The sequence below is a fragment of the Podarcis bocagei genome (assembly GCF_964188305.1).
Source record: "Podarcis bocagei genome assembly, chromosome: 11".
NCBI lineage: Eukaryota > Metazoa > Chordata > Lepidosauria > Squamata > Lacertidae > Podarcis > Podarcis bocagei.
This window is the reverse complement of record NC_138136.1, coordinates 35,567,110-35,702,469: the sequence shown is the minus strand read 5'-3', so window position 1 is coordinate 35,702,469 and position 135,360 is coordinate 35,567,110. Positions and strand designations below refer to the sequence as shown.

At 43.6% G+C, this 135,360-nt stretch overlaps 1 protein-coding gene and 1 long non-coding RNA gene across 3 annotated transcripts; one reads left to right on the top strand and one right to left on the bottom strand.

Moving 5' to 3' along the window:
- Positions 1 to 22,633: 22,633 nt before the first annotated feature.
- Positions 22,634 to 36,746, top strand: ENC1 (ectodermal-neural cortex 1). The gene is made up of 3 exons (XM_081212502.1): positions 22,634 to 23,050; positions 29,581 to 31,382; positions 35,445 to 36,746. Exon 2 carries the CDS (start codon positions 29,593 to 29,595, stop codon positions 31,360 to 31,362), a length of 1,770 nt encoding a protein of 589 aa, XP_081068628.1. The 5' UTR covers positions 22,634 to 23,050; positions 29,581 to 29,592; the 3' UTR covers positions 31,363 to 31,382; positions 35,445 to 36,746.
- A 33-nt stretch (positions 36,747 to 36,779) lies between these two features.
- On the bottom strand, positions 36,780 to 63,264 carry LOC308597079. 2 transcript variants are annotated; one of them, XR_014012823.1, is made up of 4 exons: positions 63,124 to 63,264; positions 48,489 to 48,640; positions 41,142 to 41,187; positions 36,780 to 39,323 (listed from the first exon to the last, which is right to left on the bottom strand). It is a non-coding gene; the product is annotated as an uncharacterized lncRNA (long non-coding RNA). The 2 variants fall into 2 exon arrangements; XR_014012824.1 differs by lacking the exon at positions 63,124 to 63,264 and having other exon boundaries at positions 48,489 to 49,128.
- Between the last annotated feature and the right edge of the window lie 72,096 nt (positions 63,265 to 135,360).

Sequence of the window (135,360 nt, the reverse complement as noted above, 5' to 3'; positions counted from 1 at the left end):
CTTTTGTGAATCATTTTGAAGGTTCCAAATGAGAAGACAAAGAGTCATCAGTGTAAAATCTCAACCAGTAGGTGGCAATAGACACCTATGAGTTTTGTAGGTTGCTTTCAGTTCATTTCAGGTACAGTGGTACCTTGGTTCTCAAACACCTTGGCACTCAAATGCCTTTGTTCTCAAACACCGAAAACCCGGAAGTACCGGTAAGTGTTCCGGTTTTCAAATGTTATTTGGAAGCTGAACCTCCGATGTGGCTGTCGGCTATTGTTTCTAGGGCACCTGCACCAATCAGAAGCTGCACCTTGGTTTTCGAACATTTCGGAAGTCAAACGGACTTCCAGAATGGATTGAGTTTGGCGCTTTTGTTTTTGCTATTTGTTTTGCCTTTTTGTTTTTGAGGCTTTTTTGGTTAATTTGTTTTTGTGACTGTGTGGAACCCAGTTTAGCTACTGATTGATTGATTGTGTGACTGCAGAAATGGATAAAAGCCCCCCATCCAAACTGACTATCATCAGTGCAGGTAAGAAAAAATAATAATTTTAATTTTTATAATCTACAATACTGCCTTATTTATTTTATAGTACAGTACATTGATTATTGCTTTCATTTTATGGATCAATGGACTCGTTGGATAGTAAAATTCATATTAAATTGCTGTTTTAGAGGTTGTTTTTAAAAGTCTGGAACAGATTAATCCATTTTGCATTACTTTCTATGGGAAAGTGTGCCTTGGTTTCGGAATGCTTTGGTTTTGGAATGGACTTCTGGAACGGATTAAGTTTGAGAACCAAGGTACTAATGTAGGATAAACTGTGGAATGAGCTTTTTTGGGGGTTGCCAAACCCTGAAACAATCAGGGTTTGGTTAGGTGCACAAAAATTTGTTCATCAGTCCTCAGCCGCCTCTCATTCTCCACCCTCAGCCTTATGGCTATCTTGGAAACATGTTTCTGTTTCTGGAATCTTGCATTGCTGTACACATACACCAGCAGCCCTTTGTAAAGTAGGGTGTCTGGTTGCAAAAAAAGTCTGGTTTAAAAGTTGTGACAAATAAAGAATTTCAGTTGGTGAAATTCCCTCACTTGCTGAAATGCCCTCTTCAACGTAAGTATTAAAAACCCAGGACTCTGTCCTCTTTTGCAATTAGCCAGACGCTGTGGGTTAAACCACAGAGTCTAGGACTTGCTGATCAGAAGATCGGCAGCTTGAATCCCTGTGATGGGGTGAGCTCCCATTGCTCTGTCCCAGCTCCTGCAAACCTAGCAGTTCGAAAGCACGTCAAAGTGCAAGTAGATAAATAGGTACTGCTCTGGCAGGAAGGTAAACGACGTTTCCGTGCGCTGCTCTGGTTTGCCAGAAGCAGCTTAGACATGCTGGCCACATGCTGTACGCCGGCTCCCTCGGCCAATAAAGCGAGATGAGCACCGCAACCCCAGAGTCGGTCACGACTGGACCTAATGGTCAGGGGTCCCTTTACCTTTACTTTAAGGTACCATTGTGCCTCCAGGTGTTGTTGGCTTCAGAAGTGGCTTTCCGGGTACAGTGGAGCTGGTGCTACTGGGCAGAAGGGGAGAGCTGGGGAGAGCAGCATGGTGGAAACAGACCGGTGGAGCCAATCCACTGTTCATTGTGATATGTCCCCATGCTGACCTCCCTGTCACATCAGCCCTCACGCATTTGGTAAGCAAGAGACATTTACTTTCTAGAAAGCTAGCATAGCAGCTCAATGTCACCTGGTGAGTCCCTTCTGACTGTCATGGCAAAATAGGGATGACGAGAGCTGTAGCCTAACATCCGGAAGGTCACACCTGTTCCCCGTTCCTGCCCTAGGAAGAGCATTCAGTCAAGTAGACCCTCTCCTGCAATCTGACATGATCCTGCCCAGACACAAGGCGGTGTATGTGGCTCTCCCCATCTCATATGGCCTGCACAACAAACCTGTGAGGAAAGTTAGGCTGAGAGTTGAAGACTAGTTCAAAGTTACCCAATGACCATCATGGGCAAGTGGGGATTTGAACCCTGATCTCCAGGGTCCTAGCCTGAAACTCTAACCACTACACCACATTTGCCCTGAGAACTAGGTCCCTGTCACTTTGCAAACAGTGTCTCCCTCTCCTTTCCCAAATTCTTATCATGTTTATATTCACTGGATTGAAGGAAAGATCCCAAACCTTAAGGACCGCCCGGCTCCTTTGGCTACAAGTTAGCCTTGCTCAGCTGGCAAGAACCACTAGGAGAGGCCCCATTCAAACTGAGAAGACCAAACTCTTTAAGGCCACTATTACATGAAACTATTACACATCTAATTGAGCAATCTGACAACAGAAAGTCAAGGGCATGATGGCCAATTAGTTGTCTATTTGAATTTGCTGCATCCGTTTCAAGATAAAGAAGATGAGGTGGATAATTCTTGAGAAACCCCAGTGTTACAGCGTTAAAATGAGATACAGAGCATCATGCTTATATCCCAAAAGGTCTACCTTTGAAATACATTCTAGGTGTGTCTTCTCTGGCACAACTGGTAATGCTGCTGCATGAGTGATGGAAAAGTTTAGTCATGCCAGGTGTAGAGATCCTTCCACTGGAAGTTCACTGGGAACTGACTGGAAGGAGTCATTACAAATACGGTACCAGGAAGGGTTCCAAAATGTGCTGGGAATTTCCATGAGTGCTTCACAAAAGCTGGAGTGTGAGAAGAATGTCAATGGAGAAGGGTGGAGTTGACACACTCATCCTCACTCATATCTCCCACCATGTTTACTTCCTGATATTTGTATTACAGAGGTACCTTGGGTTACAGACACTTCAGGTTACAGACTCCGCTAACCCAGAAATATTACCTCGGGTTAAAAACTTTGCTTCAGGATGAGAACAGAAATTGCATGGCGGCGGCGCAGTGGCAGCGGGAAGCCCCATTAGCTAAAGTGGTACCTCAGGTTAAGAACAGTTTCAGGTTAAGAACGGGCCTCCAGAACAAATTAAGTTCTTAACCCGAGGTACAGTATATATAAAAAAAGAGTGCTCATGGCAGAGCAATTAATAACTACCAGGATAGACAGAAGCAGGGAATAGCTGCCCCATGTGGTGAACAACTGAACTACAGGTAGCAGTTTCATAGTGAAGGACTGATGTCTCCCACCCACATGGGTGTAGCCAAGCAGGGGCAGGGAGGGGCAGCTTCCCCCCCTAAAACAATAAAATTTGATACAAATACAAAGCTAACTGAGGTTTTGCCCCCCCCAACAAAAGGCCTCCCCGTGAAACAAAAGTCCTGCTCCCCCTAACAAAAAAGTCCTGGCTATGCCCATGCCCACCCAGGTTGGCCATTGGATCCTCCAGGACAAGGCCGGCCCACCTATGAGGCAGAGGAGACTGCCTCAGGCAGTCCCCCTTCTTCCTGATATAGATCTTCACTTACCCTTTCTTCTCTAGGCTAGCTCTGTGTGTGTGCACCATTTTGTGGTTTGCCTCAGGTGCCTAACTGCCTTGCACCAGGTCAGCAAACTTTTTCAGTAGGGGGCTGGTCCACTGTCCCTCAGACCTTGTGGGGGGGTGTCAGACTATATTTTGGGGGGGGGAATGAACGAATTCCTATGCCCCACAAATAAAACGACACGTTCTACTCAGGTAAAGACATGCTAATTCTCGGACCGTCCACGGGCCGGATTTAGAAGGCGATTGGGCCGGATCTGGCCCCCGGGCCTTAGTTTGCCTACCCATGATCTATGCTGTATCATTGCTTGGTCTTTGGTTCTGACTTCCGATATGTTCTTCGGTTCCTGGCTTGTTCCACAGCTCCAGATTCCCACAGCCCAGGAATCAGAGTCAGCCACCTTCTCCTCTGAGTAGATACTTTGGGCTCTGATACCAAGCATTTCAGCCTAGCACTTACCACATTGACTCCAAGAAGCTTCATTTTGCATAGGACAGTGCAAGACAATGAGCACACATGACACAATGGACATACGAAGAGCCCAGCTGGATCAGACCAAAGGCCCATCTAATCTAGCATCCTGTTTTTGCAATGGCCAATCAAATGCTTATATAGGAAGTCTGCAAGCAGGAGCTGAGTGCAACAGCAGTCTCCTCACCTGTGAATCCTAGCAAATGGTATTCAGCACTGCCTTCAACAGTGGAGGACGGATGTAACTTTTATGGATAGCCACAAAAATGAACAGTGGCATAGTCTAGCTGTCTTCTTCTAGTGTTGTTGCCTTGAAATGTGGTTTGGAAATCTTTTAATAAATCAATGAAAAGAAGAAGAGGAGAATTGTAGAGTGGGAAGGGACCATGAGGATCACCCAGTCCAAACCCCTACAAAACTGGAGACTTTTTGTTCAATGTGGGGGCAAAGATTAAGAGAGTCTCACGCTCTGCTAACTGAGCAATCCCAGAAAGAAGATAAGGAGCACGTGGTGAGAATGTAAGAAATTGATGTATTGTACAAGTCAGAACATTAATAGTACTTTATTAAAATATACTGGCCTGTTAATGTACTGAATTAAAATGGCTTTTTGCAGTTATGGCCCATCTCACAAGTAAATAAGGTTCATAAATAAGGAACCGTTCCTTGAAATAAGGAACAGGTGCACAAACACGACGGCAATGCTTTCTTTTCCTTGCAAGTGGGACTTCTTGCTGCCATATGCAGAGAGATCTCCTGGAGCAATGTAAAGCACATGCTCTCTGCGAACAGGCCATGCCCAACTATGTGGTCGCAGCCAGCCATCTGCTTTGCCATGCTGTGGTAATGCAAAACAGCCATAAAATCTACACTGGCGACACAGTCGGAACAGGTTTGCATCTGCATTGAATTTCAAGAACATAACAAAGTAGCCATAGTGTATGGCTCAATCCATGCAATATCCTAGAGGAGCTGAAAATGGTGACAGATTGCCTCCAAATATCTGGAAGAAAAACCCACCAGTTCTCCTGATATAATTTAATTTCCAGTCATCCCATTTGGGGATGCATAGGCCAGAGACATGCATTTCTAACAACAGGGATTGGGAAGTCACAGTGTTGGAAACAAGAATGGGCATAGCCAGGATTTTTGTTAGGGAGGCAGGCCTTTCGTTGGGGGGGCAGAACCTGAGTTTGCTATGTATTTTTATTGATTTTTCGGGGGGGGGGCAGCTGCTCCTCCCTGTCCCCCCATGGCTGCACCCATGGAAACAAGCTTGACTTTATGGAAACAAACGGGGAAATGTGTAGGGTTTTTGTTTATTTGTTTTAACTTGCTGCAAAATATCTAATAAAGAGGCATCTGCAAAGGAAGGAATTACACACACACACACACACACACACACACACACACACACCCAAATAGTAGGGATCTAGGATGGTGATAAGGAAAACAATAACAATTCTATTTCACAGCGCAAGTAGAAAATGAGCTTTTGCTTGTACATTTTGGATTGGGTCCAATCGGCTGTTGGTTGTGTTACTATGGATTCAATGTGTAAAAAGTTATATAAGGAGCAGCTTAACCAGCAACAATTGTGGTGGCTTTCCTTCTTCCTACCAAATGCCCTGACCCACCACAAGGAAACATGTAAAAATCTATAAGGGACTTAAGTGATGACTCAGCAATAGAATCCTGAGCTCAGATCAAATACTGTGAAGTCCCTGTCAAGGCTGGCAGTTTAGAGATAAGCCAGGAAACAGTTGAGTAAATACATAGAGATTAGTACTCTTAAGAGCTTGTTCTGTACCTGAATGATGAATTGTTTTAATAGTCACACCAAATTTAGCAGCTTTAAAAGGATCAGGTGCAATCCTACGGGCCTTTTTGTCCCATGCACTCCCAGAGTTCTTGGACTACAAGTCCCATCACCCCTGCCCATTGGCCGCGCTGGCTGGGGCTGATGGGTGTTGTAGTCAAAAAACTTGGTTGAGGAAGGCTGCTATATAAAGCTTTCGCTCTCTGTAATGATGTTCTTGAGGCACTGGAGATGACAGATGAGTAACTCCCTCTTCCAGCAGGCTGCCCTGATGGCATAGGATAGAAAGTTAGGAGCATGGGACCCACGCTGCATGCTGGCTGGATTGGGAGGCCTGCTGCAAAGCTGCTCAGTGCAACCTATCTAAATATAGACCCAGGCCCTTGCCCTGCAAACTCCCCCATTGAATATCATTTGCGGTCCTGTCCATTTTCCATCATGATTCCAGATGCGGTGCCACTGTAGGAATGTCTTGCTCTATTCCACCTCTAAGACAGAGTGGGCAGGATGTGACCGATGAATGGATTTCAGGTGTCTTGTGGTGTCTCTCATAACCCAACCCCTTCAATCCTGAACCATACCTGTGGAGAAGTGGAGGCCAGGCAGAACTTTCAAAAGGCATCGCAGGGAGAGCAGAATGCTTTGACAGCAGGGATGTGGCTGGACCCCCCACACCTTGCAACTCATTTTGCTGCCCAGGCAGGAAATGGAAGGGGCGGTGGTCATGGGCATAGCAAGGATTTTTGTTAGGGGAGACAGGACTTTGTTAAGGGACCATCGTGACTGGTCAGTTAGTTAAATATTTATATTGTTTTACTTGATTGGGGGGAGGCAGCTGCCCCCTGTCCCCCCAGTGGGTAGGCCCATGGTGGTGGTTGCTTTCTTGGTGATGGCAACAGCAGCTGTGCAGCAGTGGGGAAGGTGCTGGCCAGAGAGGGAAGAAGAGAAGAACATAGGAAAAGCCTGGGGGTTCTGGCCAGTGGCCCATCTTGTCCAGCTCTGACATGGGCCACCCAAATGCCTGTGGGAAACCTGCAAGCAGGACCTGAGCACAACAGCACTCGCTGCCATCCCCTGGTTTCCACCCGCTGGTACAGTGGTACCTCTGGTTAAGTACTCAATTTGTTCTGGAGGTCCGTTCTTAACCTGAAACTGTTCTTAACCTGAAGCACCACTTTAGCTAATGGGTCCTCCTGCTGCTGCCGCGCCGCCGGAGCACGATTTCTGTTCTCATCCTGAAGCAAAGTTCTTAACCTGAAGCACTATTTCTGGGTTAGCGGAGTCTGTAACCTGGAGCGTATGTAACCTGAAGCGTATGTAACTGTATTCAGAAGCATTACTGCTTCGGACCATGGAGGCAGAGCGTAGCCATCATAGTCTGGGCATGGACAGAGAAAGAAAGGTGTATGCTGGAAACGGAGAGAAAGGGGGGCAACAGAGAGAGAGGGGTGTGGGAGAGAGCAAATAGGGAGGGAGGGAGAGGAAGAGGGTGTGCCAGAGAGAGGGGGTTCTTAGAAAGAGAGAGAGAGAGAGAGAGAGAGAGAGAGAGAGAGAGAGGTGGGAGGAGAGATGTGGGTCAGAAAGACACAGAGAGAGGGGTGTGTAAATTTGTTCCTCAACCCAACATATATTTCACAGAGGTACGCTTATATGTAGGGATGAGGGAGAAATTCATTTCAGTTTGCATTTAATATTGAATTTCTCATTACCTATCCGTGGCTTAGTACGCATATGCATTTTATGACATTTATAGTTTGCTTCAACGGTTAAATAGATCATTGAGGCTCACCTCTAGATAGCAAGAATGGCAAAAATACACCTTGAGTGAGACCTACATTGGCTCCCAGTACATTTCCAAGCACAATTCAAAGTGTTGGTGCTGACCTTTAATGGCCTCGGCCCAGTATAACTGAAGGAGTGTCTCCACCCCCATCATTCTGCCCAGACACTGAGGTCCAGCTCCGAGGGCCTCCTCTGGCAGTTCCCTCAGTGCGAGAAGTGAGGTTATAGGGAACCAGGCAGAGGGCCTTCTCCGTAGTGGTGCCCGCCCTGTGGAATGCCCTCCCATCAGATGTCAAGGAAATAAACAACTACAGTGGTACCTCTGGTTACGAACTTAATTCGTTCTGGAGGTCCGTTCTTAAACTGAAACCGTTCTTAATGCAAGGTACCACTTTAGCTAATGGGGCCTCCCACTGCCGCCGTGCTATCAGCGTATGATTTCTGTTTTCATCCTGAGGTAAAGTTCTTAACCCGAGGTACTACTTCTGGGTTAGCGGAGTCTGTAACCTGAAGTGTTTGTAACCCGAGGTGTTTGTAACCTGCGATACCAATGTATCTGACTTTTAGAAGACATTTGAAGACAGCCTTGTTTAGGGAAGTTTTTAATGTTTGATGTTTTATCGTGTTTTTAATATTCTGCTGGGAGCTGCCCAGAGTGGTTGGGGAAACATTTGCTGTGATTAGAATGGGGTTGGCAAATGACTGGCCCAACTACATTTATTTTACTTCTGTTTATTTACAGATCTATATCCTGCTTAACAAACAGTACTAAAGCGGTGCACAGCAAAATAAAATCAGGTAAAAGAGAAAAGAGACAGAGCCAATAAGCTAAAAGCTCTACAATGGCTGGGTCAAAGTAACATCTTTAGTAATCACCTAACTATCAAGATGCTAGGTGACAGTCTTAATTTCAGTTGGCCCACAGGATTCTTGAGGGTGACTGCTACAGTGTGGTATATAGCACTGCACCACAACATATAATGCTGTGCAGGACCATACGAGGCAATGATGATATTGCAGGGAAGTGTGCCACTGTTTATGTTATACATTTTGCTTGCAAGGCCATCTGGAAATTTTGCCAGTAGAGCAGGCTAAAAGCAACTTTTCATGCAATAAAATTACAAGTGAATTAAATGAGGGTCCCCATCAGACAACAGTTAACTGTTTCCTTTAGCTTAACCCTACCCCTCACTTCTTCAAATAAATATACTTCAATCAACTGCTCAACAACACTCGTGTCTGCAAGTTACAACACATCTGGAAAATTAGACTAAATGGAGAAAACAGCACAAAGTTTGGAGTATCTGGCATCCATACAAACTCTCCATAATGCACAATTTTATGGTCCAGATGTGGCATTTATGTGTTATGAAGAAAGGAGGCATGTTCGCTCATACCTTTTATTGCATTTAAAATGTAAGGTATATTTTAATAACTCACAATGGGAATTGTATCACAGTGATTAGAGGCTGTCAATATGTCACGCATAAATCTTCGAAAAGTGAGTGTATCTGCTAGAAAACAATAGGTATAATTTGAATGGAAGTTTAACTGTACACTTATGGGGAGCTGGCAAACTAGGGGGAATGCTTCTTATAAATTTCCACTGACTATTCCAATGAAGGTGATCCATGAATCCTTTTGATCTTACAGTTGTGTTTATATCCTGCGTAGGCCTGTGTTCTGTTACATTTACTGCCCTATGAAATAATTACTTCTTTATGCTTATTCTTCAGCCTTTCCCATTTTCTCATTAAGATAATAACTTTGCACAAAAGCCACCTGCAAAATATCCATTTTTACAGACCTCCGCTGGGGGTTCTGCAGGGTGAATTTAACATATGGGTCTTAAAGAGCTGGTTTAAATCCACTCAGCCTACCTTAGCTTTTGACTGCTGTATTCAAGAACATTTTAAAGGTCAGTAGGGTATCTTCTTTCCTTACCCATTCAGTTTTCCTGCTATATTCTGCATTGCACATTGGGTTCAAAAGCCTAGCACCTCTGGTTAAAAGGATATCACCTAGGAAGTACTGGGAAAGACCTTTGTCCAAGACCGTTGAAAGCATCTGGCAGTCAAGAGTAGACAATATAGACGTAGAGCTGTATAAGGCCGGCTCCTATGAGAACGCAAGAAGAGCTCTGCTGGACCAGACAAAAGGCCCATCGAATGCTGTTCTCATAGTGGGCAAGCAGGTGCCTATGGGAAGCCAACAAGCAAATCATGAGTGCAACAGCACTCTCCCAACTTGTGCTCCACAGAAACTGGTAGTGAAGCTATACAGTGGTACCTCGGGTTAAGTACTTACCGTATTTTTTGCACCATAACACTCACTTTTTTCCTCCTAGAAAGTAAGGGGAAATATCTCTGCGTGTTATAGAGGGAATGCCTACGGGTGGCATGCCTATGGATTTTCCTCCTCTAAAAACTACGTGCGTGTTATGGTCGGGTACGTGTTATAGAGTGAAAAATACGGTAATTCGTTCCGGAGGTCTGTCCTTAACCTGAAGGCACCACTTTAGCTAATGGGGCCTCCTGCTGCAGCTGTGCTGCCGGAGCACAATTTCTGTTCTCATCCTGAAGCAAAGTTCTTAAACTGAAGCACTATTTCTGGGTTAGCGGAGTCTGTAACCTGAAGCGTATGTAACCTGAAGCATATGTAACCTGAGGTACCACTGTATTGCCTTTGACACTGGAGGTAGCATAAAACCATCATGACTAGTCAGGGCCGGCCCAAGATATTTTGCCACCTGAGGTGAATCAGAAAATGCCTCCTCAGGAATTGGAGGTGTTTTTTTTAAGAGTGCGTAGATATAAATGAGTTTGACCAAATTGAGGGGGGCGGTAGAAGACAGAAATGCCTGGCGTGCTCTGGTCCATGGGGTCACGAAAAGTCGGACACAACTAAACGACTAAACAACAACAACAACAGATATAAATATTTATAGATAATGAAAAGTCAATCCCCTCCTTTGCCTCTTGCCTTCTCCGCACTGAGCGGCAGCAGGAGCAGAATCGGCAGTGGCATCAGTCAAGACTCTGGGTGGGGCTCTGGGTAGAGATGGCCCTGGGGGCTGGCATGGCTGAGCCAGTGACCAAGGGCAGCAGGAAGGGTGTTGGCTGGGGCCTGGGCACCTCTTGTCCTCCTGCACCCAGAGGCAGCCTCTACAGAGAAGTTGAAGAGAGTGCCAGGAGACAGGTGGTGTGGAAGCAGCTGGGACTGACCAGCTGGGGAGGGCAGGCTAGGAGCCAGTTAGAGCCACTAAATATTGGCGCTGCTCTGGAGATCTCCCCCAAGGAAGCAAAACGAAAAAAGGATTGAGCTGCAATAAGGCTTGAAAAAGACTGCTGCTGCCAAAGTAAATCCTTAAACTGAGAAGCACCTGCAGATGTTGTGGGGAAAAGCTCAAGCAGGACCTAAGAAGAGCACTTTCTGTTCCACCAATTGGCATTCAGAAACATTACTGCCTTGGACCTTCAAGGCACACTAGAAGTTTAGCAGTGTTAGTAGAAATAACACTCAGTCTCAGATTATCTGCGGATTATGGCTCTCGTGGAGATTTGCACATTTTTCTCTCTCTTTGCAGTGTGACTTCCTGGACCTTTGGTTTTATTGCTAACTATTTCAGCTAGCAACAAGGAAAGTTCTGTGCTGTCTTCATTGTTAACTATGTATTCTGCCCCCCCCCCGCACCTGTTCTTTGTACATCCTCATATCCTGAAGACGTTAGGGGGCGCTCTTGTTTCACCCAAAAAGGCTAAAGTTGCATTTTCACAGTAACATTACTGTTCGGAGGAGAAAGTGTCAAGAAATATGGCAAGACCATATTTCTTGCCTGCCTAAACTTGGTACTTCTCGCAGTTTAAAAAGGGCACATAAAAAAGGAGTGCACTTCACAAATGCTTCAAATGAATACATTAATTAGGAATTATTTTGGAGCTATTTCCACATGCTGATAATTCTTAGTTTTTAACCCCCCGGAATGTTACAAGATACAACTGAAGGACTAAGGGAGAGAATACCACTTCACATTTGGGATGTATACGCACAGTACATTTAAAGCACAATGGAGGAAGCAAAGATTCCTGGAAATTGTAGTTTGTTAAAGGCGCTCGTAATTGTATTTTTCTGAGGGGTGAACTACAGTTTCCAGGAGTCTTTGGGGGAAGACATGTGCTTTAAATGTATGGTGGATTTGTGTCTGTGTGTATTTATTTATTTATATTTATTGTACAATTTCTGTTTATTTCAGACTTTAACTGCCACCCTCCAGAACGAAGGAAGGAGAGAAGGAATGTGAAAGAGGGGGAAAGTCTTTGACCTGAATCCTGGAGACATGGAGTATCGCTGTGACTGCTCATCTAGTTCAGTACTGTCAACACAGACAGCGGCTCTCCAAGGTTTTAGGCAGGGGACCCTACCAGCCCTAGCTGGAGATGCTGGGGTTGAAACTGGGAAGTTTTGTATGTAAAGCACACACTCTGCTACTGATCTGCAGTCCTTCCCTGCTAAAGAGAGTGGCATAGTAGATTTCAAAATGAAATGAAATAGATAAACACATCAGAGTTGGTGCTTGCCAACTTCCTGAACTTCAGGACATAGCTGTCAACCTTTCCTTTTTTTGCGGGAAATTCCCTTATTCCAGCGCCATTTCCCGCTGCTTCCCGCTGCTATCACGGATTGTTAGATATCCCGTAGACTGTCCCCGGGACAGGTGAGGCTGCTGATCCCTTATTTTCAAATCTGAAAGTTGACAGCTATTCTTCAGGAGGGAGATGGGTTCCACAACAGAAAAGGCCCTCTCCCAAGTTGCTGCAAGATGAATTTCAGCCGACTTTAAAGCAATCAGGAGGGCTGCATCCAAAGCAAGCCTCTGTGGGAAAATATCTCCCAGGTAGCCAGGTCCTAAATTGTTTACTGCACCTTAAGTCAGGAACAGAAGCTTAAACTTGGACCAGTAGCAAATTGCTGGAGATCCAGCAACAGCTTGTGGATATCTCAACACCTGAGCCTGGGGGGAGAACTGGCCCCAGCTCCAGGGCAGTTTTTTTTAGAGATAATGTTATGTGCTGCTTGTAATAGTTCCACTCAGCAGCCTAACCACTGCATTCTGCACAAACTGCAGCTTCTAGACCAGTAGTAAAGGCAGCTCCACATAGAGAAATCCAGTTTTGAGATAACCAATGGATCATTCTGGCCAGGCTATCCCTGACCAGGAATGGCTGTAACTGAAGCTGGTAAAAGGCACTCGTAGCTACTACGGCTACTTGGATCTCCTGTGACAATGATACACCCTGTTCTTTCAGGGAGTGCACAACCTCATCAAGAACAGGCAATCTGCCCAGTCCCTGGACCTGAGAACCACTCTTATCAGGATCCAGCTTACTGGCCCTCATTCAGCCGACTGCTGGGTCCAGGCATGAGTCCAGGACTTGCATGGCTGCACCTGACTCAGGTGTAACAGAGCTGGGTGTCATCGGCATACATATTTTTGTTTTCATGGGGAGAAGGGATACAGGTCCCTATGCTCTATCCCCCCATGAAAGAAGAAAGGGGCTGGGCACCTCAGTTCTGAAGGTGAAAAACAGCCGACAGGAAAATAATTAAGCACCCTTCCCATCAGCCTCCACTCCTTTATTGCAGCCGCCTCCTCAGGCTGCTTTTCCTTGTAGAACTGCCCCAAACCTGCTGAGCGAAAGTTACACATGTCTGTAATGTCTTGTTTGGCCCTCGGAGAAAAAGTTTGGCCACGGGATCTGCAGCACAAAAGGAAATTCTACATTTCAGTGCGTAGCTTATGGACGATTCCAGACGCCATAACCCATCATTTTAGATGACAGGAGGCAATAATAGGACTGCTATCTAAACACAGATTTTCACACGGTCTTATGTAACCACTGCTTTCTATGTTCTGCAGTGATCCAGTACCTGCCTTTTAAAGAGCTGTGCTGTTTTCATTTCCAAACAGCTTTGAATGGAGCCCTTTAATTAGACCAATATATACACATACATTTTGTTCCCTACAGATCTTTTCTTTCAGGTGCGGGCATGTCTGGACGTGCCTGAGAGGTCTGCATATTGCCAAATGGTATACAAACTCAAAATATCAACAATTTGCTGCTTTGAGCGGCGATCAGATGTGTAATATAATTAAAAGCCAATCATCTGGTTTCCAAACTAAACTAAACTCAAGTCTATGAAGGTCACACAGTTTTATGGATTCGGATCGATAGACTGTATGGATGGGTTTGATCGATCATGTTATACAAAGCCTTTCAAAGGCCTGCCAGCAAAACATTCATTAGGGGCTAAGAGTTGCTACATCTAATCAATAGTTAGAAGAACACAAAAATAATGGCCACGATCCTGAAACCATTTCGTCCTCCTGCTGCCACCACTAATGGCTCTTCTTATGAGTTGGTGATTTCACAACTGTTACTAATGTATGCAAATACACTATATATGACTTGCAAACTAAAGACTTTATATCTTATTCCCAGGATGGAAATAAAACATACGAGATCATTTTCATTTATAGTAATTCCTAACTTTTTTCTGGGTATATTATTTTTTATCAAGGCAGCTTAGTGATGTAAGTCAGAGATTGGGAGCCTATGGGCCTCTCTATGTTGTTGAACTCCAACTCCCATCATCCATTATCCATGCTTGCTGTGGCTCATGGGAGTTTGAGTCCATTAACATCAGGAAGGACGCAGGTTCCCCATCCCTGTTACACATAGGAGAGATCAAAATAGCATTTATAGTAACACTTTGAAAGAGCTACTGAAATGTGTATACTGGGGGTATGTGTGTATCCATTTCAGTGCTCATTGGGCTGTTTGGGGATTAAATAACCCCTCCCACACCATTTCACTCACCCTGCCCCCAGCTATGAGTTATACCCTCCCAAACTGACTTTCAAAAAATGTTAATACAACATTTAGAACCCAATCCCTTATACCCATATAAGGCCAATTGAAAACATTGGTAAATATATATCAGTAAAACAGGACTAGAATCTAACTATGGAGTTAACATATTATACTGATTTTTTCTTTCTTTCAGAAGAGTATACTTTTTATTGAAGTCACACCTTATAAACTATACTTTTGGAATCATAGTCTGGAAAATGTCAGTGTCTTTCTTTATATAAATAGGAAAAACACTGAGCCAAAACATTTCATGCTTTTGATGCCAAAATTCCCAAAGCTGTGATGATCACTAGATTGTATGGGCTGGGGTATTGCTTAGCGGGGTTTGTTGATGTTAATTTTTTGTATCTTTATTTCAGATCTTATTATTTATGTGGAAATTGTTACATTTGGTTGAGTACTTTTTGATGTATTGTTTATTGTTCATGGCTACTTTTGTTATGTTTGTAGTTATATACTTTTTATATGCTGTAAGCCACCTTGAGCATGGTTTTAACTTTGGAAAGGCAGCAGACAAATATAATGATTGACTGATTGATAATATTAATATTTTCTTGGTGGGGGTCACACATAAAACAGGAGTATTCTTACTCCTCCTTTAACTTCCAGATATAAATCATCTTCATCTTCAGCATTAGAAGTGGTCAAAGGTCTTCACTAAAACAACACTGTACGGTGGGTCAGTACAGTCACCCCCATTTTGAAAATGGAGAGATCCCACTGAGAGACAGTGTCTTGCTTCAGGACTACCCCTACCTCTCCTTTAAATCAGAACCAGTGAAGGCGGTGAATGTCCTGTGTGAGTGTCTCTAGATTCTAGTTCACAATTATGCAGTACACCTCACACTACAATTCTCTTTTGAACCAAGGAAAAGGACTTCCATCATTTAAACAAACCTTGGCCTAACAAATTATATACTTTTAACTGGACCAGCCTCAGTGCTTCCTAGTACAACAGAACAGAATGATGTCTGTGAATCATGTTTGCACTGCACTGATTTCGTTTCAGTGACATGTCATTAGGGATATTTCCCAGAGTCAAATGCGTCCTTTCAGTGCTATAAAAACATGCACAGAAGATGGAAATGTTCATTGTCTAGGTGTCTTTAGGAAACACAGCTCTATGTGCTTCCTTGAAAAAGGGACAGGAACGCAGTCTGGGAAATGAAAAAAGGCAGTTCTGTTATGATGAAGTAACGAAAGCAGGTTTGGCAGTGAGGGCATACTCAACTGAGAGCTGTATCTGATCCCTGTTTTCTGGCATAAAAAGAGCCCTGCTGGATCAAACCAAAGTCCCATCCTGTTCTCACAGTGGCCAACTATAGTCATATCTCGGGTTGAAGTAGCTTTGGGTTGAGCGTTTTCGGGTTTCGCCGCTCGTGCATGCGCAGACGCTCAAAATGACGTCACGCGCATGCGCAGAAGAGGTGAATCGCGACCCGCACACATGCAGACACAGGTTGCGTTCACTTCAGGATGCGAACGGGGCTCCGGAACGGATCCTGTTCACATCCAGAGGTACCACTGTAGATGCCTGTGGAAAGCCTGTCAGCATGATGGTAACACGACCCTTCCTATTTGTGATACTCAGTAAATGGTATTCAGAGACATATTGCCACCTTCTGACAACAGAGGTTAGTGGCAGAAAGCAGGGAGCCCAGAAGTAGGTGGACCCAAATCCAATGACAGGTAGAGGCTAAACTAGCTCCAGTTTTGTCCCCAAGCCAGTGAGTTCTACAAAAGCAACACTGAGACTCGACTGAATGTAAGAAAGGCGGCAGGCACTTGGGGGCAACTGAGGTTGGTAGAGGTAAACATGGCCACAAGAAAGTTGTGTACGAGAGAGAAAGAGGTGTGTGTGTGTGTGTGTGTAACCACAAGATACAGAGGCAACCTAAAGAAAACTCACAAAAATAAATTGATATGCAAAGCAAGTGTTAGCCACTGTGGGGGTCTGTGGGGTTGTATTCCCCAAGGAGGCCTCTGACCCTATTAGGTTTGTAGCCTAGCATTAATTAGATCAGTCTAATTAATTCAAAGTGTAAATTAGGAAACCATGAAACTAAATTATGTTTGAAGGCTCCTAATACATTTAACCTCGTGTTGTTTACTCAGCAGTTTAAAAAAAACCATTTTGTTAAAATGGTTGGACAAAGCAAAAGCTCAGGATCTATCTGCTTAATGGCATTGAAAACAGGACCTACGTCGCCCATGCAGCTCCGTGAGGTGTTATATACATTGATAGTGCAGTATCAGTAAATTACTACTACTAATAAAAATCCTATAGTGTGGTCTTGGAATGCAAACACGGGGGCCCCTAGTGCTATGGTTGCGGCCAATTAGTGTATATAACACTGAGCTAGGTGGACAAATGGGGGAGGTCAATGTGGTGCAAATCCACTGGCAGAGCCAATCCAACGTTCCTGCTGGTGTGTTTGCACAGTACCAGTCTCTCTTATGCCTTCTCTTCTCCCTCCTGGTAAGCAGTAGCAACTCAGCTGTTAATTGGTTAGAAGAATGCCAGCATGCTATCCACTTACTGATTTGTACCTGACTGTTCAGACATTACAGAATTCTTGATTTCTGGTTGCTTGCCTATACATAGATTGCTATTTAGTTTTGGTGAGTTTACTTGTTTTATTTTATTTTGCTAATCAGAGGGTACACTTTTTAAAAAAAACAACAATGAAGAGTATACTTCGCAGAGTACATTATGCCTTGGGTTCTTCTTGATATATCTCATTGTTGTTCTTGATATTTCAAAATAGAATTCTGATTAAAAACTTTTTAAAAAGTGAGTTCAAATGGCATTGCCATTATTTTATGATCCAGCATGCTTTTCTCCTTTTTTTTCTTTTTTTTGCGTAAGGGAAAAAATGAAACTGCAAATAGCCAAGTTAAATTGTGAACTTCCTCCTGGGGAAGCCTAAATGGTTTATTCTCCCTTCCTGTTGGGTTATTTTTAAACTCTAGAATGGTTTGCCACCTCTTAGCTGGCCTGAGGCTCCTATACCCGGGCTTGGAAATAAAAAACTCTGACTTAAGGGAGGCAGAAAAACATCACCACTCAAGCTGTCCAAGTGTTAAACGTTAAGTATTTTAACAGTGCTAGCCAATCATCAGTTAAGAAGCAGCAGCCTTCTTGAAAGTTACCGTATTTTTTGCTCTATAAGACTCACTTTTTCCCTCCTAAAAAGTAAGGGGAAATGTGTGTGCGTCTTATGGAGCGAATGCAGGCTGCGCAGCTATCCCAGAAGCCAGAACAGCAAGAGGGATTGCTGCTTTCACTGCGCAGCGATCCCTCTTGCTGTTCTGGCTTCTGAGATTCAGAATATTTTTTTTCTTGTTTTCCTCCTCCAAAAACTAGGTGCGTCTTGTGGTCTGGTGCGACTTATAGAGCGAAAAATACGGTATTTAGTTATGTTGATTGTGGAGACTCAGCTGGTGAGCTGTCTTCCACTGGGACTGAAGAGTCTCAGCCAGTTGTTGCTTTTTCTGTGAAAGGCTCAAGGATGTTGCGTCAAAACTTTGGCCTGAGAGATGTGCTCTCACGTGCAAATCCAGTAAGACTGTAGGTCAGCCAGGGTTGGGGGTATGTGTGTGGAATTTCATTCAACCACATGCTTAATTTATAAGGAACATTCAGCTGATTTCAGCAAAACTCCAATAAGTGTGTAAACAAGTGTCAGTTGGAGCACCTTTGTCCACTATCTTTTTTTTTTACAGTGATATTATGTTGGACTTTTTCACCAACACAGAGTGTGCACAGCGACTGGAGTGTAGAAATAAACGGCTGTTCGCAAAATCTTTGCTTAGTTTTATTTTTGAAAACATAACAACCAAACTCTGCAAGCCATCACTCCTCCTCACCAGCAGCATACAAAACATTCAATCAACTTAAATACAGTTTTCAAATAATAAATTATCCTATCACATCCCTTCCTGCATCCGGTGCAGAAAGTAAACTCCCCTTTGAATTAGTCAAATAGTCAAGAGACCACAGGTGTGCAGCTAAATAGGTCAAACTGCAAACATACACCTCTGAGTAGCACCACTGACCACCTTAAGATAAAGAAAAACCAACAGTTTATGCAGCATGCATGACGTCATAAAAACCTATGTATGCTTTATATACTGCTTAGCGTTTTACTTTCTAAGCGGTGTATAAGTTTAGAAACGCTTGCCTGCTGAAATAAAGGTCTTCACCAAATCTATCTATCTATGTGTGCACAAACAAACCACCTTCTCCTCATCTCATTTATTTCTTTTCCTATCTGTTCTTAGTGAAAGTAAATGAATAATCCCAATGAAGGTGGTTTGCTTTCTGTATTGAAGCCTTATTTACCCATCTCCCTTTAGTATCAGTTTTCTTTCTTTCTGCCTAGCCCTCTGAGGGGCAAGCGTGTTCGTGTAATATGCATTAAGGCCTAGGCATTGCCATTAAAATGTTACAACTCCAAAGAAAGGGCATTCAAAGAGCAACAAATTTATCTCTGCAGAATACTCCATCCAGCATGCAACATATGAGAGCCATTTGCTTTGATTCAAGCGCTGCCAGCTATTGGCCGGGAAACAAGTGGGGTGGGGGTGGGGAGAGTGGCTGGGGAAAGTGCGTTGGTTGCAGCAAAAAGAGTGGGGTTTTTTTTGTTTTTTTGCTTTTCTGGGATTGGTTGTTTCCTAAAGAGAGGAGACATCTATATCAAAACCAGAAGGATCATGGCAAGTTCCAAATAGATGGAATCACAATCAACTGCTTTGTTCTTTAATGGAATTTAAATGCTGATAGATATGCGTATTTGGGCAAACGTTCCCCGCCCCCCGAATATATTAAACAGGATTATATCTTCTGTTTCAAATTCCTCCCTCCACTTTACCTCTCTCAAACAAAATCGAACTTTTCCTTTGCTGCTTTTTGACAAATCAAGATTCCATTACTGCGTGCAGCCATTGTACATTGCACAGTGTAGACAGTTCCCCTAAAAGTATTGTTTCCTATTGCTTTCACAAATAGGTATTTATCCTAGATAGCCCCTGTGCACATTTCACCTTTTCAATAAAATATCACTCATAATAAAACAACCACAACAGTCTATCCAACTGAATCACACAGTCTAACAGGGTCTTGTGGCACATGGCTTTAAAATTAGTTGATAATAGACTATATCGTATATCCTCCTGGGGCCAGAACTATTCCTCTGGCCTCTGGATATTGATGGGAAGGGAATGACCATCATTTTTATGGTTTCTCATCCGAGAAGCTCCTGGGATAATCTTTATTCTGCATTCTTCTCTTTGCTGTTTTCTCTTCTTGGGGTGCATTGATACTCCCTGTTCTCCCCTGCCCCAAATTATTGTCATGAATAGCCAACAGCCTAACAACCATCCTCCTGCAACTCCTGCTGCCTTCGGACTCACTATGGGGGAACTATTACCACATTATCTTATAATTACCAATCAGTTACAAGCTGCAAAGGGATACATCACTGTCAGTCCCCTGAAGCAGAGGCAGTAGGAGGTGCAGTCAAAGCAACATACAGTAGATCTTTTGAGGGTAAACAACCATCTTGCCCATCATGGAGGAAGGGGAGGAGATCACAAATAAATAAGCAGAGCCTGCAACAAAACGTCAGTGTGCAGTGCTCCTATTTAGGGTTCTAGCCAACAAGCATCATCCTCTCCCAGGATACCCCATTACCTGATTCTGTGGGTTCTCATCCCCCTCCAACAGTCAAAAGGCATTTGTGTGGCTCCTGATCATACATTGCTCAGCATTCATTGAGAAGCTTGCTGTTCCCCGCCCCCCTGAAGAGTTTCTGCAAACCTTGGATTGCCTCAAGCTTGCACAGAGAACTGAGTTCACTACCACTAAACAATAAGCTGTATTTTAAGTTGTTGCTATGCAATGAACTTGTACCAGAGGCTACATCTCTACAGCAACCCCTGTGCTCTCTGTTTGGTGCTCTAGAACAGTGTTTCCCAACCTTTTTTGGGCAAAGGCACACTTGTTTGATGAAAAAAATCTCGAGGCACACCACCATTACAGCCCCGTGACGTCAGCGCGCAGCGTCACGCCGGGAGGGACGCACGAAAGTGTAAGTTTCAATTTTTTCCCCTCCCCCTTACCGGGGAACCTCCAAGCTTTGGGGGTGGGGGGGGGAGGAGGCAGCAAAGCGAGGCAGGAAGGAGAGCGCGGCTTGGCTGGGTGAGCTTTGGCAGGGGCAGGGAATGAGAGCCGCGAGGCGGGCGCTGCGGACGGAGGCGCTGCCCGCCGAGCTCGCAGGCAGCCAGGCAGGCAGACGGCGAGAGCCCCGCGCTGGGTGGCCTCTCCTCGCCGCCGCCGCCCCGCCTCTCGCCGCCCGACTCGCCCGCCTCCCTCCAGGCAACATCTCGCGGCACACCAGGCAACATCTCGCGGCACACTTGTGTGCCGCGGAACAGTGGTTGGGAAACACTGCTCTAGAATACAACTGGGGAAGACCAGCCATGCAAATTGCACAGATGGCCACAAGCTCTTCTGTTGACTGTGTAAATGAGGAGAGGTGCCACAATTGGCTGAAACCTACTGTTGATGTGGACTGCAGGAAGCTGAGGTGCTGTGTGAGTACAACTGCAAAAACAAGTAATAGTGCGGATATGCCCCCACTCTTAAAGAGCTTACCTAGAATAAAAGAGGAGCCCTGCTGAATCTCATTTGTACCAGAATCCTGTTCCTACAGTGGCCAGCTAGATGCCTATAGGAAACCCTCAAGCATATACCTTCCAATACATATTTACCCACCAGCAGGATTTTGCAGCTTTGCTAGTGCTTTGTACAAACTTTTGAAATGCACAATATTATTGCATCCTGCCCTATCCTTACCCCAGTTGTGAGGCAACTGAAATGTCTATGTGTGCTTCCAGCTGGGGGCTTAATACTGCAAACTTACCATTCTGAAATTGCAAATGGGACATTGGCAGCAGGTGTGGTGTTGCTGTTTTCTTTTTTAAAAACTGAATATAAAAGGTATGAAACACAGCCTAGCATTTTGATGCTGGTGTCATGGGCGTGTATGCGAGAGCAGTACCAGTCCCACAATAAACACCTGTCTGGAAGCAACCTATAATATACCAGGATGCAGAGAAATAGGGAAACGTACCTTTTAACTCTTCAAAACTGCAGCGGCAGCACATATCACCCTCCCATACGGATGAGATTGTAACATGATAACATAAGACGATCCCTGCTGGATCCGGCCACCTAGTCCAACATCTTGGGGCTTGTCCACACACAGGGGCATTATGGGGGGGGGCAGTCCACTCCGGGTGCCATTCCAAAGGGGAGGGGCAAAATGCCTACTCCCAATCGGCGACACCCCCCAGGGAACGCACCACTCATCCCCATGGGTGGTGTGCCACGCCCCACAGGTGGTTCGTCACGACCTCGCGATGCGCACCACGCCCCTGTCCATCACCTGAATATGTGGCTTTGCACCTGCCTGTCTCATTAATACAGGGATGTCCACATGATGTACTCCCCATCCCAGTGTTGTCCCAGATCTTCCCCCCTTTAAATGCAAAGATTTTCAAGCTTTGAAAAGTCAGAAATGGCCATCTTGTGTAGTGCATTTTTCTGGGGATACTCAACACCTTCCCCCCTCCCCAAGTTAAAAGTGTGGCACTTATTGTAACAACTTCATGGTGATTACTGGCACTTTAAAAAGAAAAAAAAGCACGGGACCCCCACATTTAAAGGGCAGGAAGGTCGTAGACAATACTGGGATGGGGAAGTTTCCCTGAGCTCTGCTCTCCTCGCTTGTGATTCCTGGCCTTGCAGCCTCCCACAGAATCTCCCAGGCACATGCGGCTTTTTTCATGAATTACCTTTGGTATAAATTACTTAACATAAATATACTCTAAAATTTGAAATGCAGCCTTTGCCTCAGTTTTCTGTATATAGTGGGGACTAACGCTGAATACCCCCCCCCCCACACACTGAGGCGCCCTTGAGATTTGTGCGCCTTCATTTTGCATGCAGCGACCACGAGCGCAGCTGGCAGGAAATCGCCTCGGGAGCCCGGCCAGCAACGCTCCTCCCGGCTTCCCCACACGCCGCCCGCCGGCCCCCAACGGGACACCCTGCCTACGCCTCCCGGAGCCTCTCGGCGGCCTGGCCTCCCCGCCCCCTGCGTGTCACAGGCGCTCTTTGCATAGGCGGCGCTCCCCGCCGGCAGCCCCCTTTATAGGCTCTCCCCTCGCGCCAGCCGAGGCCAGAGCAGGAGCGCGAGGCGAGGCAGGCAGGCAGGCAGGCAGCGCGCCGCAGCCCCACCTCCTTCCCCGCCACCGCCTCCTCTTCTTTCTCCTCCTCCTCCTGCTGCTCCTGCAGCAGCGCCGCCGCCGCCAGCGTCTCCCTCAGACGCTCTGAGGCAGCTGCCCAGGCAGGAGCGGCGCGGCGTCCCTTACCTTGGAAGAGCGAAGACAGCCTCTCCTGGCTCGGGAGCAGGCGGCTGAAGAACCCGCCCGCAGAGGGAGAAAGGCGCCGGCGGAACCTGGGGCGAGGAAGGACTGGCCTCGTATCCATGCCGTGAGCTGCCCCGGTCTCGGAAGGCTGGACGGGAGCGTCCACGAGGAAACGCCGGCTGTAAGTTTCTCTCCATCCTCTTCCTGCGACCTGTTGCGTCGCGCGAGGGTTGCTGGTGCCCGGAGCGGCGCGCGCCGGGTCAATCAATGGATGGGGGGGGGGAGATGGACGGACGGACGGACGACGTTCCACTTTCTGCCTTGCTCGAGCGGGCAGCCCTTGCATGCTGCCCGCCCGAGCCTGGGCAGGCTTAGTCGGAAGCAAGCCCCTCCGAATTCAGACGGACGCGCCTAGCATTTGCAGCTTTCAGCCCTGCGACCCACGTTCGCGAAGGGTTGCAACGTGCGCTTTCTGAGCATGCACAGAGCGCACCGCCGAGTGAGCACCCAGAAGCAGCAGCAGCATCCACGAGTGTGGGATGGAGGGATAGTGCAGGGAGGGCGGTGTCGGAAGGTAGAACTTGAAAGTAGGATCGAGGCCCCCGCCCCCTGCACTGTAGTTCGCTTTTTGAAATGCAGCTCTGTGTGTGATGCGCCTGGGGTTTTGTTCCGAGGGGACAATTGTTTATACAGCGCAGAGAAAGGGAGCCGGGTTGCAGACAGGGCACGTTTCTGCCTTTCCGTCCCACAGGAAGAGGGAAGGTCAGAGGGTGTGCTGCTTGCTTCCTTCCTCTCTCTTCCGAGAGATGGCTCTGGCTTTTCTCTCCCTCCCCACCCCCCCAAGCTTCACTTCAAAGCGGAGGGAAGTGTGAGGCAGCCGTTGACAGAGCTTTTGTATTTCGTAGAGACGCACATGGCGCGCTGCTCTTCCAGGCAGCTGCTGAATGGGCACGTTAGGCGAGGAAGTCGGCTCTACATGTTTAGCATTTCAGGCGTCATAATCAAGAAGTGTTTTGATCGGCGGAACCGCGAAGTAACAACGTGATCCATTGAAACATGAAACCTCCCCCCTTCTCTCTCTCTCTCTCTCTCTCTCTCTCTCTCTCTCTCTCTCTCTCCAAATCACTGGGAAATTTGAAGTATCTTATTTCAATAATAAGAGGCGGAGGCGTGTGTGTTCTATATCATTTTATGAAGCTGGGATTCTATCCACTATGCTCAAGTTTTCTGAAATAAAGAAAACTTAAAAATAAAGGATATTGGGAAATCCTAGTTATCACTTTTTCACTTGTGGTCACTATGGAGGGGTCTTTTAAAAAGTAAAAATAATATATAATAATAATATAACCTATTCTTCATTTGAATATTTAAAACCTGATGCAAAATATTATCCAAACAATAACTCCCTGTGCTGGTTCAAGAAAGCCGGCTCATCTGTTTCTGCATTACTACGTTTATTGCTACCCTGATAAGATGATAGAATAGTGCCAGGTATTTGTATGAACCGTTGAACTATGGCTATGCATTTCTGTTTACCAGAAAAAGATTCATATTTTGCACTGACCAGGAGGCCTTTTTGAACCAAAATCAGTTTATTTAACAATATAATGGAATATTTTCCTAACCATACATGAGTACATGTGATAAAGAATGATGAACTGTATCAGAATTTGCTTATTATTATTATTTATTAAATTTATATACAGCCCTACACCCGCAGTTCTCAAGGCAGTTGACTTGACTCCACCCCTCATGCAGCTCCTGTGCAGTTTGAGAGGGGGCTGCACACAGGAAGCAAAAGAAGATTTTAGCCTTAGGGTATTTTCTTTTTCATTGGGTAAGGTATTATTGCTGCATATGAAAAACAGAAAGTTATTGGATCAGCTGCTTAGAGCAAGGTGTGTGTGTTCAGATCTTTAGTTTTTCCAGATTTCATCCTAACACCAGAGAACTCAGACTTTCAGCTAGACTGTGCTTACCAGTGTGTGTTTCTTAAAAGTTACTCAGCTGAATTACTGAATAGTCACTGGAGATAGCATTTCAGTAACATGTTTGTTTTGTCTCTACCTGTCTCTACTCTTAATCTGTTCATTTGCTCATTGATTTGGCCAAGACTCCCAGTTGTCACAGTTTCTCTTTGGAGACTATGTGGAACCTCCCTGTTCAGTGGCAATATATCTGTGAATAACAGGTGTGTGTGGGTGGGTGGGTTTGTGGAACAATGAATAGGCAATAGCCATTGGCACCATGACATGCTTGTGAGATTTCAGAATCAACTGAATGCTATGTAGTTTGTAGGCTGGTGCTGGAAACAGATCAGACTAGATTTGTCTGGTCCAGCAAAGTATTTATTGCATTCTAGAAAGCTTTAAGAATGAGGACCATGAGCCATCAGTCAGGTGTGTAGTTGCTTTGATACGCATCCTACCGAATTCCTAATAATGCAGCAGTGTTTCAGTATGAGATGCACTATGTGCAGATTACATGTTGTTAATTTTATTGGGGGGGGGGGAATTAACTGAAGGGTGTTGCCTCATCTTTTTGTTCAGTGTCTTTGCCAAGCTATCTTAGCTAAAATATTTGTGGCTTGCGTAATCGGCAGCAACAAAGGAGCAAAATGTTTCAACTGATAGCTTCGAATGCAAAATGACTTATTCTAGTGGACTGTAGGACACTCCCATATGTCCAGATAAGCAGAAGTTCATAGAAATAGATGTGTTGAGATGGAGCCATATGAGAGATAACCAGTTAGCCATAAGGTCATACTTTTCGGAACAGAGTTCTGTTGCATTCTTAGAGCCCTCTGTAATGAAATTGTATTAAAAAAACATTAGAATATTTATTTAGGCATTATTTCAAAAATAACAGTGATACTCTTGTATCAGTGTATTTTGAGTTATTGTTAGAAGCGTATAAGGAAGTGAGCATAAGGAAGTTGTGTGCTTTTTTTAAAATCCAGGTTTACTTGTTCTGCTCAGAATTCTTCTGAAATTGCAGTTTTATTATTTTTCGGATTCACAAAAGCTTGACACAACACCCCTTTACAAGGGCATGGATTGCTGAAAAACCATACTGGCAGGTGACCTTCAGCAATCTGTATTGATGGGCTCTTTCCTGCTTTTGTTCCGTTTATGCAAATGCTGACAGATTACAAATTGTTAATCTCTGCTCAGAGGAATTTTTAAACTTGAGACATTATCTTGTTTAGCTTCAGGCTTTTAACTTACATGTTAAGGACCTCCTCCTACGTGATACTGTATAGCCACACCTTGGAGAGACTTGACTTACAAGTACTACATGGAACCAGACCTGCTGCAGCTTCAAGTATTCCTTTTTGTATATTTTAAGTTTGAGCTGGTTTGCATGGCACAGTAAGCAAAACCTTGGCTTAGCAGGAGCACGTGAATGTGCCGGCTCTCGCAGCTGCTTTGCTCTTTCCTTGTCCCCTTTGCTCCTGTGCTGGCACTGAATTAAGCCCAGGTTTCGCAAGGTGTGGTGAGCTCTCTCATCACTAGCCACAAGCCGTAGCCATGGTTTGCTTTTTTGCAAGAGCAAAAGGGACAGAGGAGGAGCCAAGTGGCTACTCTCTGGGAACATTTGTGTACGCTCACTAAACCAAGGTTTGGCTTAGTGTGTCATGCAAACCAGGCCACTGTGTGTTAAGCCACAGACTTTCTGTGTTCCTGCCCAGGACTACTTTTAGGAAGGTTTGATCCCTTCATAAACTTTTATGTGAGTAGAGGAGTAGGTCTGTCTAGAGTTTGTTTCACAAGCACAAAGGATTCTATCTGCAGAGGTCAAGTCAATATTATTTGTAGGATCAGATTTGATAACTTTCTTACTTACCTAATCTGAGCAGGTATCTCAGATTTCTTAGGCTTCTTTTTCTCATGGTTTCTGCTGGTGACATAAATCTGGATTCAGATCGTAATGATTTTCTGCAGTAGGCTGAAATGAGGAATGGATTCCTTCTAGACGTATGATGCCAACTGAGTTCAGTGGCTAGGCCTTAGAGGTTTTGGGGGATTCCTCCATCTGGCAGTAGTAAATTATAAATACTAAGGAAAAACTAGGCTAGTTGCACAGTACGTATTAGGTTCCAGCTGCAAGTTTTCACTTGATGATTCTAACTCAGGGGGTGATAACCATCTAACTTTCTGGTAGGTATACCGGGGACTCCTTGAGGCAATGAGGTAAATGGTAATCCAAGATTAGTTTTTGGGGCTTTTGAATGCCAGGTTAATGTATGATTGTAGTCAGATAATTTGCTTAGCTGTAAAAGCTAATAACAATTTTATTCCCTGTGTCTAATTTGATATATATGGTGAGACAACACAATCTTAAACGTTTTTACTCTGAAGTAGAATCAATGTGGTTTTCTCCACGGTAACTGTGTTTAGCATTGCAGCCCAAGTCTGCATTTTCTTCTTAACTGCTCACACTGTACCATGTTAATGGAGAAATGTGAAACATTAGACTCAGCATGCAGATTATGCGACTGCTTTGCAAGATGTATCTCAGAAATTCACTTGCAGTGCTGTTCACAAAGGCCACAAATCCAGGTAATAAAAGGACTACTGCATATTTCACCATCAAGGTACGCCACATCTGTAATGCTGAGGTGTGCCAACTGTACATTGTGGTGACCCATTGATGGATTTCCCCTCAAACTGAGGCTTTATATCCCAAATCAAAGATAACTTCGTAAATATTGAGATTGGGCTGTAAAGCTTGAAAAGGTTCTAGTCTCACAGCAATTTCCACAAGTGCTTAGCAGGGAGAAGCACTTGTACTACAGAGGCTTCAAAAGTTAGAATGACAGCCAACACCTTCTCCATCAGGTGATATCAAATAAGGAAAACCTGCAGAGCAATCCAAACCCCTGATCTGCCATGTTGAAGGAGGTTTGGATGCAGTGGAGGTGTACCCCCCACCAGCAAAGGAGCCCCCACTAGCAAAGAATACCCCCAATACACCTACTCAAGTGGCAGGCCAGTTGAGCTGGTGCTGGTGTCATCATGATGGGATGACTGTGGGCCCAGTCTGGACCTCTTGTCCTAGCCTGGCCTCCCATTTTGTGCCCTAGTTGGTGTGTCCAGTAGGGCCATGATGGTGCCGTTTCTCCACTGTTGCTGGCCAGAGGTTAGAGATGTCAACTAAATACTCAAATATGAGTTGGTTGGTGGGCTATTTCCTCCCCTGTAGCGGCTCTTTGCCTTTTCTCAAGGGCATTGTGCTTCTAATCAAGCATTGTGGACATACTGTATAATGAAACATACCTACTTTCCCTGAGCTTTATGTATGTCTAGGGTATGGTCACGTCCAGTGCTTTTTTCCAATAAAAATAGGTGCCGGTATTCACCAAATTTGTTAAAGTAAGTGCCACACTCTTTAACAACAAGGAGAGGTGCCGGTACTGCATACTCTTGAGTGCCCCCTGGAAAAAAAGTCACTGGCCGCGTCCTTTCAGGTGTCCTTTCATATCTGACTCATCACCCAGCTGCAGATTAATGAATAGTTCAGTTTCTCTTTCTTCTGTTGACACTTTCTGCTTGGGTGACAGGCTTAGTCTTGTGGGAAAGTTTCATGGAGGCCATGCAAATTATAACTTTCTGCTCTCCAGACTTCCTTCACTCCTACCTCTGGACTGTGAAGACTTACTTAGGCTCTTATTCTGTGGGCTGTGGTTGTTTCTATGAAACTTGAATCAGAGCTGGTCTGACCTGCACAGCAAGTAGACCCAACCCCACTGGACTTTAAACTCAGTTATGAGTGAGAGAACTTTTTGCTGTGGTGTGTTAAATCTTCCTCTCCTACCTGTGTTCTCTTGGTGCCCCAAAGCCTCCTCTATCTCTTGTGTCTTCCTAATGGGACAAAATGTCTCGACTTGAACCTGGAACCATTAATAAAGACCTATCAGGCTGCAAGGCTCTATTTTGTTAGGGTGCTGGCTTATAGATCTCTCTTGCCAAGGCCTTGTATCCCTTGTCACCAAATCTGAACTTACATGCGCAAGGGCATAACCCAATTGAGATTAATGCAATAGTTTTTGCTCTCAAAATTGAAGGATACTCCAGAACTCGGGCTCTATTTTGTTTTAGCATATTATTAAATCGCAGTGCTTGCTATCTTAGAATATCTGCTACTCATAACAGAAAGTAAAATATGCTAGGCATGGTTTCGGTCTTTCCTTTTACATACCTTTTTGGTGTGTTTGGGACGGTTGTATGAGGATAGTATCTTAATGAGTTTCATTTGTGGATGTTGGTGCTCCAAGCAGTATTTTTACATTCCTGAATGTAGTGTGTCTTGTTGCTCATCCTGCTATGATTCAAAGCACAACAATGTGTTAAATATGTGTATCTGCATATTTGGTGAATCAGCTGCTCTGTACTGGGGAGGTGTGACAAAAATCAGAGCTGTCTCTTTCCCCTCTTTTCTGAGTTACAGTTCCAACATATATTGCCATGAAAGTAGGATATCTAGTTTGCCAAGATAAACCTGCTATCTTGAGCAACAATTTTCAGAATATGCCAGTTAAGAAATTTGTATCAGAAAAACACAAACAGGCTCAATAGTCTGTGTCTTCAGCTTCTGTTTAGAATTGCTCAGAATTTGGTTACGTTTTGTAAGATGTGGGCGGTGGAGGAAAAGAGAATATCATCATCATTGTTATCTCCTGTGACTTAACTGTATTTTTTTTATGTTTAGGTGTGGAAGAAAATGTCAGTCAGCATGCATGAAAATCGCAAATCTAGAGCCAGCACTGGCTCCATAAACATATATCTGTTCCACAAATCTTCATATGCTGATAGCGTTCTCACTCATCTAAACCTTCTGCGCCAACAACGTCTTTTTACGGATGTGCTTCTCCATGCTGGGAGCAAGTCATTCCCTTGCCACAGAGCTGTCTTAGCTGCTTGCAGTCGATACTTTGAAGCCATGTTCAGTGGAGGACTCAAGGAGAGCCAAGCCAGTGAAGTCAACTTCCATAATTCCATCCACCCAGAGGTTCTAGAACTTCTCCTGGACTATGCATACTCCTCAAGGGTCATCATCAATGAAGAAAATGCTGAGTCTCTTCTGGAGGCTGGAGACATGTTGGAGTTTCAAGACATCAGAGATGCTTGTGCAGAATTCCTGGAGAAAAATCTCCATCCTACTAACTGCCTCGGCATGCTGCTTCTGTCTGATGCTCACCAGTGTACCAAACTCTATGAGCTCTCTTGGAGGATGTGCCTTAGCAACTTCCAGGCTATCAGCAAAAGCGAAGATTTTCTCCAGCTCCCAAAAGACATGGTTGTGCAGCTCCTGTCTAGTGAAGAATTGGAGACTGAAGACGAGCGCCTGGTGTATGAGTCTGCCATGAATTGGATTAACTATGATCTGAACAAACGCTACTGTTATCTACCAGAACTGTTGCAGACGGTGAGACTGGCCCTTTTGCCAGCCATCTATCTGATGGAGAATGTGGCTACCGAGGAGCTTATCACCAAGCAGAGGAAGAGCAAAGAGATTGTTGAAGAAGCAATAAGGTGCAAGTTGAAGATTTTGCAGAATGACGGTGTAGTCACCAGTTTGTGTGCGAGGCCTCGAAAAACTGGCCATGCCCTATTTCTTTTAGGAGGACAAACCTTTATGTGTGACAAGTTGTACCTGGTTGACCAAAAAGCAAAGGAGATCATCCCCAAAGCTGACATCCCAAGCCCAAGGAAAGAGTTCAGTGCATGCGCTATCGGCTGTAAAGTCTATATTACAGGTGGCCGGGGATCCGAAAATGGCGTCTCTAAAGATGTTTGGGTGTATGATACACTTCATGAAGAGTGGTCCAAGGCTGCTCCCATGCTAGTAGCTCGGTTTGGTCATGGTTCTGCTGAACTCAAACATTGTCTATATGTTGTTGGAGGGCACACAGCAGCCACTGGTTGCCTCCCAGCTTCTCCTTCAGTATCCTTAAAGCAAGTAGAACAGTATGATCCTGTGACCAACAAATGGACAATGGTTGCTCCACTTCGAGAAGGAGTAAGCAATGCAGCTGTAGTCAGTGCAAAGCTGAAGCTGTTTGCCTTTGGCGGTACCAGTGTCAGCCATGATAAGCTCCCCAAAGTTCAGTGTTACGACCTTTGCGAAAACAGATGGACAGTACCAGCCACCTGCCCCCAGCCATGGCGATACACAGCTGCAGCTGTTCTGGGCAACCAGATCTTTATTATGGGTGGAGATACTGAATTCTCCGCATGCTCGGCTTATAAATTCAACAGTGAAACTTACCAGTGGACTAAAGTGGGAGATGTTACAGCTAAGAGAATGAGCTGCCATGCAGTAGCGTCGGGAAACAAGCTGTATGTTGTTGGGGGATATTTTGGCATCCAGAGATGCAAGACGCTAGATTGCTATGACCCCACTCTCGATGTATGGAACAGCATAACCACAGTGCCCTACTCCCTAATTCCCACTGCATTTGTGAGCACGTGGAAGCATCTCCCTTCTTAACTGCATGTGTGCCTATACAGGTAAGAAACCACACCTGCAAGTTACAAGTTGCTATATATCTTACCCATAAGCTCAAGAGATTCAAATGTTGATTATAATGCTTTTTGTTAGTGGAATAGGAAACAGAAAAAGGCTGGTGCGATTCAGCCAATGCCATATCATGTTGACAGAATCAGGAATAGAACCCCACTGTCTTAATTAAACCTCACTGGCTTGCAATATAAGATCAGTTTGCGCAAGGTGTTTTGTTCAGCACTGTGAGCAGTCCTAATTGCCCCCAGCTATGCATTTGTGTGGGCAATATAATGATGGACTAGTCAATCATAGATAACAACCATTAGTAATTCATGGCACAAAAATTGCTTTTGGATGTATTTATGATTATTTGCTTCACATGTTATCTCCGTTTGTGCAAGTATGTACTTGAGGGTAGTTGGAGACCGCTTGCACATAGATATAAAAATGAAAATATCAAAACTTTTTTTCCTTGATACTGGATAGCATTGTCTGAACTACATAAGATTTAGCTTATTCATGAAATTATCTACTAGACTCCTGTTACAACTCCTATTACTGCTTTACTAACTACACTATCTGGAAATAAGTTAAATTGACTAATTGCAGGGAAATATATTTGCAATCATGGAGCAAGCAGGATAGTTGTTGACCGTAAAGTATAAATAGGCAACTATCATCTGTTTGCATGGACTACATTTTTCGAAAATACATTTGGTATATAACATCAAAGGGAAAAGCTGTGGGCTTAGGTAGTTGAACTTGGTGGAAACACGACTATTTATAACATTTAAGTAGAAAGCTTCTGCTTGTGAAGGAAAAAAAGAGTTTAGTTCCTGTGCCCGATGGTGAATCATGCTGACCTTATGCTTAAAAGAAGACATGCCATTTGGTTCAAGTAATAATTTGGTCTGCAAACTCAGAGCGTTCCAAAGCCCATAAATTCTACTTTATAGTATAGTGCAGCGGCCCAAGTTCTCACCTGATGATGTGGGCAGGTGCATTGCTGGTGACTTCAACGGAATGGCATCTGCCTACAAGCAACTCTGAATTTCAGCTTGGTCATGCAGGTGCTTGTACTGTTCTCTTGCTGGTGCAAACATTCCCCCCCCCATTTTTTTCTCCAATTTTGAAATGCCAGTGAAGCTTCCTCAAAACATAGCCTTTTCTTAACAGTTAGCCTCCTATCACTGTCTTTTGCTGTTCCAAACTGGTAAAATATATTTTAAGGTAAATTTGCAATCCTAAACACATTTGCTTGGAAATCGGTGCATTGGTGCCCTTAGAACTCAGGGGCTTATTTCTAAGTTAACTTGTACTTCCAACACCCAAGTGTGGGTGTTTTTCCTTTTTCCCTGGGATGTGTGCAGCCCAATCCAATTCATAGCTGACTGTTGCCTTTAAAAAAATCATTTAAAAACAACAACAACAAAACCCAGACTTGGTTATTAACTAGTAGTGAGGCTACTCCAGTGTAAGTAGTTTGAGAAATACAGTTCATGCTACAAGATGCTTGCACTGTATTTTCTTCCAACATTTGGAAGCTGCATAATAGGCCTGTAAAGCCAGCCAGGTTGTAAAGACTCTTTGATATTGTTTCCTTGTGAAGGTTACAATTGGTGGGTAGATTAAAAGGAACTAGCTAAGTGGTTTTTGCAATAAAAGTTGGACAAACTATTGCCTCTGTAACATAGTAAATAGCAAACAAGGAGAGCCATTACACATAGCAATAAAAACTATTGCAAATTGGGCCACCGAAGTGTAGAAACACCAGCCAATATGGTTGCAGGATCACAGCCTTAATTCCAAAGAACTCATAGTGGGGAACCTGCAAGCTTGAGGTTCTCAACCATTGGCCTATAGATGCTCTCAGACCATTCACTGATATCACTTGTATTTGAGAATAACCTGCATGCCAAAGATGATAATTGTGACTGTCCCTTGACTAAAACAATTAAGCAAAATAACAATAGCAACAGCAACGACAACAAAAATCGCATCAACCTTCCTAGAGTGCAGTAGTGATTCTTCAGATCACGCCATTTGTAGTCTATTGTTTTAGCGGCCATGGATGTGATTATCTTGCGAGTAACAAATCCTTCACTCCAAATTGTCCCCAGAGAGACAGTGATGTGGTCTTTCAAGATTTCCCCGAATTGTTCTAAAAATAACAACCGTAATAAAACAAATGGGTATCGTGTACATAATCAGAGGACTGCCCTTTCATGTTAGCAAGGGCACAGAGCAAATTTGCTTGCTGTGCTGCCCATCTCGGATATCTGCTCTCCCATACACTCTGTAGACACAAAGCCATTCCTTAGCTTCTGTAATGCATTAAGATAACTGTAGAATTCAGTCTCTAGGGCTGCATATATATCCAGCAAATAGATCTCTTCTCTTCTTCTTTTTTTTACTGTCTCCTGCTGCTTTCTCAGTGGGAGGGAGGGACAGAAAGGAAATTGCTTCTGATTGCGCTCTGTTTTCATGGTGTTGTGTGGCCCCAGCCCGACAGCAGTTAGGAAGATCTTAAGTGTGCTTTGTCTCTTCTCTCAGACTTGTAGGCTCTGGAGCAGGGGACCCTATCCCACCCCCCACAAAAATGTGAATACTGGTTTCAGTGGCTGGAGTGGAAGTTGAGGGGTGGGAGGGTGGGGAATGACACACCAGGCACAAGAATGTGTAGAAGACTCTGATCAGCAGGAAATATTTCAAAAATAATGAAGGGGCTGTATCTTTAATCTGCAAGAGGCGATGAGCTAGGGCTGCCGATTTATCCTGAATGCGCTCTTCTGTACTGCGGTTCTAGTACAGTGCTTTTAGTTTAAGGTTGACTTGAGCATTCAGTAACACACATGTACATTCAAATCAGTCGCACCAAGTTAACTGGAGCAGTTCTGCAATTACCCCAGCGGAAATCCCATCAAACTTTGCCTCATACATTCTGGCAGAGCTATTAATTGCTACTTTAAAAACCAGCATGGTGCCTGGTTTGAAAACTGGCTCCGAGCATAATAATGAAGTGAGAAGGTGGAGTCTGGACGCCAAAAAGAACGGCCGGGTCCAAAGCCAATATTTTGCGCTGCATAATCAACGCATGGGGTTGGGGGGGTTGGGGGTGGGGAGAAGGCTTCAGTGCAGAGGCATTGAAGCATACTACATTGTCACATGACAAAGCACAGCAAAGCAGAGTTCTGACATAATGAATAGCAGAAACGTTTTAAATAAGGGGATTAATATGTCTGCCATTCATATGCTGAATCAATTCTATTCAGGATTCTCCATGGTTAACAGAGGGCATTGGTTAGAGATTTTCTTTCCAACAGGCTGGCTCCCACCCCCCTTCTCTCCTTGGCTAGTTTGATTTGGCTCATGACCAAAATGACTGTCTTGCTACTTCTGCCAGCAACTTTGCATTACATGAATTTTTATTCTGTCTCTGTCACATTATCTGTTCATGGAGCTCACAGGAGAGTTCCATACTGGATCAATCAATCAATCAATCAAATTGAACCGCCCCCCCCCCCCGTGTTACTTATACAGTGGTACCTCGGGTTACATACGCTTCAGGTTACAGACTCCGCTAACCCAGAAATAGTACCTTGGGTTAAGAACTTTGCTTCAGGATGAGAACAGAAACTGTGTGGTGGCGGCAGCAGGAGGCCCCATTAGCTAAAGTGGTGCTTCAGGTTAAGAACAGTTTCAGGTTAAGAACGGACCTCTGGAATGAATTAAGTACTTAACCCGAGGTACCACTGTATTAGGCAGAAACCTTTGCTGTGAATGCTCTCAGAAGGAATGCTTAACAGTGCAATCCTATACATGTTTACTTGGATATAAGACTCATTAAGCTGAACGGGACTTAATCCCAGGTAAATTTGCATAGGTTTGCGGCCTAACTGGAGTCTATATAACTTTGATACTCGTAGTCTGTGAGCTATCGGCTGCTGGTTATTGGACAAGTTCTAAAAAAAGGCACCAGCATAAACTAGGCCTGACACTGAAAGTCTTATGCTATGTTGTTACATTGAACCCCCTAAACTTCCTTCTTTTTTCTTTTTTTCTTTTAGCTTGTTCCATTATTTGGTGAAGAAATGTTGGAACTGTGGAGAAGCAGCTTTAATGAAGAAGAAAAAAACTGTTCCTTTTTATTTTGAGTTTGAAGAAAATATTCTGCACCTTCTAAATTCTTAAAAAGCTGGAAATGAAGGAATGGGAGGGAGAATATTGTCTTCAGTATATCAGCACATAGTTTAACTATGAATGAATGAACTTATGATCCGATCCCTGTGTTAGTAATTGTGGATTAATGTCAAGTTTAATCAGCCCTTCAAAGCGGGGGGAAGCTGAACTTTTCAGAGCTTCACAACACAGCACAAACCCTCGATTTTCATGGACTTTGCTGTTTGTGTGCAAAATTTGAAATGGTTGTCACCTCTCCTTTGTGACAGCTTGAAGTGTCAGCAGCAGCTGCTGAGGAAATGGGCCAGGTCTGGAGCAGCAAGATGTCTTTGTGAATGAAGATGCAGCTGTATCCCCCCTGCCACAGGGAAGGGCTTGTTCTCTTAGGCAGTGCCTGGAGCATCGGTTCAAATTGCTGAGCTGCATTGTTGTAGCTGCAGCGAGTGACCTTCTACGTGCTAAGGAGCAGCACACCTATTAAAAAAGAGAGAGAAAAAGGAGGTTTTTTTGCAGCATTTTGTGGGCGAAGGGAAATAACTCCATTTTCCCCACTCCCCACGCATTTGATTTCCTCTTGTATTTATTAATTACGACTCTCCTACTCTTAAATTGTTACTTGTTGTAGATATAGCTATTTATTGTTCAGTGCTTGCATGCGGAGGGAACGATGCCTACAGTTGTCTTTTAAGGGCTTATGTGAATCGTATGTTTTGCACATTCTGTGGTCTTGTGACTTGCTGTGCTGCACAAGAAGAAAAAGTGCTGAGTAATATTTGGGGAGAAGAGAAATGAGGTAAGGAAATTGAAGGATTACAAGGTAGCATCTTAAATTACACATATACTGAAGGAGGAAGCCATGGAGGTCACTTTCTCAGGCCACTGTTTTGCGTGGCTTGCCAGTGGTATCCCTGTTACACTTGATTTGCCTAGCGTTACCTTTTCTTTTTTTGGAAGGAACTCCTCTGGAAGTAGCCACTGTCGCTTAACAGTTTTCTTCTTGTGCAGCCTCATCGCTACTGGAAAAGGGGTGTGTGTGGAAAGCCCCTGCAGAATTAATTTACACAGAGCCCTGTTCATGGCATTATCCAACATTTTATTTTTGTTTATTTATTTATTTAAAGTTAGCCGATGGGATGTCTACTATGGACCCACTTCATCCAACCGCGGGAAGTATTTTCGATTCAGAGATACACAGCAAAATAAGTGGGGAAGCGTTTTCCCCCCTCTATTTTTTAAAATTAACATCAACTCTTTGTCCATCCATTTTTGAATTTGAATTGTGTACACACACACACACACACACACACACACACACACACACACCATCAGTGTCTTACAAGGTTTGGCATGATTGTTAGGATGACAAAGGAGAAAAGTTGCTCAAGCATTGGTTTAATAATAATAATAATAATAATAATAATAATAATAATAATAATTCCTTCATTAATTAGCAAGTTAAGCTTTCAAATGCATACTATCTGGAAGCATCACATAGGATCCCGATCAAAGTCCCATCCCCTGGAATTTATTTTTTTAGTTCTTACTTTCAAGCCTGATCATTCCATTCTTGGTTTGTTTGTTTTTTCACACTTTGTATCTTTGCCAGACTTTTAGTTGTGCTATCCATGAGAATCGGTGCAGCTCAACCAGCGTAAAGCTGCCAGTCCTCATCGTGATTGGTTGTCTTGTCTTAATGTTGTATAAGCAAAATTACTTTAAAATGCATGCATGCATGCCTAAAAGGAATTATGATGATGATGCCTGCCTACATAATGATGATGATGTAGCTCAACTCTTCACACTCTTCACCATATGGGAAACACAGTAATCTTACATTGCATTCCTTTGAGTGCTTACACAGAAGTAAACCCACACCGCATTGCGTGGGGCTTACTTCTTAGTAAGTATGTTTAGGATGGCATTATCAGTCTTAAGACTCTTCTCATGCTGCCATAGGCTAATTCTGCAGACTCAATTATGTGCATTTCTTATGTATTCCTATTCGCTTTAATGAGAAATGGATGTGTGTGCAATTTTGCAAATAGCGAGTAGTGGTTCTTAGCATGGCTAGCCAGAAAGGTTTTTAAGAAACACTGAACAGTATGCACCATAAAGTTTGATTTGCAGACCACTGTTTTGATTTGCATGTTTTTGACCAGCTTTGACATTTTCAGGTATTACAGCTGTATCAAGGGAGGCTGTTTGAGTGGATTCTAGAACAAAACTCTTTTCAAACTTTGATTCAAATGTACCGAGTGCCTGGGGTGGAGGAAAAATGAAAGTGTTCCTAGATGCCATCGATCATTTTTCAGTGTATTGGCTATTGAGGGCCAGTACCCTCAGGACAGCTGCACTGGGGTGCAGTAGGACAGGTGATAAGATTTGCTGCAGGTGACTCTTTGCTTTAGAAAGGGCTGTTGGCATTTACTGTTTGTTAGTTTAAGAATCACTGCTGAAGTTGCCTCTGAAAAGGATTCTTCTACACAGCAACAACATAAAATGCCAGTAAGTTTAGTAAGAAATTGTGAAAGTTTGGAAACTCTCTTTCAAGTAATGCATAGTGGATGACTTAAAAACCTGGGGAAAGCTATAGAACATTGCTTTTACAAACAAACAAAAAACTACCCAAACTTAAATTTGGTTTGTATAAAGTCTACCACCACAAACCCTTTATGCAAGGGTTGTCTCTCACTTTTGGTTTGGAGGTGCCTCTGTCCTCCCATAAAAGAAAAAGTAACCTGTAAAGCCTTGCCGAACTATAATCATGTTTTTGCATTCAATTAACACAGGCATGCATTACTCCCTAGGTGTTTTGAGTAAATGGCTCAAAACCCTTTGTTTAGGGATGTGACAGAATCCTGTCTGCAGCAGCTCTCTCTATAACTGTTTAGCTTATGACACAAATCTGTTTTGTAATACCATCCAATTTCCTGAAGCGCCTGAAGTCTCCACAGTTGTATTTCAAAGTAGTGGTTTGCTTTCAAGTCCTTGGATTTAATTCCTGGGCCTAGGTTGAAGAAAACAAAAAACCAGGGTGGCCCCTAGCCCTGCAGGCAAATATTTTGGGTTCCCGCTCTTTGAATAGACGTGGGAATCCTGGCTTACTACTTGGCGATTCCAGTCCGAAAAACACCCTACACTTCTGAGAGAAATGCAATTCACACCAGAGTACACACAAAAACCTTGGCATAAGACGAGAAAAGTTCTTATTTTGTGGGGTGGTTGCTGTGGAAACGTGGAACAAAGGACAGCCTACCACTTCTGGTATAATTGTGTAGGCCCTTTTTTCTAGGCCTGACACCTGTCTGAATAAGAGTGATTAGAGCTGAATAGTGTCCCTTGTCTGACAATTGAAGATGCGGTTCACGTACAAAAAAACGGGGGTGGGGGAGGGGGGAGGAAAGCCGTACCAGTGAAGAAGTAAAATATCTATGTTGTCTCTCTTTGTTTGCTACTACATTCTGAGGTTTTGTAAAACTGCATTTTTTTTTCACAATGTGAAACTGAAGGTCAATAAATTATTAGAGATTTTCTCTTCAATGAACAAGTTCTCCTGAGGTTTTATTTCACTAGCAGAAATGTTTGGGTCCATTTAGACACTCACCTTAACAAAAAACAGGGCATCTCCAACAAGGAGCTTGCACATTTCCTTTAAATGTCTGCTTCAGTTACACTTGGAATGCTCCCCTTTGTCCTGTCCTGTCACTCTTGCTATGAACTAGCTCTGAAAGTTCAACAGCTAAAATGACAGGAGCTTTAAGACAGCTCTGTGGACAGGAAATGCAAGAGTTTGTAAAAATCCCCCTGCCCCATAGCTCTTGAAGCATGGCTTAGTGACTGATATTACTTCAGAAGGAAATTATGCAAGTCAAATCCTGCAGTATTATTCCTGAGGGGGAGAAGGGAAAAAAAGATAATGTGGGTTTCTATAAAATGCATGCCTTTTAGTTTTTAATGTGTCGTAAATAACGCTGAGTTTCCCATTTCCTTAGCACTCATCGAGTCCAAATCAGGGATGGGCCCCTTTCTGATCATTGGCTCTTCTGCAAATCCACTTTTTTTTACATTGTTTTATGTATTCATGCAAGCGCACAGGTAAAACTACAAAAAGAATTCTGATGCCATCATGGGATAATCTGCTCAGGAAATGGCAAAGTCAGCATTATGACACAGTAATCTTGATGTAATCATATAGATGTGGTTGGTTTTTGTTTTTTACAGGGTGGTGGTGGTAGATAAGACATAAAGGAACAGAAAGCTGCGGTAAACTGCATGCACTGCATTATGTTAAAAATTTGGAAATAATCAACTAAGCTATGGTAAATTCTGAAAGCCTTGGTGGCAGTGCAGAAATAAGAGACCATGAAATTCAAAACACTAAAGTCCAGGGAGAAATTTGGATGAGTTGAACTTCAAAAGCATTCTTAGTCTTTCGGTTAACAAACTGTGAAATCCAGTCAAAGATAGGTATGTTTTGAGTCCCAATGTCTTAATTTATTTCTGAATGAAATTTCACGTAGTTCAAATACACTTAATTTTGGATTGAAAATTACCGGTACTTAATTTTGGTTAGGGAGGCCTTTGGGGTTTATTTATTTTTAAATTAAAGAAGGGAGATCAACTCTTAAGTACCCTTATTTTGAAGGACACTCTTTTTGTTTAAAACAACAACAAACCAACAAAAACAATGTTCAGGTTCTCAGGAATCATAAATGTGATCACATAAACATTTGAAGAGCTAAAGACTGCACACTGAAACATGCAGAGTATTCTAATGTTACAGGAGGCTCTTATTTTAAGCCTTCTGAGGTGCAATTTCTCCCCATATTTCTACATATGAGTTTTTATTAAGAAATTATTACTATTTATTAAATTGTATACTGCCCCTCACCTGTAGCTCTCCGGGTGGTTTGCAGCATAAAAATACAAGCTAAATACACAGAATACATAATAAAAACAAGAACAAAACAAGCCAACAGCCTCCCTCCCATAAACACATTTAAAATTTTATAGGATGCTAGTTGACTAAAGGTCTGGTTGAAGAGGAACATTTTTGCTTGGTGCCTAAAGGTGTATAATGAAGGCGCCAGGCGAACCTTCCTGGGGAACATATTCCACAAATTGGGAGCTACTGCAGAAAAGGCCCATTCTCGTGTTGCCACCCTACAGACATATTAAAAGACTCTGTTCTAGGTCATAACCAGCGTTTTGAATTGTGCCCAGAAATGGACTGGCAACCAGTGTAGCTGTTGCAACTTGGGAATCACATGCTCCTTATAATTGGTCCAGGTCAAGGGCTTGATGGCAGCAATGTGTTGTGCCAAACAGAACAGAGGTAACATCAAGAACAAGCCAAGGCCAATCCTTGTCTCAATGTACAATGGGGGCATACTTCATCCCTAGGCCAGGGGTGGCTACCTTCACTACAGGGCAACCCTCTGATGCCCACTTGCCAGAAGTGGCCATGGCCAAAGCAAAACCACTGGTGCCAATGAAGTCTTTCCTTCTAAGCCTAACTGCAGCACGGGGGGCGGGGGCGGGATTTTCATTGTGATCATGGTGACAATGGAGAGGGTTAAGCCTACCTTTTCAGATGCTGCGTTACCAATGAAAATTGTCTTGTCCCAATGCCTGTAATCAAACAAGGAAGACAACAACATGATTGCAGGCTCCACAGTTAGCACTGCATGGAGCTCGGCCCTCTGACTTAGGGATGGGCCAACTTGTTGGTTCAGTTCTCGATATTTCTGCAGCAATTTGCAAATGTTAGTTAAAATAATCCTCATGAAAACTCACCAGCATTTTGGTGTCAATTTCTCTTAGTAAACCCATTTTTGTATGCAGTTTAGACTAATGTACACATTTCTGGGAGCAATCCTCCTCCCCCCAAATATTATTGTATGTTGTATGCACACTTTACAACAGTATGTCCATTTTTTGTACACATCACTTGGCTGGGCAGCTGCACTGCAAGATCAGGAGAAGTGCAAAATTTAAAGGATTACTGTCTGTGTTTGATTCAGAAAGGATGAATTAGGTAAGTTCATCTTTAAATTTCTCCTCCATCCCAACCTCAGACTGTCTTAGAATCATAGAATCAACTCCCTGGTCCACATTGCACTGGTCCACATCTTTTTTTGACTGAAACAGTCCTCCAAGGTCTTAGACACAGGACCTTCCCTACCCTGCCAACAGGCATCTGGCAAGGATTGAACTGATTCTCTTCTACATGCAAAGCATGCATGTGCCACCTGAGTTAAGCACACAAAGCTCCCTTTGTAAAAATGCAAAAGATTCCATGTGCTCCAGCGCCTAAAATGTGCATATTGACAACAAGGCCATCTGTCTTGTATGTGACTTCCATAACAGTTCACAAATGGAGGGCATCCTTTTCGGTTGGAGACCCCACAGTTAAGAGTGTAAGTTAACCTCAGGAGCAGAAATGTGTGTAAGACACGACCAGGCATTCTAATGTGTTTGGTTAAGTAAATTACAGGCCCCTTATAATCAGGTTTGGGCTACGCTTTGGAACTAACAGTGCTCGGAGGAACTAATTTAGGCAACATTTTCTCCCCTATGCTACTTTGATCAGTTACCTTAGCAACCATAATCTTTATCTCTGAAGAGGTGGGGAGCCGTGAAAGAAGGAAAGCAGGAGAAACTGCAGCAAAGACTCTTGCTAATCCTCCTCTTATGCCGTCAGATTTCAGCTGCTATTATTTTACACTCGCATACTAGGTGGTACTGGGGAATGTCCTCTGAGATGATGTGCTGATGCTGCATGGTTTCACAGAAAAATCTCACGGCTGGCTTCACGCCGGGTGCTACTCATGATATATTTCAGTGGAATTATACAATCCAACACATAAATGATAATCGTTATCCCAGCTGTTGCACCACCAGTCAGAAGGGCTGGAAGAATTTTGCAAGAATACGTGGAAACCTCTGTGTAGTTGTGGTGGTCAGTTCCGAAAGCTGGCAAGGTCAGGCAGCTCCCAAGGACAGTGGATGGATGGAAATTTGAGGGATCTCAATGTGATGCTCCGTTTTGTCCTCCTAGCACACAGGAGGCGGTGCTCAAGGTCATCCCTTGCAGGTCTGAAGCCAGTCTAAAAGTTTGGACTGGGGCACCAAAAAAGTTGGGAGTAGAGTAGAGTTGCTAAGCTGCTTGGATGGTGTCTTCTATGCCTCCTTCTGGCAACTCCTGCAGCCAAGCTGGTGCCAAACGTATTGCTCTGCTTTCCAGTGAGGCCAAGGAGGAGGTATTGTCTGCAAGTTAAGAGACTGCAAGTTAAGAGAAGGCTTTATAACATCTCAAGCCACAGTAACTGCCGCCAAGCAGCTCTGAAGAGTGACATGGAGACTTCAAGGCAAAACATAACATTTTTGTCATTGGTGCAAGAGATTTTTCTTCCCAAAATAACCAGTATGGAAGGGGCTATGTTGGATCAGAGCTGGGGACGGGGGCTTTAACCCTTTGCAATCACCATAGCCATAATCAGAATGCCCCCCTCTCAACCTTCAATTTGCAATGGAAGGAAAGTTTTTTGTAGCAGTATTTCAACAGCTATAATGCCAAGTTCTGGTCATAACTTTGCAGATAATATAACAGACTTTATTCAACAATAATGGAAGAACATTGGGGCTCATTTTGATGCCTTGCTGTTTTATTCATAGTCCTTTATTTGAACAAATCCTCTGCTTGAAGGGTCCAATGCCAGTTTAAAGATAAATAAGTTTAGGAAGGGCAAGGAGGAGGGACCTTAAAGTTGCCTGTCAATAGTGAGTGCCCTGACAGCAGACAGGTTACTTGGCTACAGTCTTTCCCCCTATAGCAAGATGCATTGTATTTCTATTCAGATTGCAGTATTTTTTTTCTAAATTTGCATCTTTACATACTAAGTAGCATATATATATATGATGAAAATCTGTCATATTCTGTCCTCTTTTGGAGGGGCGATACATATGTGGCCATTCTGCTCAATAAACAGTTAATAACATTGTCTAGGTTCAGCCCCTATGAACTCTAATGGTAACACTCTTTTCACTGATAAGAATCAAATTCTAGGGGGTAGAACCCTTTAAGAACATCCTGAATCATGACTCATTTGCCAGCTAAAAGGCTATACAGGAATTACCTCAGTGTGATACAATCAGCTTCTGGCCCAGGAATCTTATATGGCTGAAACCGAAGAGGCCATTAAATCGTTATCTTACAGAAAGGCAGCTGGTACTGATGCTGTGATGCCGCCTTAGATTGACTTGAAACTATCCCCAAATATCTTTTTTAACCTCATGCTGATTTCACCACATCCCTCAACGAATGTGGCATCATGAAAAGATACCTGGGGCGCATAAAGATACCTATGTCATTCGGTGGCATGAAAGGAAAGGAAATTGTTTCCTCTGAAATAGCCACAGAGGGATTTCTAGCTGCAGATGGAAAGAATCCTCCTCCTAAACAACTTGGGCCCGCAGTACTTTAAAGACTGGCTGATTCTTCATGTTCCACCTCAATCAGTGAGATCTTCTATTGGGGAGCATTTAGTGTAGCAGAGCCTACCCTGTGGAAATATTTGGTGGTAGAAGTCTATCAGGAGCCATTCCTGCCTTCTTTTAGATGCTGTTTGAAATTTGTGCTATTCAGACTTTGCATTGTTGCTTTTTTTAACCATCTCGTATTTATTGCTGTTATTATTTAGATTACAGTGGAACCTTGGTTCTCAAACTTAATCCATTCCAGAAGTCCATTTGACTTCTGAAACCATTAGAAAACCAAGGCACGGCTTCCGATTGGCTGAAGGAGCTTCCTGCACTCAAGCGGAAGCCGCATCGGACGTTTGGCTTCCAAAAAACGTTTGAAAACTGGAACACTTACTTCTGGGTTTTCGCCGTTCAGGAGCTGATTTGTTCGTCAACTAAGCCGTTCGAGAACCAAGGTTGTGCTGTTGAATTATATTTTTATATTGTATGCCAACTTGTTCTCTCTCTCTCTCTCTCTCTCTGTGTGTGTGTGTAAATAGTGATTGTGTATGTGTGAGAGAGTGAATGAATGAATGAATGAATGAATGAATAAAGTGTCTGACTAGGACCAGGGAGGCCCAAGTTGAAATCTTCACTCAGCCATGAAGCTCGCTGGGTGACCATGGCCTTTTCACTCTCCCCACCTTTCTTAAATTACAATAAAGCAGAATAAAATATCAAGTCTATGAATGCTAGCCAGTCATGATGGCTATATGAGCCCTCCAAGGTCAGAGGTCACTGAATATCTGTTGCTGTGGAACAACAATGAGAGAGGTCTTATGCCTCCATGCCCAGCTTGTAGGCTTCTCAGCGGCATTTGATAGGCCACTGTGGGAAGCAGGATGTTGTACTAGCTGGATCTTTAGTCTGATCTGCCACTGGCTCTCTTATTTATGAAGGAGCTGCAAAAAAAGGGGGGGAAAGAATAACCAGCTGCTAGCACAAAAGCTTGCCTAAATAGATGTGCTGACTATTCCTCTAAAAGAAGCCAGAGGACAAGCCAAGTGGCCTTCTTGAGCCAGACATTTTACAGCATAGTAATGACCACCAAGACAGTTATTCTTGTATTTAATCTTTAAAGTACTTTGAACAAGGCTTTACTGAAGGATGTTAAGAGTATGTGTGTACCATATACCTATGGCAACACATACTCCTTGTTTTTGGGGGGCTTGCAGGGACGTGGATTGTATCAGGTGAAACACAGTTACCAAGAACAAAACACTTGGCTATTTGTTGATTTTATAGAGGCATGTATGGTGTGTATATGATAGATCCATTCCTTGGCCCTACCTATGGTTCAAGAAGATGCTGGTTGCAGGACAGTCAATTTAAGAACTTTTAGTGGGCAAGTAGGCCAGTCGCATTCTTGGAAAAATAACCTATTGAAGCACTATAGAAAAACAACTGTGTAAGACAGGAATGGGGGAACCTCAGCCTTGAAGGCCAAATTCCAGGGCTTTCTGTCAGGCCCCCAGGACTCTCCTAGGCCTTGGTCCCTCCTCAAGTCACATACCTACAGACTGTGCTCTGCATCCTATGTGAGTACTTTCCCCTGTTGGAATGGACTCTTGAACTGTGAGACTGATAAGAGTCACACCTATTATTCTGACCACTTTTGCATGTGGCCCCCGGAAGGTTCTCCATGAAGAAATGCAGCCCTTGGGCTGAGAAAGCTTCCCCACCCCTGGCGTAAGACAGGATTTCTCCTGCAGGAGAGTCAGTAGGAGAGCAAGCGGCAAACAGAATCAGAGGCTGCTTGTTTATCTGCGTTGCATAACAGAAATTAAATGCAAACCACAGGGAAGGTAGTTCTTTCCTGTTTAAGGAAAAATATATATATTATCAGAGACAGGCTTCTATATGTTTATTCATGACCACATAACCTGTAGGCTGAATAACTTTGCTCCTTTTCAGCAAGCCACAAATGCAAATAATCTGTAGGCAGAACAGTGGTAACGACAATATCCCGATAACTGTGAGGCCTCCAGCCCTTTCACAGACATGCCACATTCTAATAACATCCTTCCTGGTATTTTAAAAGTTTTTCATCAGAAGGCAATTTCCTCTGAACGTAATCATTGTTTTAATTAAGTTCTGCATATGTAGTGCATTGTTATAAGCTCTCATAAAACACTGTGTACAATTATGTTTAGAGTGTACAACTAAATCAGAATTGCCATTAATGAAATCCCTTATCAGAAAACAAAAAAAAGAAAAGAAAAAAGCCTTAGCTGGAGCTTAGGCAATGCCTCTTAAAAATGTATTTGGCATGAAAAGAAGTAATTTGGTCATCTGAAGGGCATGGGAGAATCTGGTTGCGGAGAACAAGGAGGGAAGATGGAGGGTGGTTGCAGAATTCTGAGGGGGCCCAGAATAAAGGGTCCTTGCTTTGTTTCCTAGATTTAAAAGAAGGTATGATAGTCACTCCCAATTTCTCTAATGTTCTAATAAGTCAAAGTAATGGCAGGTTCCAGCAATTCTAGGGGAAATAATATTTTTACAGGCAAAGTTCCATTAGGCATTGTTTGACATTTATTGCATATATAGCGCATTGCAGAAAATCCATTAGCAACTGATGGGTTGTTAGGAAGGAGATTTGCCGGGTTGTGTTTTTACTCTACTTGAGGTGATTAGCACAGAATGACTAGTGGTCTAATTTTCATAGAAACGTTAATATGTACGACACCTGGAACATAGGAAGCAGCCTCACAGTAGGTCAGATCACTAGTCTGTCTGGCTCAGTATTGTCTACACTGATTTGCAGTGGCTCTCTAGGGTTTCAGAGCAGGAGATTTTCCCAATCTGACCTGGAGGTGCCAGGATTGACCTTGGGGCCTTCTGCATATGAAACACATGCTCTTCCACTGAGCTTATCTTTGCACAAATGTTTTTGACAGAGGACTAAAATAAAAATGTATTCAAAAATATTTTTCATTAGACTATCAACAAAATATATTCCAATAATGTTTTAGGTGGCTGGGGCAACCCAGTAAGATGGGTGATATATAAAGTTGTTGCTGTTGTTGTTACTATTTTCTTTGCATGAGCCCTCTTCCTCCAGTTTTAACAGTGGAGTGAGGTTGTCCCATTGTAAGGGATAATAAATAATTTGATTTGTTCACATACTTTCTTACAGAACTAGTAGTCAAGAAAATGGAAGGGCAAAGATGGAGCCCAGTCCAGATGGAAACACTGAATTTCCAAATGCTTGCACATACCTAATGCTCAGTTGGTAGAGCACAAGACTCTTAATCTCAGGGTCGTGGGGTCAAGCATGTTGGGCAAAAGATTCCTGCATTGCAGGGTGTTAGACTAGATTACCCTTGTGGTCCCTTCCAATTCTACAATTCTATGATTCAACTCTCTGCCTCAAAGGTGCACAAGCCAGAGCAAGGACTCTGTTTTACTCATTGTCCTGAGCATGTGGTTTTGCATATGAGACTTTGGACTGCTCACCTTGGTCAGAGTGAGCTGACCAAGCTTTCTGGTCTAAATAAAATTTTAAAATATTCTATAACATTTCATAATCCAGCTAGGTATCTCAATGATTTTGACTTTGGGACAGAACATTAGAAAGTGGGTGCAGGTTTTACTGAGCATTTAGGGAAAATACCAACTCTGTGTTTTCCCCCCTTACTATTCTGCCTGTAAAAGTAAATAGGAAATAGTAAAAAAATAATAATCAATCAATCAATAAATGAGAGCAGATTACACTGCTTTCCACAGTTCCCTGCCCCCATTAGCTATAGGCCCCAGGCAACTCCTCTTAGGAATCAAACCCCTGTGAACATGCACCTTGGCAGTAAACCTACCTGAACACAAGTGGAATTTAGGCATCTACGGTAAATAATCAAGCCAGACTGGTTAAAGCATTGGAGTTGTCTCTATGTCCTCTCCTCCATCTCAAAAAAACCTTCTACGGAATAAGGATGCATCACTTGGGTCAAAGGAATAGAACTGTGATGCCTGTGGTATTCACACTTTTACAGCCATTTTATACCACTTTATCTTCACAACAGCCATGTGATTAGGCTGAGAGTTGGTGACTGGCCCAAGGCAGGAAATGAGTTCATTCAAAATGTGAAACTGCACAAGCTTAGAGTAGTCCACAAAAAGCTTATGTCATCATAATTGCATTCATCTTTAAGATACCACAATATTTCAGTCACATTATTTGATGCATCCCTTCTTGGGGGAAACAGGGTGTTTTGGGAAGTGCACAAGAGCCCCCAGTCACCATAACCCCCCTTCTCCCCCCCTTAAATATGGAAAATGTGACGCTGTGTATAGATGTTTTATCTATGAAGGCCTGAGCCACTTACTCTAGGAATTTAAGAGCATGAGAGGTTGAGAGCTAAAGGTTTTGAAAAATATTCCTGCAAAGTGATTTACTGTGCTATGTGGCATACCTGCAAAAGGAGTTAAAACACCCTGGGAAGTTGCTAGGGAACAGAAGTTGCTGCATCATTGACCATCCAATGAGAGATCGTTCTGATGATGTAATGCTTCTGTTTGGTCTGTGCTGATATCATTTTAGGAGAAGCCAGGATGCAGTATTGTTCTGAAAACACAGGAACAATCCAAGTTGAATTAACTATTTTTTTTAAAAAAAAATGAGGCTGGTTTGGTTCTGCTCATTGCACCGCTACTATTCCAAGGTAGGGAACAGAACCTTGCCTCCATAAAAGCACCTCAGTGTCCACAGAAATACATAGATGTGACACAGTTCACCTAAGATTAAAAGCTGAGCTATATTTTAAGCTCACCCTGGGAGATGCTGAAAATAGCAAGTCTAGAGATGAACTCTCTTTCATGCCATAACAAGCTGGAACATTCACGGTACTGTGAATACTTCCTGCATAGTAAGTTTCCTTGCCCCTGCCAGTATTGGCCACATGGCAAATGGGAATGAATAAATTATGTGTGTTGTATAGCGGTTAGAGGGCTGGACTAAGACCTGGGAGGCCAGGGTTCAATTCTCACTCAGCCATGAAGCTCCTTGGGTAACCTTGGGCCAGTCTACCTCACAGGGCTGTTGTGAGGATAAAATGGGGGGGGGAGAGAAGGGTGTACACAACCTTGAGTTCCTTGGAGGAAAGATTGGAGACTAGTGAAAAAAAATAAACAGTGTGCTGTGTGTTCCTAGATATCATGGCCAAGAGGGGGAATCATCATAATCTACTCCAAAATTCTGTATGCATTCCATTTCACATATAAGTAACCCCATCTCCATGTGCAAACTACAGACAGGCTCCCAGGATTTATTAGACAACCTGTTGTGGTCAGAGGATCTCTGTAAGCACACCTGAGCTTCCATGCTTTGAACCAATGTTTCTCAAAATTGGCTCCCCAGCTGTTGTTGGACCACAACACCCATCATCCCTAGCTAGCAGGACCAGTAATCAGGGATGATGGGAGTTGCAGTAGTCCAACAGCTGGGGACCCAAGTTTGAACAGATCTCTAGCTGGGCTGTGTAGCTTCAGTGTGACCCAAGCAGCATGGAAGGGGAGAACACTAGAGCAAAATGGGGGTTTGCACCATCTTGTCTCTCCATTAATGAGGTGACATCTGTTGTGACGTGGGGTTTGTGATTTCAACTCTCTTGACATAATATGCTGGAGACAGTTCTCTAGTAACACTTCTTTATTAAAGCAAACAAGACTGAAGACTGAGGAGGGGAAAGCTACATTTATAGGGACAGGGAACTAGCTAGAAAGGATACATTTTGGAGGGAACAATATCAGGCAATCACAGTCCTGCCTTTTGGAGGAAACCAATAAGGCAGAGGATCCAAATACAGCAGCTTAAATGAACCAATAGTAGCTGTACCCTTTGAAACCAAAAGGCAGTTACTTTACCCTAATGCAAATACAGACAATAATAATACAGATATAAAATCCTTTGACTCAATACACAACACCCCTCCCCCCCTAGTGAGCACAGCAGACGTAATCTCTCAGGTACTGTGGGGTCCTACAACTTCTACTTGATCTCCTGACAACAGGTGTTGCCGGTTCTGGATTGGGTGTTACCTGTGGTAGAGGGGCTGCTATAGGGGTTTCGTCAGGAACAGATGGAGTCCCAGACATCTCAGGGTCCCCTACCTGTACCTCGTCATCATGAGGACTAGCATACCCTGGTTCATTTGCTGAAGCCCCTGGTGACTGCACCTCTGGGCCATTTTCACTCTGGTCTTGCAGCTCTGCGTCGTTAGCCAGGGATGAATTGTCTGATTCCTTCCTGCTGAGCGCCCGGCGCCTCAGCTGATCTATATGTCTCTTCCAAACTTGCCCATTTTCCAAGGTCACATAATAGGACACAGGTCCACTAGCCCGGGTGACCACACCAGCCACCCACCGCGAACCTCGTGAATAGTTCCTCACCCAGACCAGATCTTCAGGGCCGAGATACCTTGTTGTGTCAGTCTCAGCCTGGGGGGTTGCTCTTGAATTACGGTTTGGCATTTTATCCGGGTGGACATAATCCAGCACCGTTACCAGTCTTCTACCTAAGAGCAGCTCAGCTGGAGACTTGCCCGTCGCAGTACACGGCGTCGCATGCTGCAAAAATAACATTCGCGCGATGCGAGCTGACCAGTTACCCTCCATTAAGCGCGCAATGGATTCTTTGGCTGTTCTTACCATGTGCTCAGCCTGCCCATTGGAGGATGGGTGAAAGGGTGCGGATGTGACCCCTCTTATGAAGTTATCAGCCAAGAATGCCCTGAATTCTTGGGATACAAAAGCTGCCCCATTATCTGATACAATGGTCTCAGGTAACCCGTGGGTTGCAAACAGCTGCCTCAACACCTTGATTACGGCAACTGATGCCATGCTCGGGACCATCGCCACTTCTAACCATTTGGAATATGCATCAACGATAACCCAAAAGACCTTCCCCTGGAATGGCCCAGCAAAATCTAAGTGCAGCTGGCTCCAGGGAGATCTGGACTGCTCCCACCAGTGGACTGGTCTCTGGCCACTTCTGGCCGCACCTCTTGGCATGCCTTGCATGTTCATACCCATTGTTCTATGTTCTGGTCCATTCCAGGCCACCACACATAACATCGGGCTAGCGACTTCATCCTGACCATTCCTGGGTGTCCCATGTGAAGCGTCTCAAGAACCCTGTTTCTCAGTGGTGCTGGAATGATCACCCTATCTCCCCACAGGAGACACCCCTTATGCATGGACAACTCGTGCTGCCTTGTTGCATAAGGCCTGAATTTGTCTTCATGCGGACCACCTGGCCACCCCCTCCCCACCCAAGTGAGCACACGGGAGAGAACAGCATCTTTCCTCGTTTTCTCAGCTATATCAGTAGCTGTTACAGGAGCCCCCGGAAGTGTTTCCAGCATCATTATGTGCTCCGCTGGAGCGGGATCCTCATTGCTCCCGCCAGGGAGGGGCAATCGACTCAGCGCATCAGCGTGGCACAACCGTTTCTCCGGCACATGGGTCAAGGTGTACTGGAACCCGTTCAGGAATATAGACCAACGCAACATTCTGGGGGAGAGAATTTGTGGCGTTTGTTTGTTCAGGTTGAACAACCCTAACAGTGGTTTGTGGTCCGTTTCAATGTAGAAATGGCGACCGTACACATAATCATGGAACTTTTTGATTCCTGCCACAATTGCAAGCGCCTCTTTGTCAATTTGAGCATAGTTGCGCTCCGTGGGCGACAACGTACGGGAATAGAAAGAGATGGGCTTTTCCGACCCATCCGGTTCCCTATGACTCAGCACCGCCCCCAGGCCGTATTGGGAGGCATCACATGCCAGGACCAGCGGCTTTCACTCATCATAATGAGCAAGGACGCTCCTGCTACTCAGCATTCCTCGCAAGGAGTCAAAAGCCTTCTGCTGCCCCTGCCCCCATCGCCACACATTCTTTTTCTGCAACAGTCTATGTAATGGTTCAGCTACCGAAGCTTTCTGGGGCAAGAACGAATGATAAAAGTTAATAAGTCCCAGGAATGACTGCAACTCCGTCTTGTTCTGTGGTCGTGGTGCCTCGATGATGGCCTTAATCTTAGCATCTGTGGGGTGGATGCCTGATGCATCAATTTTAAACCCCAAGAAATCCACAGCTGGCACCCCAAAACTGCATTTTTCCTTTTTCAGTTGCAACCCCACCCCCTTGAACTTGAGCAACACTGCACGGACGCACGCAACCAGTTCCTGTGGGTCTTTTCCAGCAATCAAAACGTCATCAAAAAATGGCAAGACCCCCGGCAGACCTCTTAACAGGCGTTCCATGAGCCCTTGAAAAATCCCTGGGGCCACACAAACTCCAAATTGTAATCTGTTAACTCTGAACGCCCCTTTATGTGTAACAATAGTTTGTGCTTCCGCTGATTGTGGGGTTACTGGCAGCTGTTGGTAAGCTTGTGCCAGGTCAATTTTGGAGAACACCTTGCCCCCAGCCAGTTTAGCCAACAGATGTGATACGACTGGAACAGGGGCGCCGACTTATAAAAAATATTGGGGGAGCCCATGAATAATAAATAATGAATAATAAATGAAAGCTCATGAATAATAAATAGGCTCATGAATATGCAAATAAAGTGGCGCCGCCTCCTCGTGAGCGAATAGGGGAGAGCGTGCTGCGCCTATTAATCAGCTCCGAAGGAAATTGGGTGGAGCTTTTGCTCGGGAGGGAGGGCAAGAGGCATGCAGCCCGACCCTGTGCATTTTGGGCTGGGGGAGGGGCGGCGATGGCGCTCTGCTGGAGGGGCGCCCGAGATTATTGGGGGGGCAGAACCCCCCCCCAACAAATTTTTGAGGGGGCTCGGGCCACCTCAGGCCCCATGGAGTCGGCGCCTATGGACTGGAATGGGGTATGAGTTTCCCCTGAGTGCCTTATTGATAGTGCATTTGTAATCTGCACAGATCCTGACTTCCCCATTTGCTTTAAGGGGCGTGACGATTGGAGTCTCCCACTTAGCAGAGTCCACAGGTGAGAGAACTCCCTGCTTGACCAATTTATCCAGCTCTGCTTCGATCTTGGGTTGCAGTGCAAATGGCACTCGCCTTGGTTTGAGTCGGATTGGGGCCATCCCAGGGTCCAACTCGAAGTCAACAGGGGGCCCTTTATAACAACCCAGTTTTCCATTAAAGAGACCAGCAAATTCTTTGCATAATGCCTCGCTCATCTCAGGGCAGGTTTGGATTGAATTAAGCCCTGATATACTCAGTCCCAGGGCGGGGAACCAGTCAGTGCCCAGGAGACTGGGGCGACTGCCCTTCGCAATCACCAGTTTGAGTACAGCCTGTTTGTCCCGGAACTGAACTCTCACGGCACACATTCCCATAACATGGATGCGGCCCGCTGAGTATGACTGCAAGGTTGCCGGGAAGGGCTCCAGAGGGGGCAACTTACCCCTGGGGAAGAATGTCCTCGCGGTCTGGTCCGACACGATAGTGAATCCAGATCCGGAGTCCACCTCCATGTCACACTGCTGACCCTCAATCTTCACCTTGACGTGTGCCTTGCCTTGCACTGGGAACTGCACGACCCTCCCGTTGATCTCCGTTACGTAGTGGCAGTCCTTTAGAAAATGGGTTGCTGTGGGCAGTCTGCGATGCTTCAGTCTAGGTGCTCCTGTCGCTCCCAACGCCGCCGATCTACAGACCCTGGCGATGTGACCTGTCTTCCCGCACGTCCGGCACATAGCATCCCGGAAACGACAACTCTTCCGCTCATGGTTTCCGCCACAACCTGGACACCTGCCTCGGTGATCTTTGTGCACTGTGCAGGCCTGACGCACTGACTCGACCCCACGGACTGGGCTCCGGCTCGGAGTAGCCTCTAGCTCGTCCATGGCATGCGCAACTTCTATCTGTGGCTTAGGGGCCTTGCGACTGGCATCAAGCTCCTCTCTTTCATAATTCTCAGTGGCGGTGGCCTCCTTCAAGGCTGAAGCAAGGTGTGTCTTCTGGCTTTCTTGCTGCTCAGACCACCGATAAACCGATCCAGGAGTCTCTTCCAGATTTTGGAAGTCGCAGTGCTAAGCGAGCTTCCGCAGTTCAGCTAGAAATGCAGATACAGACTCCCCAGTATGCTGCTGCCTCTTATGAAACTCCATCCGCCGGGCCATCTTGGTCTCAGTAGGCGCCAAGTGGCTTGTTAGGCAGGCGAGAATATCTTTGAGAGATGTCTCACTTAGCTTTGCTGGAGCAAGCAATGCCTTGGCCAGCTTGAAGGTCTCAGGCCCACAGTAGCTCAGGAATGTGGCCCTTCTTTTGCTGGCATCGGTGATCCCTTGAGCCACTGCGAAGAACTCAAAGCGTTCGACGTAGTCTTCCCACGTGTGGGCCTCTGATGGCTGGAAGGACTCCAATACCCTTGGACTCTCCATTGTCCTGTGGCAGGGTCGACTTCTCAGCTGGCCAGTGAGTCTTGTTCTTAGCTGCAATCCGGACTCTGAGGCAGGGCTGCGGTTAACTGCTCCTCAGCATTCCGGATCCCACCTTCGTTGCCAGTTGTTGTGACGTGGGGTTTGTGATTTCAGCTCTCTTGACATAATATGCTGGAGACAGTTCTCTAGTAACACTTCTTTATTAAAGCAAACAAGACTGAAGACTGAGGAGGGGAAAGCTACATTTATAGGGACAGGGAACTAGCTAGAAAGGATACATTTTGGAGGGAACAATATCAGGCAATCACAGTCCTGCCTTTTGGAGGAAACCAATAAGACAGAGGATCCAAATACAGCAGCTTAAATGAACCAATAGTGGCTGTACCCTTTGAAACCAAAAGGCAGTTACTATACCCTAATGCAAATACAGACAATAATAATACAGATATTAAATCCTTTGACTCAATACACAACAACATCATCCCCATCCCACTGTTGCCCTAAACCAGGGGTCAGCAACCTTTTTCAGCTGTGGGCAGGTCCACCATCCCTTAGACCACGTAGCGGGCCGGACTATATTTTTTTCAGGGAAATGAACGAATTCCTATGCCCCACAAATAACCCAGAGATGCATTTTAAATAAAAGAACACATTCTACTCATGTAAAAACACGCTGATTACTGGACCGTCCGTGGGCCAGGTTGAGAAGGCGATTGGGCCGCATCTGGCCCATGGGCCTTACGTTGCCTACCCCTGCCCTAAACCTTCCTTGTCCAAAATGTATATTGTTGTTTTGTTATATTGCAACATGATTTTTTTAAAAAATGTCTGTGCCCATTGTTTACTGTTGTTATTACTTACAATATATAAAAGGCCATCAAAGTTTTATAATGAATATGAGTGTAGATATAAAATCTGTTCCTTGTTAGACTCAACGCCAAACATTTCTACCTAAAGATAGCATCTTAAGTACTCACCACAGAATCTCTTTGGTTTTTGCTAGAATGCAATTCTTCAGGTTGTTCTTGAAAAGCACAAGAAATCATGTAACATCACAGCTGTTAGATTACTGGTAGTGACTGATGTAATTACATGACACGCCAATTACTGTGCATTTGGCATTGCTATTTGGATAATTTCAGCATTCAGAGTGAAGCTAAACAGGAAGCTAAGAAAGGCAATGCTAGTAATCTGTGGCTATCCATGTGCAATCTGTAGTTGCCTACATTAACCATTGCTGCTACTTTACCATTTCAGAAGGCCAAAGAATTGACCCAGGTCTTATGAAGTAATAAATAATGGTGTGATGGAAGAAGACTGATGCTTGATGGCCTTTTCTCTTTGGTGCAAATGATAGCAATATTATTGCACATCAGTTATAGTACTGTGAAAACCTTGGCAATAGGACAACCAAATTGTGTCACTGTGGCTTTATTACTTAAGTCTGTGGGATGTAATCCACTGGGAGCATTCCTTGTTTTGCTAGAGTGGACATGCAAGGGAATGTTTGGTCCAGCCAGTCAAAACTTCCTGGCTGGAACATCCTTCTTTGCATGTGACTAGTGGGTGGGCGTGACCTTTCCAGACCTGGTAAAAGGCCAAGGCATGCTGGCTCTCTCTCTTTTTCCATTTTCTTTTTGTCCTGCGAACTTCCTGGAATGAACTGCTGGCTGCCAGCCAAGCAGTCCCCCAGGTCATCTCCCTTATGGAGTAAACCTGTTAGTGTAAGTTTGTAACTTGAAGCCTAAAGCCTGCCTTCAGGGATCACACATTGCTCTGCCTGGTTGTGAATAAACTTTCTTTTTTTGCTTATGAATAAGACTGTGGTGTCTTTATTCTTTTAGGAGGGATTCAAAGGGGGATCTTACCAGGAACATACAATTCAATCTGAGGGAGAATGAATTGCATAATAGTAAGAGGTTCTAACAAACCTGCAGCCAGATTTCTGCTGTGCGTGAGGAGAATGTAAACTCTGCTAAGCAAAGGAACTTGCTAGCGCAAGTTAGGAAGGATATTAATAAACAATATATCCTCTCCTGCCACCCTGAACATTCCTACAAAGTCTACTACAGGGGCCAGTAGGGCCAATGCAAAAAAGAGGCATTTTTTATGTGCAACAATGCAAAAACAAAACAGAGAAGAGCTGTGGTAGAACATATGCTTAGTGTGCAGAAGGTTCCAGGTTCAATTCCTGACACCTCCAGGTAAAGATGTAGGAATGAAGGGACCCATTGATGTCTGGTTCATCCCAGATCTGCATGGTGATGGGAATAAATTCATCCTATCATGTTTCTGTGCTGGGCAACATTTTTTTTTAAGAATGATGGACCATAATCAATTCCTGTTGCTCCCGGGGCACTTCTGTTCAGATGGCAATAAGTCCCATGTACCAACTTCTTCAGGTAGTGGATGGCTGAATTGCCTGTTTTTAAACAACCCATTCCCAAACATGATCTGTCAATCCGGGGATTGCACTATGAAATCTGAGTTTCCTCCCTGATCCTTCATCTCTAGCGAGTCTGTATGGAGCTTGATGGGAGCCAATGGTCTGACTTGGTGTAGCTTCCTATGTTACAAAATACCTCACTTCCACCCAAACACATCAGCCTTGGTGAGGCTCAAGGATTCCCACTGCTGTGCTGACCAGGAATGGTGTATTTCATCTTTTCAGCTACCCCATCTATTGCTGACATTCCTAAGGTTCAATGATTCCTCCTCAGCTTCAGCGCCATACATTTAAAGCACTGTTATGCCTCTTTAGCAGTCATTGAGAATCCTGGGAACTGTAGTTTGTTGCTGACCGGCATCCTGAACAAACTACAGCTTCCAGGATTCTCCATGATTGCTAATGGTTTCAATATACAGCATGGATGTAACCTAAGTCTTTATGGAGGCACAGTTCAGCCCATGAGGGCAGGCAGAAGCACGTCTACCTTTGAAGTGGGCAGAAGTTGAGCAGCATAGGGAGGTAATGCTCCTTGACTTTCCTTCCTACAGGGTCTCTGTCAACAGGATGCTGTTTGGTGAATAAGATGTTCCTCCTTGTTCCTTTCTGCTGAGGCAGAGAGGCATCAATATGAGCTGGTTAGCAGACAGGCAATTGCTTACAATTTGTGCTGGCTCTCTGTCAATTCTGATGCTGGAACCCCCCCCCCCCCTTCAAGCAAAGACTATTATTGGAAGGGATGCCTCCAATTGCTCAACCCCTGCCCATTTTAGTGACATCCATTTAGAGAGTAAGCATTATTCAAAATGTCCTAAATCTAAAGCTCTGTAATCCTTTTCGGTTGGGGTGGTGGTGGGAGGAAAAGCTAATATCTACAAAGTCCAATTCATGTACACAACCACCACATCAAAACATATAAAAACAAGGAAACCCCATGCACCAGTTTTGAACCCTTTCATGTTACGACATCTAGTTCATTTATACAAATGTTATATCTTTGCAACAGCTGGGGAGTCTGCAGTTTATTCGTAAGTATACGAAAGTTGTTTAAAAGCAGCTTAAAGCATGAATGTGTGTGCCATTTGTAATAAATTAGACCCGTTGCTTTTAATTAAAGAGGCCGACTGATAATTTCAGCCATGTTTATGCAATTCTTCCCCCCTCCACCCATGACACTTTTTAATCTCTTTCCCTTTGTTTTCCTTTGACTGAATAGCTTAAGAAACAGTCTTTAATTAACTAACTGAAATGAGCCTCCTAACACTGAGAACTAGATTAAGAAAATCCTTTTAATTACTGGAACCAGATTTAAGTTTGATGGCGAAGGGTGGTTAAATACCCTCTTTTAAATTGGGCCTTAATTAAAAGCAGTGAGGTGCTGTGAAGGCCCTTTATTTACATGAGCAACCAGTTTGAGCCAAAACTTTGGCTTTGGTGGAACCTGTGGGAGATCCACTTTCAAATCTTTCTTTCATTTAAGAATTAAATAAAAGAAGTTAGTTAAAATAGGAAGGGACTGACCAAACATCGGGTTGCCATGTAAATTCCATGAGTTCCTCTGCCCCACAAGCAAATGAATATCTTGGAATTACCATTTGCCTTGTGGTTGTTAAAATAACCCAAGAACATGTTTATAATTGAGTTCATAATCCAACAATATGCTTTCTCCTGACAAGTCACAAGAAGCTGGAAATTTAGCATATGCTAGATATGTCTGCTCAGAAGTAAGCCCTACTGAGTTCAGTAGAGCATATTCCCAGTTAAATATTGGATTGTAGCCTTAAAATGTTTTTATTGCAAACTTGGTGTGAGATAAGGGTCAGGCCCAACCCAATACATTTTGTCACCTAAAGTGAACCACAAAATGGCACCCCTGTCCCTGCCACAAAAGAAGGGGTGAGGGACAATCTTCTTCAGGAACAAGGAGGGAAAGGAAGATTAACTTTGGGATCTGCTGCCCCCATGGATCCTGCCACCTGAGGCAGTCACCTCATCTTGACTCATGGGTGGGCAGGCCCTGAAAGAGGTTCAAAAACAGCAAATGAAAATTGTGTGGCCAAAATCATTCTGCCTCATCTTCAACCATTTCTTTCCTGGGTGCCAGGAAGTTTCCAGTGACTTTCAATCTGTCACCTTTGTTGAGTACTATATCCCTTTCCTTCTTTGTCCAAACATGCCTCAGTGCTGCATCCCGTGCTGTTTTGCAGTTGGCACACTCCAATCCTATTAGTTGGCAAACAGCTGCCTGATTACAATGTGGAGACTGCAACCTACTTGAAGGCTGGCCTTCTGTAGCAGGAGCACCCTTCTTTCAAGGTGTGCATAGTACATACAGATGTGTAAAATTCAAGTGTTGAGTGTGCTATGGAAGTGCACTCATAATGTTTCGTTCTAGGGAGGTTGGCTATGCTTTGTCAAAAATGCAATACACTCCATCTGAAGCTTTCCTTGTTCTTCATCCAGAAACTGCAGCTGTACTAGGTATGCATTAGTGACTTGAAACACACCAATGCCATTCTCCCCCGCTCAGGGATGGCCTGAGACATTTTGCCACTGTAGGCAAAAAGCCTCCCCCGCACCCAGCAGATCTGGGTCCCCACTCTGTCGCGCCAGTGCTGCTGCCAGCCCCATCACTGCAACTGTACCTTCATCTGTGACTGCACCCGTGCTGCCGCTGCAACACAGCAGCAGCTGTGAGGGTGCAGTGTCAACAGTGAGAGCAATAGGACTGTGTTGGTGCAATGGCAGGATTGAGGAGGGGGTCAGATCTGCTACCTGATGCAAATAGCTTCACCTCGCCTAAGGCATGGTGCTGCCCCTGCCCCCCTGCAGCATTTCAAGTCACATTTGTGCATGTGCACATGTGCAATGGCTTCCTGAATTGTACACAACTCAGTTTCCCAATCAGATGGAAACTGGTTCAAGGGAAAGTGCGCCAAACAGGAGTATTTCTCAATAAATACTACCGCATGCCTTTGGGTTGTGGCAAATGTTGCGTGTACTTGGCTTCAAACATCAGTGCTAGAGCTGGAGCAAGTGGGATTGTGTACGCAGTCTTAGTGCAGACTGCTGCAGCACAATTGCTGAAAGGAGTAAGAATCTCAGCATATTATGCCTGTGCTCCAAGATCTTCACTAGCTCTCAATTCATTGCCAGACCAAATTTAAGGCAGTCGAGATTCAGAGGTCTAAGTGGAGGCTGAAGAGGAGTAGGGAGAGGCTGCTGAAGTACCTCTCCTGCTGTCACTAGCTCCCCTTCCCCCTGGTCTCCCAGAATATGAAGACGAATGAGGAGGGCGGAGCAAAGAGAGACAAGACGAACGAGCCTCAAGTTGCTGGGGAAGGACCCAGGGGCGGAGTCTTAGAGAGCGGGCAAGACCTACTGGGAAAAGGTGCTATGATCACTAAGTCTGCACTGTTTTGCTTTCTTTTAATAAAGAGTTAACTTTAGTGAAATTGGGTGCTTTATTACTAACCTACTCCTGGCTCAGACTCCTGACAGTATTAGGCCAACCAAACATGTCACAAGGTAGTGTACTTTACAGCATGCACACTATTTTGTGACATTTCAAATGGCCTAATAAAGGTATTGCCTTATTATGTACTGTGGAATCTTCCTTTTGTTTTTCTGAAGTAGTAGTGAAACCTCATGGCAGTGGAGAAAGGAAAATTTTACCCAGCGTTAACTGGGGGAAAAAGTAACAGAAAATGCGGGTGCCAACATTAAAGATTCCCCAGGCATAAACCTTTTGCTCAAGATATTCATATCTTAATGGACTCTTGTTTCTATTTAAGATTTTTGCTCCTGCTTATCCTTTCTCCCAGCAGCCAGCAGGGAGGCTGGCTAAACAATTGCCTTTCATCTGCATAACATGCCTTTAGCCCTAAGCAAAATTTCATTCCAGAAGCAATATATCAAGAGCATCATGGTCAAACTAAGCAGGCACATCCAATGTTGTTTATCCAAAGTTTTAATTTGCAAAGGAAATTGTTCTATTTGTGTGTACACACACACAAATCGGATTTTTTTTTAAAAAAATGCTGCGTTTGTCTTTTTCTTAGGAAAACAATGTCCTTACATCATTAAAATGTAAATGTCTCATTCACCTGATTTACTCTAGTATAAACTGGGAATAAGCAAACTGATTGAAAGTAATTTCACTTCACCCTGTAAGAGGAGAATCAGACTCAGGCAATGTTTTAAGACCATGCCATTATTTTACTCTGTCTTGCATCTATGGAGACTTCTCAAGGTGATCTTTATTCATTATTATTCTTATTTATTAAATTAGTATGTTGGTTTATACCCATAGATCTCAGGGTGATTCATAACATGAAATTATAATATATATAAAAATATGCAATAAAAATAAAAACAATGTCAACACAGTGAGTGGTATTAGATGACATTTAAAAATATTTCTTATGTTACTTTCTCCTTCAGATAGCCCAGTGCTATTTTTGCACTGCTTAAATATTCATAAGCCATTTATATTTTATGGGGGGAGTTTAGCATTTAAGTTCCTGTATTTCTTCCATCCTGTCAAGCACACTTTCGTATAATGAGAGCCGCTTGTCTTCTACGATCAAAGAAATGTTGAAGCCTTCTTCTCCCAATCTGTTTTGGCAGAACGTCAACAAACTCAATCACTCCTTCAGCTGTGAAATATAATTTGCAGCTCTGCACTGCAACCAGGGAAAGAGCCAAACAAAGTTGATTTGGTGAAGGTTTCAGTCAATGATGCTGCAAGGGACACGGGGATGTTCTAAATGCAGAGTCTTTCACCACAGTCCTAAAAACGTGGTGGCTAGGAAGCTTTATGTACCTTCTGGAGCTTCGGATTGATATATCTCAAAACCCGGTCCCATGTTCCACAAGGGAAACGCCTTTTGAAACTTTCAAAAGCTGATTGCAATACAGCATGAAGATATGCAGTTCTAAGATGAAAAGTAAAAGCTGCACAGTTTGTGACCTCCTTCGTCTGTTTCCTCCACGAGAGGTCTGGAGGGTGGCAACACTAGAAAAGGCCTTTTCTGCAGTGGCTCCATTTATGGAACGCTGCCTCCAGGAACGTTTGGTTGGCGCCTTCATTATAAACCTTTAGGCACCAAGCAAAAATGTTCCTCTTTAACGGGGTCTTTGGCTGATTAACATCTTATACCCCTTTTAAATGTTCCACAACAGTGGGGATTATTGGGTTGTCTTTGTTTTCATTTTTATTATGTATTTTGTGTTTTTTATATTGTAACTTTATGTTGTGAACTGCCCTGAGATCTGTGGGTACAGATCTGTGGGTATTAAATTTTAATAATAATAATAGTCACTAGATATGCCGAAACAGTCTCTTAATTATAGCCCTTTTACTTTTGAGCAAGAGTGGGCAGCTTATAGTGAAGTCGCATGTGGCCCTTAGCCTAATTTCATGCTGATGACAAAGAAGGAAAAATAGGAGTGAGGATAAAGGAGTGGTAGAAAAGTGAGGGGCTGAAAGTGAGAAGGAGATGGGCCACACCATATATTTAAAGCATACAACTCCCACCCCTAAATCCTGGGAACTGTAGTTTGTTAAGGGTGTTGGGAATTATAGTTCTGTGAGGGGTGAACAACAGTTCTCAGGATTATTACGTGCTTTAAATGTGTGGTCATAGCTGTCAACTTTCAGGTTTGAAAATAAGGGATCAGCAGCCTCACCTGTCCCGGGGACAGTCTACGGGATATCTAACAATCTGTGATAGCAGCAGGAAGCAGCGGGAAATGGTGCTGGAATAAGGGAATTTCCCGCAAAAAAGGGAAGGTTGACAGCTGTGTGTATGGTGTGGATGTGACCATGGGGGGGGGGAGTAAGACGAACCCTGCTGGATCCGGCCTAAGGCCCTTCTAGCCCAGCGCCATGTTCTCACAATGGCTAGCCAGATGCCAAGGGAAGCCCACAACAAGCAGGGACTGAGTGCAACAGCTCTCTCACAATTTGCAGTTTCCTGCAACTGGCATTCAGATGCATTCTGCCTCCAACAGTGGAATGGGAAACAAGGGTTAAAGATAGAGAAAAGTGGGCCATGGCCACCTTTGTCTCTAGTTCTGAGGGAATTCGGCCTTCAAAAAAAGGGAAAATAAGGTTCCCTAGGCCTGACTTCCAGTGTATCCACATCATGCTGCTGATTCTGTGCTTTCAAGTCAACCTAGAAGTTTGCATTCCCCCCCCCCAAAGCAGTGCTATTTTTCTAGAAAAAGAACTCGCCATGAACACTTCCCTTGTTCTCTCAGAATGGCAATGGTGCCCACCTGAGAGCTGCCAGAACTGAGTTCCGGCTGAAAAAAAGCCCTGCCCAAAAGTAAATACCATATGGCACTGTAACAGCCTATCACCTTGACTCCACTAAGACCTGGAATTCCAATATAAATCTGGCTTAGAAATGTAACATTAGTTTATGAGGTATTAATAACAACGCCAGAATTTAGTAAGACTGGTTGCTCAACCTTGTCCATCTCACAACACTTCTTTATTTGAGACAATCATCCTTTCCCCCCAATATTTTGGTTCACAATCCAGCTGAAATGGAGGCCGTTTACATGTTATCGGCAAGTCAAGTAACATCATTCAGTAAACTCATTTTAAATGAAAATCGCAACAAAATGCAGAGTACATCTTGTTTTCGAATGCTTTTTTGTTTTTTATTAAATATTTTCATGGTTAACAAAAAATGTGCATTGTCTTTTCTCAAGTCGTATAGTTGGGTTTTTTTTTACATCTGATGTGAGACATTATATTGTTTGTGAATGTTTTGGCGGGGTCGTTGACCTGCAAACTCCTGGATGATCCCTGTGTTGCGAGGAGAATGCTAGGCCCAATGTTCTTGTGCTGCCTTCCTAGTCTCAGGAAAACCCACAGGTCAGTAACCTTTCTCTTTCTGACCTTTTAACTGGCTCTAGTCGGCCATGAAGACCCAAATGCCATTTTCTTTCAGATTCTCAGGAAGCTTCAGGCCTCTTTGAATCTAATTCTCCCTGAGAGTTTTGCTCTCATAAATTCAGGTCACTGATATTGCAACAGCGACTTTCAGTCATGTGTGAGAGGAGAAACTTTTGGGGCATCCATGCGTTACGTGACACAAAACAACCAAAAGAGCTGAGTCTCAGCATCTCACTCTCAGTAGGCAAGAGATCCGGGTTATCTCTGCTTTCATTTCCACAGAGAATAGTTTCTGTATAAACTCGGTGCAAACATTCATTTGAAGGACTATAGCTCAGTGGCAGAGCATCTGTTTTGCTTGCAGAAGGTCTCAGGTTCAATCTCTGGCATCTTCAGGTAGGACTGGGAATGTCTCCTGTCTGAATTCCTAGAGTCTCTGCCAACAGGTATACGATACTGAGCTACATGGACCAGTGGTTTGTGTTATGTACTGAAGTTCTCACCCTGGGCCAGCAGGGGGATACTGTAGATAGTTTTCACTCAGGTCCACATATGCAAATAAGGGATTGAAAGTGTCGTTCAGTGATTGGATAGTTACAGAAAGTGGTTACAGTTGCGTTGTAGTGGAGCTCCATATAAGCAGGCTGGCTGAACCCTTCAGTTCAGTTCTGTTCTGGCTTGTGAATAAACAAGAGCTGTTTGAAGAAGCGCTGTGTTGTCTGATATGTTCACCCACAACTTAACAGTTTGATTTAGTACAGGGCAGCTTTGTGGGTTCTGATGGTGGCACTCACAGGCCATGCCCACACCTTCTGCAGGTTTACAATGCACTGGGATTTTTTAAATGCAGATTTTCCAGCTGCACAATTTCCCCTTCAGACGCCTCCCCTTACCCACACAAAACTGAACGGATGCAACATGTGCTTTGCTCCTTGCTTACACCCGGCTGAAGTGAGCACACATAACTTATATCATGAAGTAGGAACGGAGGGCCCCTTGTACATCAGCAGGCTGCTCGAGTTCTTAAGATGTCCGGAGGAGGAGAGTGGCTTTTATTTTCCACTTGGCAGTCAAACAGCAGCTGCCTGAGAGAAGTGTGGGGTTTTCTTAGGAGCAACAGGCACCTTCTCTTCTTGTTATTTACTTTTGCTCAATTCAGTCAGCATTACTGTAGATAGAGGCCTTTTCACACCATCTCTCTCTCTCTCTCTCTCTCTCTCTCTCTCTCTCTCTCTCTCTCTCTCTCCTCTCCCCCCCTCCGTCACCTGCTGGGATATAAGGTACCCAGGACCTAAAATGTTCAGGACTCTGTATTCCAAAGTTGAGCAGTTTTGTACCTGAAAGAGTGCATACCCTCCAACATTTATCTGATGAAAATAGGGACGTCCCATTCCATAATGATAATTTTACTATTTTTACCCCACACATCTTACTGGGTTGGCCCACCCACTCTGGGCAGTTTCCAACATATATAAAAACATAATAAAACTTCCCTATACAGGATTGTCTTCAGACGGCTTGGGGGGTCGGATAACTCCATACCCTCCAACATTTCTTTAGTGAAAATAGGGACATCTTAAGGAAAAGTGGGACATTTTGGGATTAAATCAGAAACTGGGACAGCTTCTCTAAATCAGGGATGTCCCTAGAAAATAGGGACACGTGGAGGGTCTGAGAGTGCGGTTCATCTCTCAGAAGCTGCATTCATAGCTTTGTAATTGTGGTTGTGCAAGTGCTGTCGTTGCTTTGTAGACATATTTGGGGACACTGCTTGTTGTGACAGAGTGACACAAGTCACCTCCCTTGTTCATCTGCATTCCATTATGGCTTGAAATGCTTGCTCAAACATAGCCACACCATTCTGTGAAAGTTGTCTGGAAGTTGTTGCATAGTTCCCAGTGCACGTTTTTAAATGTGAGCTCAGTTATTTTACACAAGAGCCCTAGCGGTGGTCCTTCACTTGGATGCATGTCTTCAGTTCCATAGACCCAGAATAGATGAAAAGTTTACCATGCAGTTGCCTATCCTGGTCTTGGTGTTTTGACAATAAGTTGCATCTCTCTTTGTGTATGGGAACCACAGCAGGATGCATGCAGACAGGTAAGAAGGGTCTGACTTTTCCCATAGAAAATTGGAGTTGCTTGAAGTGTGAAATAGAAAAGTTAGAAGTTATTAATCAAGCGTAGCAATGCGACTAGATCAATAGGTCTTTAAATGCTAGACAGCTTTAAAGCCACATTTAAAAAAGAAAAGAAAAGAAAAGAAGTTTGCATTTGATTAATGATTTGTAATTCCCAGATGGAACTTTTGCCTATGATAAAATCCTTGATAATACTCAAGATAAAAAAAATCCATGTGGAGTTGATAAATTTAAAATGTCCACACAAATGACAACAACTCTCTTTCCCAATGTTTGCTCGGTAGCGTTTGATAACAACGAAAAGAAACTCAAGATTTTACTAAAACAACCCAGCCCAATTCAGAGAAGCCAGAGGATGAACGAATAATCATTGGGACCATTTCTTCCTCCTTTTGCTTAATTTGCTGACCAGGTTTGTACATGGCTAATTATTTTGTATATGAATATGTCCATTGCCATTGTTATATTGATATGGGCACCAGCTTTGTTCAGATGTCTCTGAGCAGTGGTGTGCTCAGTTGAATCATGATGACTCTTACAAGGCCTTCACAAATGTCAGTGTGAACTGTTTTCATCAGAACATTACAAACAAGTGAGGTTGGATCTGTGTTAATTTATTGTACACATTTCTTGGGGTATGTTCACATTGCCACATCTGCACCCAGTGTGCTCCCACTGCTGATTTTTAAAGTCCCATTGATGTTAGCCACAATTCATATTGATTCTGTAGTTTCTTGACAAACACTGCCTTTGGCTGCATTTTTCTCTCCAACCAGCTTTAATCTGACGTGTGAATTTGATGCAGAGTATGCAGTAATGTGAACATTTGAGGCAGCAGTCATGCAAGGCCAGATGAGCATATCTCTTCCCTACGCAACCCCCACCCACCCCACATGTTCAGTGCACTCGAATTCAGTGGGGCTTACCTGGAAAGTGTGTATATGCCTAAATCACTCCTGTTGGAATAAACTGTACATAACTTTGACTGGATATGCCCATTATACTCAGAATGTTCTGCTGGCATAAACCACATTCAGTGGCCATAGGATTTCATGCTCAGAGAGATCTGCTTTGCCTCTTCCCTAAAAGTCTTCTGCTGCAGTGTAAAAATCTTTCTTTTCTGGAAGGTCTTTAGTTGTCTGTGATTTTTGTAAGCTTGTGATGGATGGGTTTTTTTTATCGGTGTTCCTAAGCTTTTATCTTTCTAAGTTTTGCTGCTCTGTTTCTTCTTTTAAACAGTGGTGGTTTAATGGCTTTTCCCTCTTGATAATATTTTTAAAAATATATTGTTGGCCAACTTGAGCTTTTTGAAAAGACTGAAGGTAAATATTATAAAGTACATACACATAACTAACTAGAATCCATCACAGAATTGAAGGCACTTATGCCAATGGATGTAAATGCACCTGTCTTGGTGTGGGACTATAGAGATCTGTTCTAATCCATCAGGAAAGGTTTGTGTGCAAGGCAAGTTTCCACACCTGCAGCAAGACACAATAGCCCTTATGCAAACTCTGAATGGACCATAAATGGAAGGATGCTGCTCATTTGGATCCCTTGAAGTGGGTGGAGGAGGATGTTCCCTGGGGAACTAACAGCTTCTGCATAACTACCCTAGTTAGAAATGACTGCACCTAGACTGGGGCTACTGACTCTTGTGGGACTTTTGGTGACAGAACCCTTTGTTTCTCTGGCTCTAAAATCAATACGCCTTGTCATTTACTCAATAACTCTACTGATTTATAAACTTAGATTTTATACACCGGATCCAATGTCCCTGTGACAGGAGGAATGAAAAAAAATATGAAATGAAATGAAAATGTCGTTTATTTATTCCATACCTGGGTGAATTATGGGCTTAAAAGTGTGTCCCGCTACAGAAATGAAACAGGTTTTCTTTGACAGATTGCTTTGCTACTGTATTTGATTTCAGTTTTCCACCGAATTGTTCTGAGCAAAAATCTGTTCTGCTTTAACTTGTAATATGACTTTCCCTAGCAACACAATTGTATCAATCATCTCAAGTCTTTTAAGTCTATGTTTTAAAATGAAACAAGTTCAGCGGACATTTTTCAGCTTGACCTTGGGACCCAAACCCTAAACATGTAGCATTCAGAGCATAATGATAAACAAATGGAACAGAAAGGGTTAGTCTTCCCTAATGCTTCTTGCATTGCGTTTTGGTGCAAACAGTCCTACCTTATTGTACACGGTTGGGTGAAATATATTTGGTTTAAGTCCTTCTAACATTCAATATTTACAGAAGGGCTTTCTGCTTCTGCTTCTGCTTCTGCTTCTTAAGCAACTGCCCTGACCTCCTGGATTAAAGGGGGATACTGAAACGAAGCAATAAATAAATAAAATGAATCAACTAGCATCATAGGCCCTGCAGCTGCACAAGTCCTTTCTGCTGACCCATTCCACCAGCAAGAGCCTAGTGAAAATACTAGTATCAAGCTATTTGCATTTCTGAATCTTCGTGCTTGGGTAGTCTGGAGCCCCTTTCATAATGGGAGAGCCAGTGTGGTGTAGCGGTTGGAGTGTTTTTGGTGGCACCAAATTTTCAGCAGGGTAAGAATACCCGTCATCTTTTTAAATATTTTTTTTTGCTTTCAGTGTCCCAATATTTCTTTGTGACTTACAATACTGTATTGATGTTTACAGTATTGATGTTTACGTGCGTACTCAGAAGTGGGACTTACTCCCAAGGAAGCAAGCATAGGGACGGAGTCCTGGGCGCTCACTTGCAATGTGTTGAATTTTAGCTGATCCAGTAACAATATTGTCTTCCTTGATCTGTGCTTTTCTTTCTGCATCTGACCTCTGGCTTAGGCTTCTTACTTATTTGTGACCTTACTCAAACTCTTCTTTCATTTCAGTTTAAAGGTTTTTCTTCTCTAGATATGACTATCACCCCTGATTCTCCTTAACCTTGCTATTTTCTCCCTACTCACAGAGAGACAATTGTAGAGAAACATCAACAGCTTCAAGAATCAAACGTCTCCATTTCTGACAGCAACAGGAAATGCTAAGCACCAGTTTACACTGATCCTGCCCTGGCTTCTAAGACTCATTTAATTACTGTGTAAAAAAGGGAGGGTTAAACCAATTTAGTTGAATTGGGCAAGCCCTCGATGAGAGAGGGGAAATGTCTAAGCAGAGCAATGTGCCCTGGGCAATTCCTGCCACAGTTACAAGCTACAGTTGAGATAATAAGTTAATTTTAAAAGACTTTTGAAAGGAAATGATTCAGGCATGAACCCTTCTGCTTCTAGACTTCTTTTTGATTGGGGGTGTGTGTGTGTGTGTGTGTGTGTGTGTGTGTGTGTGTGTGTGTGTATTTGGTTGCTGCTGCTAAAATCAGTAATGCTGGATGACATTTTTTTCTCAGACAAATTGCATTTTGGCAGGTAATAACTTCACAGGTACAGGAGTTATTTCCTGAATACCCAGTTGGCTCGTTTCAAAGGCCTGTTTAATGAGGGAATTATATACCCATGAAGAGCATAGACACTTCCTCTTGCTCAAGGAAAGAAGACACCCAGGGAACCAAGCGAAAAATTTGGAACTCATTAATGAGTTTCTGTTTCCTCCCTTGCATTGTTCTCAGCAATGGGTTGTGAACCAAAGAGGGTTATAATGGACGTTCCATAATCTCCTGTCAATTGCAACAGGGAAAAACTTCATAGAAATCTACCCTAATATAGGGACAATTAGTTACCCTGACACCCATTGAAATTAATGGGGTTGTCAGTGTTGTGCTGTGCCCTGATTCTTTTAAGTACCTAGCAGTGCCCCCTGATATCCACACAAACATATAGTTTAGATATGTATATGTATAGGTGCATCTGTACAAGAACTTTAAGAACCAAACTCTTGTTCTTGCTGTCAGGACTTGTTCTGAGCTACGGGGTAACAACAGGTTTTTTTGGGCCATCATGGATTTGTCGCTTCACAAACCTCACTCCACTCACCATCTATTGACAAGAACAGACAGACCCTCCACGTGTCCCTATTTTCCAGGGACACTCCTGGATTTACAGAAGCCGTCCCGGTTTCTGATTTGATCTCAGAATGTCCCGCTTTTCCTTAGGACGTTCCTGTTTTCGTCAGAGAATTGTTGGAGCGTATGCAAGAATGGATGATGATGTATATATTAAAAGTAAAACAGATCTTCTCCAGCATGAAGTTGACTTCTCTCCCTCCCTCCCTCTCTCACACTTAACCCACCCATTTCCTTTCCCACCTCCTCCAGCTTCTACATGAACCTCTGGGCAAGTTAAGGTGCTACGTGGCTGGGACTGCGCACCACATTGTGTTATGTGCCTAGCCACTCTGTAAGCGTGATGGTTTTCAAAAATGAAGTTTACAAAGGGGGTAAAACGCAGAAGAGCCAGGGCCTACAGCAAAGGGCTCAAGTTATGGGCCTCCTAGGCTACCCACAATCATGTTATCTCCTTTCTCTGTCTGTATCCCATAGCATGCCCTTTTCTCTCTGTACTCCAACCAGTCTCTGTACACCCCATCTCTTTAACTCCTATTTTTCCTACTTGCTCATCTCATACATCTTTTTTCCAGCTTCCTCCCTTTTCCTTCACTATTTTTGTTCTGCTTCTGCCACTCTCACATTATGTCCATCCCTTGTCATTGAGTTTGGCGGCAACAGCGCATGAGGCTTTCATTCTCCTGTCAGTGCACACCCATGAAGGACTCTCAGATATAGGTGGGCTACCTAGAGAGGTTGGCTGGCAGGTTGAAACTGGGAACACTGATGCCAACTCCATGCATCTTGGAGACTGGGAATCCCCTACCTGCTCTCTGAAGTGGTATGATCCATTCTAAAACTCTTGCCACTGCATTCCTTCCATGGATAGACCAAGCCTGAACCCAAGGAGAAGAGGAGCCGCAGACATATAGGATGCAGGCATTGTCCCATCCACGCTTTTGATGGGTATAGCCAGGCCTTAGAGGATGTGGGAAGATGTGGAATAGGATCATACGCAATGTGTGTTTGGAATTCTCCCAGGGGACTGCAAATGGGAAAGGGGACACGATAGACCTGTCATGCAGGCCTAATCTAGGGCAGAAGGTGAAATACTTATTAGAATCATGGAAAGCAGATTATGACATCAGTGGACATACCACCTTTATTTTTGCGACAGCTTTGCTATGAGCGAAACCTTGACATATCCTTACGCAAGATTTCATGGTATTTGTGCTATCCTATTACTGTCATCAAAAAAGCTATTGTTTTTGCCAAAAATATAAAAAAAACCTGTTGGCTGGATATAATGAGGAGAGGCATTGTGATATTAATTTACAAAAATAGCCCAAACAACTTTCTGGTTTTGGTGAGAACAGGGAGGGAAAAAGCTTAAAAGAGAATCACTCTTTATCTATCACACTGTTTACTTATCTGCTGGCAAGCGATCAAAAGTGAAGAAATCAGAGTATATAATAGGGGGCAGACCCGGGAAAGGAGGCACAGATTCAAAACAAGTCTGTGAGAACTAACAACCTTCATTGTGACTTTTAGTTCCTCCTCATGAGAACTGCCTGAACCGTAAACCTTATCAACATGTGGGGGGAAATCCCAGCCTTTCATTCCGTCACCTCATGGCCAACAGCTGTTGTAATGAAATGAACCTACATAACATTTATCTTACAAAATCAGATACTTATCTTAGAAAATACAAAATATGCCAAACATATTTATTTTCTTGAATAGTCATTGGACTGTATCAGGGTGTTATTTTTTTATGGCTACCCGAAATACAACCTTGTTGGTCTTTTGGTGTGGCGAAAACAAGGAGTCTTGCAGTACCTCAAAGACTAACAAATTATTGTTAGGGCTGTGTGTTGTTATCAGTTAGATCAGATGCACTCCAGATGTGGTTGGACTTCCAACTTCCATCTGCCCCAAACTGCATAGCCATTGATCAGAGAGTTAAAGTCTTAAAACATCTGGAGGATCACAGATTCTGATTTAAAGTGGGAAGACGGCTTAAAAAATATATGAGATGAATTTATGGAGGTGTGATGGCCTGGGATTCCGAGTCTGAGAGTGAACCGGAGGAATCCCAGCCGGCACAGGAGTCCCCGCCTCCAGGGCCGGCTGAACTGGGGCAAGGCCTAGATGCTGAGGAGCCTGCACCTGGGCCAGATCCTCAGGGGCAGGCACCAGGTGAGACCATTCTGGCCCCAGAGGTGCTGGAGGACTCAGTGGCTACAGGTGAGCCTCCCCCGGGGCCCAGTAACCCTTCGGCCTCTCCTGAACTGCAGAGGCTTAGGGCAGAGAGGCGAAGGGAACTGGTCTCTCCCAGGAGGAGTGCTCGCCTTAAGGCCAGGAGAGGCGGGGCTCCTGGGGGCCGGGACCGCCCCCGGCCTTAGAAGAAGATAAAGGTCAGGCAGCCCAGTCCCAGGTTGCGGGAGCAACGTCGTTGTGGAGTACCTGCTTTTACCCAGACCTAGATCTGCACTCCCGGTGTGCCTGTTCCTCGCCCGGCTTCCTGCTCCTGACTCTCCGGTGTTCCTGTTCCTCGCCCGGCTGCCCGCTTCTGCCCTACCAGTGTTCCTGTTCCCCGCCTGGCTTCCTGCTTCTGCCCTACCAGTGTTCCTGTTCCCCGCCTGGCTTCCTGCTGCTGCCCTACCAGCGTTCCTGTTTCCCCGCCCGGCTCCCTGTTTCGGACCTAGCGTCTCATCTAGTGATCGTCTACCCTGCTAGTGACTCTGGACTGAACCTCGGCTACGGTATTAGTACCTTTCCCCCCCGGGACCAGCACAGGAGGATAAGTTAATCAATGACTATTAGCTGTGAGAACTAAATGGATTGCCAGTATATCAGATATTGGGACAATCGGGGCAAAGGCACATATAGAAGCCAATTAGACTGGTAGTTGAATCTTACTCCAATACTGGTGAAAAGATAGAATCTTCCACTGCACTTGAGGGCAGCAGGCTAGTGTAGGTAGTAAGGGCAGGCCACACAACACTCACAGCTCTGTCTACTCCCTGCACCTCAGCATTTGTCACCTGAGGCAACTGCCTCACTTTGCCTCATCGTAGGGCCGGCCCTGCCCTGCCCTGCCTACCCTCTTCATTGTATGTGCTTATTCATGTCCCAGCACTGACTACCTGATAGGGCTGAATTTTTCCTATCTCAGTGCAAAATTCAAAGAAAGGTCTGTGAGCAGCTGCATAAAAAGGCTCATGTGGAATTATTTAAAGTATAATTTGCAACCTAGCTTCTACATTTCCTTTACCATGTTTTCCTTCAGGGTTAAGCTTTATATCACTTCATGGGGAGAAAAACAATGCTTATCATGTTTATGTTAAAACAAACAAACACATCCCCCCAGTGCATATGACCTACAGAATAAATGACAATTTATTTGGAAGGACTAATGGTTTTGGTTTTTCTAACAGACCCAATGCAAGAATGCATCTCGTATATCCCACATCCTGCTTCACAAGAATCAGGCATTCATTCTTCATTAATAGCATAACTCCCTGGAGCCAAGCTTCCTGGAGCATGTGATAGCACCATCACATTTCAAATTATCTGGTGATATTAGTACAGAGTTTGTGAACAATGCTTTATGCAATGGAAAAATGAAAATGAAACACCAGCCTATTTTTTGGCACAAATGGGGAACCCTTTTTAAACTGAGGGCCATATTATCTCAGTGGAAAGCTGTTGAGAGCCAGACTCCAGGAGAGGATTGGGTGAGTCTGGCACATAATCAGACACCCTTAGTGTGTGTACACACACACACACACACACACACACACACACACACACGAAACAGCCATAGCTTTAATTCTTAGTAACTGCACTCAAGATTCACTTTCCCAGGCCCCTCCTCCAATTCTCCAATACCCTTTAGCTGTCCTGCGTAAAAGGCAAAAAAAAACGCTGTAATACCCCCCCCCCCAAGAATGCAAACAACAAAACCAATGCAAAGCTGAGCTACAAGTCCTGCCTTAGAGGTATGTAAAGACTCAAACTTCAAAATGCAATTGCATTCCTCAAATTGCACATGTGCGATTGCAAAGCGTATGGGTGACTTTTTGCATACTTCAAGGAACACAAGTCTACCCTTGCTGAGGAAGTAACTGCAACTGGAAAGCATCAAAGACCCTTTACCTTCCAGCTTATAGCCCAGAGGAGGCCCAGAGGGCTTGATGACATTCCACTGAGGGTTGCATCCAGCCTGCGGGCTGTGCTGGGGCTGCGTGTGTCTCATCCCTTTTCTCTGGTTTTGAAGCTTGCCTGCTCTACTTGTTACATGCAAACTTTGCAAGTTTACTGGTAATTTCTAGGTGATCACCCAAAATTGACTTGGCTAACTTAAAAGAGCTATGTGAGAAATCTTATGTTGGTGTTCCCTGAATTCTTCTTCCTCATGAATAAGCAGAGGACTTGAAAGTCCAGAATTTTTACATATTTCCCTTTTCAGACTGGAGCTGTTCATAATGAGCAATAAGCAGATGCACAGATCATGGGCGTGCTCCTTTGCAGATGGTATAAATACCCATGTAATTATTAAAACTATGGACAGTATTAAGTGGCAGAAGGGAACTGTTATAGAGGGACAAAATGGCTCCCCTTTATAAAATAAACAATTTCAACCGTAAATCTGCTTAGAAATGTGAAATGTTGGGTGGGTGAGGAATGGAAACCTTTATTTTGGAGGGGGGGGAGCAAATAATCACACCTGTTTCTTCCAAAGTGTAAAAGAGGAAAAATGTGGGGGACAGGACATAAAAACACTGCAATATTTTTTTCTGCTTCAGAATGATGCTTAAGTATTTTTTTAAAAGCAGTCTCAAAATAATATTGAAACAGAGCCAAGTCACACTGCTGAAAAGCTTTCAGAGCCAAGACTCAGAGGTATAAATGTTAGAACCAATAATGCTATCGTATGACTTCCTGGATTGTGAAATAAGTAACCACTTCTTCCCACTTCCTTCAGATTCCTCCATCTGCTGCAGCAAGTGAAACAAACTGATGGATGTAAAAACACAAATGCTCTCCTCAGGCATCTTCCTTCTTCATGTGATAAACTCCCTCCCCACACCACTTGAAAATTGCTGAGCGTTTTCGTGTACTACTTAATGATTTGTGTGTGTGTGCTTGTCGTAGCAATTGTAATGCCCTGTGCTGGATGCTGTGTGATATTTAATTGTATTTTTATTGCTTTTTATTTCTTTTAGTGTGTTGCAACTTGAATTTCATAGAATTCAAATAGTGACACAATGGAGTGCAATATATCACATAAGACCCTACGTGCCCGCGGACTGTCTTGCCAGAGTGGTGCATGCCCTGGTTATCTCCTGCTTGGACTACTGCAATGCGCTCTACGTGGGGCTACCTTTGAAGGTGACCTGGAAACTACAACTAATCCAGAATGCGGCAGTTAGATTGGTGACTGGGAGCAGTCGCCGAGACCACATAACACCGGTCTTAAAAGACCTACATTGGCTCCCAGTACGTTTCCAGGTACAATTCAAAGTGTTGGAGCTGACCTCTAAAGCCCTAAACGGCCTCGGCCCAGTATATCTGAAGGAGCGTCTCAACCCCCATCGTTCAACCCGGATACTGAGGTCCATTGCCAAGGGCCTTCAGGCCGTTCCCTCACTGCGAGAAGTGAAATTACAGGGAATCAGGCAGAGGGCCTTTTCGGTAGTGGCGCTCACCCTGTGGAATGCCCTCCCATCAGATGTCAAAGAAATAAACAGCTATCTGACTTTTAGAAGACATCTGAAGGCAGCCCAGTCTAGGGAAGCTTTGAGTATTTGATGAATTGTTGTATTTTAATATTTTGCTGGAAGCCGCCCAGAGTGGCTGGGAAAACCCAGCCAGATGGGCGGGGTATAAATAATAAATTATTATTAAAAATAAATATGAACATTGAATGCAGTGAATGCGCCATCTCTTGTCTTCAACCACAAGTCCACAGACATGTAGGGGAGAGCTAGACTATCAATGGCTGCTAACCATGATGACTATGTTCTACCTCCACTATCTGGAGGCAGCATCCCTCCGAAGACCAACTGAGCAGAGTGCTGTGGTGTTCCTGCCATGCTTGCAGGCTTCCCACAGTCACTTGGTTGGCTGCTGTGAGAACAGGATGCTGGACCATTCTCCTGATCCAGCAAGCTCTTATGATTACAAGCAGCAATCCATTGAGCAGATAGATGGCCAATACTGGATGTCACCCAATGCAGATTTTAAAACCTATGCTCAATTTTGGTGTTTTTGTTTAAAAAAAGCTCAACATTTTTGGGGTCTTCCTAAAAAACTCAAAAACTTTTGAGCAACCCTACAATATCTACAATATAGGGATGCGGGTGGCGCTGTGGGTTAAACCACAGAGCCTAGGACTTGCCAATCAGAAGGTCGGTGGTTCGAATCCCCACGACGGGGTGAGCTCCCGTTGCTCGGTCCCTGCTCATGCCAACCTAGCAGTTTGAAGGGACCTCAAAGTGCAAGTAGATAAATAGGTACCGCTCTGGCGGGAAGGTAAACGGCATTTCTGTGCTTCTCTGGTTCGCCAGAAGCGGCTTAGTCATTCTGGCCACATGACGCCGGCTTCCTTGGCCAGTAAAGCGAGATGAGTGCCGCAACCCCAGAGTCAGTCACGACTGGACCTAATGGTCAGGGGTCCCTTTACCTTTACCTTTACAATATCTATATTATGATATTGTTATATGTTTTAATAAAGGGGTAGGGTGAGTTTTGATGTGGGAAAGGGAAATTTAAATTTGAAATCTGACTACCTGTCCACCCATCCATCTATTATAACAACGTACTTTTCAGACACAAATTCAAGGCAGCTCAGCACTATATGCTGTTGAATATTTCTTTGAGAGATGTGAATCGCTTACCTGTTCTGCTCGAATGCATAGCATCAGATGTGTAGCTCTGATTATGCACTTCCTTATTTGTATACCGTACCTGTTGAGTTAAATCCTTTACGCCCATATTCCCTTTCTCTATTCCAAATTATAACACAATTGAGAAAGGGACTGTGTGTGTGTGTGTTTGTGTGTAGAATTAAGGTGTCACAAAAGAAGGATTGGTTCTAACATTCTCCTTCATGTTGGTCAGGAGGAAATCCAGAGGCTGTAAACAAATACAAAAGCCTTTTGGGACTGTCACTTGAATAGCCAAGGGACCAATTAACACCTTATTGTTAGGATTAAGCATTAGGGGTGTTTGCAGCAAGGCCCTTTAAATTGGTACCCTTGTTTGTAGTTCAAAGTGTGAGTACATGGCAGTTTGCAAGGGAAGTGAAGATCAAAGCCCCCGCAGAACAAATAAATTACATGAAGGTAAATTCCATCTGATATAGGAAACGGGCTCTAAGGGCCTTCTCCAAAGGGTGGCTAATACTTTGGCACAAAGTAGCATGTAGGAGTTGTGAGCAGTACAAAAGGCAGGCTGACAAAGGGGAAAAAAACACCTCCTCTCAAATGAATGAATGATTTCAGAGCAACCCATTCATTTTGCCTTGCTATAGGGTGGCTGATTGCTGAGTCAGCAGGTTCCTTAGGAGGCACTTTATATTTTAGGGGGTGGTTCACAACTCCGCTGACTGACACCATACGCTTAGATGCTGCACCTTAGAGCCACTGGTTAATTTAGAAAGCCTATGTGGTGAGGCCTCTTTATTAGTCTTTATTGTTACATAAAAAACAAAACAAGAAAGCAACATGCAAAAGAAAGAATCCACCAATTGATTTGTTCCACTCTTTTTCTACCATCATATGGTAAATAATCCTGCACATCAACCCCCTTGATTTTATTTAAGAACAACAGCATTCCTCTTTTCAGTGGAGATTAATATGTATTAGAAAATCACATAGTTTTCATCAGTACTATAAGCTTGGATACTATGACAACAGCTAGTTAAATCCGCCGGTTCAAAAATGGTGAATCAAAACACCATAAAGTGTAATCACTGATATTGAAAGTTTTCATTCACCTTTTTGCACTTTTTATTAATGACTAAGGGAGGAATTCAGCATAGAGCTAAGGAGATGGCTCTGTCAGTGCAAGCATTTTCTCTCTCCCCCCCCCCCCCTGCATGCTGTTTGGGGCAGACGCGCAGGCACACGGGCAGGAAAGGGAGGAAGCCCTGTTGCAACAGTGGAAGTTCTTTTTAAAAAACATCCCCCCCCATTTTTCCATTTTACAGCATTCAACAATGAATATAAATCTACACAAATCAAATAATGTTTTCTGTGACTTTCCTCCCTCCCCTTTTGTGGTTTCTAATTTTTCTGTCGTTTTCTTACTGCATATCCAAATTTATCCTTATAATACCTTCATATTTCTTACTGCTTGTGTTTGTATCAATCCTGCTAATGTTTTTAATTATTTACAAATTGTTTTCATATATTCAATAAATTCCCTCCATTCTGTTACAAAAAGTCTTTCATCTTGGCCTCTTAATCTTCGAGTAAGTTTCGCCATCTCTGCGTATTCCATCAATTTTAATTGCCAGTCACCTCTTTTGAGGCTTGGGGGTGGGGCGAGATTGTGGTGCGAGACCACGACGCCCAAAATGGCCTGTGTGTTCTCGCTTGAAAAAAACAATTTTCCCAGGACAGTTACATGGGGTCGGATTCTGTACCTTACCTGCGTGTAAGCCCCACTGAGCTCAAGGCGACTTACGTCTGAGTAGATGTGCAAAGGGATGCACAGTCCATCAAGATTGCCACTATGGGGTTTCTGCAGTCTGTTGGTTTATTCTTGGGAAGGTAATGCTATAGCCAGGTAAACCCAGGGAAGAAAATCTGTGTTATAGCTGATTTTAAGTGCCGCTGACAAGGCAGTTCTAAAAGTGAGCCAAAGGGGTACATCTCGATTTGCCCTGGGCCCATCTGGAAACCCATAATTTCCATTTAGTTTTATTTTAAGGTCTTTCATATTTCTGGGGCAGTTTTCAAAGAACGAATGTGATGGCATTTAGCATATGAAGATTGGAAATAATAATAATTATGTGAGCATTTCTACATCATTTACTCTTTTTGTTGACTCTTTTGGATGGGTCCATAGTTTTGGTTGCAACCCTATGAGCACACTGAACTGGAGTCAGCCCTGTTAAACAAAATGAGCCTCACTACTATGTAGACATGCATAGGACTGCACTGTGAATATGTGTTTTAGGGAAGCCTAGAGAACTGCCTTAATTCCCTTATACATTTTGCTTCATGATTTCATTTACAAGTGAAGATCCTTTGAAGTGACTGCCACTGTAACTCTTTACCTTGTTTCAAGGCTGCTTCTCATGCAGGAAAGAAGCTGATGTTTAGCTAAAGCAAATGTTTTGACATAAACTGACAAAAGCCAGGAAACTGACACTTCATGGTGACCCAGAATAACTCACTGGGTCTTGGTGAGTGTTTTTGTTTCTCAAGTGGAGCCGGTTAAAGACAGAGACTCAACTGCAGCTTTTGAATATCTGAGTTTTTGCTATGCAACCAGAACAGTGCTTAACATTTATTCTCTCTCTGATATTAATTCAGAAAAGGTACCATTTATTTACAGTTAACAAATGTTTAAGGAGTGAGGAAACCGGAGAAAGTTTTTCTTGGATTAGAGGAAAGAGAGAGCTGTTGAAACCAGCAATAGCCCAAATGAGTTTCTGGCAGGAAATGATCCTTTATATTTTTACTCCTAGGGCCGGCTTCCTTTAAAAATATAAATCCACTTTTGTTCTGTGAATGCAGTTACTGCAAATATGTTTAGTAACAGACTTGTTTCTTTCTGGGAGATTGAAGCTGTGCTATTTCTGTCAAAAGACCCAATCACAGAAATCTTTAACAGTCTATTTTCAAAGAACAACAATCAGATTTATAGGGACATTAGCAGGGGGGGGGGGAAATCACTGCTGTTTATTTTCACTTTTCTGCAGTATTGGAGTAATTGTAGCATCTCTGGATAACTTATGGGTAATTTCCTCTTTTAAGTTGCATGCAGGAAAGCATGCAACCCCCATTAACCTCACTGGGAGTTAATCCCTCCCTGGAGGTCAATGAAGTTTCATCAGGGATGAATTTGCCCCCATGGGATGGGGAATGCTTTGGAGAATTCACAGAATGACTACTCTGCGTTTTAGGTAATAGAAGTTTTATATGAAAGGCAAATGAGATTGACTCCCTTGAGGACACACTTGGGAGGGATAGGCTTTCATTGCGACTGCGGTTTCACGGGAATTAAAAGGATCAAAGAAACAATCACAAAAATAAGCATTAACAAGGAAAGCCTTTTGAAACTCCTAAAAACAATCCTATCAGCAAGAAATTGGTCATTCCACGCATGCCTGCGTGTTAGCAACTCCCCAGAGGGGTGAACACAGCATATGCACAGTTGTTACATGTCAAATTGTTGGTTTTCCCTCGGATTGACCATCACCCTGAATGCAGTCCATTGTGATCTATGGGCTCGAAACACTCTGTGATTTGGAAATATAGGAGTCTGACCATCTAGCTCAGAACTGTGTGCACTGATTGGTAGTGGCTCTCTGGGGTTTCAAATGGGGGTCTTTCCCAGCCTTACCTGAAGATGTTGCTTTGTAACAAACTTATCAGAACAGTATTAACCACAGTTTTGCCCCCACCCAACAAAGTGCACATTAGCCCTCTTTGCACAAAGTACAGTGAATGACCTGAGGCCTTACTATTTGTGTACATAATAACAATTTGCCACACCTCATAAAACATGTCCACTTGTGCTTGGCCTTTAGAGATTTGGATTTGATGAGGTAGCAATAAACTACATTTTTATGTCTATATACCATGTTCCTAGGGTGACACCACCCTGCCACAAAAAAATCCAGTGTTTAGAAATAACCAAATGAGCCACCACCACATGAAGCTGAAGAAAATTGTGGTTTTAAATCACCACTTTCCACCTCTCAGTGTCTCTTCTCACTTCCATGTCATGGTTACTGCTGTTGTCCAACTTGCTTTCATTTTTGCTCCTCTACCGTGCCTGACACTATCTGGAATTGTGATGAGGCACTATAAACCCTCCAATGGGAGCTGTGTGATGACATTCTTACATTTTTATTATATAGAAAATTATTTATTATGAATAATAGGAAGAAGGATAGGCAGGGTTTTTTTCAGCCAGAACTCACCGGAACTCAGTTCCAGCACCTTTTAGGTGGGCACTATTGCCATTATAAGAGAACAAGGGAGACATTCATGGTGCGTTCCGGCACCTCTTTTTCTAGATAAAGAGCACTGGGGATAGGGATAGATATCTAAACAAACAATGAGTAGACAATATAGCATCAAAATAAAGATTCCAAACTAGAGGGAAGCCATTGCATTGTACTGGCAGAGAAGCAGACAAAACACAAATCTTACCTGTTAACCATAAATTGGCTCTAGCCTGCTTGTGAATTGAATTCCAGCCACTAGGTTTGAAGAATTGCTACCCAGTGCTGATGCTTTGCCACATGAAGGCAGAAATGCCCATGCTGAAACATCCAGAGGAACTGGGCAGTTTATCAGCTTTTGGGATGAATTAAACCCTTGTTCTGCAGAAAGACCTCTTTTTTCCATTATTCTAAAATAACTTTGATAAAGCTCTTCTGTACAGAATTTGCCCCCTTTTCCGCTTAGAGAAACAGGTCCCTCCCACTTGACTTCTTTTCCCGAGCTGTAGTTAGGGTAGGCACTTGTGCAGCATCACTCAACACCCCCTCCAAAGAGGCACAGAGATTTGCGTGTTCTGATTTGCATGTGCTAATTTATGTCTACAGGTGAACATTTAGAAATATAACCGAATGATTGAGTGTATGGGGTGTTAGGGAAAGGATAGTACCTCTGGTATGACCTCCTTCTGGGTTAGTTTGCCCACCTTTGGTCCCCATCCTGCACTCAACTCCCACCTGTGACTCCTAGAAGCTGTCAGCATGTGACAGGGGCCACACTCCAGAAAACCACATTGACTAGCCAGCTAAGGCAGGTGAGGGTAGCTGATGGATCTCAAACCCTCAGTGAGTTAGGGGTTTCCTCTGCATGCAAAGACAGGCTCCAGTGGCTTGAGTGAATGAGACCAGTCATGGGTCCAATGGTCAAGAAGGCAGTTACTACATCTGCTGTAGAGGGAAATGTGGGTCAGATGGGGCTTGTCAGCCTGGAAAGGTAGCCCATCTAAGTCAAGGAAAACTCAGATCCTAAACCTCTGCTGCCTTGCAGCTATACTCATTCATGAGAAAGGCTTCAGGAATAAACCCTGAGGAGCAATTTGGAAAGTCAAAGAAGTAAACCTTACACAGATCCAGAGAGGAGTCCTTAAGACAGTTGGATGGCATCTTGTATGCCTCCTTCAGGCAATTCTTGCAGTCAAGCTGGTTCCAAATGTATTGCTCTGCTTTCCTTTGGACCACATCACCAAGGCCAAGAAGGCAGTCTTGTCATCTGGGCAGCCCAGGATCTCCGTACACACTGCCCAGGTTTGTGCCCCAGAGAGGTCACTTCAGTGCCACTATTGCAGCAAAAACTATGTGAGAGGCAGTTACAAGTAACCGGCCTTTGCAGCTACAGTGGGTGCTGTGATTCTCCAGTAGTTTGGTGTCACCCCCGGAGGTGCACTCCATTGTCTCTTGAGACAGACAGATGCCAACAGCGGAATGCCTGCTCAGTCTGCTATTCAGGGATTGATTAACCTGGACTTGGAATGGACAGTTCTATCCCCAGACAGTCCTCCAAATGGAGGACTGAAAGTAGGATGCATGGACTTCCGGTCGGTGCCAGCGCTTAATGGCGGTCCTGCCTCCGAGCTCCGGAGAAGGACTGCTTCGCAAGTTCGGGTCTTACCCGCTACGGCGAGCGGGGGACCCCTAAAATCCCAGGCGCTGAAGCCTGAGAACAAGGAGACTCGGTGGGCACCATTTGCGCCCCCCGGTACCGTGAAAGAGCCTTTTTAAAGGCTACGGATCGACATCGGGAGTGAGCGCGGTGCTGAGAGTCGCTACCCAGCCTGCGAAGTGAAGCCGCGTCGCCATTAGCGGAGAGCGCCGATTCCTTCCTGAAAAGAAATTTGGACTGAATTCCCGTGAGTAGGAACTGAAAAACAATTGGGAAACTTTAGAAATTGAGCTGAAAGCGGGGGGTTAAATCAAGGAAGTCTGCCTCCCCCCGACTGCATGAAATTTAAAGCAGCGGAACTTTAAACTTGCATCCGATGAAACTTGCTTTCTAAGTAACTGAACCGGGCACGGGGATTTTGGATCTCCCCTCTAGCTAGCAGGGCAGAGGGGAGACGAATGAGACTGTAAATCTGCAAGATCTATTTCAAGCAAAATCCTCTGCTGTCTCGCTCTAAAAGCACGAAACGGTCTGCCTTCTCAGAGCAATAGCTCATTGAACCGACTTTGCCCACAAAGTAATACTATGATACTGTGATACAAAGTTTATACAGTGATTGGCCACAGTGTAATACAAGGGGAAACAACATAGACTGTGAAACTGTGAAACTGTGAAACTGTGGCAATTTGCAGCTACAAGTTTATAGCAATATTGACTCTGACTGTAAAATCCTTCTTTTTTACACCTTTGGACATTCTCCTTTGTTCTTGTATTTGAACTTTTTACTTTATGGCCATTTTGATTTGCTCCCCCTAGAGGGTAATGAATGTTTGACACGGCCCAGGACAGTGGAATTTCCCAGCAGAACAGCTCCCGTGGGAAGTGACCTTGACATGAGTGGTACACAGGAAGAGATTGTCACAAGAGCTAAAATAAGACAACAACAACAACAGCTGCAACAGCAGTCGTCAAAGAAAAGAGGCTCAATTTCAGCTGCAGCTCCAGGACCAGCAGGAATAACAGAACAGGAAAAAGCAGCAGCTGCCTCTATGGAAGCGGTGACAGATGCCTTGCTTAAGATAAATCAAACTCTGGAGTCTTTGACAAAACAAACTTCAGAAAATACGCAAAAATTAACAGAGATATCAGCAAGATTAAATCAGAATACAGAATCCATCAACAAACTGGTAGAGGAAAACGCAACCACACGCCAAATTGCCGAGGATGCGAAAGCTGCTGCTGGAGAGACGCAGGAGAGACTAGAACCGATTGCCAAGAAGGTCTATGAGCACGACGCAACTTTGGCCTTATGGGACTTACAGAGAAAAGAGAGAAACTTAAAACTAAGGTTGGTTCCAGAGAATGAGAGAGACAATCTCGCGGAATACCTGACACGGGAGTTTGTGGGCTGTTGGGATTTGGAGGAAGACGAATTTAAAATCACAACAGCTTTTAGACTGGGCAAAAAACAGGACAGAAAGACCCCGAGAGACTGCTTGATCACACTCAGATCCAAGGAAGAAAGAGACAAAATCCTAGGATTACACTTTCAAAAGGCCCTTCAAATTGGTAACTCAACTGTACAGATCTTTAAAGACATCCCAAAATACATCCTGGACTTAAGAAACTTCTACAAGGATTTGGCCCTCTTGCTAAAGAAAAACAACATCCGTTTTAGGTGGGAATTCCCACAAGGACTGTCATTTGACTATAAATTAAAAAAGGTGAAAATAAAGACAATCCAAGATAAAGATAAATTTCTGGCAAGACACCAGGAGGACCTCCAGAAGGGGACTGTGGACGTACTGGCAGAACAGAGGAGAGCACTAGACATTCTCAACCTTTCGATTGGACAGAAACCATTACCATCAGAAGAAGAGCAACAACTTGGAGCTGTTGGAGGAGCTATAAGAAAACAATAAGATGGCTCTACAATTCCTTAGCTGGAATTGTAATGGACTGAATGGGCCTTTGAAGAGAAGACAAGTATTTCACATTTTGAACAGAGAACAATTGGATTTGATATGCCTACAAGAAACACACATAACCAGAGCCCATAGGAGACTACTTACAAACAAAAGGCTAGGACAAGAATTTGTTTCATCAGATAAAGTTAAGAAAAGAGGAGTTGTAATATATGTGAAAGAAAAATGGGCCCCAAAAATGATTTTTAAAGATGAACAAGGGAGATATTTGGCAGTGGAGATACAAGTACAAGGAGAAAAACTGTTAGTTGTTGGAATTTATGCACCAAACGAAGGCAAATCTGACTTCTTTAAGAGACTTCATGAAACCCTTACGGACTATCTGGACTATAATATGATAATGATGGGAGACATGAATGGCGTGGTCTCTACGAATATGGATAAGTCACAAAGACTAACAATCACTAAGGAAGGGAGACTGCCTAAGACTTTCTTTGAAATGACTGAAAACATGGACTTGATAGATATATGGAGAGTAAGGAACCCTCTGGAGAGAGAGGGAACCTTTTTCTCCCAAGCAATGCTGACCTGGACCAGAATCGATCAAATCTGGATTACTAGTGGTATGGCTCCAAAGATTAAGAAGGTAGAAATCTGCCCAAAAACTTGCTCCGACCATAACGCCGTGAAGATGGAAATGAAACTAACATCAACTGGACAATTTAGATGGAGAATGAATGACACCCTCTTTCGAGACAAGGAAATTCTTACGAAGGCCCAAAAAACTTTAAAAGACTATTTTGAAATAAATTTGAGGGCTGACGTTGAGAAAAGAGTGATCTGGGACGCAAGTAAAGCCGTGATGCGAGGCTTCTTGATTCAACAAAACTCAATAAAGAAGAAAAAACAGAATGAGAAAAAAGAAAAGATTTTGGAAAAGATAAAGGAAGGAGAGAAAAAACTAAGAGCAAAGCCAAAGTCCCAGGAGATTTTAAGAGAGATTAAGCTATATCAGTCACAATATATGGAATTGATGAACCTAGAGATTGAATGGAAGATAAAACAGATGAAGCAAAAGACATTCGAATCGGCAAACAAATGTGGTAAACTTCTGGCATGGCAATTGAAGAAAAGGCAGAAATTAAATACAGTCACAAGTCTAGAAGTGGATGGAAAGAACATATCTAAACCTAATGAGATTAGAAACTGTTTCTTAGGCTATTTTAAAAAGCTTTATACCCAAGGCCCGCAAAATGAAGAAGATATAGACAAATTCCTTGGAAAATTTGGATTACAAAAAATCTCTCATCAAAACAAGATCGATTTGAACCAGAGAATATCAGAGCAAGAGATAGAGGCTGCCATTCAGAATATGCAACTAGGCAAATCTCCAGGACCAGATGGGCTGACTTCAAGATACTACAAATCACTGAAGGAATGGTTGATTCAACCACTGAAAGAAGTCTGTAATGAGATCCTTGAGGGAAAAAGGGCACCTGAATCGTGGAAAGAAGCATATATTTCACTCATACCAAAGACAGAGACTGAAAAGACTCAATTGAAGAACTACCGCCCAATATCTTTACTCAATGTGGATTACAAAATTTTTGCAGACATTTTGGCAAAAAGACTTAAAAGAGTGTTGATGGAGAAGATTCATAGGGACCAGGCAGGCTTTCTCCCTAAAAGACACCTGGCAGACAATGTTAGAAATGTGATAGACATTTTGGAAAAGCTAGAGGTGAATATAAACACCAAAGCAGTATTGATCTTTGTGGACGCGGAGAAAGCCTTTGATAATATTTCCTGGAGCTTTATGTTAAAGAATCTTCAGGGGATGGGGGTAGGTAAAGGTTTTGAGAATGGTATGGCTGCAATATATTCTGAACAAAAAGCTAAATTGATTGTAAATAATGTAGTGACGGAGGAACTTAAGATAGAGAAAGGAACACGACAAGGGTGTCCAATCTCCCCATTACTTTTTATTTCAGTCCTGGAGGTGTTGCTGAATATGATAAGGGAAGACCAGCAGGTCAAGGGTGTCCAGGTCGGAGCTAAACATTACAAGTTAAGAGCGTTTGCAGATGACCTAGTATTGACTTTGCAAGAGCCAAACGCTAGTACGAAAAAGGTGTTAGAAATAATACAACAGTTTGGCCAGGTAGCTGGATTCAAGCTGAATAAACAAAAAACCAAAGTCTTAGGCAAAAATCTAACAGATGCAGAAAAGGAGAAGTTCCAAGAGGAGACAGGGTTGACACTGGTCAAGAAGGTGAAATATCTAGGGGTCTATTTGACATCAAAAAATGTGAATTTGTATAAAGATAACTATGAAAAATGTTGGTCGGAAATTAAAAAAGACCTAGAAATTTGGTCAAGTTTGAAACTGTCAATGCTAGGCCGAATCGCTGTGATTAAAATGAATGTATTGCCTAGAATGTTATTTTTGTTTCAGACCTTGCAGATCCTGGATAAGATGGAATGTTTTAAGAGGTGGCAGAAAGATATTTCAAAATTTGTCTGGCAGGGCAAAAAGCCCAGAATTAAATTTAAAATACTGACAGATGCGAAGGAAAGAGGGGGATTTGCCCTGCCGGACTTGAAATTGTACTATGAGGCAGCAGCATTTTGCTGGCTGAAAGAATGGATGCTCCTCGAAAATACAGACATCTTAGATCTGGAAGGTTTCAACAACTCTTTTGGTTGGCACGCATATTTATGGTATGATAAAGTTAACAGTATCTTCAAGAATCACATTGTTAGAAAAGCATTGTTTAATGTTTGGAGAAGATACAAAGACCTTTTGGAAAACAAAACCCCTAGATGGGTCTCACCAGTGGAGGCCAAAGCAGTGAAGAAACTCAATATGGAGGTCGGATGGCCGAAGTATTGGGAAATTTTGGAACAAGATGGAGATAAGTTGAGATTGCAAAGCTATGAGAAACTGAAGCATAAGGTACAAAATTGGTTTCAGTATCATCAAATAGTGGAATTTTTCAAACAGGACAGGAAAATTGGTTTCCAGATGGAAAAATCAAAATTAGAAACTGAACTGCTAGAACCTAATACTAAGAATTTATCCAGAATGTATAATTTGTTGCTGAAATGGAATACACAGGAGGAAACAGTCAAATCAGCCATGATTAAATGGGCACAGGATGTTGGTCATAACATTATGTCAGATGACTGGGAATGGTTATGGAACACCGGTATTAAATTTACGGCATGTAATGCCTTAAAGGAAAACATTATGAAAATGGTGTACAGGTGGTACATGACCCCAGTCAAGCTGGCAAAAATTTATCATTTGCCCGATAACAAATGTTGGAAATGTAAAGAGACTGAAGGTACCTTCTACCACCTTTGGTGGACATGCCCGAAGATTAAGGCTTTTTGGGAAAAGATCTATAATGAAATGAAAAAGGTACTTAAATGTACTTTTCCTAAAAAGCCAGAGGCCTTTCTCCTGGGCATTGTCGGCCAATTGGTGTCGAAGAGGGACCGAACTTTCTTTATGTATGCTACAACAGCAGCAAGAATCCTCATCGCAAAGTATTGGAAGACACAAGATTTACCCACTCTGGAAGAATGGCAGATGAAAGTGATGGACTATATGACATTGGCTGAGATGACAGGCAGAATCCGTGACCAACGAAAAGAGACGGTGGAAGAAGAATGGAGAAAATTTAAAAGTTACCTTAAGGACTACTATAAACTTAATGAATGTTAATGTGCTGTGGTTTTTAGAAACAAAGGGATACAGTGATATAAGATCAGAACATAGAGAGGACTAAGATGACAGAGGTTGAAAAGTAACAATTGGGAGTTGCTACAAAACTTTGGACATTGGGATGCAGAAAGGGGAGGTATGGGGAAGTCCCAGAAAAGAGGTTTACGAAAATATGTTATGAATTTATACATGTATGTTTGTTCTTTCTGTGTTTGTTTGTCTTTAAAAATTCTGAAAAACCAATAAAAATTTTATAAAAAAAAAAAGAAAGTAGGATGCATGCCCACCCCAGCTGTAGATAATTTTGGCATATTCAAATGTTTGGAACATGTTGAGTTCCAAAACCAGGGTGTGTGTCTTCCCATTCGTGTTCTTGCATGAGTCATGCAACCCACACGAGATCATGGACCCCAAAATATGCACTTGGGGGGTGTTGTCCTCTCACGGCACCCAAAAATACATGTTTGGGGGCACTGCACAAGATCTCAGCACAAGGTCATGGTGCCCAAAATGGCTGCCGTGCTCTTGCAGGAAAAGCAGGATGCAGTGTATATATGGGCTGTCTTTGGAAAGCTAAGAACTGTGGATGACTTGTGAAGCTCAAGAAGAAAGATGGATTGTCAGGTTCTACTGAACTAACCTTCAATGTTTTTGTTCTTGCCATCTTAAGGTTAAATGGTGTAGTGTGTTACTATAGCCTGAAAGTAGCACGAGTGCACATTATGACCACAGTAATAATTCCTAGCCATTTTCAAATGTCAACCATTCAGTCTCAGTTGCTTCTGCCGACTGGGGGCAGGAGAAGCGCTTTGTCGTGCAGCAGGGCTTCTTCACCTATTATGCTTTAGGCTTTTGTGAGATTATTCCTCCAGGGAAGATTCTGTCTCTGAATGCAGCCACGGTGCGCTATTGTTGGGATACTTGGCAGGGCAGTGAGCTGACATAGGTCATGACACTGCCTAAAGTGATTGTATTCAGGCCATACAGAGTAAAATTGCCATTTGTGCGCCTAACCTCCTGCCAGCAAAAGCTTCTTGCGTTCTTTTGTTCCCTGCTGAACACTCCTTCCCCCAACCCCGCCAGTGGTCTTAAAGGCTGGCCCATAAGAACAAAATCAGGAGTTGGTAAAAGAAAAAGTGCTCCTCAAGGATGGGGGGGCAGGGCGGGGGGAAGCCACAAAGATGTGAATGACAGGAATCGTCTGCCGAGAGGCAGCTGGTGTTAGACCCATTTGCGCGTTCAAACATAAATGGTTGTCTTGGGTGTTTGAGGAGTTGGTTATTCATTAGCTCTGTTTCCATTGGGGTTAATGAACTTATAGGGATGGATCGTGTTTCTCTTTCAAACACTGGACATTATGCAAGGAAATGTAGTGGGAGAACATGCGCATGGGGATTTCAGCTGCATATACACCAACCTCCAGTGCAGAGGGCCTTCTTGTGGTTCCCTCATTGCGAGAAGTGAGGTTACAGGGAACCAGGCAGAGGGCCTTCTTGGTAGTGGCCCCCGCCCTGTGGCATGCCCTCCCACCAGATGTCAAAGAGAAAAACAACTACCAGACTTTTAGAAGACCTCTGAAGGCAGCCCCGTTTAGGGAAGCTTTTAATGTTTAACAGACTATTGTATTTTAATATTTTGTTGGAAGCCGCCCAGAGTGGCTGGGGAAACCCAGCCAGATGGGCAGGGTATAAATAATCTATTATTATTATTATTATTATTATTATTATTATTATTATTATTATTATTATTATTAACCTGTTTGTAGCAAGAAAATGCAGCTTTTCTTAATTTAGAATCGTTCATACTCATTTTCAACATGCTGCTTTCAATCTAGATTGATTCTAGATCCTGCTGTCTACAAGGGTGTGTGTAGTTACTTGGTACTCATTTGAAAACCCCTTGATTAGGTTATCCACACCTTTCCCTTCCTGCACATGCCACAGGTGAGCGAGGAAAGAAATGGCAATTGCTCTCTTGGTAAATGACCCCCCACAAAATAATTAACCACGATCCTGTTCCTCAGATGCACGACTGTAGCGGACAGGGAGGTTGCTAGGTTGGTGACAAGGTGTTTTAAAGATGCTTTGTGGAGGATTTCCTCAAAAAATGATGTGGAGTTCATTTTAGCAATAAAATAAAAAAGAAATAGCCCATGCCATACAAAATTTGTTAGATTTTAAGGTGCCACGGGTTGGTTTTGCTGTTGGTTTTGCTGTGAGAGACTAACATGGAATTTCAGTGCATTCAGATGTGCAAGCCATTCAGGCAGAAACAAGGATTAAATTAGGGATTTCTGGATTGTGGCCATCAGCATAAACAGGATTTTTGTTGGGGGGGGGACAGGCTTTTGATTGGGGGGCAGAACCTCAGATTTGTATTGTTTTTTTATGTTGGGGCGGCAGAAGTCCCCCCTGCCCCCTCTTGGCTACACCCATCATTGCGGTTCAGTTTCTTAGCTATTATACTACATAAGTCTGAGGGAGCCTTGGCAAGAATTTCTTCATAATGATCCCTAGCCGCTCTCTTTAATTTCCCACAGTGGAGTGATGCAGGTGTCCTGGGGCATTGTGGGAAACTTAATATGATACAGTCAGCTTCCAGGATGACCCAAGGCCTGCATCAGCTGGGGTGCATGTGTCATAATGGCCTGTGCCAACCCCTGCCTGTCCATCCACCACAACCTTTGGATCTAAGACTCCATCACTCAAAGACTGGATAGGCACATTTTGAACATCCCCCCCCCAAACAATAGTGCTTTCTGTTTAGCTAATTTTGCCTGACAGGAACCCTCCCAGTCGCCACTTCTTCCCCTCTCTGGGCAAAGTGAGAACTGCTGCAAGCACGAAACCTCAAAGGTTTCTGGCACTTGGCCCAAGTCCCCTCCACATTGCTTGGGCTCCTCCACCCATTTCTCTGCCAGCCAAGATATAGATAAAATAATATTTATTAGTTTTGGACTTTATCGGTACATCTTGAAGAACCATGTAGAAGAAGAAGAAGAAGAAGAAGAGTTTGGATTTGATATCCCGCCTTTCACTCCCCTTCAGGAGTCTCAAAGCGGCTAACATTCTCCTTTCCCTTCCTCCCCCACAACAAACACTCTGTGAGGTGAGTGGGGCTGAGAGACTTCACAGAAGTGTGACTGGCCCAAGGTCACCCAGCAGCTGCATGTGGAGGAGCGGGGAATCAAACCCGGTTCCCCAGATTACAAGACTACCGCTCTTAACCACTACACCACACTACACCTTGCAGCTTGCTTGGTGTTAGGCTAGCTAGATGTTATGTTTTTGTTTTATTTTGCACTGTACTCTGCTTATCTCTCTTCCTCTTTCCTCTCTTCCCCTTCCTTACTTGTTATCTTTAAAATAAACTCTTTACTGTTTTGGAATACTGGAGGCTGGCTGCTTTAGATCACTATGGGTTATCTCCTGTGAGCTGGGCTGATCTGAAAATGTGACCCACATTTTGGCCTAACAGGGAATTAGAAAAATGATTGGCTGACTCTCATGTCCAGTGGCACCTGAAGAGAATCTGTTGGCAGTTCCCCAGTTCCCAGGGTAAGTGGCTGAAGGCTGTGTGTGTCCCTGCAACCAGTGGCGTAGCGTGGGGGGTGCAGGGGGGCCCGGCCGCACCGGGCGCAACATCTGGGGGTTAGGGGGCGCAAATCCACAGGTTAGGGGGCGCAAATTACTTGCCTTGCCCCGGGTGCTGACAACCCACGCTACGCCACTGCCTGCAACCCATTATCACAGAGGCTCATAAGCAGGGTGGTGGCAGGATTATGGAAAAGTGGAAGGTGGGGTGGTGCTTTATGCTCCTTTACAGGCAGGGGCGTATGAAGTGGGGGGAGGAGGGGGCGGGCCGCCCCGGGTGCCACTCTGGGGGTGTGTGACAAGATGGCTCCTGCCTCCCCCCAGCTGTAGAGAGGCTGAGGGCGTCCATATGGGCGCCGGTCTCACGTGGCATCCATATGGGCTGCCACGTGTGCGCACTCCGTATGCCAGTACAGAGTGCGCATGTGCGGCATCTTGTATGGTTGCCGTACATGCGCAGTTCATACAGTATGCCACTCGCAGGGCAGCCCGTACAGTCGCTGTTCAAGCGGTGGCCCGTACGGAGTGTGCATGTGCGGCATTCCGTACAGAGTGCACACACACGAGATGCTGCGCATGCACAGTCTGTACAGGATGCCACACATGCACACTTCATACGGGCTGCCCCGCCCCTGGTGCCAGAGAGGGTTCTTCCACCACTGTTTACAGGGTGGATTCACATAGAGGTAGATGCACACAGTTCCAACAACTGCCTGAGGATTCTGGGTGCTGATGTTGGATGTGATATTATACAGATGCATTTAACCCAGATCTCAGCCCACCATTTGCAATGGCTAAGGAGGGGTTGTTGGAAGAGATTCAATAAAATAAATTCAGTATAGACGTACAACATGTCTTACGTTTTGCATATGTAACCCAGATTCCCAAAAGACTTCATCCAATAAATGGATGGTCCAAGTAGTGAAATTTCACCTGTTGGAGGTGTTCGTTGTTCGATATTGCTATTTGAAACTTTATGGAGGGAGGATCAAAACGATTTTCACTGCTATTTGGTGGCCCAGCTTCATAAACACATTGGGAGGAAGGCTGGAAGCATGCAATGAGCAATCTGGTTCAGTGTAAACAGATAATTGACTTGAGCCTGAATAGGGCTTGTCGTTTTTCTCAACTCAGCCACTGACCTGTGGCATGACTGCCAGAAGCCCAGGTCAAGGCTTTAATCAGGGTCAAGCCAGGTCAGGAACCAAAAGGTCAGGAATCGTGAGAAAGATCATAGTCAATGCTGAGGAGCCATGCCAGGTCAAGAGCTAGGAGAATGGGAGCATACGCAAGAATCCTAGGGGATCAGGCAAAAGTTGAGGTCAGAAGTCCATACTGAGCTGGTAAGCCAAGAGTTTAGAGCCTGGAGAGAAAGCAGACAGAAGAAGGACCAGAAGTAGGGTGGAAGAAGGTAAAAAACCACTGGAATTAGGGCAAGGAACATGCCAGGTAGTAGAAGCATATATTGATACTTAAGCCATTTTTCTTGCATTTCTGATGTCCACAATTTGAATGTATAAAATAATGGGTTGTGTACATGACATTGCCACGTGACGCATGTATTCACTGAAGCATGTGATGCCCCTAGGTCCCTCCAGTGATTCCTCCCCACCCTTTAAAAATGGTAGATTTCCTGCAAATTGGGCCAACATAAATAGATATGCACAATGTATCCATGTTGCATTAGAGGGATTGGTATGCACATACTGTGAACCATTCTAGATTGATGATAATGTACACTTGATTTAAGGAAGCCTTTCCCCCACTCTGTCTAGTATGACAAACCTCAGGCTTGCATGAGGCTTTCTAGACTGAAAGTTGCTCTGCTGCACGAAATGTTAAGGACCTAACATGAGGACCATAAAAAGTCCATGTGGTAGTGCTGCATGGGGGAATAATATTTGTAGCATCTCACAATGCGATTCAGGTTGTTAAGATGGAGGTTCCCTATGTTAGGGTTCTACTTTTAATCTTATGCAACTCTTGGTGTCAGCTCAGGAAGCTGCCTCATACCAGGTCAAACTGTTTGTCCATCTTGCCTAATATTATATACTCTGATAGGCAGTAGGTTTCCATGGTCTAGGCCAGGCATAGGCAAACTCAGCCCTCCAGATGTTTTGGGACTACAACTCCCATCATCCCTGGCCACTGGTCCTGTTAGCTAGGGATGATGGGAGTTGTAGTCCCAAAACTTCTGGAGGGCCGAGTTTGCCTATGCCTGGTCTAGGCCATGGGTCTTCAACATGGTATCCTTTAGATGTTCTTGGACTACAGATCCCAATGTCCATGACCATTGTCCATACTGGCTTGGGTTGATAGGAACTGTAATCCAACAACATTTGGAGGATACCATGGTGCCTATCCCTAGGTAAAAGTCTTTCTCATCATCTCCAGCCAGAAGATATCAAAGATGGAACCTGGGATCTTCCACATGCAAAGCAAGTGTTCTGCTACTGAGCTGTGGTCTCTCTCCATAGCTCCGTATATTTCATGCAATACTTCATATGATGAGCCCCAAACACATAACTACCAACCAGTATTTGCAGCGCTTTTATGCCTCAATTTCTTGGAACTGATGCCGATTCTCCCTTTAGTGTCCATACGTATCTCCCAGTACAAACACATATGTGTCCTATGTACCGAAGTACTAATAAATAAAATAAAATAAAATAAATAAAATAAATAAAATAAATAAAATAAATAAAATAAAATAAATAAAATAAATAAAATAAATAAAATAAATAAAATAAAATAAAATAAAATAGAAGATCAGACCTAAAGCTGCATGCTTGGGTTTGAGGAGCACTTCCAGGCACTGGTATGTGATCAAGAAGACTGCTTAGGGTCCAGTTTCAACCCACATAGGACAAGGATTGATATTTTTTACCTGTAGGGAAAGTGCTTGTGAAGGAACACCCTACATTCCACAGGATCAAATCCTCTGTTCAGCAGCTGGTCAGCTAGCTCTCTCTCCTCTCCTCCTAGGCCTTTTCGCTGCTTCCTTCTCCCTGCCCAACCTTATTCTTCTTCCAGCCCAAAGTTTGCCTCTCCTTCCTGCCCCTGACATCCCCAGATCACTCAAGTGACCCCACTCAACCCACATTGATCTGCAGTTGTCTCCACCTGACAAGAACAAAGTCTGGATCCTGATCCCCTCTGAATCCAACCCTATGAGAGCTGAAATTTGAGAATTCTGTCTGATCTCCAAAGGGTTTATAATAGGAAGCACTTATTTAATTAATGAGCAATCAAGGATTCTCCAAAATACAGCCCAGCATTAAATTCCAAGCAGATTATACACACACACATAATGCTCAAGGCCCTCTTTGGTGTGTTTTAATGACTTGGGGTTGCTTTCTGGCAGAGTAAACCAGTCACCCCTAATTATAACTGGATCTACCTAAAAGTAGGTAGAACTCCCCACTTACAGGTAACCAGAATCTCTCTTGCAAGTGCCTCTTTGTTTTCATGATAACCAAACTCTGTTTTCTCTCTACCCACAGTTCTGTCACAGGCCTAAGACACTAATGGGTGCTGATGAAATTAGAAAAAACAAACCTCATCAGGATGTAAGGACTTAACACAATAATAAACTTACTTTAATACACCAGTGCAGGTTCATCCGCAGTTTAATTTGTATGGAATTTCATTGTATTGCATCAACGATTATTTGGTCTAATACATTTTAATAGTGTCCTTAAGGTATTCATTATCACCTAGAATTCGTTTTGTTACAATATTTTATCGCGTAGCTCTTGGCACAAATTGTTGTTTATCTTTGGTGGAAAGCCTGCATATCCTGGGGTATGCAATATTTGTATTGGAATAGAGAGAGAGCAAGAAATAATAATTAAAAAAAGATCTAATTTGGTTAAATGATATAATATTTTCCCTTCTCTCAGGCTAAGATTAATCATTCCAGGAAACACTTTGTCTTGGGTACTTAATATGCAAACTCCAAATCTTTAGCCAATAGCAATATGACATAGCTGAACAGAGAATGTGCTTTGTGGAGATGGATTTAATTATCTTGAGCTATAGGGTAAGAAACTGCTGGAGCTTCTTCACTATTAATTTTTTTAACCAGTAGCTTTATAAGCATTTAAATCTGTCAAACAAAACCAATACTCCATCCCAAATAAATAAAACTTACTGTCCAAGCAAATAAAACACTAATATTATTCTACAAATAACATATGCAAGAAATCATATGAAGCCTGAGCTGTAGCAAAGGAAGTGGTTTGCTTATGACTGATGCAGCCAAGGGAGGTGTGAGCCTCAGCATTGTTCATTTGGCTGGTCCAGCATTGTCAGCTCCTCCAACTGGTGCAACGAAGGATGTGCTTCATCCTGGCTTTTGCATCCACTAGGAGTATAGGATGCGGGTGGCACTGTGGGTTAAACCACAGAGCCTAGGGCTTGCCGATCAGAAGGTCGGCGGTTCGAATCCCCGCGACGGGGTGAGCTCCCGTTGTTCAGTCTCTGCTCCTGCCAACCTAGCAGTTTGAAAGCACGTCAAAGTGCAAGTAGATAAATAGATACCGCGCCAGCGGGAAGGTAAACAGCGTTTCCGTGTGCTGCTCTGGTTCACCAGAAGCGGCTTAGTCCTGCTGGCCACATGACCCGGAAGCTGTACGTCGGCTCCTTCGGCCAATAAAGCAAGATGAGTGCCGCAAACCCAGAATCGTTCATGACTGGACTTAATGGTCAGGGGTCCTAGGAGTATAAGAGCTATTCTCTGGGATTATATCTTATGTGTGTTTATGTTCCCGTAGTATGTTTTTGCCAAGTTTGTTCTTGGAGCACGCACCCTTTTTTCACTTCTCATTCTAATGGGTTGGCCTTCGGTCTCCAGCTGCTTTTGAACTTCAGCTCCCAGCAGCATCCCTAGCTAGCAGGACCCAGTGGTCAGGGATGATGGGAATCGTAGTCCAAAAACAGGTGGAGACTCAGGTTTGGGAAACCCTGACAAAGGTGATCTGCTAAACAAGCCACCCACATTTGTTTTGCCTGAACTTTACCTCTTGCTGTGTTGTTGACTAAATCAGGGCCACCAGACTAAATATCAGGGTCACTTTTGCTCAGGGCAGTTTATGAGGAAGTCAAATAAGATAGAAAATAATCCATAAAATGACACGGTCGATAGCATCATAACAACTCAATAAAACATTGCAGTTCTTAAAAACAACAACTTGGTAACAACTCACTAAACAACAATTTACTAATAGCCGCAGCAGCTAATCCATTGAACTGCAGTTCAGCTTTCTTACCCCAGACCAGTGCAGTCTGAATTTAACGGCACTTTTCCAACATAAGGAGAATGGTTGCCTAAATGTGTTATTTCATAAATGCAGTTTATTCCAGCTGAGGAAGAGACTCAGAATTTGCAAACAAGCATCTGGCTGACAGAGTCTGGCACCAAGGGAAGCCTTGGGGTTGGCAGGTTTCCACTGACTGGAGAGATCAGACCAAAGCAGCAGAGGGGTCAGGCTGTCTGAAGGTGGGGTCTGCCAGGAATACAAGTTGCATGGCTTTGGCCAGGAGCAAAGTGTGGAGGCTTTCTGGAAAAATAATTGAGTGTTTTCGTGTGCATAAAAACTTGTGTATGAAAACAGCCATATGCAAATCAAAGGCAGGCTTGGTTTTCTCTAATTCTATGAAGAATTGAGCCGTGCTGGTTGTTGGTTTGAAGCTTTCGGTGCTTATGGTTATCATCAGCAACAGATACTGCAAAATAAATATTTTTTTTTTTAAAGAAAAAGAATGGGCTTCTTTCTCCAAAGAAAATACCATGAAAGATGTGTGTATATGTGTGAGAAGGATTTCATTTACTTCCTTAAAGGAAGAATAAGAGATCATTGCTAGAAATGGATTTAGGATTTGGAACTACAGTGGTACCTCGGGTTACATAAGCTTCAGGTTACAGACACTTCAGGTTACAGACTGCGCTAACCCAGAAATAGTACCTCGGGTTAAGAACTTTGCTTCAGGATGAGAACAGAAATCGTGCTCTGGCGGCGCGGCAGCAGCAGCAGGAGGCCCCATTAGCTAAAGTGGTGCTTCAGGTTAAGAACAGTTTCAGGTTAAGAATGGACCTCTGGAACGAATTAAGTACCGTATTTTTTGCTCTATAAGACTCACTTTTTCCCTCCTAAAAAGTAAGGGGAAATGTGTGTGCATCTTATGGAGCGAATGCAGGCTGCGCAGCTATCCCAGAAGCCAGAACAGCAAGAGGGATTGCTGCTTTCACTGCGCAGTGATCCCTCTTGCTGTTCTGGCTTCTGAGATTCAGAACATTTTTTTTCTTGTTTTCCTCCTCCAAAAACTAGGTGCATCTTGTGGTCTGATGCATTTTATAGAGCGAAAGATACGGTACTTAACCTGAGGTACCACTGTATTTAGTGCCCAATAGAGTCAGCTGAGACTGTATTTTCTACATTTACCTGAACACACTTGTGTATACGTGAGCATTAATTGCTGAGAGCCACTGAAGAGCTAAGGTCAGGCCTTTGTGTTGAATTTTCATGTTTCTCATGCTATTATGATTTAATATGTTTATATCCTATCTTCCCTTCAAGGAGCTCGATATGGCTTACATGGTCCTCTTTCTCCCCACTTTATTCTCACAATAATCCTGTGAGGCAGGTTAGCCTGAGAGACTCTGTGACTGGCACAAGGTGACTCAGTGTATTATTTCCTGGCTGAGCGAGGATTTGAGCCTTGGTCTCTCAAGTCCTAGTCCAACACTCTGACCACTACAATACACAGGCATTTGTCAACCTGGTGCTCCTCAGCTCCAGCCAGCACAGCTGAGGGTTGTCGTCCAGAACATCTGGAGGGCACCAAGTTGGCAAATGCTATTCTAGAGCAACTGGAAGCTGGAATGGGCCTGGCCCTTAGCTACAGAGAGACCTTTTTTGCCATCAAGTAAAGGGCTAAGGAATGGCTTTAGTGAAAAATCATACATAAATACTACTCTTATGTCCCTGGTAGAGTATAGGCAAAAATGAAGACTATTTGAGAGGAACTGGGCACAATTCCTACTGCCTTGATGTTAGGAAAGCTCTATGTTTATAGCTGTGGGTAGGGTAATGTGTGTGATTAGGGATTCCTGTAATTAGTCTGACTGACTAGAGTAGACCAAACAGATGCTTTCATCACTGGTTTCATTTCTCTTACAATGCATTATAGATTCAATAGCCTGTTGCTATTAATCTAGTTTCCTTTTTCTAATGAATTAGTCTTGCCACTTCGAAATCACCCAAAAAAGGAGGACAAAGGAGGAAACGGATTTGCACAAAATTTGCATGCTCTAATTTGCATGTACAGATGCAAATTTAGAAACATTTGCTATAACTTAAATGGAAATACAAACCACCTGCAGCCAGCTGATCTACCTGTCTGCTCAGACAGGTAATGGGCAACTGCACAGTCCTTCCTGCTCTTCCTTCCTAGGGTTTGTTTATTCAGCTGGATTTGGATCAGTGAGATCTTCAAAGAAAGGAACCCTTCAAACAGAGGACTGCTTCTGTAAGATAGGACACATGGCCACCCTATTATGAATGAAAGAAAGTGAATATGGCAATAGGCATAAAATGGTCTATTACTTTACTCACGAAGGATTTGGAGCTGCACAGCGGCTGAGCTGTGAAGGCATCTGTTGTGGTCAGTGGACCCAGGCCATAATACATGTTACTGCTGACATAAAAGGAATATTAAATTCAAAGCACTGGTTTTGACCTATAAAGTGCCTCAGAAATTGTAGTTTACCCCCTCAAACAGCTAAAATTCCCGACACTCTTAACAAACCCCAGTTTCCAGGATTCTTTGGGAGAATGCATGTGCTTGAAATGCACATTTAACTGTATGTACTTTGCCAGCTTCCTGGTGTTCTTATGTTTCTGTGTCTTTTGCAGTTTCAGTTTTTCATTTTTTTATCTTTTGTAGCTTTTTAAATCTATTATTACTGCAAGTACATAAGCCACTCTGGAAACACGATGCCTTGAAGAGCAGGCATGTGGTTAAACCCTGCCTTATTATTTTACCTTCCCATTTCCCTGGATGGCAACAAATGGTAACATTCGGCTCAGCTACACAGTTGCAAGTGTATTGTAATACAATTGAAAAAACTGAAAAATAAGCGGCTGTGGTATAGCTCCTAGCCATCTGAGAGTTCAACCCATGTGATGAGGTTTCAACACCCCACACTGCATTTTTGGCTGACAGCTTTTTCATATTCTTAACAATGCCACCTGGTGCATTTTCTAATGTAAGGGAGCGTCTCCACCTGCATCGTTCAGCCCAAACACTGAGGTCCTCCTCCGGGGGTCTTCTGCTGGTTCCCTCACTGTGAGAAGCGAAGTTACAGGGAACCAGGCAGAGGGCCTTCTCGGTAGTGGAGCCCTCCCTGTAGAACACCCTCCCTTCACATGTCAAGGAGATAAAGAACTACACAACCTTTAGAAGACAATTGAAGGCAGCCCTGTATTGGGAAGTTTTTAATGTTTGATGTTTTATTATGTTTTGATATATGCTGTAAGCTGCCCAGATGGGCGGGGTATTATTATTATTATTATTATTATTAATGGATACACATTTTACTTACATTGACATGTTTGAGTGACAAGTTTCTCTACACAGTAAGATGGTGGTGGACAACTCATTATGTACATCTTTGAAATCGTGCTTGTTTATATATATATAAAATGGGTGCCCATCAGATAATTAGCGTTAATTCATCATTTTTAAGTAGACTTTCAACTAAATGAAAAATAAATGTTTCTCATTGCACTTCTCTAAAACTAAAAAGTACATCATTAGGGTCACTTGCATGTAGCACTGAAAATGTGTGGACGAGTTTATGCTGGGGGCATCCAATGCTCTACTCACCTTTGAAAGCGAGTTTGATTCTTGGTGCAATTACAATGGCAGAATCTGAAATGTGTCACAGGAGCACGATTGATGCTTGCTGAGTTGTCCCATGGCACACCATTCCTGATTTCGGAAACCTAATTTGTACTGTGACTACAGTCTTTCCAGTTTGGACATGCAGCAACCTCTCTTATCAACCGCTGTGCAGCACTTATGAAAGGTGCAAATACATATGCTTATGCAAGGATTTCCCTGAGCAGCTGGTTGCATCCCTATCTGAAATGATTTCAGAACCTATGGAAGCTTGGAGGACTTAACTATGTCAATGGCAAAACCCCCGATGGTGCTATAGATGAGGCAAAATGCTTCTCATAGGTAAAAGTGTTTAGATACAGCAGAAGAGGAGTAAACCCTAAAAGCAAGAAACAAATATATAATGTCACCCACAGATCATGTAAATAAAGACTGAAAACAAAATGCATATTAGAACTAACTGAACGTTCGTTTTGGAGTCCTAGTGTGTGCAGATGATGCAAGGAGACTAAGAAAATCTGATTGGGGCAATCAATCCTGGGCCAAGAAATATTTCCATAGCTGTCAAACGGGATGGAACAGCGACATCAAAGAGAAGAAATACAATGGCTATTGAGTGGGTTGAATCTATAAGTTCAGACTACCTGTCTGGATCCTAGCTGCCTAATGCAAGTGGTGGTGATTGCATGAAAAATACTGCCAATATATGTCTTACACATTTGATCAATGCAATACCACCCCCTCTCTCACATAGGCATCCTTTCAAACCTTCATCACATATACAACCGAGATAGTTAACTCTTGAGCAACAGTATTATAACCAGCAGTATTCCAGGGTCATATCTGCAAAAACATTTGTCGTATTCAGATACACCAGTGTTATTTTATTAATTTATTAAGTCTATATCCCACACTTCCTCCCAAAGGAGCCCAGGGTGGCAAACACAGAAACAATAAAACAATTAAAACAAAAACACCTGAAAACAATTCCAGTATGCATGCATACCAGGAAAGAATTCTACCTAAAGGGCTTTTTGGAAAAGAAGGGTCTTCACAGTACTATTTTTCAGGAGAAAGAGATGTGGGAACTCACCATGAATGCCTCCTTTGCTCTCTTGCAATCACAATGGTGCTCACCTATGAGGTGCTGGAATTGAGTTTGGGTGAGTTCCTGATGAAAACAAAAGCCCTGGGTATTCAATAGGTGCCAAAAGGATCACAGAGCACCTGTCAAGTATTGTACAAGAATGGATTCCACAGGGGAGGTGCCACAACACTAAAGGCCTGATTCCTATACAGTGGTACCTCGGGTTACAGGTGCTTCAGGTTACAGACTCTGTGAACCCAGAAATAGTACCTTGGGTTAAGAACTTTGCTTCAGGATGAGAACAGAAATTGTACAGTGGCAGCACGGCGGCAGCAGGAGGCCCCATTAGCTAAAGTGGTGCTTCAGGTTAAGAACAGTTTCAGGTTAAGAACGGACCTCCTGAACGAATTAAGTTCTCAACCCAAGGTACCACTGTATTGTCCAAAATGGATCTCATAATAGGATATCTGCAAAAGGCTCTCACCTGCAGAGCACAGCGATTGACGGGTGAGATGATTTTTTGTTGCAATGCTGCATACTTACCTGAGAATCAGGGCCAGCACACCCATGAGGTAAGATAAGATGACTGCTTCGGGTGGCAGGATCCACAGAGGCAGCAGATCCAGTTTCTAAGGAATGTATGCTGCCGCCATGGCAGTGACAGCTGTGGCACGTTCCTTGGATGCTGGTTCTGACGTCTCCTCCGCAACCTCCTCCCCTCCAATGCTGCCTCTACAGTGGCCTCTTGGTGAGTAGGAGGCACTCCTGGCCTCCTCCTACCCTTGTTCCTAATGTAGATCTTCACTAGCCCTTTCTTCCCTGGTGTGGAGGGCGGGGGCACCATTTTGTGGTTTGCCTCAGGTGCCAAAATGCCTTGAGCTGGCCCTGCTAGGAGTAAATTCCACTCAACTCAGTGGTACCTCCTTCCAATAAAACATACATATAGCACTGTACTGTTGAGTTAGGTGGGACCCCAGTGTTAAACAATGTTTGCTCAGCAGCCTCACTAATCACCTCTATGAATAAAATATTACCATCTATCCTAGGAAGGGAAATATATTGAAAAATTGTAACCCACATGGTCTTCCACAAATCAGTTGGCTAGATATCTGAATGAATGTACAAATGAATGAGGTTTCGTTTTTCTTGTTCTCTGCATTTTACAGGAAGGAGAACAAATGGCTGCATAACTATTGGTTTTATGACCATATAAAGATCAAAATACCTCTGATCCCAAGGAGGCGGATGAGGGGCAATAGTTGTTCCATTACGTTAGTTATATTACAGATAATGCCCATCTGGCATTCTGTTATTGTAGTATATTGTTTCTAAATCACTTTAGTTTAATGACTGAAATATGAACAGTTCCATATATTAAATCTAATTTGAATTGTCACATGTAGCAGCTGCTTGACACTGGAATATCAGTTTCTGCAGATACGGAACGATTATTCCTAATCCAATGTCTTGCTCTGTAACTTGTTACAGTACCAGAAATGAACTCAGCCGTGCAATTCATGACATTTCTGTGTGGAGCTATTTGTATTCTGAATGACTAGAAAAATAAAGCCTCTCTGTGAAAGCTAAGAGCTTTGGCCATTGCACAAACTTTTGTTAATCCCTCAGGGTTTACTAGTACATGGGCCAATTGTGAGAGTTCTACTATGTTTATTACCGTACGAAAATGTTGTTAATTCTTTGAGGTGGAGCCAGTCCAAACTGCTTCATCCTGGACTGCAGAATCAACGTTTCTAACATAAGGAACATCACAGAACTGTGATAATGCACAACATTTCAGTATAAAATGATAATATGAAGATTATCATTCTTCTTTTGGTCTTGTTCTTATGTTTGAGCATTAAGGAGGAACTCATAAATGGCTTGAAAGAAGTTGCTTAAACTTTTAAAAATTATAGTGTTGAAAATCATATTATCTTGCCTATGGCCAAAATTCCCCATTTAATAGTGTTTTTCTACCTGTTAATGAAATGCAGATAACGATTAATAGAAATGCCTCTCCATCTAGTAACATGAGGTTGACCTCAGTCTCCCTCAAAGTTAATGTTTAGAGGCTTTGATTCAAGGCCAGATCCAGGGCTCATGCAGTAGTGATTTAGATCTGTCTTCTTTAGGATTATGTTCTCAAGCAACTTTGAGGACTGAGTTGCATTTAAACCAACTTCTCCTTTCATCTTTCAGAAGTATCAGTAGTTAGGAATTGTACTGAAGCATGATATCCAAATTTTACCACAACTCAGTTTGACGGAAAGAAAATTATGCAGCGTTCCTGTCAGTCTCGAATCTCAGTTATTTGGTTACTACAACAGAAAGAGTATTCTGAGACAGCAGTTCATGTCTGTAGGACAGAAGAATAACAAAGCATTAGATCCTATTAAAGGTAAAGGGACCCCTGACCATTAGGTCCAGTCGTGACCGACTCTGGGGTTGCGGCGCTCATCTCACTTTATTGGCCGAGGGAGCCGGCGTACAGCTTCTAGGTCATGTGGCCAGCATGACTAAGCCGCTTCTGGCAAACCAGAGCAGCGCACAGAAACGCTGTTTACCTTCCCACCGGAGTGGTACCTATTTATCTACTTGCACTTTGAAGTGCTTTCGAACTGCTAGGTTGGCAGGAGCTGGGACCGAACAACGGGAGCTCACCCCGTCGCGGGGATTCGAACTGCCGACCTTCTGATCGGCAAGACCTAGGCTCTGTGGTTTAACCCACAACGCCACCCGCGTATCGTGGGTAGTTTGGCCCTAAATTGTTCATTCCAGCAGTGCAGAAGTGTTCTTCTGTAAACCCAGAATAAGATGGATTAGGACAAAGGTCCGTCTAGTCCAGCACTCTGTTCTCACACTGACCGACCAACGCCCATGGAAAGCCCTCAGGCAAAAGCTGAGCACAACAGTGCTCTCCTTACCTGCGACTCCCATTAACTGGTATTCAGAAGCACACTGTCATAGTGGCCCCATTAGTCCATGTCTCTGTCAGCAACCCTGCTGTTATATACTGTGTTGAATAGGATCCAAACTGCAGCAGTCTGATTGGTCCTAGCACAATAGGATTCAGAATGCAGCAGTCTGATTGGTCCTAGAACAATGCAGCAGTATGATTGGTTGGCAGGAGCCACCCAATCCAGGTCCAGATAGAAGTGAATCCACAACCTGATTGGCCTACAGGAGAATTCCGGAATTAGCCAATCACGTGCAGCCCATTGTGTAAATAATGTATATAAAGCAGATACTTTGAGGGGACTTTCATTCCCTCCTCACCGCTATGAGCTGAATAAAGAGCATGAAATCCACTCTTGACTCTGAGTATATTTCACCTGCAAAAGGAAGCAGGATTTTTTTTTAAAGAAGAACCTTCATAATCGTTAGCCTTGCCTGCTTTGTTATGGCTCCTTGAACATGAATGAGAAAAAGCATCTCCACCGAGCTCGCCTCATGTTCATTACTCATGCTAATGTGAAACACTGCGCAATGAAAGAGCTTGCCATACCTCAGCCGATTTTCTGCTACAACAGTGTTTTCAGCTGCATCTCATTTATGGAAATGAAACAGGCCAGAACTACTGGCACCAAGTAATTAGTCTTCTGCCCAGGAGGGGCTTGATTGCATTTTCCCCAGCTACCTTCCAGCCTTTTCCTGGAGGCTTGATATTGCAAATGCCAATGTGGCCGCGAGGCACTCTTGCTTTTCAAACTGGATCCCCCTGGCAGGTTCAGCCTGTGTAATTAACAAATGAAATATGGAGCAAGGAGCAAAGTGATTTTGGCAAGCCTGTTGCTGTGCAAATCTAACATTGAGCAAGAATCAATGTATAAAAATATCAAGGCAAACTCTTTCCTCTTTAACTCGGGATTAATTAGGTGGCTGGTGCCGAGCTAGTGCTGGAGAAATGAGAAAGAGATCGTGAGCTAATCTCTTCGTCTCTTTCCTTATCCAAGTTTCGCCTGAACTGCAACAACAATGAAGGCAGAATCAGTGCCTATGACGCTAACACCTCGTCCTAAATGGGTTTGTTTGAACTTAAGCACGGAGTTTAGCACACATTACTTTGTGACAAGTGTGCTTTCTATAGCAGCTGAAGAGAATGAGTTGGATCCAGAACTTGGTTCCCATGGAAATCAATTGGAGTTGGTGGCGCTGTGGGTTAAACCACAGAGCCTAGGGCTTGCCGATCAGAAAGTTGGCAGTTCGAATCCCCACGACGGGGTGAGCTCCCGTTGCTCGGTCCCTGCTCCTGCCAACCTAGCAGTTTGAAAGGACGTCAAAGTGCAAGTAGATAAATAGGTACCGCTCCGGCGGGAAAGTAAACGGCATTTCCGTGCACTGCTCTGGTTCGCCAGAAGTGGCTTAGTCATGCTGGCCACATGACCCGGAAGCTGTACACCGGCTTCCTCGGCCAATAAAGCGAGATGAGCACCGCAACCCCAGAGTCGGCCACGACTGGACCTAATGGTCAGGGGTCCCTTTACCTTTACCATGGCTAACTTGCCCCACTGGTTTCAGTGGAATCGAAGTCTGGATTAAATATAATGGGTGGTATTCAACTAAATTTTACTCCACTGAAATTGATGGGCCTAACTAAGTCATATTCATTGATTTCTTTGGATCTGCCCTGAGCAAAGCATGGTTGAATACATCCAACAAATATTGGATGTATTGAGTGGAAGAGGAACCTGTGGACCATCATTTCTATTTTCTTTCTGTGGCATTTGTTACCAAATGCCTGCTCTGACAGTGGAAGTAGAGCATCTGAAAGTGGAAGCAGAGCACAGCCATTGTGGCTAGTAGCCACTGATACCTTTATCCTCCGTGCTTGCCTTGACTCATGCGACAAGTTATGATAAATAATACAGACAGCTCAACACAAGGACCATGGCCCCCATGGCGAGTACAGAGTCTAGACTGCCTCTCTCCACCACTACCACCAGATCGTTTGCATTCTCCTTTTTAAAACTTAAATCTTGTTCTCTTTGTACAAAGGCACCATTGTGCTAAATCAGCCAGGTAAAAATATGAAACATTCTGGCTGATTTCCATCACGTTGTCCATGGGGGAGTAATGGTATTTGGCTGATCTTCTACAAAACACCCAAAGGGTTCAAAACGAAAGGAGAGAGGGTTTTTAGGATTTTGGCAACACACACACACACACACACACACACACACACACACACACACACGGGCACGCTTACCTGAATACTAACCTAAGAAGCATGGAGATGGAAAGATGGGAGATAGTGAGTTTTTCCCTCTGTAAGGTTTTATTAAAGCTTTTTCATAATACAATAAGATAAAAGAAACTACTGTAATCTAAATAAAAACAAAAGAAAGAGAAAGAAAGAAAGAAAGAAAGAAAGAAAGAAAGAAAGAAAGAAAGAAAGAAAACACAGAGTCTTCTCTCAAAAGTAGCTCTTAACCCATGGGTAGGCAAACTAAAGCCCAGGGGCCAGGTGCCTTCTAAAGGATTGCCTTCTCAATCCGTCCCGCAGACAGTCTGAGAATCAGCATGGTTTTACATGAGTATAATGTGCCCTTTTATTTACAACGAATCTCTGGGATATTTGTGGGGCATAGGAATTCGTTAATTCCCCCCTCCCCAAATATACTGGTAGTCCGGCCCCCCTCAAGGTCTGAGGGACAGTGGACCTCCCCCCTGGTGAAAAAGTTTGCTGACTCCTGGACTTAACCTTTGCCATGCACAGAAAGTGGAGGATGCTCCCAGCTCTCACCCGGGAGCTTTCCTTTCTGCTCCCATTCTCTCACCCTGGGAGATCTTCCCTTCCCTGCTTTTCACACAGGGGAAGACGGGCGATAGTATGGAAAGGGAAGGAAGGGGTGGGGTGGGAAGAAGGAAGAAATCATTTTCCTCAGAGCCCTGTGATTGATAACTCAATGGAACTTGTAAGGTGGTGCAATGCCTCTTTAAAGAGGAGCTGTGGGTTGCAAAACAATCCAGAAGAGAGGGATTAATGGAGACAAGAACAGGCAACACAGTAGGAGCAGCACAGGTTAATTCTAGCAACAACAGATTGTGTGAAAAGGGGCCAGTCTCAATTTAGCTCTGATCCAAGAATGTGAGAATTGGAAGGCACCCTAAGGGTCATCTAGTCCATTCCCCTGCAACGCAGGAATCTCAGTTAAAGCATACATGGCAGATGGCCATCCAACCTCTACTTTGAAACCTCCAAGGAAGGAGAGTCCACCACCTCCCTAGGGAGTCTGCTCCAGTGCCAAACAGCTCTCACTGTCAGAATGTTCTTCCTGATGTTTAGTCAGAATCTCCTTTCTTTTAACTTGAAGGCATCGGTTTGGGTGCAACCCTCCAGAGCAGGAGAAAGCAAGCTTGCTCCATCTTCCATGTGACAGTGCTTTAGATGTTTGAAGATGGCTATCATATCTCCTCTCAGTCTCCTCTTTACCAAGCTACATACCCAACTTCCTCAACTGTTCCTCACAAGGCTTGGTTTCCAGACCCTTCATTTCCTTGGCTGCTGTCTTCTGCACACATTCCAGCTTGTCAACATCCTTTGTAAATTGTGTCCAGAACTGGACACAGTATTCCAGGCATAGCCTGAATAAGGCAGAATAAAGTGGAACTACTACCTCCCTTGATCAAGACACTATATTTCTGTTGATGCAGCAAATCATGGCCCAATTTCATTAGAATCTTTTCAGGGTCATAAGTGCAGGCTACTCCAGCTGCCCTGTGGAAGCCCTGAGGAAAGAAATTGCACAAGATCAGGTACAAAGATGCTCTCATACAGTTCCCATTCACGTCAGTAAAACTTGTGCAAGAGAAATCCCTGCACTGTGAAGTTCAGACTTGCTTAGATCTTTATATATCAGTATTCTTGAAAATATTCTCTCCCTCCCTCCCTCCCTCTCTCTCTCTCTCTCTCTCTCTCTCTCTCTGTCTCTCTTTCTCTCTCTCTCTCAATCCAGCTCACAGAGACAAAAGAATCATGCTAGAGTTATCCTAATCTGTATTCTCAAGCAGTGTGATAAAGAAAAACTCTCTAAAGCAGAAAGGGGATACCTTAAAGCCAAGTGTGATGCAGATATTCCTGAAAATACTAACCAAGAAAGAAAAAGGGAAGGTTGCATGGGAATCTCTCACACCTGACATCCCTGATAACAGAGTCCTAGTATTCAAAGGCAGTTTAGTGCCCAATGGACGCTAAGGTGTGTTATGTGTCCTATTTTATAGAGCACAATCCTGTATTTGTCAGAGGACCAGCTTCTGTTTGAAAGTGTCTTGTATTTGAAGGGCTTTCTGGTCCAAGTCCAGTTTAAAGATATAGAGCAGGGTCCTTGACATTCTCCAGTTAGCATCTAAATGATAGACTGAGCGGGTGTACAGATCAAAGTCTTCTCCAATACACTGTGATGCATTTATTTTTAAATTACAGTAGCTGTGTTTCAATTTCCATCCATATGCATGATATGAATATATATATGCAAATCTACCTTTTGGGGGGTATGTGTGTGTGATGTGGGGAAACTTTGGCTCTCCAGATGTTGATGAACTACATCTTCCATCAACCCCCAGCCAGCATGACCAATATACAAAGCTAATGGGAGTTGTAGTTCAACAAGATTTGGAGAGCCATTTGCTCCCCCCAAATGGAAGCACGAGGGTGGCTGGGAATGTACTTGACCAGAGACTGTGCTAAACTCTGCATTGTGCAGGTAGCACAAGTAGGCTGTGCATTAAATGAAATGGAAATTTGTGGAAAAGATAGCAATTTAGGCATAGGAAGTGTTGTCAGACCTAAGCCAAGGATCAATGGATTTATTTATTTTTTAACATTGGTAAAAATGTCTCAGAGCTGAAGGGTGAAATTCATGCTATAGGTGGCAGGAGACATCTCTGAAATCAACATCAGAATGGTGTGCTGCAAACGTCCACCTTTTACTTAACAATCTGGGTTGGAAATTCCATTTTATAAGGCAGCACCTTCTATATTCTCTGTATTCTGCCCCACTTTATAAATGGGCCGTTCCTATCGCTTACCAGTATGTTCCATACACTGTGATAGTTACCTTTATAATTCTCCGGTTTTGCTCAACTCCATATACAACCCAGCACTTATTCCAGCTCCCTCCAACCCCAAAAGTAACTCTGTGTATGAGGGTTTTGTTTTGTTTTTTAATAGGTGCTGGCAGTGGAAAAGTTCACACCTGGAACAACAACAGGCAGGTTGTTTTTGGCATCTGATAAACACATCCTAGAAGGGATTGCTTTTTTTGGATGGAGTTTGTTTTCATGTTGAAATGTTCCATACTGTTGACGGATCCCTTCTGCCATCTTGCTTGCTTGTTCTCCTGACGCCTACACAACCGAAAACCCTCTCGGTGCAATTAAAACAGGTGCGCTGCTTGCTGTGATGTATTCAAAAAATTTAGTCAAATGAGAAGAGGGCTGAATACGTTCACATTCACTTGTTTGCAGCCAGGCACGTAAACTGATGGGGTGAAATGAACTGTGCCGAGTAGGTCACCTGGATTAGATTGATAACACCCTCCTGTGACTAAGTGCCTTCATTTTGCATTAAGTAAACATGCTTCTTAATTTATAGCATTACTTCCCAGTGCAATGCCTCGATCACTGGTTGTGCAATTGCTGTTACAGCTTGTTTCTGCGAAGAACACTGGGGCATCTTATTTGCCTCAGGATAAAATTCATCACAAGAGTGAAGTGGAGGGTGAATATAAAACCTAAGTTCTGTTTACTTACCTTGCTGGGCTAGGCATGTGGTCTCGTATTTGTTAGATTTGCTTATGGCTTGGGTTAGACCCTGTAAAAACTAGGGCTCTAATAAATGTTTGCTCATTTTTTCTTTAACAATATAGTGCTTCACATCATAGCCAGACACTGGAGAGACCTGTCAGGAGTAAGCATGGACCAATGGTACCAAATAGTATGGGAAACAGCCCTGCTAGAAAAATTAACCAATAAACTGAAACTGACACGGGGACAAATAAAAGAAGACGCCTTCACCCCGGTATGGCTCCCCTTTATCACATACACAGCCCAACAAGACAGCGATAAAAACCCACCAACAGCATACAAATCAATATGGCTAAGCTGATCCAAAAAGACCCACCCACCCCACTCACACATGAAAACAAAGACCACCATAGCCTAGCACAAATGAACAACCACACCCTAGGCCAACCCCAACCTCTATCGCCACCAAAGGAACACAAGTGAACAGCAAAGAACCTGCAGAAGCAACGCTGACACCAAACCCTACATATAGTAAGTACAATACAAACATCGCCACCCGACCCCACCCCCATCTCCCCCTCCCCCTCTTCCCCCCTTTTCTTCCTAATGTCTCAACAAATGAAACTGATTTGTAAAAATGTTACATGGGGAAAAAAATACGAGAGAGAGACATTGCACACACTTTTGTAAATCAAGAAAATCTTTAATAAAAAACAGAAACAAAAAAACAACATAGTGCTTCAGAGGAGGTCAAAATGCTACCCTCCAAAAATATCCTTGCTTACTGCCTTTCACAAACTCATAGAATGGTAGAGTTGGAACGGACCATGAGGGTCATCTAGCCCAAAATCTCCCTCACTGCAGGAATCTTTCATCTGTGGGGCTCGGACCCATGACCTTGCAATAAAGAGTCTCATGCTCTACTGACTGGGTTGTGTAGGATTGTGGCCACTGTCCAACTCCTAAGCCTCACAAATTCACCTGATCTTGCGCACAGAGATTTATGCTTATGGTCTATTTGCCCTGTATCTGTGACAGACTTGGTTTATTTAGAACAGTGGTTTGCAAACTCCCTCCCGCCATGGGAACATTGCTGTGGGTTTTGGTGGGCAACTTAATTATCTTTCTGCCCATTGTTGCAATTGCAATGCACTGTGCTAGATGCTGTAAGATTTCTAATTGTTATTTTTACCAGCCATGGACCACCTGAATGAAGCTCATGGACTGCTGCTGGTCTGCAGACCACAGTTTGGGAACCCCCAGGTCAGAAGACTTTAAATCAAAGGATTCTCTAAGTGGTGGGCAGATAAAATTGTAGTTAAAACAGCGCTAAAATCCACAAAGAAATTAAACACACACACAAAATAATAATTAAAACACAGATAAAACCAGTAAACCAACTAAAATGAATGCATGTCTGTGTAGGCTTACCAAAATAAAAATATTTTCAGCAGGATAATACTAATAGTAATACTAAACCACTGAGCCGCTTGCTGGTCGGAAGGTCGGCAGTTCGAATACGCGTGACAGGGTGAGCTCCCATTGCTTTATCCCAGCTTCTGCCAACCTAGCAGTTTGAAAATACACCAGTGCAAGCAGATAAATAGATACTGCTGCGGTGGGAAGGTAAACATTGTTTCCATGCGCTCTGGCTTCCATCACAGTGTTCTGTTGCACCAGAAGTAGTTTAGTCATGCTGGTCACATGATCTGGAAAGCTGTGTGTGAACAAATACCAGCTCCCTCAGCCTGAAGCGAGATGAGCGCCGCAACCCCAAAGTCAACTTTGACTGGACTTAACCATTCAGGGGTCATTTACCTTTACCTTACTGCTACTACTAGTACTACAGTGGTACCTCGCAAGACGAATGCCTCGCAAGACAAAAAACTCGCTAGACGAAAGGTTTTTCCGTTTTCGATTTGCCTCGCAAGACGAAATTTCCCTATGGGCTTGCTTCGCAAGATGAAAACGTCTCGCGGCTTTGTTTCCTTTGTCTAAAAACAAAGACATGTTTTGTTTATAAAATTAATTTATTTTCCCTTCAATTTTTGAACTGCTCTTTACAGTATGTGTGACTTTAAAGAGCAGTTAATAAACTGTTGTTGTACCAAATTTGGCTTTGTTTGGACTTTTTTTGACCATAGGAACGCATTAATTGATTTTCAATGCATTCCTATGGGATTTCGTGATTCGCAAGACGAAAAATTCGTTAGACGACAAAACTTGTGGAACGAATTAATTTCGTCTTGCGGGGCACCACTGTAATTTTGTTTGTACTATGTCCATCTGACTGGGTTGCCCCTGCCACTCTGAACAGCTTCCAACAAATATAAAAGCAATCTAAATATCAATAGGGAGTTCCAAATTGCTGCCGGAAAAGTTGCTGCTTTCCTAGTTTCAGCAAATATGTTTCCTGACTTCAACATCATTAGATGAGACTGATCAACGGCTCATGATATTTTCCAGAAAGGTAATGATGCCCAATTAATTTTTGGAACAATTTGCTTACTGACTCTGTGTAAAATGGTACCCTTTGGCAGATGGTTGTTTTTGAAATGATGTGACCTTTATTTTAAGAGCTGGAAGCAATTTTCCGGTGTGGCACTTAAGAAGGGAGAAGATTTGCTGAGATGAGCTGATATGTAAACTCTGCGCTGCTCCCCTGAACCTCTGGGCGCTTCAGCAGTACAAGCCATTTAGTGGATTCCCTGCTGTGAACCCCCCCCCACCGCAACAAAAGGCGCCATTCTTGCAGTCGGCATGAAAATGAACGGATTAAAAAAGGAGAGACAGGACGTGTTGAGAGCATGAGCAGCACTCTATTAGCATGCAGAAGGGGGACGGCAGACAATCCAAGGGGGACTGAATAAAGGGCAGCATGGAGGTGGTCAGGAAGATGGAAAAATAATGTACCAAGGCCTTTCTAAGCACAGTTTAGCATTCTTTCCCCATTGTAGATGCGCGCGTGTGGAGAAATGATAAACCGAGCTGCTTGCAGAGAGTGGGCAGGCAAGGGAGCTGGCTGTGACTTTGTGCAGGATCTTTAGGGGAAACAGGCTGAGAACAAATGAAAAAATGGTGTGGAGAGAATGGGCATAGCTACGAGCTATAGCACAGAGAGGAAGCTGAAAAACCAAGCAGGCAAGACACAGATACCACTTGAATAAACAGGACTCAGGCCATGTGTGCACCATGTGGCTATCTATGAGGAAAAAGAGAGGAAAACACTTTATCCCAGGGACAGGCTACTCAGTCAATTTCAGTTTCCCTCGGTTTCCAATTTTTCCATTCTTAAGTTCAGTTCTCCACATTTCCACATAAGTTTGCAAGTTCCTTTTTTTATAAAGTCCTAATGGAAGATTCAGGGGGACGCGGGTGGTGCTGTGGGTTAAACCACAGAGCCTAGGGCTTGCCGATCAGAAAGTCGGCAGTTCGAATCCCCGTGACGGGGTGAGCTCCCGTTGTTCGGTCCCTGTTCCTGCCAACCTAGCAGTTTGAAAGCACAAAGAGCAAGTAGATAAATAGGTACTGCTCTGGAGGGAAGGTAAATGCCGTTTCCGTGTGCTGCTCTGGTTTGCCAGAAGCAGCTTAGTCATGCTGGCCACATGACCCGGAAGCTGTATGCCGGCTCCCTCGGCCAATAAAGCGAGATAAGTGCCGCAACCCCAGAGTCGGCCACGACTGGACCTAATGGTCAGGGGTCCCTTTACCTTTACCTTTAATGGAAGATTCATAAGCATTTTCATGCACATTCCCCCTAATATATACCATTTTTCAAAACAATTTCCCCAAATACAAAACACTTTTGTATTATTGTCACATGCATTTTCATGCACACTTTACTGTAGTATATGCATTTTGGTAGCACATTACATGGCTGGAGAACTGTGTTGTAAAATTTGTCATTGTGCAAATTTTGAAGGATGCCAGTTAAAAAGTGCAAGTTAGGTGGGTTGGCCTTTAAAAACACATGAAATAAAAATTCTCCTCCATCTTGGTCTTTCCTTGGAAACCTCACCTTTAACGTGTGAACATAGAAATGTAGTGATGGAACTCTCCTTAAAGGTCAAATTTGGCACTGCTAATCTACAGGCAGAAGCATTCCTGACTTCCATGGTAGTACGCCTCTGCTGATGTTTGCTGGGCTATGGAGTTACAGCTAAATCACACTCAGGAAAAACGTCTGAATTTCTGTGGAAGTTAATGGGGCTGCATGGATTTAAGAGCCCAGAATTTGTTTCCTGCGGTAAGCAGATAAAGACATCTCTCCCTTGATGGTAGAAGGCAATTTTTATAAACCTGTCTGCCTTATCTTGGGTCATAAATATAGCTTTTTCTTTTTCTTTTCACAATTTCCTCTGTGGCTTCCAAATCCCCTTCACATTTATGATTCTGATACCCTACTGTATTTTATTTGGAAGGTCAGTAGTTCCTTTTCTCTTCATACTGCTGCTGTGTGAAGGGAAAATCCTATATACAACTAGAGCTCATGTCCTGAGCTATATATGAAGACTCATATTTCCTGACAGTTCCATTTCCTCTTGCTGTCTCTGTCCCAATTCCACTCCCCTCTTTTTTATGTTACATCAGCATTTTCATTTTATTACCCTGCGTTAAAACTCGGCAGCAGACTAATATTTTGTGGGGTGGCAATTTCATGTGCAGGCTACAACTAAAGCAGAGTGCCTCAGATAAAAAAAAAAAGGCAAGCTGAGTTTGAGCCATAATAACTTAGTAATGAGAGAAAGTTTCCTTATTTGAAAGCTTTTCATATCGTAAGGATGTGAGGCCCCAAATAACTGAAATTATATTAATTTCACCCACATTAAAGGCTTAAGTTGTGTCGTTCCCTACAGAAGACTCCTCTACTGCAAGTGTAAAAAAGGAAATTATTTCAGTAGGGTATTATCTCTGTCAGAGCAGAGAGGCACGGAGTTTGGCTCACTGTAGAGCCAGTGGTATTCTGAGTCGGTTTTATAGCATGAGTGCTCTGAACAGGGTGGGCACTTATGCATTGCTAAAAAAGAGGAAACCAAAAGAGGACACCCCCAAAAGGGGCATTGATTTGCATAAATGTTGCATATGCTTATTTATATGCATAAATTTAAATTTAGAAACAATTAATGTAATTTAAATGGAAACACGTATTGCCAGCGGCAGCCTGTCCCATTTTGTTTTGCACTTAAAATGGGAGAATTTTATTTTAGCTGATCCTGAGTTTTGTTTTAACTTCTATTTGTTTAGAGATTTCATGCTTTGTAACATGCTTCTTAATCTTGTACCTGTGTGGTTTCCCGCATCCTTCTTTCTCTCTCCTCTCCCATTAAGTTGTGGTTTAAAATAATCCACAGCTTCTTGATTAATAAGGCGAGGGGTCAGCTGTATGGTGAAACTGAAGACCGTATGGCTGGAGTCTGAGCCTTAACATAAATTGGTTTATGTCCATGTCCTCTTCAGGGCACTAGCCTGCATACTCCAGATGGCCGCATGTTCGAAGCGCATCAACCATATGGTAGCATAAATCCAAACCTTTTTTGGGTAGTAAGGTGTGTACATTGTTCTGGGAAATAAAGAAGCGCAATAGGTTCAATCAGTGACATATGGGTCATGCTCCACTGCAGGTCCAAGGCAATTGAAAGGAAATTATCATGCTGGTGTCCTGGCTACAGGCAAAATTGAATAAATACAGAAAGGGGGGGGGGGACCAAGAGTAAATGAAATACATGCAGCATTTCAAAGTTCAGAAAGCTGGGCAAATCATGCCCTCAGGTTGTCATCCTGAGGGAAAGCAAAAATATTATCCATGGCATTATGATGCAGTCGCCCATTCAGTTGTAGGTTCAATTCATGTGTCTCAAAGCCAAAGTTACGTCCAAATATTCCTTTGTTCAATAAAGAGAAAAGAATCTCTACAAGTATACTTGTTGCAAAAGGATAATTCACAGACCAGGGAAAAATAACTGCCCACGTCCCCGAGAGTGTTGTAGCTTTGCTCTCAGTCACTCACACTGCAGTGGCAGTGCCCCAGCTGTGTGAAATCCTAAGCAGTACTCCAACGATGAGATCACCGTTTGAATCTCTGCTTCAAATGTCTTCTTCCTGTTGGCCCGCAATGGAATGATATGATGGCAAAAGACATGCTTAAATAGAAAAGTCAACTCCATAAAATTGAAAAGGCACTCTGCTCATTCTGTAAGGGCTTACCCATGGGTAGGCAAACTAAGGCCCGGGTGCTGGATCCGGCCCAATGACCTTCTAAATCTAGCTTGCAGACGGTCCAGGAATCAGCATGCTTTTACATGTGTAGAATATGTCCTTTTATTTAAAATGCATTTCTGGGTTATTTGTGGGGCATAGGAATTCATTTTTTCTTCTTCCCCAAATAGAGTCTGGCCCCCCACAAGGTCTGAGGGACAGTGGACCGGCCCCCTGCTGAAAAAGTTTGCTGACCCCAGGGCTTACCCAATGATGATGGTAATGGCAGCTGTAGGTAGCAGGAGCTGCCGCCACACTCAGATGAACGTTGGGCAGCTGGTCTGCAAAGCCAGCATATTAATTTCCTGTATTGTCTCTGCTGTGGTGTCTCTCCAGGGCTTTGTGGGAAATTAAAATGGTGGCTCTTAGTCCCATCCAGCTTGGTGTTTATTGCAGCACCATTGAAAAATATTATTAAAAGGGAGCCCAGGTCAGACAACACTGGACAGCCCCACCAGGGGAGTAGGGTCTTGGGAGCTGCCTGTTGATGCCAGGCCTCCATGTGTAGGCCAGCTGTGGGTATGTTTCTAAGGCTGTCTTTTATTACCCAAAACTGAAGTTGCTGGCTATCAGTCTCGATGCTGCAACATGTTCCATTGCTAACAAGATGGCAAAGGAACACTAAGTATTTTCTCTCTATAGTTCCTCCCTTTCCTGTCTTTCTAAAAAAATACACACACTTTGCTTTCTTATGTCTGTGGTAAAAAAGACCTTGCCTGGGCCCAAACCTTTTATTTAATTATGAAAGGCTTAGCTGGTTAGAAGGCTATCTAAACTGTCGTCAACATCCTCCTGCACTCTGGCTGTGGCACAACCTGCACAAAATACATGATTTGTTTTTGCCTGGCGTAAGGAAATGAGCCCAGCTCCCTTTGTTCCTCTTCTTTAAAGTAGCTGCTTAGCAAACAGGAGGGAAGCTGCACCTGTCTGGCTGACACCTTACGCCAAGCAGGCAAACAGGAAACATTCCTGCTCCCAGCAGCCTGCTCTTGGGAAAGCGATTCCCAGGAGACAACAGTGTTTACAAAGAATACAGTGAAATGGCGTGACCCTCACCTCCTCCTATCAGTGTAAATGCTTTGCAATTATAAAGGGCTTTCTTCGTCACAAAAGGTACTAGCATACCTGTCAACTGCCCCAGAAAAACTGGGACATTCTCTTTTTTCCTGTGAGAGCACTGGTGGTCATTTGGGGAAACTGGATTAATAACGGCAATAGTGCAAATAGCCTTATGACAGTTCAGCTCATCATTTCTTTGAGGAAATGTGTGTTTTTTATAGTCTATACCCAGGGTTGTCTAGCCTGTGGCCCTCCAGCTGGACCACAATTCCCATCATGCTTGACCATGTTGGCTGGCTGGGGCTGATGGGAGTTGGAGTACAATGTCATTTGGAGGTCCAAAGTTTAGTCACTCCTCCTATAACAAGGGGTGAGGGTAAGAAATAGAAAGATGTAATGAACTTTTTTTTTTGGGGGGGGGGGTGGAGGGAGAATTACCCAAGCCTCTGGAAAGCTGAGAATTATTAATTTAAGGGAAGGACTAACAATTTCAGTACATTTTGCATTATGCCTATGTACCGGGGGAAAAAAATCTCAGATAACATTTTAGACACAACATGTCACTTTATTTGTAAACTGGAAACAGCTGCCACATATGCTTCTGGTACAGGAAGAATGGATTAAATATGTGTGCATATCCCTGTGCAGTGCAGCATATTGTCCTCATCCAATAAATGAAGTTTCCCCCCATAGGATATGTAACTGATTCTCAGTGACACCATCACTTCTGCTTATACATCTGTTCCGCCTTTAAAGAGAGAAGAAGAAGAAGAAGAAGAGTTTGGATTTGATATCCCGCCTTTCACTCCCTTTAAGGAGTCTCAAAGCGGCTAACATTCTCCTTTCCCTTCCTCCCCCACAACAAACACTCTGTGAGGTGAGTGGGGCTGAGAGACTTCGAAGAAGTGTGACTGGCCCAAGGTCACCCAGCAGCTGCATGTGGAGGAGCGGAGACGCGAACCCGGTTCCCCAGATTGCGAGACTACCGCTCTTAACCACTACACCACACTGGCTCTCCACACTGGAGAGGATAACTTGATCACTCAAGACAGATCTTTCTTTCAGATATATATTTCCTCTAAAGCTATCAAGTCACAAACATGACATTTCTTGATTTTTTTAAATGCCAAGGTCAATTGATTATAAACCATTTTTGCATTTAATAGCAACTTCTTTATGTGTAAAGTGTCTTTGGAAATTCTGTCTTGTTTCAGCTGCCAAAACCTAAATGTTCAATCCCAAGAGGATACTAGCAGTTTGCTTTATGAGTAAACAGGAAAAGGAGAGGGACTATTATGTTATTGTGGTTAATTTGGTTTACTCTGTCAGATAATCTCACTCTTAAGCTGATTTCAAATGTCAATTTATCTTGTAGCAAGTGGGTGAATCACACCATAATATTCCAAAGAACATGTCCATGCCTATTTACTGTTTTTAAATCTGGTGATAAATCTGGTGATAACCTGATGTTAAGAACATTTTAATGTATGAGACCAGAAATAGAAAACATGGTTACAGTAGATAAATTTGCTCTTCTTTGATTTGTTATTGCTGCCTCCAGCACATCTTATGGAGTAACATAAGCAAAAAAGAAAAAGGGAAAAAAGCTCCCTTTCCCAAGAAGGTTGCAAATGTAGAACAACTTTAACCATAGTAGAAAAGCACCACATTGCCCAGTTTATGTTGTTTCCCCAGGACTTAGTCCCAGAACCTAATGTTGAGGTTTAGAGCATGAATTTGGACTTGGAAAAGTAACAATACAATGCTTCCAAAATTTTCTTTCCTCTCACCATCAGGTAGCTGCAACCAGACCCCACAGAGTGAGGGATGGAGGATAAGGCTTTCAGACAGATTTGAGTCACAGAACCTCTTTCCACGAATCAAGCATTCCCACACACCCACACATATTTCAACTGCAGTCAAAACAGGTCAGCTCACAGATGTGCATTGAAGAATGTAACTTGCAGTGAAAACCCAATGTGGGCTTGGGCTTGTCTGCAGAAATGACTGCCAAATGAGCCATGACAAAAGAACATAACGTTGGGCTTCTCTCAGAATCAGAACGGATGACGTGTAAGTCCATGATGTATTCTGTGATAATGTCTGAAGGCTGATGGGTGTCTTGTAAAAGTCACATACACACTGATTGTGTAAACACAGGAAGGACTGCAGGTTCAACAGCGGCTTTCTGCTGTGTGTGCCTGTGAGGTGCATGTTTTGAAGTAAAGATGCATATTCTGCTTGCATCTTACATTGTGATTTGGGTGGCGCTGTGGTCTAAACCACTGAGCCTCTTGGGCTTGCCGATCAGAAGGTTGGCGATACAAATCCATATGATGGGGTGAGCTCCCGTTGCTCTGTCTCAGCTCCTGCCAACCTAGCAGTTAAAAGCATACCAGATCAAGTAGATAAATATGTACTGCTGTAGCGGAAAGGTAAACAGTGTTTCTGTGAGCTCTGGGCACTCATCAAAGTGTTCCCTTGCGCCAGAAGCGGTTTAGTCATGACCCGGAAAAGCTGTCTGTGGACAAACCCTGGCTCCCTCGCCCTGAAAGCAAGATGAGCGCCGCAGCCCATAGTAGCCTTTGACTGAACTGTCCAGGGGTCCTTTACACACACACACACACACACACACACACACACACACACACACACACACACACGGTACATGACATAAATGCTAAACTGATAAGGTCAACAGGCATGGGGCTAAGAGTGTGTCAATGTGACTTAAGGACACCATTCCATTTTTATCTTCAACTGCCTGGGACCCCCTGGAATCTTGCTACTGCTTGACAGAGATTGGGGGTGGCGTGTTACAATAGTTCATTTGCCTCGGGAAGGGAGGAGGATGGTGGTCGGCTGACACCTACTTGTACTGCCTAGCTTGCACTGCTGATCAGCTCCAGCTTTCCCACTGGAGGCAATAAATATCTCAATAAACATACATATGCACAGAATCTTATTTATTATATTCATGGAAACCTGTGTGCATCACCTTCTGGCTTCCATAAAGGCCTTCCAAGGTGGTTTCACCACCATAGAAACACAATCCTCTTTCAATCAAAACAGAACCCAGTAAAGCCACTAAAAACTAAATAAAATAAAAGCAGCCAGCAAGATTAATGTTCAGTTAAAACCCATTAGTACCCTTGCAAAATAAAAGAAATTGAGCTGTGAAAGCAGTTATCTCTAAATTAAAAAGTTGGGAGAGACACAAACAATTTTCTTTGGGCTGTATTGTTGCTAAAGATTTCTATTTTAAAATTTCTGTGGGTGAAATAGAGAGGTATTGTGCTCTTAGCCCCTTCTCCCTAGACATTCAAGAAATCTATGCCTCCACCATTATGTTTTCAAAGTAGCCATTTCCCCCCTTACCATGTGGTTAAACATGATAGGTTTTAATGAGAAAATAATGCTATGTTAAACATGGAGCAGAACCACTTTTCTAATTCCATATCTGGCTGGTTGCAGAACTGCAGTAAAGCATCTTAGTGGTTCTGCCATTTGTCTGGTGGAATGTGCAAGCTGTTTCTCTTCAATTTGAGAAGGAGGGCTAGTATGGTAATTTCCCTTCCTTCACCTTTATGAGGTGGAGAAAGCCAATCTTTAATTAATAACAAGTTGAAACACCACCAGCTGCCTGACTCCTTGCGGACAAGCTGTGATTATTTACAAATCTGTTACACACACATACACACACAAACACACACAGAGAGAGAGAGAGAGAGAGAGAGAGCGCTCCCAAACTTCAAAGAGCACTCATTACCAGGCTCCAAATTCTACAAATTACTTTCCCATCCATCTGAATTATAGTTATAAGGAGTTCATAATGAGAATCTAATCTCATCCCTTAGATCGTGAAAAAAGCACACTGGAGATAGGCAGTGACAAAATTATTCAAATCCAGTCTGATTATCTTCTGATTACTTTTCCTAAGCACAGCTCGCTCACCGCCCTAATGAGTTTTTTGATTGAAAAACAAACACCCAAATGAAAGGCAGAAATAACTGATCGAAGCACTCTCTTTAATGCTAACCATTAAAATGAATGGGGCAAGAATGGTGAAAATTTCTGAAAGTGAATGGAGCCGTGACTCCCGTCGGAGTTTAAAAAGAAAACATTTTAAAACAGGGAGCCAGAGAATGTCAGTAAAAGGCCTTCTGCTTAATTTGAGATAGGTTGCCCCCCCCACCTCCAGCAAGATATTTCAGCTTCCTAATTTCCAGTAGCAGGCTAGATCTCTGAGGCTTCCTGTTTCTTACAGTAGTATGACTGTTCAAGGTTTATGTTAAAGGTAAAGGTAAAGGGGGACCCCTGACCATTAGGTCCAGTTGTAGCTGACTCTGGGGATGCGGCGCTCATCCTGCTTTATTGGCCGAGGGACCCGGCGTACAGCTTCCGGATCATGTGGCCAGCATGACTAAGCCGCTTCTGGCGAACCAGAGCAGCGCACGGAAACGCCGTTTACCTTCCCGCCGGAGTGGTACCTATTTATCTACTTGCACTTTGACGGGCTTTCGAACTGCTAGGTTGGCAGGAGCAGGAACCGAGCAATGCGAACTCACCCCGTCGCGGGGATTCGAACCGCCGACCTTCTGATTGGCAAGTCCTAGGCTCTGTGGTTTAACCCATAGCGCCACCCGCATCCCTAAGGTTTATGTTACTGTATTGCTAATTCACTTGTCTTCATCCTGCTTATGAACCTGGTGGTGTGTGATGGGGTGGAGATGCACCAAAAGAAAAGGAAAACAATGACCAACAGAATACCCTTGACCAACAACTGCTGCGAATGATGCCTGTAGCAAATGCCTGAATTCTTGTATGGAAATGGTGTTGCTTTGTACTTCATTGTGTTGTACCATTTCCCTTTTGTGGTCTGAATTTCTCTTCCTGTAGAACTTCCACACTGACCTGAGTCACTGCTTACATTATGTCCTCTGTTTAGACAGCTAAAGGCATAATCTATCCTTCTTTACAGGACCAGTATTATGTAATTTTTTTCATGCTATTCAGCTGCCTTGAGCATTGTTTTAACTACGGAAAGGCAGCATACAAATAAATGGATGTATGTATGTAACTTTTAACATTTGGGATGGGGGCAGGGTCCAGGAGTGAATGGGCGCACCTACCCCCTATTACATCTTTGTGTGGCTTCCTTCCTTTGTAGGAAATAAATAAATGTGCAGCTGAATTTTAACCCAGCAATAAAGAAAAGCATTTTGACAGCCACCCAGGACGGCAGGAATTAATGCGTTAAACCCCGATATGGTGAGAAACGGAATTGGAAAGGGGGAGGGCAGGACACACCAATATGCACAGCTGCAGAGGTATGGCATTTAAAAGCAGTTTTCAGTTTGGACTCTTCAATATTCTCCCAAGAGCTACAGGAACTAGGTGCAAGTCTGCTTGTACATAATACATTTCCAGCCAGGCCGCAATGAGTAGGAAATCATTTCTTTAATCAATTTTATTCAAATAGACTATGAATAAATTCTGTGCCTTCATTGTCTCATGTGATGAAGGAAGCCGATAATAGAAAGAAGTGATAAGAATGGAGAAACCGTCAAGACCATGAATGAATTTTTATATCTCATACTGATAAATGCATTCAGCACCCACTGTATGCAAGAAGGCATGGAGCTATTTTGAACCTGGTTGAGTCTATAAAGGACCAAAAGGAGGTGCCACACCATTAAACAGTAAGAACCTTTAACTTCATACTACACATTCACACACACACACACACACACACACACACACACACACACAGAGAGAGAGAGAGAGAGTTTTTCCCTGAAGTTTTTTGTCTGCTTTTCTTAAAATATTCGTAGTGTTTTAGTGCCATTTTAAAACAAGCTGAGTTTACAGGCATGCATATAATAAGCCCACGCAATGGAACCTATGGATGAATGAAAGTGACAGAAGCAATAGCTGTCATTCTGCTTTGTAATGCAGCAGCAGTCCCTTCCTATTAGGAACAAGTTGGGCAGGAGTGGACTGGGTGACACTGACGCTTCTGAGTACAAAGATAGGACCCAGTAAAAACCCCACCGTTCAGGCACCTTTCTAGATGGGTGCATGGTTAGCCTCGTGGTCCATGCTCAGTCCCCTCTCTCATATTCCCATAACCTCCCCTCCTCCCCACGAGGAGGCATTGGCAGCAAAGGAAGACAAAACAGCCACGGAGGAGTTAAGGAGGCTACCGTTCTATGAAATGGGACTTGCAAGCAGATGGTGAGTGAGTGTTGTTTTATCCAAGTGGACAGCATTGCATAATATATTGCCTCGGCTCTGCAGACGTCATCACAAATCAATGGGCTAAGAGTCTGTGTCCCCAGCCCTTAGCCCAATGGCAGTTATTGAAATTTGACAGGAAGAACTGCAGGGTGCTGGGATCTTGGGCCTGTGCATTGCTTTACGTAGGAAGCTGCGTCAAACCAGGTCAACGGTTTCTCCAACTGGCCAAGTATTGTCAGTTCTGACAAGTAGTGGCCATGTCTGAGTAAACATAGCTTCAAAAGACTTGATATGCATGAGCCTTTTGCCCCTTTGCTCATCTCTCTGTGGTCTACAGCAGTCAAACCAGATCTCTAATTAGCCATAGTCCCGCATTGCATCTGAACCAGCAAACTAAGGCTTGTCCAGCCTGCCTCCCCATTAATACAAGAGCTTCACATGACGCCCAGCCCAGTGTTAAACCAGACTTTTCTGCCTTCAACTGCAGGGTTTTTAAATCCTTGGGAAATCCAAAAAGCCCATTTAAAGGGTAAAAGGTCTAGGAAAACATTGGGATGAGGTCCACATTTTGGTCCATTGTGGACAGGCCCATAGGTTACCAGCTTTGGAACAAGCCAGAAGATTCCACCACACTTTAATATCCCGACATGTTCTGAAGCTGTTAAGTGTAGTTTCCCAACTAGAGACATCCTGGTTTAATTGTATCTCATGCAAAGGGAGGACAAAGGGGTTGGCTGCCCGAGCAAAAGACTCATGCATATCTCAGATTAATAATAAGATATTGTCTGGAATTCAGACAACACTGAAGCAAGGAGGAAAAGGAAGATCACCAGAGCAGAGAGGTTGACAACATCTGCTACAGAGAGAGGAAAGGAAGATCACTGGAGCAGACTTCTATAACTTCCCAAGCTAACACCTGAGCAGAGGTGAGGCAGAGCAACTAGGCAGGACTCATTTTCTACTCAGCCTTGTGGGGTCCTGCAGGGTTCCATTCTGCCCCCAATGTTGTTTCCAGTGCCAGCCTTTCAGTTATATATAAACATGATCTAAAGCCATGCTCCAAGCTTCCTCTGAGACCAAATGCTCTGTCCTGTTAATTGGCATTTGTGAAAACAAATGGCTGCTTTTTTTGAGCTCGGGGATTCTAAGAAGACAGTTTAGCACAGTTCACTCAGTGTATTTCCAGTTCTTCAAGGATAATCACCCTTCACGCTGCCGTGTTTCAGGGTGGCCTTGTACACAATGCAGCAGCCTCCGTAACCCAAATAATTCCCAAGCAACTGCACATAATCAGGCTGTTTATAGGTGATGATAATTATACTTCCTTCCATTTTATTAGCTAGATCCAGGTGCAAGAGGCACGGCAGCACCGCAGAGAACAGAACTATCCATGTTGCCCCGCTGCTTTTCCTGGGTCTTGCATAGCCACAGGTCATGCGTGTGTGGTGCTTTCTGCTTTTCTAAATCCACCTGTTTGATTACATGCATTATTCATCGTGTTTGCTTTTCATTTTTATTGCACCCTGAAGTGTGGTCCTCAGGAACTAAGATTACAATCTGGATTCTCTGCTTTCAGTGGAAGATTTAACAGCATACAGGGGTTTCTGGGTTTATGCTATCAATGCTGATATTTAAGGGGAAAGTGCACCTGGTAGGTTTAGACACAACAGATTTAACTGTGCACATGGTAGGTTTACGTTTAAGAGTCTTTCCCTCATCTTAGCTGTGGCAAGATGGATAGGTAAGATCAGGGCTTTTTTCAGCTGGAACTCACCAGAACTCAGTTCCAGCACCTCTCAAGTGGGCTCCATTCCCATTATAAGAGAACAATGGAGGCATTTGTGGAGAGGTCCGATACCTCTTTTTCTAGAAAAATAGCAGTTGGTAAGATTAAGGAATAAATGGCTTGAGACATCTTACTAGCCCAATTTACCAGCCCACACCCACTGTTTCTGTCTTGCTGTGTCTGCTTTCTGGTTTTCTTTCAAGCATACCTTTCAATATTTCACAGGTGAAGATAACAATTACTGTGCATTTGTGACACACAGGCCTTGTTTGAATGTAAGTAATGTAACGAATGATAAGCAATGGCTCAGCATTACATGTATGAGCCTGGGCAAGCTTTAGGCTCGTGAAATCCATCCCCCGCCACGCCTCCCTTGGCCACAAGGATGACATTGACACTGGAAGCTTCCATTTCAATTTTGGTACCTGAATGCAATGGTTTGGCATTATACCTGGATGTCTCCTTCATTTTTACAGGCGTTCCCTTGATATCTTGACCTGACAATTCTGTTTTAATTTGCTGTGAATTCCTCAATATTACATTGGGCAATGGATATTGGTTATAATATTGAAATGTCAACATTATACAGCAAGTTATGGTTTGAGGGAAAACGAAAATGATGCATAGATGGTATTTGACACCCAATAGAGTTGCAAAAGGGACGTGGGTGGCACTGTGGGTTAAACCACAGAGACTAAGGACTTGCCAATCAGAAGGTCGGCAGTTTGAATCCCCACAACGGGGTGAGCTCCTGTTGCTCAGTCCCTGCTCCTGCCAACTTAGCAGTTCGAAAGCACATCAAAGTGCAAGTAGATAAATAGGTAGCGCTCCAGTAGGAAGGTAAACGGCATTTCCTTACGCTGTTCTGGTTCGCCAGAAGCGGCTTAGTCATGCTGGCCACATGACCCGGAAGCTGTACGCCGGCTCCCTCGGCCAGTAAAGCGAGATGAGCGCCGCAACCCCAGAGTCGGCCACGATGGGACCTAATGGTCAGGGGTTCCTTTACCTTTACCTAGATTAGCAAAAATGTATAAATATGAATCAAATACCTACTGGAAATGTAAAGATAAATAAGGTACCTTTTTCCATACATGGTGGACTTGTAATAAGGTAAAAGCTTACTGGGAAATGATATATAATGAATTGAAAAAAGGTTTAAGTTAACTTTTATTAAGAAATCAGAGGCTTTGCTTTTGGGAATTATGGAACTAGAGTTACCTAGACAATATAAAAAATTATTTATGTATGTGACCACTGCCGCTCAAACTAAAGAAGAATGGCAACAGAAGTTGTTAGAATACTTAGAAATGGCTAAACTTACTGGAAGAATAAGAAATCAAGACAATAATTTTTTTAATGCAGAATGGAAACCTGAATGTAGAATTGAAAATTAAATATTTACAAAACTATTATAAACAAAGACATTAGAAGGATTAAAGTAAAAATGTGCAGTAACAGAAAACATATATTGACTATTTGGGATGAACAATAAATAGGGTTAACTTGGAATGCAGTTTAAAAAAAGTATAAATGTAAGAAATGCAGAAAGGAGGTAGGGGAGTCTAAATATGATGTGGAATAATTCAAATTTATGTTTTGTGTTTGTTGTAAAATGAAAAGTATAAATAATTTTTTTAAAAAGGAAGTTTATATGAACTGAAAAAAATGCTGTTTTGTTTTAATGGGATTTTTTTATTGGGCATTTTAATGACAGATGTTTAAATTTAAATTCTTGTGTAGCTGGTTTATATACATGATAATAGCTGTGAAGCTATTTTGACATTATGTGGTATATAAACAAACAATTGCTGAAGGCTCTGATGTTGAGCCTGGTTTATACTGGCTATTAATGGCTTCTGATGGAAAAGTACAAAACTCCATTTGGGGAAACAATCTAAGAAGCAAAGTCCGTCCTATGGAATATGCCTCTATCCTGCAAATGTTCTTTGTTTTATATTGCCTGCCACATGCAGTGAACATGGGCTGAGTGAATTATCCACATGCAAGGGCATCATAGTGTTTAAAGGCAGATGGAAGAGAAACAAATGCATAATCAGTTGTATTCATCTACTCTGCATTAGGCTGCCTGGACTCTTGTGTCATTCATTTCTTTTAGTAGAATCTACACCAGGACACCTCACAATCCTCCAGACCACCTAATTCTGACTCAAGATCCCTTCCCACCTCTGTATGCTATTTTTGGCACATTGCATAGATTTTACGAGTGCACAGGTGCAATTGCTCAGTTTCAGTGTATAGTTAAGATGGGAAAAACCCATGCATTCCAGTATGTATGAGAAATGCACAAAGATTACGATTCCAAACTGTGAAAAACAAAGCTGAAACCCAACGCAGCAAAATATTGGTTGGGAAAGCAGAAGGGCAGAAAAAGAAAAATCGCTTCATAAAACTGCTAATGAATGCATACGTTTCCAATATTGGAAATAGCTGCGTGGGCAGTTTCCTTGATTTGACTGCTGTTCACGGAGCAAAGTGTCAAGATAAAAAGAAGACAAGAAAAACATCCTTTAAGAAAGTCTGCAAGCTAGTATTAAAAGTATTAATCTCAGGGTTGTGGGTTTGAGCCCCATGTTAGACAAAAAGATTCCTGCAGAGGGTGGGTTACATGACCCTCATAGTCTCTTCCGATTCTATGAGAAACCCAAGGATGCTGACTGCTGATGCTGGCCGTGACTCATTTGTTTGTGTGTTTTAAAAAAAGTTTGTCTGTGCCCAGCAGTTATATTTCACGATCCTGTGTATTAGGGAACTTTTTAATGTCTTCTGTCATAACCCCAGGCATTTGGAGTCCTCTGCACTTGCAGGCTGCTGCTTGTTCCAGAATCACATTTTGAACTCCTATTGAAATGCAAATGTTATCTTTGCTGACTGGGGTTGCTTCGTATATATTATTAATGCACGGCACAGAAAACACTCTGCAGATTTGCAAGGAGTTAATTGATTGCGAACTCGGGAATGCGATACTAATCCCACTTCTGAAGCCAGACACACACACACAAAACAGAGCTTTTAATCAGCACCTCCTCGGTAATTTCTTCCAGCTTTCTTTGTTGTTGGCTGATTATCCAGTCCTGGAACTGCTTACCTGTATGTAACCTCCACCAGTTTATACAAACCCAGGCGCTTCTATGGGCAGGATCATATTGTGATACTTAATGATTCAGCAAAGAAAGAGCCTTGATTTACGGGACTGTAAGAACACTAGAGGGAGTGGAGGCCGGAGTAGTTTGTGGGATTGGTGCCAATTTTGGGATAGACTGGGCCAAAAAAGCACACCTCCTGGTCTATCATGGCAACATCTCACATACCCTCCAACATTTGTCAGATGGGACATTTCTCACTCCACCCATCTGACCCTCCTTGACCCCGATTTTGGTCAACCCGCCCCCGCAGAGCATCAGCAGCACTACACCAATAGGACACAGCACACATACCCTCCACCGTCCTGAGAAAACCACTTAATCCTGAATTTATTTTATTTTATTCTTTGGTGAATTTGCAAAAAGAAAAACACACACCAATGCAGTCATACATCGGGTTACAGAGGCTTCAGGTTGTGTTTTTTTTGGGTTATGGACCCGCCGAAACCCGGAAGTACTGGAATGGGTTACTTCCAGGTTTTGGCGGTCGCGCATGCGCAGAAGCGCTAAATTGCAACCCGCGCGTGTGCAGATGCGCCACTCTGGGTTGCGAATGCTGCAGGTTGTGAATGTGCATCCTGCACGGATCATGTTCTCAACCTGTACTTTTTTTATTTTTTAGAAAGGTGCAAAATTAGATATGGATGCATTTTTTCAAAAAATCAAGATGGCTTGCCCTCTGCTTGCTCCTCCTTTCTTCCTGCCCAGGGCAGCCCTGCCCTCTGCCTGACCCTTAGAGCCACTGAGCGCATCACACAGGGCTGGGCCTTGGCGGTGGCAACCTCCCCTCCTCCTGGCCTGCTCTCCAGCCACTGCTGCAATCTGCCGAAGGGAAGATGCTGGTGGTGGCCATAGGGAGTCCATGGAGAAGCAATGGAACGCTCCCTCACTGCCATCACTGCTGCTGCTGCTGAGGACATGTGCTAATTCCTCTTCCTCCCTGAGCTCAGCACTGGCAGGGGAAACAGGGACATTTTGGGATCAAATAAGAAACAAGGATGGCTTTCATAATTCTGGGACAGTCCCTGGAAAATCAGGACACTTGGAAGGTTACGCATCTCAGAGCGTTGTATGCAGTCCTTTTTTCCTAAAATTTTTTTAGGGGTACTCTCATTTTGACTCAAGAAATACTGCCACTCAATGAGGCCAAACTTTCATCGGTAAAATACCACACATCTACATTCCACACTACTTCACACATTAAACGCTCGCTTCTGCCTCAGAAAACTCAGAAAACACCATGACAAGAAATGAGGCCGCCATTGGGGGTGGCAATGGAACTGACAATTCACTGTGCTAGAGAAGAAACTATTTTTTTTTAGATTCACAAAATGTTTAGGGGTATGTGTACCCCTGCGTCCCCCCAGAAAAAAGCACTGGTTGTATGTATACCAAAATACTTCTGACTTTTAATTGCCCTGTGCTTGGGCCCTTTCATGAAGCAAAATTAGGCAGCCAACTCAGGTGGCAAATGGTGAAGGGTAGAGAGACCCAACTTTCTGCCATGCAACCTCCCCTGCCCCCTGTAACCTAGTTTGCTGCTCTCAAGGGGAGCGTGGGACTCTCTCCCATCATCAGTCTAGTCAGCCTTTGGCGAAGGCACCATCTTGTCCTTGGTCTCAGCAAGTAAAATGTCTTAGGCTGGCCCTGAATGTGCTGAAACCTTGTTGTTTGTCACTGTACACATGATTTCGAGCACCTCGCCCAAGGCCCTGTCCTATTTCAGACTAAAAACAACAATGAGACTTCTAGCAAATGGAGGGAGTGGGGAGAAAGAAAATTCAGACAGCGAAGGTTCGTATTAAAGTGCTCTGAATTTGGATAATAAAATGTTAATTCGTACAGAAATCTAAACCTAATTACTTATGAACATGAAGCGTTTATTGCTGTCAGCTTTAATCACTTTTCAACTTCCAGCTGTTAAGACCTTCTGGCAAATCTCCAAGCAATTCCTCTGCAGCCGTTCTCCCTGAATTAAATATTGGTCCTGTTCTCAGGCTGCTATTATATAATCAGCATATTTGTACAGAACATCTGAACTTTTGCAAAATGACAAAACAGCGGCATTGTACTGGGCTGGAACACCTTCCCATCTCAGCCTGTACCTGGTGTCTATATCACATTTAAATAGGTATTTCAAGTGTAATTAGGGGAGCTGAGTTTTTTTATATGTTTGCCTTTAATGTGGTTCTTCCATTTTAAAATATTTTTCCAAAGATGTGTCCTTCCAGCTATATTTCATTATAGTGAGTCTTCCAGGACAAAAAAGTGCATTTTTCTCCCACCAAGCTCATCAGGAACAACCATATCATTCATTCACAATACTTTTTCTGCAAGCTTGTCCATTTCCATCATCACACATGGGTTCCTGGATAATTCCTGGATTTGATAGCTATGCCATCAGCTTTGTGTTAAGCTATCTGTATCATTTTTTTAAAAACCAACCAGTGTTGGTTATAACAACAATTCTAGTTGGAAAGAAATTATCTATCTATCTATCTATCTATCTATCTATCTATCTATCTATCTATCATCTATCTATCTATCTATCTATCTATCTATCTATCTATCTATCTATCATCTATCTATCTATCTATCATCTATCTATCTATCTATCTATCTATCATCTATGGATGCAATGGGAAGATACCATTACTTTTAAGACTTATTGGAGCTTTCATACAGTATGAAGGGTAGTGGCCCCCGCCCTGTGGAACGCCCTCCCACCAGATGTCAAAGAGAACAACAACTACCAGACTTTTAGAAGACATCTGAAGGCAGCCCTGTTTAGGGAAGCTTTTAATGTTTGATGTATTAGAGGATTTTAATATTTTTTTTGGAAGCCACCCAGAGTGGCTGGGGAAGCCCAGCCAGATGGGCGGGGTACAAATAACAAATTATTATTATTGTTGTTGTTGTTGTTGTATGCATTCTAGAATTGTAGGGTAAGGCCACACATGGAGATGCGTTCCTGGGAATTCACTGCCCCTTTTCTTGTATGTGCAGAAAGAAAGGAAGAAGGACCAGAGTATGGAAAAGGGCCACACACATCACAACACTCATAGATACAGTGTGGTGCAGTGGTTGGAGTGTTGGACTAGGACCTGGGGGACTAGGGTTCGAGGCCCCACTCAGGCATGAAGCAACCTTTGGCCAGTCACTGTCTCTTAGCCTGACCTGCCTCACAGGGTTGTTGTGAGGATAAAAGCGGTGCATGTTATAGATAGGGTGACACGGGACATTTCAATGCACATAGCTAGGTACTTGTGTGTGCGTGCTAATGCCGCACGTGAAGTGATCTGCTCAGTCTGTTTCTGTGCACTTTCATTCAAAGGCAAGTCCCATTCAAGTCAGTGTTGCTTACTTGTTTACAGCTTGAGGTTTTGAAGTTTTCGAAGTTATTGCTTGAGCTTTTAAAGTTATTAGAAACTCTAAAACACATTGCAAAATTGAGTCTTGCTTTGTACTGGTTGGACTGCGACTGAGGATATGTATAGTTGTTTAGGTTTCCTCTTCTGGAAACCTATTCTAAAGGAAAGCAGCAGGTGACTTTTTGCAGGCTACAATGGAGGCAAGGATAGGCTCATACACCATGGCCAAGGCTGCACCTCCAATCAAGGCTGCGTTTGCAATAGGGAGCTGTACCCTAAGGTACATTTATTTAGTATGTGTATATCTCACTCTTTCTCCCAAAAGCTTAAAGCAGCACCCATGGGCCTCTTCTCCATTTTATCACAACAGCCCTGTGAGGTAGGTTCGGCTAAGGCTTCGGGAGTGGCCCAACGATGCCCAGTGAGTGGCTGAGTGGGGATTTGAACCTGGCTCTCTCTAGTCCTGGTTTGTCACTCCATGTTGAATTCAACATAGCTCTAAGGATATTGTTCCTTCAATGCAGGCCTTCTGCTTATCTGGCAGAATCATTTCCGCTCTCCTCTCCCTGTGTGCTGATCTGGGGGTTTTCTTGATCCTCAAGAATGGATTCTGCTAGCGGAACAGAGTAGCTAAATCCAGTGCTCTGCCCATGACACGCCAGGCCTCTGAATTCCATTTTACACAGGTCTGTTCAGCAAGCGAATGAACTGCAAACGTTCAGTCACAGATCACAACGGCAGTACTCACGGTGTGGCTTTCCGTTCCCTTTTGCCGCTATGTGTAGTTTTAGGATTTTTCTTGCTTCTCTCTGTTATCATTGGCAGAATGCTGCAACTCTGTCCAGCTGTGTCATCCCTGCCAAAGAACACACTGCGTGTGTGATAACAATTCCGCAATGGAAGCTTATGATTGTGATTTGGGTTTGGGCAGCCGATCTGGCAAAGAGCGAGTCGCTTTCAGGCAGTTGTGTTTTGCTTGCCGATGCTCACTCGAGAGCTTCCAAGAAAAGCTGCTGTCGTAACGAGTGAAGAAGCACAGGCTGCCTTGTTGAAGAAAAACACCAGCCAGGCAGTGTGTGCAAATCCTGCAAGAAGCAGAAGCCAGAGCATAGACAGAAACAGCAGCTCCTGCCACTAGCTTCATTCTACCTTCACTCTTGGAGGCAGTAGGTCTCAGTAATACCCTCCAAGTGTCCATATTTTCTAGGAACAGTCCTGGATTTACAGAAGTTGTCATGGTTTCTGATTTGATCCCGGAATGTCCTGCTTTTCTGTACGACATTCCTATTTTCATTCGAGAAATGTTGGAAGGTATGGAGTTATCTGACTCCTAGCCATTTGAAGGCAACCTTGTATAGGGAAGTGGGTTTTTTAAAAAAAAGTTTATTGTTTTATTATGTTTTTATATACAGATGTACCTTGAAAGTCGAACAGAATCCATTCCGGAAGTCTGTTTGACTTCCAAAATGTTTGGAAACCAAAGCGTGGCTTCGGATTGGCTGCAGGAAGTTCCTGCAGCCAATTGGAAGCCGTGGAAGCCTCGTTGGACATTCGGGTTCCAAAAATAGTTCACAAACTGGAATTCTGGGTTTGCGGTGTTCGGGAGCCATAACGTCCGAGAACTAAGCTGTTTGAAAACCAAGGTAAGACTGTATGTTGGAAGCTGTTCTGAGTGGCTGGGGCAGCTTCCAACATATAGTCAAGCCCTGGATTCCAGCAGAAATCAAGCATGGCTTTCCCTCTCAAACTTCTGCCTTCTTCCAGCCCAGCACTCACACATTCACTCCCGTCTGACTAGTGTCCTTCTCACAGGTGAGGAAGGGGGCCCACCCACGTGTCTTCTGGCACAGAACAACCTCCTTTGTTATACTAATGACCTTCCTTAGGCGGCAACTACAACCCCTGCCTGGCTAATTCAGCAACAGAATCCATCATTAGATTTCAACCCTCTTTTTTTATAGAATCTAGGACCCTGGCACAGCATTTCAGCCTTAGGAAGACATTGTTTTGTTTGCAGACAGTCCATTGTTGCCAGAGTGGAATTCGCAAAGCTGTGAAGATTTATCATCGCCTCCTTCAGAATGCTTCCACACAAACACCCCACCTCACGATGCAATGGCCTGGGAATCTCTTGCTGGCAGTAAAATAAGTGCCGTAACAGCCAACTATGTGGGCAAACAATAGGAAAGACAGGATCTGAGGAGGCTTTTGAAGAATTCCGGCTATTTCACAAAGCCCCGAAGAAATGCTTAAAATGTCGCAATCAGCAAACTATATCTTCTGAAGGAAGGAAAACATGTTTTTAGTTGGTTCTGTCTACACCCCAGCTTCTACATAGTTTGAGTCATGTGCATTCAGGGTCAAGTATATGTTACATGTAAATACCCTCCAACATTTCTCAGATGAAAATGGGACATTTCTCACTTGCCCACCAACTGAACCTACTCAACTCTCCCCTTTTTTTTGTCCCTCACCCACAGAGCATTTCCTATCAAAAGAAAGGTGAGTGACACCACCAATTCACCAATGGAACACAGCACACCCACCCTCCACCATCCTGAGAAAACTCCTTAATCCCAATTTTAGTTTATTCTTTGGTACATTCACAAAAATAAAAACATACACCAGTGAGAGCCAGTGTGGTGTAGTGGTTAAGAGCGGAAGTCTCGTAATCTGGGGAACCAGGTTCGTGTCTCCGCTCCTCCACATGCAGCTACTGGGTGACCTTGGGCTAGT

Coding starts and splice junctions, on each gene's coding strand:
- ENC1 (XM_081212502.1), top strand. CDS start 29,593: ATGTCAGTCAGCATGCATGAAAATCGCAAATCTAGAGCCAGCACTGGC.